We start from the raw sequence: 144,179 nt of genomic DNA, 5'->3' as shown, positions 1-144,179 counted from the left end.
AAGTTCCAGAATGATCTTAGCCAGCTTCTGCTAAGGGATATATCTGTTGAAGAAATAACCACTCTTTATAGTGAGGGTGGCAGATGGGGAGGTGTAATTAGCTTGGACTGAAGGTGAGAGGATTCTTTTTTTTTTCTTAAATAATCTTTTTGGAGTGGGAATGTGCTGGCTGAGTAGGTGGACGATAAGCCCACTTGTGCCCCCAGAACTAATTTTCAGCTAATCTTCTGACAAGTGACCTGAACAATCAATGGAATCTCAGCTGATATGAATTGTTGAAGCCAAGTAGTACAAAGGATTCTTCACATCATCTGCATCACCTGTACAACAACATACAAGATGTGGTGGGCAGTATGACTCTCAGTCAACCAGCTGGAGAGAAGAATGCACCAAAGAATGACCTAAGAACAACCAAACCCCAATTACGACAAGGGAGCCTGCATAAATGGCATAAAGAGCATCCCAGGAACATACAGCTCAGGAGATCAAGGAGACTGCACCACTGAGTCCCACAGATCTACCTCAGAAAGCCACCCCACATAGACAGGGAGTCGAAGCAGATCAATCTAATACACAGAAACAAGAGGAGCCACCTCAAAAGGGGAGACAGAGAAACAAACCCCAAACAAAAGGAAAGGAGGAATCCCCAGAAAGAGTGCTAAATGAAATTGAGGCAAGCACTCTATCAGACACTGAATTCAAAATAATGGTTATAGGGATACTCAAGGAGCTCAGTGAGAACTACAAGGAACTTACGGGGAAATACATCAACATGAAGAAGGACATAGAATTTTTTTTAAAAGGACATAGAAACCATGAATAAGTGCCAGGAAAAAAAGCATACAGTATCTGAAACAAAGAATTCACTAGAGGAATTAAAAGCAGGCTAGATGAAGCAAAGAATCAAATCAGTGAGTTGAAGAATGAGGCAGAGAAAAAGACCCAAACAGAACAACAAAACAAAAAAAAAGATTCTAAAAGAATGAATATAGTTTAAGGGAGTTGAAGGACAACATGGAATGTAATTATATATATCATAGGCATACCAGAAGGAGAAAAAGAGGAGCAAAGGATAGAAAGACTGTTTGAAAAAGTAATGACAGAAAGTTTCCCTAACTTGGTGAGGAAAAATGTCACTCAAGTCCAGGAAGCAGAGAGGGTCCCTATCAAGAGGAACCCAAAGCGGCCTACTCCAAGACACATCATAATTAAAATGGCAAAATTTAAAGACAAAGAGAGAGTCTTAAAGGCAACAATGGAGGAACAGGAAGTAACATACAAGGGAGCTCTGATAAGGCTATCAGCAGAATTCTCAACCAGAACGGAATGGCATGGAATATTCCAAGTAATGAAAAACAAAGTCCTGCCACTGAGACTACTCTAGCCAGCAAGGCTCTCAGTTAAAATGGAAGGGGAAATAAGGATTTACCCAGACAAAAAGGCTAAAAGAATACATCTCCACCAAACCAACACTGAAAGAGATCCTAAAGAGACTGCTTTAAGAAGATAGGTAGATAGATAGATAGATAGATAGATAGATAGATAGATAGATAGATAGAGGAACACAGGTACAAAGGGAAAAATGTCAATGAATAAGTACCTATCAATAGTAACCTTAAATGTAAATGGATTAAATGCTCCCATCAAAAGACATAGGGTTATTGAATGGATAAAAAAAACCCCATCTTGCATATATGCTGTCTACAAGAGACCCACCTCAGAACAAAAGATCTACACAGGCTGAAAGTGAAGGGATAGGAAAAAAAATATTCCAAGTAAATGGACATGTAAAGAAAGTTGGGATAGCAATACTTATATCAGACAAAATAGACTTCAAAACAGAGGCCATAACAAGAGACAAACAAAGTCATGATATAATACTTAAGGAAGTAGTCTAATAAGAGTATATAACCCTTGTAAATCTATATGCACCCAATATAGGAGGACCCAAATAATAAGGAAAATCTTGGAGGACTTCAAGAAAGATATCAACAGCAACACAGTCATCATAGGGGATTTTAACACCCCACTGTCAACAATGGGGAGATTGTGCATACAAAAATTCAAGAATATTGTGGCATTGAATGACACCCTAGATCACCTGGACTTAATTGATATTTATAAAGCATTTCACCCCAAAGAAGCAAAATATATTCTTTTCAAATACATATGGATCATTTTCAAAGACAGACCACATGGTAGGACACAAAACAAGCCTCAACAAATGCAAGTACATTGCAATCATATCAAGCATCTTCTCAGATGACAATGGCTGGAAAATAGAAACTAATCTCAAAGAAAAACACTCAAAAACACTGAAATACATGGAGACTGAATACATGTTATTAAGTAAGGAATGGGTTAACCATGAGATCAAGGAAGAAATCAAAAAGTACCTAGAAATGAAAATAAACACACAAATATCCAAAACCTATGGGACTCAGAAAAGGCATTCCTGAGAGGGAAGTTCATGGCAATACAGGCTTACCTAAAGAAGATAGAAAAATCTCAAATAAACAACCTTATCCTACACCTGAAAGAATTACAAGAACAACAACAAAGAAAGCCCAGAGTGAGCAGAAGGAAGGAAATAATCAGGATCAGAGCAGAATTAAATGACATAGAGACTATAAGAAAAAAAAATTCAAAGGATTTATGAATCCAGGAGCTGGTTCTTTGAAAAGATAAACAAAATTGACAAACCTTTAACCAGACTCATCAAGAAAAAAAAATAGGACCCAAATACATAAAATCAGAAACAAAAGAGAAGTTACAACCAATACCACAGAAATACAAAGGATTGTAAGAAATTGCTATGAACAATGACAACTCAAGTGGACAAGCTGGGCAAAATGGGCAAATTTCTAGAAACATACAAATTTTTCAAAACTGAATCATGAAGCAGAAAGCCTGAATAGACCAATAACAACTAGTGTAATTGAAGCAGCAATAAAAAATTCCGAGCACAACAAAGCCCTGGAATGGATGGCTTTTTAGGAGAATTTTAGCAAATATTTAAAGAAGAATTAATTCCTCTCCTCATACCATTCCAAAAAATTTAAGAAGAGGGAAGACTCCCAAACTCTTTTTATGAGGCCTCTATTAATCTAATTCCAAAACCAGATAAAGACACAACAAAGAAAACTACAGATCAATATTTCTGATGAAAATTGATGCTAAAGTCCTCAACAAATATATTGGCAATCCAATCCAGCAATAAATTAAAAATACCATACACCATGATCAAGTAAGATTCATCCCAGGGATGCAAGGATGTTATAATATTAACAAATCAATAAACATAATACACCACATAAACAAAATGAAGGACAAAAATCTCATGATCACATCAATAGATGCTGAAAGAGCATTTGATAAAATCCAGCACCCATTTATGAAAAAAAAAAAAAAACCACTTAGCAAACTGGGAATAGAGGGAGCATACCTTAACATAATAAAGGCTACAGATGATAAACCTACAGGCAACATCATACTCAGAGGGCAAAGACAAAGCTTTCTCCTTAAGATCAGGAATAGGACAAGGGTGTCTGTCCACTTCCACCACTTTTATTCAAATAGTACTGGAAGTTCTCACTGCAGCAGTCAGACAAGAAGAAGAAATAAAAGGCATTTAAATAGGAAAGGATGAAGTAAAACTCATTATTTGCAGACAATGTGATAATGTACACAGAAAATGCTATAGGCTCCGCCAAAAAACTACTTGACCTAATAAGTGAATTTTTCAAAATAGTGGCATACAAAGTAAATATTAAGAATTCATGAGAATTTTTATATACCAACAATGAGATATCAGAAAGAAACTAGGAAAAAATTCCTATTTACTTTAGCAAGAAGAAAAATAAAATACCTAGGAATAAATTTAACCAGGGAAGTAAAGGACCTGTACTCAGAAAGCTATAGAACACTGAAGAAAGAAATTAAGGAAGATACAAATAAATGGAAGCATATACCATATTCACGGATTGGAAGAACTGACATCATTAAAATGTCCAAACTACCCAAAGTAATCTATAGATTCAATACAATTCTTATTAAAATATCAAGAGCATATTTCACAGATCTAGAATAAATATTTCAAAAATTTATATGAAACCAAAGAAGACATAGAATGCCTCATCAATCTTGATAAAGAAAAACAAAGTAGGAGCAATCACAATACTTGATATAAAACTACGCTATAAGGCCACTGTAATCAAAACAGTCTGATACTGGCATAAAAACAGACACATAGATCAGTGGGAAAAAAACAGAGAGCCTGGAAATAAACCAATGTCTCTATGGTTAATTAATACTTGAAAAGGAGGCATGAGCATACAATGGAGTAAAAATAGCGTCTTCAGTAAATGGGACTGTACATGCAAAAAATGAAACTAGACCACCAACTTACACTATACACCAGAATAAACTCAAAATGGGTAAAATATTTAAATATGTTATGACAACATAAAAGTCCCAGAGAAAAACATAGACAGTAAAATTTCAGATATCCCACAGAGCAATATTTTTGCCAATATATCTCCTAGGGCAAGGGGAATAAAATAAAAAATAAAAAATGGGACTACATCAAACTGAAAAGCTTCTGCACAGCTAAAGAAAACATTATCAAAATGAAAAGAGAACTGACTATATGGGAGAACATATTTGCCAATGATACATTGGACAAGTATTTGATGTCCAAATATGTAAAGAAGTCATGACTCAACACCAGGAAGACAAACAGTCCAGTTAAAAAATGGACAAAGGAGGTGAACAGACACTTCTCCAAGGTGAGCATACAAATGACCCATAGACATATGAAAAGATGCTCAACATCACTAGCCACCAGAGATGCAAATTAAAACCACAATGAGACTTTCAGCTAAGATGGAGGTGTAGGTAGATACATTCTGCCTCCTTGCACAACCAAAAGAAGGACAACAACAAATTTAAAAACAAAAAGTAACTATAACTGCGAGAAAATCAAACTGTATGGAAGTCTTACAACCAAGGAGTTAAAGAAGAAACATTCATCCAGATCAGTAGGAGGGGAGGAGACTGGCTGCTCTGGTGGAGAGGACTCGGGGCAAGGCGGCAGCTGGAGGACCAGGTAAGGCGGTGGCTGGCGGACTGGGTGGTTCCACATTTGCATGCTGATAAGCCGGGAGGAACAACTGGGGAGCGAGACAGACCATCCAACTCAGGGTTCCAGTACAGGAAAAGAAAGCCTTGAAACCTCTGACTGAAAAAACCTGTGCGGTGTGAGGAGGCAGGAGAAACTCCCAGCCTCCCAGGAGAGTTCATTGGAGAGACCCATAGGGTCCTAGAATGTACATAAACCCACCCACCTGGGAATCACCAGAAGGGCCCAATTTGCTTGTGGGTAATGGAGGAAGTGACTGAAAGCTGGCCAAGAGCTGAGCAAGTGGCATTGTTCCCTCTCTGACCCCCCCCGCCCCAGCACCACAAAGCAGTGACAAATATGTTGGGGCCCAGGTTGTCCCACCCTGGTGAATATCAAAGGCTCTGCCCCTCACTACATAACAGTCACACCAAGACAAAAAAATATGGCCCAGATGAAAGAACAGATCAAAGTTCCAGAAAAAATATAACTAAGTAATGAAGACAGAGGCAACCCATCTGATGCAGAGTTCCAAACACTGGTAATCAGGATGCTCACAGAAATGGTTGAGTTTGGTTGCAAAATAGAGGAAAAAGTGAAGGCTATGAAAAGTGAAATAAAGGAAAATGTACAGGGGACCAATAGTGAAGGGAAGGAAGCTTCAAATCAATGGTTTGGACCAGAAGGAAGAAATAAACATTCAAATGGAACAGAATGAAGAAACAAAAATTCAACAAAATAAGAAGAGGCTTAGGAGCCTGCAGGACAACCTTAAACATTCCAGCATCTGAATCATAGGGGTGCCAAAAGGAGAAGAGGAAGAGCAAGAAATTGAAAACTTATTTGAACAAATAATGAAAGAAAACTTCCACAGAGCAATATTTTTCCCAATCTGGCAAAGGAAAGAGACTTCCAGGAAGTCCAGAAAGCTCAGAGAGTCCCAAAGAAGTTGGACTGAAGGAAGCATACACCAAGGCACATCATTATTACATTACCCAAGATGAAAGATAAGGAGAGAATCTTAAAAGTAGCTAGAGAAAAGGAGAGAGTTACCTACAAAGGAGTTCCCATAAGACAGTCAGCTGATTTCTCAAAAGAAACCTCGCAGGCAACAAGGGGCTGGAAAGAAGTGTTCAAACTCATGAAAAGCAAGGACCTACATCCAAGGTTACACTCTACAGCAAAGCTATCATTTAGAATGGGAGAGCAGACAAAGTGCTTCCCAGATAAGGTCAAGTTAAAGGAGTTCATTATTGTCAAGCCCTTATTACCTGAAATGTTAAAGGGACTTATCTAAGAAAAAGAAGATAAAAAATATGAACAGTAAAATGATAACAAATTCACAGTTATTAACAACTGAAGCTAAAAAAACAAAAACAAAAACAAACTAAGCAAACAACTAGAACAGGAACAGATTCACAGAAATAGAGATCACCTGGAGGGTTATCAGCAGGGACTGGGTGGGGGGAGAATGGGGAAAAAGGTACAGGGAATAAGAAGCATAAATAGTAGGTACAAAATAGATGGGGGAGGTTAAGAATAATATGGGAAATGGAGAAGCCATAGAATTTATATGTATGACCCATGGACATGAACTAAGGTGGGGGAATGATGGTGGAATGTTGGGTACAGAGCAGAGGGGGATAAAGGGGAGAAAAAAATAGGATGACTATGATAGCATAATCAATAAAATATATTAAAATATACAAAAAAATAAAAATGCTCTTTGGCTTTTAGAAATTTGCCACTATGGAAAAAAGGCAATGGCTTCAAGTGACTATAATTGATTGAAATATCCTTTCATCTCTTAATTCATTTGATGATTAGAACATAATGCCAATAAAATTAAGGTCATAGGGCTTGATCTTTCTTTAGATGCCCCCCCACAAAAAAATAAAACCACAATGAGATATCACCTCACATCTGTCAGAATGGCCATCATTAATAAATCAACTAACAATAAGTGCTGGTGAGGATGTGGAGTAAAGGGAACCCTAGTGCACAGTTGGTGGGTGTAGCTATTCTGGAAAGTAGTATGGAATTTCCTCAAAAAACTAAAAGTTAAACTGTCTTTTGACCCAGCAATGCAGCTGCTGGGAATATACCCTAAGAATCCCAAAACACCAATTCAAAAGAATTTATGCACCCCAATGTTCATAGATAGCAGCACAATTTACAACAGCCAAGGACTTGACACAGCTTAAATGCCCATCAGTAAATGAGTAGATCAAAAAACTGTGGTACATTTACACAATGGAGTATATGCAGTAGAAAGAAAGAAGAAACTCTTAACTTTCACGATAGCATGGACGGAACTGGAGAATGTTATTCTAAGTGTAATAAGCCAGTTGGTGAAAGACAAATACCATATGATCTCTCCTGTAAGAGGAACATAATGAACAAAAGTAATCTAATGAACAAAATAGAACCACAGGCATGGAAACATGGAACAGATTGACAGTGACCAGAGAGGAGAGGGAGGGTGATAATGGTGGAAAGAAGGGGAAGGGATTAGTCATAGAACATGTATGAATGAGCCATGGGCATGGACAAAAATGGGTATTGACTGTGGGAGTGGGGTTGTGCTCCCACAGTCAATAATGGGGAAAAATGGGGGTAACTGTAATAGAATAACAAACACCTGATAGATTGCTTATCTCCATTTTGTTTAGTTCTTTTTCTGGGGTTTTGTTCTGTTCTTTCATTTGGGCCATATTTCTTTGTCTCCTCCTTTTGGTAGCCTCCCTGTGTTTGTTTCTATGTATTAGGTAGAGCTGCTTTGACTTCCTGTCCTAGTAGTATCAGCCATTGTAGAAAAGCTCACAGGGTAAATTCGCACAGGCAGAGCCTTAGGTAATCACCAGCACAGGACAACCCTTGTGAACCAAGTTGATGGAGTCTGTCATATGGTGTCGCCACTCTGTGGCTCTGTATGGGTGAGGGCTCAGAGAGGGGACAATGCTTCTGCCCATCCTCTGGAATTTTGTCTAGGAGGAAGCTGTCACCCAGCACTCTCTCTGATTCCAGACACTTCAGTTTCTCCCCATATGCCATTGGTGCCTTTCCACCTGCTGGAGCCCATAGGGAGTGAGTCTTTGTAAGTCCTAAGTCCATTGTAGGACCTTTAAGAGGAGAGTCTTGAGAATCCTGCAATTTCTTCTGCCTCCCCAACCTCGACTGGTTTTTACAGCCAGAAGTTATGGGGACTTATCTTCCAGGCAATGGAACCTGGGTTGGGTGGTGTGGTGTGGGGCTGGGACCCCTTGTTCCCAAGGTATCCCTCCTGACTGTTATCCACCACACATGGGTGTGGGACTGTGCATTCCATGTCTCTGCAGCTCTCTATGTCTCTACCCCCCCTACCCATGTGGATGAATGTGGCTTCTTTAATACCTTGGTGTTGGACTTCCATACAGCTTGATTTTCTGATGATTCTGCATGATATTTGTTTTGTAGTCTAGTTGTAATTTTTGTTGTTGCTTGTTGCAGACTCTCACCAGTGATGTCTGCGGTGTTGTGGATGCGACGAACAAATTCACACGGACTGCAGAAGTCCTGTGGAGAAAAAGGGATGGCATGGCCACTCTCTGAGAGAGAGAGCACCCCAACCCTTGCCTGGATAGGCTGTTATTGCTTTCTAATAGCATACATCAAAGAAGGTTCTCATTCATTATGCTCAGGTTTGCTTTAGGTAATTACCTTTTACAGATGACAAAGGAAAGGATGTTGCCGATTACTTCTTACTGGTAACAAAGAAAAAAAATTGTTGTAAATGCAAGGGAATGATAAAAGTGATTGATCTGGTTACACTCCGGCATTGGGAGAATTAGCACAGACTCTAGGAAGTTACTTTAAAGATATGCAGTACGCATTTGCTGCTTCAATTCAGGGCGAGGGAGTTTTAGCAAAACCAAGCCTCAAAGCAGCCTAGGTAGAATTCAGGCCTGGTTTCCCATGGAAAAGCCCATCTGTGGGCCTGCCGGTTTTCCGAATCAGGGCTGGGCTACATTTGCCACGTCCATATGGGTCGGTTCCCTATAGTTGTTGTGTGAGGGGGTGAGACATGTTTACCCATGCCTCCATCTTGACTGGAAGTCCCAAGTTTTGCTTTTAAAACTGATTCCCTGTTGCTCAACTTCCAAAAAGCTTCCAAAAGTTACCAAAAAATTCCAATAATATTTTAAGAAAGAAGTATAAAATAAGGTTGAGCAAGTGTAACCCACTTTTTCTTTCTTCTGTTTTTTTATGACTCATCTTATGATTGCACCAGTTAATTTATTTGTTTTATATAAAGTCCTACCCTGAGGAGGCCAGGGTTTTAGCTGGCCTGGAGGTAGTCACCAGAGGGCCTTAGCTTTCTGTCATTCCAGATCTCTGTTGACTCTGTAGCTCTTGTTTTATATCTGCTTCAAAATACATTGTAAATTGTGTAATCATTTTATGAAACAAATTAAACTTTGTAATGTGGGGATTATTTTTTACTTTTTTTCTTACTTGCTTTTGAAGTTACTCTTCCCTGCCCTGGATGAAATTTTTCAGGTGAAAAATCTTTCTGGATCCTTCAATCATAAGAAAGTCTCATTTTAGGAAAAATAAATTCCTGTCAAGTTTAATATAAAAATATAGGATTATAATCTAATTTAGAGTTCTATGGTCCTTCAATTTAGGCCTGCACAGGAATGGGGGATGCATGCTCTGCCTCTTCATGATTTCCTAATTCTACCCCCTCTTCTACTCCTAGGTATAAATTCCTATTTCTCTGGAGAAGAAAGGAAAGAGGTAAGAAAGGTTTTATTCGACTGAAATAGTTGTATGTGGCACAAAAGTGGGAGTTACACCACCTTTTCTGACCTAGCCCCCAAAGTCTTGCAATGTCACTTCTTCTGCATTCTATTGGTTAAAAGAGACTCTCTCTCTCTCACACACACACACACACCCACACACCAGTTAAGGGCAGGAGACAAAGGTAAGTGTGTCAAATATGACAGATATACAATTGTTGACCCGCTTTTTCCCCCATCGGTGCTTTTTCCTGGAAGACCCTTCTGCAGGAGGAGCTATGACTGCATTAAACAATTAATGTTCTCATATGTGTTTCTAGCAACATACCTCTTATTATGGGCCTTTGGCTTTTCCAGGTTGACCTCTCACATTCCAGACTGCCTATCTGCCCCAGGATCCCTATCTGGGTCCAACGAGACAAACACCTCTGCACACTTCGCTGGAAGTATAGATCTTGTCCAATGCAGCCCTCTTTGCTGTTTACAATTAGGCTACTCTAGTCACTGCTTTGCATCTCTAGGCTTCTCGCTGCAGAGGCAGAGAGTACAGTCTCTGGTCTCCTAATCTTCAGAGGCTGTAGGCCAAGTTCTTAGAGAGGTTCATAGAAGTCCTTCTGTCCTATATTAAGGTGAGGGAAAGTATTTTTCTCCTTTCCCTGATCCCCTTCCCTCTATAGTTCCCAGAACTCTTTCCAAAGACATTCCTTCTATAGGCTTCCTTGGTTGCAGCATTCATGGAAATGGATATAGGAAATTGAGCAGTGTTGATACAATCAGTTGCACAGTCCTTTGAATGTATTGCTTCAGTGGTCTAGCAATTCAGTTTAGACATTCCTTAGACTTTGGGGCACTGGTGAAACTCCAAGACAAAAAGTCCTATTTTAATATCTTGCAACCCTTCAGCCAACATTAATCAAGCAGAAATGCTACTTCCCCCATAGCGGTGTTTAGTAAGTCCTAAAAACAAAAGGTCAGGCTTAACCAAGTTTAAAGGAAGGATACCCAGGAGTGTTTCAAAGCCAATGGGAGGTTACATGACATTGCGAGAGAAACTTGTAAGAAGAAACTTGTGAGAGAAGTGGTGGGTGTTCTTTATGATCCAAATGCTTGCTTTGTTTCCTCCAGTCTACTCTTTACCATGTGGTGAAGGAGTCATTTTAAAATGAAAACCTATTTGTACAATTCTCCTTTAATGCTTTCTATATCTACTTTAAAAGATAAAGTCCAAGTTCCCAAGGGAAATAACTTAAAACTTTTTTTGCAATATTTGAATATAATTTTAAGATAATGCATGCAGCTTCCAAGGAATTTTACTTTTGCTGTGGACAACTTGGGCTACACTCTTCCTCATCCTCATGCTTTCTCTCTAGTTTTAGTTTCTTTTTATGTTTCATTTCTTACAAAGTAGCCAGGGTGGATTAATCTATTAGGTGTAATAGGCACATGTATAGGTCCCATGATACTTGTAGGTGACCACAAAAATACATTATACATTAAGAGGAGAAACTGAATAAAATAATAATATTTAATAATTAATCCAGCCTGGAGTATATTTGTGTTTATACCAAAGTAGTAATGAAAAACTATATGTGTGTGTGTGTGTATGTATGTATATATATGTATGTACGTATGTATATTATATGGAGGAAGGGTCCCTTGAAAGTAAAAGTGCCTAAAGCCCACAGAAGTTATAACACACACTGAAAGTAGCTAGCTTTAAAGCAAATAAACATTTCTTAACTGATAACCATATTCTAAATTCTTCAGAGTTTTTATGCTTGTGGGTTTGGTGATCCGTTTCATTTCTGGCTGGGTTATGCAATTTATTGGTCGTAAGTCAAAATTAATGTAGGACATAAAATTCTGGGTAATATTTATTTGAACAATAAATAAGCCTTCAAATATGGATCTAGTATCTACTTTGGCTTAGACTTTTCTTGACACAAGTTTTTCTTCTTTTTTTTAAAAAAACAAGTTAGTAAATTTACTATCATTGGCTTTAGCTTTATTTTTCACCAAAACCCACAGCACTATCTACTTGTAGTTTCAAAGAAGCATGAGGTAAACTATGTGTTGCATCCAACTGCCAATGTAATTTACAAAAGAAGAGAGAAACCTATTGAGAAACTACCCTGTTGATTATTCAGTGTCTATTTTCTCGATCATGTCCTGTAAAAGTCAGTTTTCTATTGAATTGTAATTCCCAAACTCCAATCCTGATTTTTCTTAGATTTGTCTTTTCAGCCGCTAATTGAAAAGGATGCATATTTAACTCCAGCTAAAAAATCATCGCCTACGTTAAGGATGCCGTTAAACTATTTTCTTGGACAGGGCCTTGTAGAGTTCAGGACGTTCACCTCTGCCTGATTGCTTATAGAATGCTTTTCTGTCTCAACTTTGTCTTTATTTCTTCAAATTACCTTCTGTGGCCACATCTTATGTCTTTTCTAGTCCAACCCAGTTGCCTAACTCTCATGTTTGTATCTATTTCTTTATGGAAATTTTTCGACTGACCTATTTCTGGCTTTGGACTTTCTCCTTGACTGTATTTTGCTCACCTGTCTGGATATTTCCTGCCATCAGTTCTCAAACACTGTATCCTCTTAAGGATCTAGAATCTCAGGTTGGACAAATCCTTGGTCTGCCCGAAGTTCCCATACTGGCTGCTTATCAGAATGCCGGGACCCTTGTTAAGAGTCCAGATATGCAGGTCTCTCCCCTTGGGATTTGGTTCAGTCAGTCTGCTATAATTCCTGGGAATTTACATTTTAATAAGTAGCTCAGGAGACTTATGGTGCAGCTGTTGTGTTTGGAAACAGCCAGCTCATAGGATAAATTGTGCCCCTCTGAGGATACAAAGCTCTGCATAAGATAGCCCAAGCCTAACCTTGTAGTCTCAGATTTTGCCATCTCTATCTGCCACTCTTTTGCATGGACTTTCCTTCCTGCTGGTTCTTTCTCTTCTTGCCCCTTCCAACTGGAAAATTCCTTCTCATCTTTTAAATCCCAGATTAAATATCATCTATTCTTTGGGGATCTCACTCTCCTCCTGCCTTACCTTTTCATTGAGCAAAATTAGTTTCTTATCTGTGTCACTGTATCAATAAGAGCCCATATTACACTGTCAGCTTGAATCCAGATACTTATGATGTAGGAAATGTAGATAGCAAGTGTTATTCAGAACATGGTCCATGGAGCTCCTGCCACATAATTATCTTTGGTGTGTGATCAATGACAGATTTCGTTCCCAGATTTGTTAAGTCAGAAATTACAATCGCTAAAACAAATAGCATGAGCGAGTCTCTTCTATCCAATAAGGACTGAGAACCACTGCTCTATCAATAGCAGAAATTCAAGACACCAGCTGAAGTGGCAATTCCTCCACAAACTACATTAACCAATAAGACATATGCCAGGAGGTCAGAGCATTTATAACTTTACCAGCACCAAGACCTAAGGGCTGGTTTAAGTTACATGTTGTAGTTAATAGTAGTGATACTAGTGCTTACCTTTTAAAAAAAAAGTGTTGATTTGCTCTTAATCAGGTCTCCCAACTAAAAAATAATCTAGGTAAAAGAAAATATGCTTCAGAGCAGCATCTTATTTACTTATTAAACCATAGGTCTCCTTCACAAATCTGGAAATTCCCAGCCACAAGAAATGCCAAAATCTTAAGAAAATGATCTTTAAAAAAAAAGAAAATGATTTTTTTCATAAAACTCCTAGAAGAAAGCATAAGCCCTAAACTCTATGACATTGCTTTTAGTAGTATTTTTTCTGATATATATTCTCCAGCAAGGGAAACAGGATAAAATAAACAAATTGGATTACATTGAAATAAAAGATTTTATACAACAAAGGAAACCACCAACAAAACGAAAAGACCACCTATTGAATGGGAGAAGATATTTGCCAATGATACATTCCATAAAAAACTCACACATCTTAACAGCAAAACCCCCAAACCATCCAATTAAGAAATGGGCATTGGCCCTAGCCAGGTGGCTAAGTTGGTTGGAGTGTCCCGTATACCAAAAGGCTGCAAGTTCAATTCCCGTTCAGGGCATATACCTAGGTTAAGGGTTTGATCTTTGGTTGGGGCATGTGTAGGAAGCAACTGATAGATGTTTATTGTTTACATTTGCATGATGGGGGGTGTTGGAAGGAGAAGAGCAAGAACAAACAATTGAAAACCTATTTGGAAAAATAATGAAAAAATACTTCCCTAACCTGGTGAAGCAAATAGACATATAAGCCCAGGAAGCACAGGGAGTTCAAACAAGATGAACCCACAGAGGACCACACCAAGACACATCATAATTAAAATTCCAAAGGTTAAAGACAAAGAAAGAATCTTAAAAACAGCCAGAAGGGATTGGCAATAAATATTCAAAGTGATGGAAAGCAAGGACCTACAACCAAGATTAATCTACCCAGCAAAGCTGTCATGTAGAATTGAAGGACATTTTAAGAGCTTCTTAGACAAGGAAAACCTAAATGAGTTCATCACTACTGAACCAGTATTACATGAAATGTTAAAGGGTCTTCTTTAAGAAGAAGAAGGAAAATAAAAAGATAGAAAATATGAACAACAAAGGGCAGTAAATATATAGCTATCAATAAATGAATCTAAAAAACCAAAATAAATGAACAAGAAGAACAGAAACAGACTTGTAGATACCGAGAACATATTGATGGTTGCCATATGGGGGTGTAGTTGGGGGAATGGGTGACAAAGGTGAAGGGATCAAGAAGTACAAATCTAGGAACAGAACCATAGAGATGGAGATCACATGGAGGGTTGTCAATAGGGGAGTGGGAGGGGGAGGGGGGGAAGGTACAGAGAATAAGTAGCATAGATGATAGGTAGAAAATAGACAGGGGGAGGGTAAAAATAGTGTAGGAAATGTAGAAGCCAAAGAACTTATAAGTATGACCCATGGACATGAACTATAGGGGGGGAATGTGAGAGGGAGGGGGTGGGCAGGATGGAGTGGAGTGAGGGGGGGAAATGGGACAACTGTAATAGCATAATCAATAAATATATTTAAAAAAAAAGAAGTACAAATCGGTCATTACCGATGTAACAACCAATGGGGATGTAAAGTACAGCATAGGGAATATAGTCAATAATATTCTAATAACTATATATGGTGTCACATGGGTACTAGATTTACAGAGATGATCACTTACTAAGTTATATAACGTCTAATCACTTGGGTGTACACCTGAAACTAACACAATATTGTATGTGAACTGTAATTGAAAAATAAAAAAAACCCAGAAAGATAAACATTGCCCCCCACAAAACAGATATTGATTGATTTGCTTATAAATACTAGATTATGCAAAAAAATTCAAGTTAAGTTGAATTTCCAAGGGCCGTGTTCTAGATCAAGTGGATTATTTTCCTCTTGTTATAGTGAGCCCACATGAAGTATTAAGAGAGACAGCTGATGGTACCAATGTTTTAATCAGTTTTCCTTTCCACATGAGAGATTAACTTCCAGGCTTTTGAGAAACCATATGATAATGAGTAATCTAAATGTATGAAAACAAGATGGAAACACAAAGCAGTAATAATAATGTTTGGCTCAAATCTACGTCTTTTCTGGTACTTGTATATCTTGCAGGAGCTCTGCTGCCAGCTAAATTATACTCTCCACCTCCTTCCTATCTGCTAATTAAAGCACTACAGCCTTGTGCTACTTAGATCTATGTAGTAAGGTTTTAAATGTGAAACACATGGGCTACCATGGATAGATTTAATTTGTTTAGGATTTAATTAGCTCTTTTCTAGTTGTGATAGATACTTCGTGTTAATGAGAACTTGCTAAGAGTCAATATTATATTTGGAGTTCTATGAGGCTGAGAATTAATTTTTTAACCCCTCTGAAACTCTTTTTTTAATGTGTAAAAGATGTGAGTTTTAAGATTTCTTTCAACTTCGTTTTGCTTAAACTGTTGAACATAATTGTTGGCATTAGGGCATCTCCCCCCCCCCCCCCCCCCCGCAATGCTAACAGTAGTTATATGAGGTTTATAAAATTAGGAGAACTTTTGGCTTATCTGAATTTTCTAAATTTTGTATGACTAACATCTATTTCTTTTATAAGATTTTTACAATTGTGAAATATACATTAACAACATTTACCATTTGAGCCATTTTATGTGTACAGGTCAGTGACATCAAGTACATTTGTGTTGCTGTGCAGCCGTCGCCAGCATCCATCCCTGGAGCTTTTCACCTTCCCAAGCTGAAACTCTGTCCCCCTTCAGCAACACCTCCCCACATCCTCCTCCCCCGTTTCCAGAACTGCCATTCTACTGTACAAATATCTATTTTTAAGTCTCTTGGACATATTTGCAGAAGTGGAAATCCCTTGGAATTAAGTGGAATAAACATGGTCATTCTATGTTTAATTTTTTTGAGAGACCACCATCCTCAATATTATAATAGTTTTCAGCATCAGATGGATGGGTGAATGCTGCCTGGTTTAATCTTCAAAGAAAACTCTTATTTGGCACGGGTTGAGTCCCCAGGCACGGTGAGGTTAGTGCCTCTATTAGTAGCTTAGTGGTGTGTAACTACCCCTAAAAAAGGCATTGCTTCAACAATCTGAGCTTATTTTGGTATTTGCTTTACCACAAAGCACATTCTTTGGCATATGTACTTTGAAAAACGTTAGTAGCTCCTGTTTTATATTTCTATTTCTTTTGCTATGCATCTTAATGACCATTTGTAATCTGTTTAATTCCCTAAACATTTACAACCTAAATAGTTTGCTGAGGTATGTCTCCTCTCTTATAGTCAGCTTCATTGCTAAATGTCATTAGAAAACCTTAGTAAATATCAGTTCTCTGAAGACCTAAAAAAGGGCTCTGTCTTTCTTGCGTAGCTGCATTACTTTCATAAAGCATAATTCAACGCTTTGTCTAAAGTCCAGTTACAAGTGTTCAGCTAAATGTTTTCCTTCAGGTTTACTTTATCAGTTTAGAACATCTTTTCACATGGTGGCATTTTTAGGGATAGGAATATCAGGTGACTTGAACTGAATCTCAGGAATTTACCTTAAATTAGTTCTATGATAGAGTTATTGGAGGGCCAATGAGGCTTACTACTTAGTACTCATAGAAGATAAATAAATAAGGAGGAAGAGGTATATATATTTTTTGATGGAACTTTCATTTTAGTAAACTTGAAATAAAATTATTTGTGTTAGTTTTTATTCTTTTATTTTATTTTAGACGAACCCAAGGCAGACAGTTTGATAGAAGATGCACTATAGGAATAGAAGAGTATTGACAGAGACAAATATTTAAACTTCGGTGGGAAAAAACTAAAACCATATTTTCTGGGAAAAAGACAAATGGAGAATCTGTGGAAAAATCAATTATTAATACATTGTTAAAATTCCCCACTAGAAATGGACACTATCATATTTTTACACCCCATTTATCATCTTTTTATCAGAGAAATTAAATGGTTTCACAGTTCCCATTTTAATGTGTAATTGAAGTTGGGCTGGCTAAGCTTGTTTCTAGTAAAGAAAACTTTTTCCGTAACACAAAAAGCAATTCTGAGCCTCCTCATTAATGTGTAGCCTGATTGCTTTAACATTTGGTACTTGGTGATCTTCAGAGGAGATTGACTAGTATGACCTGAAAACTTCTCATAACCAAACGTGTGTATCAGTTCTGTTCACCAATTATCACGTATTGCAGGAGTTTTTCCCCACACCACCATGCTATTCTTTGACATCAGCTAAGCGTAGTCCACTTCAACTCCACCCTGTTTATGCGGAGGTGGCATCAGATTGCAACGGTTAAGTGTTTAGTCCTACAAGATGGCCCTCCACTTCAGATGCCAGCGAAAATCCCAGGTTGTTACCTGTACTTCTGACCAGCTGACTATAAATGAGAGGTTTCCACTATTTTATTAAATAGTAAATGAAAACCACCATGACATGTTTAGACAGAGGGACCGTAAAAGAAAAAAAAAATACTGTAGTCTTTCACAGACACGGTTTTGGCTTTTTGAATAAGAGATCCCATACTTTCATTTTGTACTGGGCCTTGCAAATCATGTATTTGGCATTCTCTGCGGAACTTGTTCCTGGATGGTTGGGGTCAATGAGTCTTCTGGAGTGAGGTCCCAGAGACCTCTCTCATCGACAAAAGTGGTCTTGATTGATGTTTTGTGGCAGGTGAGGACCCACAGGTCCACTTAGGAAAGTTTGTGAAAAAAGAGAGACTTCTAATTGTTGACACTGGATAACTACTAGGGCCTAAAATGAGCATACATTCAATTGCCTACACGCAGGTAACAGCCAACGCCAAAGATGTGGAGTGGAAGACCGGAGAGAAGGGCTTGTCTGTGCAATCTGACATGAAGGAGGCGGAAGGGAGTACCTGCCACTCAGCTCCAGAAGGTTGTTGCTGTGTCAGATACAAGTTCAATATTGCAACATTTTTCAAGAGAAACTGGAAACTCTGCTCTTTTCTGTGAAAAACTCTGTGACTTTTCAAAGAGTGTGGATGAACGAAGCATATCAAAGATAAATATTTGAACCAGGGGCCCCTGATTTGCAAGTTCGGGCAGAATACGAAGCAGGCTGTAAACTTCTGTGGTCTCAGCCACTCTGGCCTAATTCCATGCTTTGGAAAAAAGACTGAGCATGTGTGTAAGAAATGAAAGAGCTATAAGCTTACCTTCAAGGGTGGAGTTATGCAGGGACTGGGATTAGAAAGGATTCTGCTGCAGTTTAGAAAAGACGTGTATGTGCCCATTAGATTGTGAAGGCTGGTTTTCAGCAATGACATCTGGTGACAGTGAAAGAAACAACAGCTGTGCTAGGCAAGGAACCTTTCTTGTTTCACCAGGAGCCAGGCATTCTGAATAAATAAGGCTCAGAAAGGGGAAAGCTAGGTCAGAAGAGAGAGACAACTGACCTTCCCTTAATGAAGCGAGGTGGGGGACAGAGATATACAGTGAAAAAAATACAAGATGTGACCAAACATATATTTTAAGCCAGTAATATGGATGATACAGGTATGTTTTGATTAAATGTGACAAATACTCAAATAGAGAACTTACATTTAAGTTTCCATTTTATTTATGGAAATTCAATAGGAATATTTCAGGAGAGATTAAGAATAGTACAATTTATAGTAAATGTATGACTTTATGGCCTGGTGTTGGCTCATTATGTTGTTCAATATTTATTCAACAATGAATTTTAATGGAGCTTGGAAATTTCCTAGGCTAAGAATGTACAGTAAGTGTCTTTTGGGCACTTACTTTCATTACACATTTTTTTGAATTTTAACTTGAGGGAATTCAAGGAAATAAAAATATAAAATTCTTATTTATTTATTACTGTCTACCAGGTTAGTTGCTGGGATACAATAGCAATTCAGATATTTATACTTGCTATTTTCATGGAGCTTATAATCTAGTAGGTATAAGAAGTATTAAACACTTGCATAAATAATCAAATGGTGCTAAGTGCTATGGCGGAGAGGGATAGAGACTGTGAGGCAATAGTGTCAGGATGTAACCTGGTCCCTGAGGAAGAGATATTTAATCTGAGATGTGAAGAATGATGAGGAGGAGGTGTACAAAAGTCGGGTGTTGAAGTGAGGAGGGACAAAAAATGTTTTTGTTATTATGCAGGAGGAAAAGAAGTAATTTCCTCTCTTTTCTTTTGTAGTTCTATGAATGTCAGTAGCTGACAGATAAAATAGGGTGTTCTGCACGGACAAAGCCTGGCATATTTATAACTTTAACATAAATGAGTTTGGATTTAAATGACACACTTTTTTTTCTTGGTTTGCTTTTTTGGTTGGAAGGAAGATCTTAGGTAGAAAGATTTATTTTTTAAAATACATTCATAGAAATGATAGATTTCCTAGAGAAAGATTTATACTACATCAACTAATAGGTATTATCACTCCTCCTCCTCCTACTACTGATCATGTGCTGAAATTTTATTATGTAAAACTCTTTCTGCAGAAAGGGAGATTCAGCAATTTAAAATATTTCTTTATGCGGTTACTCTTTCAGACTATTTAAAGTTATCTGATTTACAAGAGTCTTTTATAAATTGCATTTGTTACCTAATGTTGTGAAATGATGAAATTGAGTGACACTTTTTTTCCCCTTGGAATTCTTTATTCAACTTTATTTTACTTTCCCTTTTACACCCATTTACTATGAAATGGTGACAAAAAGAAGGAGTAGGAGGAGGAGAAAGAGGAGGAGGAGAAGAGTAGTGAATGGGCAAAGAACACAAGTTTCATTTGTTACAGAGATTTTTTAAGTGTTTATTTTTCAAACAAACCTGTCTAGTTCTCTGATTTTCTCAGTCCACAAAATTTGTTTCAGTTATAGATTAATTTGTCATCATCTTTACTTTTTATGGAAGAATATAATTACCTTTTTATCATTTGTAAATTTTTAAGGTCAGAATTTTCTATATGAATATGGTCTTGGCATTTTTCTGATTTTGGTTCAATTTTAAATACATCTTTCTCAACAACACACATCTTTTAAGATACCTATTTGAGAGAAAGGAATATGTAATAATACCAATACGTATAATGTGGAAAGAATTCATTGCCTTAATATATATTCATTTATCTCAGTTCCAAAAAATTGAGATTCCTTGTTAATTTTGTTACTTCAGGTTTTTTGTTTTTTGGAAACTATCATATAGATATCAATGTACCATATCAAATATTCTTTCTCTTAAAAATTTCTATTGTGAAATATACATTCAGAATTGTGCATAAAACACAAATACATTGCTTAATAAGTTATTTTAAGGCAAACACTGTGTAACTACCACACAGAAGAAGAAATAAAACGCTGCTAGCTCCCTCCCAGTCCCTGTGTGTCCTTTCCAGTTACCGTCCTCTCAAGAGATACTGTCCTGACTTTTTAAAATTTTTATTTTTTTAAATATATAATCTCTATTATAGTTTTTCCATTACCATTTAGTCCCCTTAACCCACCCCATTTGACTTTTTAAATAGTATTTTTTGTTGTTGAGATATCCTTCACACGGCATAATATTCACCATTTTAAAGTGCACACTTCAGTTGCCTTTAGTATATTTACTGTGTTACACAACCTTCGTCACTATCTAATTCCAGAACTTTTCTATCCACCGCCCCCCAGCCCCGAATTTTGTATGTATTAGCAATTAGTCTCAATTCCTCTAATCCCATACTATCTGGCAGCCACCACTCTACTTTCTATCTCTATAGATTTACTTATTCTGGGCATTTCATGTAAATGTTATCAAACAATATGTGGTCTTCTGTGTTTTTTATCCCATTTAACATATTTTTTGGTAAAATTTATTTTATTTTTGAAGTATATTTTAAGCTTATGCTATTTCAGTTGTCCCATTTTTATCTCCCCTTTATCCTTCTCTGCCCTGCAACCTCCTTCCTCCAGTATTCCCCCCCCCCACTTAGTTCATGTCCATGGGTTGTACATATAAGTTCTTTGGCTTCTCCATTTCCTATACTATTCTTAACCTCCCCCTGTCTATTTTTGCTTCCTACCTTTTTGCCTACCATTTATGCTTCTTATTTCCTGTACCTTTTCCTCCCATTTTCTCCCCTCCACTTCCCCGCTGATAACCCTCCATGTGATCTCCATTTCTGTGATTTTGTTCCTGTTCTAATTGTTTCCTTAGTTTGTTTTTGGTTTTTTTTTTTTTTAGGTTCAGGTGTTGATACTTGTGAGTTTGTTGTCATTTTACTGTGCATATTTTTGATCTTCTTCTTTTTCTTAGATAAATCCCTGTAACACTTCATATAATAAGGGATTGGTGGTGAACTCCTTTAACTTTAACTTATCTGGGAAGCATAGTTTATTTTTTTTTTTTTGTATTTTTTCCATTACCATTTATACTCCTTATCCTCTTCCACCTACCCTCTGCCCCCACCCCAGTCACCATACTGTTGTCTGTGCCCATGAGTTCTTTTCTTTTTTGCCAGATCCTGCTACCCCCAACCCTCACCCCCAGAGTTGTCAGCCTGCTCTCCATCTATAAGTCTGTCTCTATTTTGCTTGTTAGTGCCGTTTGTTCATTAGATTTCACATATGAGTGAAAGCTTATGGTATTTGTCTTTCTCTGACTGGCTTATTTCTTTAGCACATTGTTCTCCAGGTTCATCCATGCTGTCACAAATCTTAAAATTTTCTTCTTTTTTTTTTATAGCTGAGCAGTATTCCATTGTGTAAATACACCATGGCTGTTTTATTCACTCAGCTAGTGATGGACAGTTAGACTGCTTCCAAATCTTGGTGATTCTAAATAACACTGCAGTGAACATAGGGTGCATATATTCTTGGGAATTAGTGTTTTGAGTTTCTTCAGATAAATTCCCTGAAGTGCAATGGCTGGATCAAAAGGGAGTTCCAGAGTTCCAGCCAAGATGGAGGCCTAGATAGAAACCCTTCACTTCCTTGCACAGCCAAAAGGAGGATAACAACCAATCTAAAATCAATAAGCAACCAGAAATGCCAGAAAATCAAACTGCATGGAACTCTGAGAAGCACAGAATTAAAGAAACAGTCAACCAGACCAGTAAGGTGGCAGACCGCATGGGCCGACTCAGAAAAACCGTGGCAAGGTGGTGGACCAGGTGGGTGGGGCTGGCTGCTCAGGAGGAGCTGACTTAAGTGGAAACTGAGACTCAGAGCTGACTGTGGACTACGGTGGTGGTTGCCACGGTGGGAGAAACTCCCAGTCCCACAGAGAGTCTGTTGGAAAGTGTGCTAGAGACGAGCAGGTGAACTGCACTGTTCCCTCTCTGGCCCCTCCCCCACAGGCAGCGCTGTAGTGCAGCAAGGACGGTTGCCTTGCCCAGGTGAATACCTAAGGCCCTGCCCCCTTACAACTTACCAGGGGTCCTGAGACAAAGAAATATGGCCCAAATGAAAGAACAGAGCAAAACCTCAGAAAGAGAGCTAAGTGGGTAGGATATATATAGCCAACCTATCTGATGGAGAATTTAAAGCCCTGGTGATCAAAATACTCACAGAACTGATTGAGCTTGGTTGAAAAATGAAATAACAAATGAAAGATACCAAAAATGAAATAAAGCAAAATAGTCAGGGAACCAACAGTGACAGGAAGGAAACCAGGGCTCAAAGCAACGATTTGGAACAAAAGGAAGAAATAAACATCCCACCAGAACAGAATGAAGAAACAAGAATCCAAAAAAGTGAAGAGTCTTATAGACCCCTGGGACTACCTGAAACATTCCAATATCTGAACTATAGGGGTGTCAGAAGGTGAAGAACAATAGCAAGAAATTGAAAACTTATTTGAACAAATAGTGAAGGAAAACTTTCCCAATCTGGTGAAGGAAATAGACTTTCAGGAAGTCCAGGAAGCCTAGAGAGTCCCAAAGAAGTTGGACCCAAAGTGGAACACACCAAGGCACATCATAATTAAGTTACCCAAGATTAAAGACAAAGAGACAATCTTAAAAGCAGCAAGAAGAAAGGAAAGAGTTACCTACAAAGGAGTGCCCTTAAGGTTATCAGCTGATTTCTCAAAAGAAACCTTACAGGCAAGAAGGGGCTGGGGAGAAGTGTTTGAAGTTATGAAGGGCAAGGACCTACATCCAAGATTACTCTATCCAGCAAAGCTATCTGCCATTCTCTCAGAATGGAAGGGCAGATAAAGTGCTTCCCAAGTAAGGTCAAGTTAAAGGAGTTCATCATCAACAAGGCATTATTATATGAAATGGTAAAGGGAGTTATCTAAGAAAAGGAAGATCAAAACTATGAACAGTAAAATGACAACAAACTCACAACTATCAACAAATGAACCTAAAAAAATAAAAGAGAAAAACAATGAAAACAAAGACTAAGCGAACAACCAGAACAGGAACAGAATCAGAGAAATGGTCATCACATGGAGGGTTTTCAGTAGGGAGGGGGAGGGGAGGTATAGGGAGGAAAAGGTACAGGGAAGAAGCATAATTGGTAGGTGTTAAATAGACGGGGAGAGGTAAAAAATGGTATAGGAAACAGAGAACTCAAAGAACTTATGTGTACAACCCATGGAGGGTTGGGGGGATGCAGATTGGAAGGGGGTTAAAGGGGGGACATTGGGAAAACTGTAATAGCATAATCAATAAAATATAATGAAAAAACCAAAAAAAAAACCCCCAAAAGGGAGTTCCATTTTTAAGTTTTTGAAGTATCTCCCCACTGCTTTTCACAGTGGTTGCACCAATCTGCATTCTCACCAGTAGTGCAGAAGGGTTCCCTTTTCTTCACATCCTTGCCAACACTTGTTGTTTGTTGATTTATTGATGGTAGGCATTCTGATAAGTGTGAGGTGATGTCTCACTGTGGTTTTAAATTGCATTTCTCTGATGACTAGAGATATTGAGCATTTTTTCATGTCTACTGGCAATTTGTATGTCCTCTTTGGAGAAGTGTCTAGTCAGGTCCTTTGCCCACTTTTTAATTGGGCTGCTTGTTTTTTTGGTGTTGAGTTTTGTAAATACTTATAAATTTTGGATATTAACCCCTTCTCAGATGTATTAGTGTTGGTTCCCTGTATATTTTACTTTATTTCAGTTTGTATAGCCTTCAGTTTTTCCTCTATTTTGCAACTATACTCAACCATTTCTGTGAGCATCTTCATTACCAGTGTTTTAAATTTTTCATCTGATAGGTTGGCTATCTCCATTTAACTTACTTCTTTTACTGGGGTGCTCTTCTGTTCTTTCATTTGAGCCATATTTCTTTGTCTCCTTGATTTGGCAGCCTTCTTGTGTTTGTTTCTGTGTATTAGGTAGAGCTGATTTGACTCCCTGTCTTGGCGTACCTGTTAAGTTGTATGGGTCTGAGCCTTAGATAATTGTCCCTGCAGGGAAGCCTGCTTCAAAGTTTTGTGGCTTTGTATGTGGGGGAGGGGTCATAGAGGAGGCAATGCTGCTGCCTGACTGTTGGAAGCTTGTTCAGCACTTGCCCTGCTTCCAGTCATATATGAGACTAGAGCCCCTCTAGCTGTTGCCCTGGTGGTGATTCCCAGATTGGGTGCGTTTGTGTATGTTCTAGGGCCCTGTGGGCCCTTTAAATGGGCTGCCCTGAGAGACTCACAGATTCTTCCACTGCCCCAACCCCCACTGGATTTCATAGCCAGCGGTTATGAGACTTTATTTTCCCAGTGCTGGAACCCTGGACTGCACGGTCTAGCCTAGGGTTAGCTCCCCAGGTATCCCTAATGTTGGACCACCTGTAATGCTGGCTGCCGCTGCCTGGTCACTGCCGCCTCGATACTGCCACACCACATTCTCTCTGCCCTGGTTCCCCAGCTCCTCCCATCCTACCTGTCTAGATAAATATGTCTTCTTTAGATCCTTGGTTGTCAGACTTCCATACAGTTTGATTTTCTGGTGGTTTTAGGTGTTTTTTGTTTTGAGGTTAGTTGTAATCCTTCTTAGGGTTGTGCAAGGAGACAAAGAGTGTCTGCCTATGCCTCCATCTTGGCTGAAAGTCTCAGCATAGTGTTTTTAGAATTCAGTCATATTGTAGCATGTGTCAATACTTTAATTCTTTCTATGATGTAATAACTATTATATTATATTCATAGGAGTGGAATTGCTGTTTCTTTTCCTCCCCCTTTATGTTTAGTAGTGAGCCTGGGACATAGGAGTTATCAGTAAATAATGGTTTAATTAAATTAAAGTAGATGGCTTTCATGGGTTATGACCAGGTGTTGGAGGAAGTTGAGTAACTGTTGACTTGATAGCTGAACCTGGGCAATCAGAAGCTCTTCACTTCTCTCCTGTCCTTGGAATGCAGGTTATGCCTACTATTCTCATACTGACAGTCATTTCAAGGATGCAACCTTGAGAGAGTACTGTGTTGTTGAATCATCTGGATTGTATACCTGTCCCACCCCGTTAGTGCCTCTATATAAACTTTAAGATTCTGATGGGAGGGTGAAGAGATCTCATCTTGTGGCTGTCCAAGACAAGCCACACTAAGTTCTGTTGCTTATTAAACCTGTTACCTACTAACCTGGCATGGTCTACCTCTTTCTTTAGTATCTCCCTCCCCTCCATGTATGGGGGCCAGAGTCAAATTTCACCTGGGGAACTCTAGAGGTTGCAAACTAAGAGGTTACAAACCAGCACAAGATCTGCTCATAGCAATGACCTTGGTGAGAATAGCTGAAAAATTCTTATGTTCTACTACAAAGACGCATGTAAGGAAAGGTTGCAAAACTTAAGGCATAGAAAAGGGAGGTTGTACAACCGTTGGTGCAACAAAGATTTCAGAGCCCAGAGCTTGGTGTCAGATCCATTTTTAGCAACAGAATTATTGCCTTATGGGGAAACTTCTGGGCACTGACTTGGCCCTTCTCGAGAATGGGAGTAATATCCTAGGAGTGACTTTTTTTAGGGCATTTGGACCTGGAGAATCTCATTCTTCTCAGGCTGCTGATCACTAGGATCACTTTGGACACACATCCATTTGAAGAACAGAAGGGGAACAATAGTGGACTGAATGTTCTGTGTTTTCAGATTAGTCTTCCCCCCCCATGTTCTTCTCATATATATTTTTGATGTTTAGCAATATTTTCAAATAGAACTGATTTTTTCTTATTAGTTTTATTTTTACCATCAGTATATCCACTTCTTCTCAGACCATAATCTGAGACTATAATACCTGAAGTAAGGTGGGCAAAAGTAATGTATGCAACTGATCATCTTAATTTCCCAATTATGAAGTTGATCTTAACGTTCTTTTTAGAGCAGAACTTATTATCTTGTCATCCATAAGCATGAGTGATAGAGTCTAAGAAACCCACAAAACTATAAGCATAATTATATATGCATATCTTGGGAGAAACAGTTTATATTGCTTTTTCAGATTCTCAAAGGTATTTGAGAATAAAGGACTGCATATCTAAAAAATCATGTTTCTTCATTAAATAAATACATATGTATTGAGAACATAATATGAGACAGGCATTGTTTTGAGGCTGGGTTACTACAGCTGTGAACCAGACAGATTTTTCTTTCATTGAATTTACATACCAGAGAGAGTAACATTTCACAAGAAATGTCATGGAAATCAGAGAAAACACAATGAAAGCAAAATGCTCAGATTCTAACATCAGATTATACAACTGTTACCTAAGAATATGCAGTGGGAAAGTCAGTTCCAGGGTTATTATTTCTGGAGAGTCAAACATCTGAGAGTCGACCTAATTTTTCACTTTCCACTGTACTTTATTTTTTGCACTGTAGATATGACTGTGGTGTCTCAAATGATTTAGTTTCCTCATTCTAAATGGTCTTGCAGCTTTGAGACTCTTTGAATACTTTGAAATAATGCATGTGTTGGTACAAGGCAGTTGTAATGTGGTAGGAACCTGGCCATTTGCAGATACTCCTTCCCTACTCTGAATATCTTTGTTTTTTTCTTTGCTCTTACCTGATTGGAGTCCTTCTAGTACTGTTAGCATTAACTGCCACTGGGTGGAGGTATAACATCAGGCAAATAATCTTTTCACAGATTTAAGCAGTCATTTCCATGACTTTTCACCATCACTTTGCTTAGCCATAATAGGTAAAGATTGTTGATTTCCTGCAATTTTGAAGTGCAATATTTTATTACCTATTGGCTATTTTCATTGAGTTCTTTTGCAGAGTCTTAAGACATATATTTAAAAATTAAGAATGTTAATTTTGTTTTGATAATTTTATGACACCCTTCAAGATAACTAGAGAAATCCTGGAGTCTAGAAAACCAATGCCAGTGATTTCTGGTGTGGGTGCATTTCGTGCTGCTGACATGTGCTTTATACGACCTTAACAAGCGATGATATGACTTAGACTCTTCTAGTACTAGGGACCATTTGGTGGTTTCCTGTTGCCTTAGGTTAAATTGCAGAAATTGTATATTAAAATATTTCTCAAGTTTAACCAGTGTTTATATACTGATAGCTACATCCAGGAAAATTAGTATTATGTTCAACACCATATCAGAAAACTTTTGAAGATGCAGGTGTATGTAGATACACTTTGCCTCCTTGCAACCAAAAGAAGGACAACAACAAATTTAAAAACAGAAATCAACCACAACTGCCAAAAAATTGAAATGTATGGGAGTCTGATAACCAAGGAGTTAAAGAAAAAACATTCGCCCAGCCTGGTAGGAAGGGTGGAGGCAGGCAGCTGGGATAGAGAGGACCCATGGCAAGGCAGTGGCTGGAGGACCGGGTGGGGGAGGCAGCAGCTGGCAGCCACACATTTACATGCAGATAAACTGGGAGGAACAGCTGGGGGGTGAGACGGACCATGCAACCAAGGGTTTCAGCGTTGGAAAAGAAAGGCTTGAAACCTTTGACTGAAAAAACCTGTGGGGTTTGACGAGGCAGAATAAACTCCCAGTCTCACAGGAGAGTTCATTGGAGAGACCCACAGGTCCTAGAATGTACACAAACACACCCACCTGGGAATCAGCACCAGAAGGGCCCAATTTGCTTGTGGGTAATGGAGGAAGTGACTGAAAGCTGACCAAGAGCCAAGCAAGTGGCATTGTTCCCTCTCTGACTCCTCCCCACCCCCCCACAGCACCACAAAGCAGTGATAAATATGTCGGGGCTCAGGTTGTCCTACCCTGGCGAATATCTAAGGCTCTGCCCCTCACTACATAACAGTCAACACTGAGACAAAAAAATATGGCCCAGATGAAAGAACAGATCAAAGTTCCAGAAAAAATATAACTAAGTAATGAAGACAGAGGCAACCCATCCAGTGCAGAGTTCCAAACACTGGTAACCAGGATGCTCACAGGAATGGTTGAGTATGGTTGCAAAATAGAGGAAAAAGTGAACACATGTCATGGGAAACTCCACCCAAAGATGAAGGAAATTTGGATGCTGGGCATTAAAATGATGAATTAATTTCTACCTTCTTGGGTTAGGTTTTGTGGCTAATTCATTTTACATCAGCCACATTGTTCAACATACAGTGGTCATTCATGTGTACACATTTATTCATTAATAAATGAGTGCCCCCTCTGTACTGGGTGCAGTCCAATTCTCTTAGGGAGCTTAATTGTCTTTGGGGAAGTAGATGATGAGCAGATGAACATAAAGAGCAAACATAATTTTAGAGAGGTATAACTTCTAAGAAAATAATGAAACAGGTAGAGATAGAGAGGAATTAGAAGGCAGAGAATGCTTTTATGATGTGTACATCTAACTATAAGAAATTTAAACAATATTTTTGGAGCCAATACATGGGCTGGGGGATTGACTGTAGAGGGGAGAAAATGGTCAGATAATTATAAAATCTAGGTGAGACTACCTGGATTTGAGCTTCCTGAGTATAATGTGCGGTTGTTTCTTTGCCCTTGGAGGTCTAGTCTCTGCCTTTATGAGCTTTGTGATCTAGTCATCTGGCTCATATGAATCTGGCTTTCATTTGCGCTTAGCCAGTTGGAGACAAAAGCAGGAGATTGAAGTGTAGGAGGAGAAAGAGGCTGGAGTATTTATTCCTTACCGCAAATCCCCTACACTTCCGGGCCATGATGTTGCCAATTGCTGCCTTCCTTCTCCTTGAAGCCACATTCTCTATCAGCTGGCCCTTTTCTCAGAGGTACAGCTCTATCTAGGTTTCAGTAACACAAATTCCTCATCTTGCTCCTTCAGGGCTTGAGGTGGTGGTGGCTTTTAGTTATTGTTAAATCCCTGGGAACTTCACCATCTCTTAGACCTCTGGAAATAGTGCCTTCATTCAATGTTCTTCGGTTAATCCTTTATGTGTGCATGCAATTTCGGGGGAACTCAGATGAACAGAGATGGTGTGAATGGAAAGAAAGGGATGGATGTGAGGGGTGGATGTCAGATACTGGCAAGGTTTGGCATCTGGCTGGGTTTGGTGAGGAAGATGGAAAAAGAATGATATAACTAATAAAGCATGATATGGCTCTCCCCAAAATGCTGGAATCTTTAACTAAGAACTCATTGTAAATCCTGAAAAGTGCAGCCTCAACAGAGTAGGGAGAATAGAAGTTGCCTCTCTTCCACACTTACTTCTTAGACAACTGCTACTCAAACAAAGTTTTATCTTTTGAACATTTATAATTTAGAGTCAGACAGGTTTGGGAACAGTGAAAATGAAACACAAATACACATTTTACGGTTGCTAGATTACAATATTAGTTGGATTTACATTTTCGCCAGGGCCATGTCCACAGCTTTTGCATGTTAGTTTTCTTGCCTAAGACAGAAAGGTAACAAAAGTACGAAGACATCGTGGGATCTCATGCTACTTTGGTGTAACCCATTGCATCTGGGCAATGCTCAGCTAATGGTTCTAAACAGCACTCGGCTTCATGTAGGGTCAGTCTCATATCCACTGCAACACAAACCTACCTCCTTGTGGGGTGATGATCTGTACGATAATAGCCCTTGCAATTATTTTTGTAAATGTCTACTTCCCAACTACGTTGGTGTCTTATTCATATCCTTGAATACACAATGACTCAGGTTCACAGTGTCTGTCACATTGAACTGCCTTTGAGTGTTCTTGTCCGTGTCACGCCTTTTCTGTCTTCCTGAGCCAATGTTCTTGGCAGGGCTGTTCTTCAGCCATGGATGATGGGGCAATGGGCTCTGGGCTTGTCCTTCCTGTCTGGATTCATTTGTTATCAACATATCCCAGTGATTTGATAGTGTTTATTGAACAAAGAAATAAAAAATAGAAGGAGCACACTGCAATGATTTCCTCTTCCCTGTAGCTATGAATATTACAGAATAGCCACTAAACAGAAGGTGAACCCAGAGAAGGGAATATAGCTTTCCTCCATTGACCATAATTTGATAATTAAGAAATGGATTTTGAATATTTTGCTCAGCAACACAGAATTTCAATATGGCCAAGCATATAGTTGATACTAGGCTTTAATCCTAAGGAGGCCATTTAGGAGTTAGGTGCAGGATGCTTTCCTGCTCTCCTCCACACAGATTCAAAGGTTTAAGATTTAAAGATTTAAAACTCCTAGCTAAGTTACAACGGACTCACAGTCTGAAATGTTTTCCATTAAGAATATCGTTGGTCTTGTGGGACTTGAAGTTCTTTTCTAAGTTGTGGTTTATGCTTTCAAAGCCACTAGGACCCCATTTTATTTTTTCATGTGTAACTTTGGCTAACAAACTTAAAAATTTATTCACACTTACAAATGGCTCATAACACTAAAACGACACTTTCTTACTAAGAAAGATAGATAATTGCTTGTCTCAGTTCTTGCTGGTCTGAAGTAGTAAAAAAGAATTATGTATGCGTGTGGGAAATTTTTAAGCCAAAAAAATACAGCCACAACAAAACCAAAAGAACACAAAAAGAAAAGCTGATACCTTCATTTAGAAGGAACTGTAGCCTGTACACTCCGCTGCTTTTTGATGATGCTATCAACTAGTTAGAAGTTGTCTTGAAGCCAGACCTTGGGAAAATTCAGTTGAATTAGACTGACAATGTCTAATTGTCACTTAGGTCAAGAAGATGGAAATTGACTAATCAATTTGGTGTAGTAATTGAATTAACCAATTTGTTAAAATTTGTCTATTTTTAACTGATGGTTTGTTGTCCCAGTCTACAAAACCCAAGACGCTATAAGTGGAGTTCTTAAATACATGGATAAAAAAGGGGCTCTATGGAAGGTAACCTCACAGGGTGATCTGATCATAAATTTTTAACCGGGCAGGTTGTGGTGGGTAGTCATGTCCCAGGCATGTAACTTCTTTAGTGAAAAGCTTCTCTTTGCCTTCTACTGAGCCTTGTTCATTGTTTTGGTGCATTTATGTTAAGACGCCTTTGAAATGCCTCCTTCTAAAGCATGACCACTCTCCACAGAGCACATAGTGTTAATTATTGTGCAGTCAAACTCCTGCCTTGCTTTCTCCAGCCTTCTTCTTCCTTATGTTTCCTCCATAATTTTAAATGCATAAAAGAAACTGTAAAAATGTCTTCTAAAGCAGCAATTTCCAACATTTTCATCTCATGACACACGTAAACTAATTACTACAATTCTGTGACACACCCAAAAACATATTTTTTGCCTATCTGACAAAAAATAGGTGTAATTTTAATTCACTCCCACAGGACAGCTATTGTTGTGTTGGTGGTAGTCATTTCTTATTTGAAAAACTAAGGGAAAAGAAGTCATTCCCCCCGACTAGTCCGGTACTGCATGTTTTTAAATTCTTGTGCAGGTGTGCCTGCCGAGGCACACTGGTTGAAAATTGCTGTCCTAGAGCATTTGAGATCTTGACTCCTGGCAATTGTCATCCGTTCAGCTCAGATAAACTCTTACGAAACTTCTCTACAGTTTTGGATGTTTCTTACATCAACAAATATGTGAAAAATTGTTATTTTCTCCCTCCATTTCTTAAAAATAACTCATCGAGATTAATGTAACATGCACTAGGGAAAGCTACATTGTCTTTTGGAAATGCATTTTTCCCAGTTCTATATTTAATCCTTTCACAGCACGCAGTTTATCTTTAACTTTGCTTGTAGAAAGTCACTTATAGTTTTCTTAAGATACTGAGACTTACCAGATCGTAAAGATTCATAGAAAGCTGTTAGCTTTTAAAATCCTGGCTTTGATTTTGGGAATCCTGTCCCTGCCCCCCCCCCCATTTTTCATTCACAGATCAATAGGACTGATACCTTATGGTAACCAAGACGGGACATTTTAATTTTTTTAGTTATTTGAAATTGCCCCAACCCAATCATCCTTTAAAAATTTGAATTACCTTGTGGATTCAAATTTTTGAATCCACAAGCGCCATCTTGTGGATTTATTGTGTATATCTGTAGAAATCAAACCTATTAAATGTGATAGTGTAATTTTTTGGTCAATTTTGCTGTGATAAAGTCTTTAAAATCCTTTCTATAAAAATGGTAAAATTAATTCCTCTATTCTGCTACATTACTCAAGAAGTTCTAAATATTCCATAGTCATTTTTAGGAGGCAATCCAAAGGTTAACCTGATAAATCTGAGATTATTGCAATAAATAATTCAAACCAAGACCAGTCGTGGAAACAGATGGTGCTTCTGGAAGAAGTTAAACATTTTCCACTCTTAAATGAACAAAAACCTTCTGCCCGGAGTTGTGCAGCTACATGCACTTACGAACATGCCTGTAAATCTATGTGGTTACGGTACTTTTTTTTGCTGTCTCAAGTCACATTCTTTTAATTTGATGCCGCTCAAGGTATGAAAAGGAGAGGCTAACTCAGAGTACAAGAGGACCTGTTCTGGTTAGTCTCAGGGTGCAGCGCTATCTTTCCTCTTCCTGTGATTGCTTCCGGCTTCCCTGCTTCGCATGTGAGACGGTGTATTCCAGTAAAAGGACAAAAGACATTTCAGCAAGCTTTCATTATCCCTAAGCCTGGGTTTAACTTCCTAAATAACGGAATAGGTATATAATCCTATGGCTTTATTGGGGTAGTGAATTGTGAGTTGAGTTTAGATGGATTATGACTTTTTTTTGAGGCTTTTCAAATGATTAGAACACTTCTGCGGACAGTCGTGTTTGAGAGGCAACAACTGGCTTAGATAAATAATCTGAAGCAAAGACAAAGTAAATATGAAAAACCCCAAAGAAATAGGAAATGAAAGAGAAGAAAATGAAGTGAATACATGTGAAAACACTCTGTTTTTAGGTATTTATGTATGCTGATAAGTTATTTGTTATTGGATTTTGACCCCCCAATCCTCCTCCCCCCAAAAAACCCCACAACAAACTGTTGGTAAAGCTATAAACTTAAGATGTGGTTGGTGAAGATGAGCTTGTCAGGAGCTTTTTCAATGGAGGATAAGTCAGTGGCTTATAAAAATCATATTAGAGAGCCACATTAAGTAAAATAGTACTTGTAGTTGTTACATAGTTTATTGGCTTCAGTTTTACTGGTTTCAACATTTATTCGTAATTTTTTTATCCATCTTTCAATTATATGTAATTGAACAAATCACTTCACAGGAAATGGAATTACTTACACAAATACATTATCTGAATATTTGTGTCCTAGCAATATGCTGACATTAAAAATCGCAGCAGGGCCCACCAAGTGCTGGGGAGAATGTAAAACGTCTGGAGCACTCACACATTGGTGGTGGAGATGTGAAATGGTACAGCCACTTTGGAAAACAGTTTGACAGTTTCTGAAAAAAAAAAACACAGCAATAACCGTCCCCCCCCAACGCCCCCCCCCAAACATCCAGCTATGATAGAACCCAGTGATTGCCCTTCTGGCCTTTATTCCAGAGAAATAAAAATTTATGTTCACACAAAAACCTGTGTGTGTTGCTTATAGCAGCTTTGTATATAATAGCCCCAAATTAGTGACAACTCAGATGCTCTTCAACAGATGAATGAATGGTCAAACTGTGGTATGTCCACCCATACTACTCTTCAAACCATTGATTCAAGCAACAACTTTGATGACTCTTCAGAGAATTATGTTGAGTGAAAAAAAGCCAATCCTGAAAGGTTGTGTACTGTGTGATCCCAATTATGTATATTCTGAGTGACAAAATGATGGAGATGAATGTATTAGCAGTAGCCAGTGGTTCAGGAGGAAGGAAGGTCGGGGAGAGGTGGGTGTGGCTATAACAGGGCAGTTCGAGGAATCCTTGTGCTAATGTGAACTGCCTGGATCTTCGCTGTACCAATGCCAATTTCCTGGTTGTGACACTGTACTACAGTTTTGCAAGATATTTTCATTGGGTGAAGGTATGTAAGTGGTATATGAGATCTCCCTATATCATTTATCACCATTGCAGTGATCTACAATTATCTCAAAATAAAAGATTAATAAAAAATATAATAAGGTTTACAAAAGACAACTCAGTGCTGAATTAATGAATGTACACACAGGATTGTATACTAAATCTTCCTATTTAAATTAAGTCTATTAACATAAAATTTGTATCATATGGTAACCTAACTCAGGTCCGGCTGCCCCCATCACTATGAAAGCCAATACATATGTAAAGGAAAGTGGTTTATTCAGGTGCCCGCAACCTGGAAGATGGGGGAATTATGTCACCAAGCCCATCTCCACATCTCAGTGGAGACAGAGGTTTACCTAAGGAGGGAGAGGGGAACAGAACAAAGAGATCGGGGAGGGGGTTGACAAGTTCTGCCTGTGCAGACGAGCACAGTCCATTCCAATAAGGCAAGTGATGGTCCCTGTGCCTCATACCGGGTTAGTCGTCCTGCCTTCATGTCACCCGGGTTTTACATTTGGGGTCAGCAAATCTCCCAGAGCTGGGATGCCTGAAGGTTGGAGTTTTATCTTTTTATCTTTTGAAATTACTTCCTAGGATTCTTATACAAACATGCTGTTTATCCACAGGCTACATATTATTCAGTCAGCACTTATGGAAATAGTGTCAAAAGACTGGTGGGGTGGGTTAGAGTTCCCCATCACAATTGTCCACTCTTACAATACCATACAGCTTCCTGATTGTGAAGGACATACAATTTAATACCCCAATAGCTGTAAAAAATAGTTTTTACTATAGCACCATAATATTAATATTATAAAATGGCTATATTACTATTTTCTATGTTTGCATAAACATTTTTTAAATTAAGTTTGGTGGAGTGATTATTTGTAAATAGAACAAAAGAAAATTAGTATTTCCTAATGTAAATAACTTAATTCACTAAGAAAACAGATTTTAGTAAAGTGATTTTATCTTGTATATATATTCATCATCACAGCTTGATAAAATTGCTTTAAATGTTTCAGTAAATCCAGATAAAAGAGTCTGTTTTCTAATGAACTTTTAGTTAAAGTTAGCAGAACAGCCTTTTCATATATTGATGGATATCTATTGTTCTGTTTCTGTAAGTCACCGTCACCATGCTGAAGGTGCTCCCCTCCCCCAATATTTGTTATCAAAGTTATAGAAAGAATGATTTTCTACATCTGCAGCTATTTTATAAGTTGAGAGAGCCAAGGAGCTCAATCAGTTTGTCTATACCTAATATAATCAGAGAATTGAAAGTAAAATATTCAACAAACTCCAAGTTAGCTGGCCATGCCATTCTGTGTGTCTAAAGAAACTGATTTTATTTTACCAAATAGTAGATAGGATATTTAAGTTGTCACAAGCTAAAACACAATTCTTAATGAGCTTTTAACCACAGAATTTAAAAAGAATTAAAATATCTTCCTAGCATCTCAAAGATACTGTAGTGTTTACATATTTAAAGGGGTTGTATTTGGTCAAATGCATCCTTCCAACTGTGGAGCATTTGTTGCGTGTTTCACATTACTACCCTACAAGGTCAGCTTAATTCCACTTGGGAGATTAGCTGCTACATGAAAAAGTTATTTCAAAACTATATTGGTATATTAAAAATGAAAAAGAAATGTATTTCATATCACAATCTTCCATTGAGGAGCATTTAAAGGCAAGAGAAGAGATGTCCAAAATGGCTGAATTAGTTAGATAACTGGGATTTTAAAAAATCTTCTACTAAATTCACTCATTTATTTACAATGCTTTCTAACTGATTCCACCCTTAGCTGATGGACAGGCTTAATCTCTTTTAAAGTATCTAATCACTTATTTTTCTTAAATTTTATTTTTCAATTACAGTTGACATTCAATATTTGTATTAGTTTCAGGTGTACACAATAGTGAGTGGTTAGACAGTTATATAATTTACAAAATGATCCCCCTGATATTTCAAGTACCTACCTGGTACCATAGAGAGTTATCAAAATATTATTGACTATATTCCCCATGCTGTACTTTACATCTCTGTGACTATTTTGTATCTACCAATTTGTACTTGTTAATCCCTTTACTTTTCACCCACTCCTCCCAACCCGCCTCCCCTCTGGCAATCATCAGTTTGTTCTCTGTGTCTATGAGTTTGTTTCTGTTTTGTTTGTTCATTAATTTTATTCTTTAGATTCCACATATAAGTGAAATTACATGGTATTCACATTTCACTAACTTATTTCACTTAGCATAATATACTATAGGGCCATCCTTGCTGTTAAAAATGGTAAGAATTCATTCTTTTTTTTATGGCCAAGATTGTATACATGCACCACATCTTTTTTACCCACTTGTCTATTGATAGGCAATTGAGTTGTTTTCTTCCCTTTTTTAAAAAAGATTTTATTTATTTGTAGGGAAAAATATATTTGCCAATGATACCTCAGACAAGAGTTTGATCTCCAAAACATATAAAGAACTCACATGACTCCACACCAGGAAGAAAAACAATCCAATTAAAAAATGGGCAAAGGACCTGAGCAGGCACTTCTTCAAGGAGGACATACAGAGGGCCCAGAGACATATGAAAGGATGCTCAGCATTGCTAGCCATCAGAGAGATGCAAATTAAAACCACAATGAGATACCAGTTCACACTGGTCAGAATGGCCATCATAAACAAATCAACAAACAAAAAGTGCTGGCGAGGTTGTGGAGAAAAGAGAACCCTAGTACACTGTTGGTGAGAATGTAGAGTGGCACAGCCACTGCGGAAAACAGTATGGAATTTCCTCAGAAAACTAAAAATGGAACTGCCTTTTGACCTGGCAATTCCACTGCTGAGATTATACCCTAAGAACCCTGACACATCAATTCAAAAGAACCTAGACAACCTGATGTTCATAGCAGCACAATTTATAATAGCCAAGTGCTGGAAGCAACCTAAGTGCCCATCAGTAAATGAGTGGATCAAAAAACTGTGGTACATTTACACAATGGAATACTATGCAGCAGAAAAAAAGAAGGAGCTCCTAGTCTTCGTGACAGCATGTATGGGACTGGAGAGCATTATGTTAAGTGAAATAAGCCAGGTGGTGGAAGACAAATACCATATGATGTCACCTATAAGTGGAACCTAATCAACAAAATAAATAACTGAGCAAAATAGAACCAGACACATGAAAATAAAGAACAAACTGACAGTAACCAGAGGGGAGGGGGCAGGGGGATAACTGGGCAAAAAAGGGGAAGGGTCATCAAGGAACATGTAAAAAGGACCCGTGGACAAAGACAATGGGTGGGGGGGATTAAATGTGGAAGGTGGGGGTGGGTAGGTTTGGGGAGAATAATGGGGGGGAAATGGGGACAACTGTAATTGTACAACAATAAAAAATATTTTATTTATTTTTTTAGAGAGAGGGGAAGGGAGGGAGAAAGGGAGAGAAACATCAATGTGTGAGGGATACATGGTTGCCTCTTGCACACCCCCAAGTGGGGACCTGGCCCACAACCCAGGCATGAGCCCTGACTGGGAATTGAACCAGTGAGTTTTCAGTTCACAGGCCAGTGCTCAATACACTGAGCCACACCAGCCAGGGCTTGAGTTGCTTTCTTTTCTTGGCATTTTAAATAATGATGCAGTGAACATAGGGGTGCATGTATGTTTCCTCTTCTTAAAAAATTATTTTTAATTACAGTCTATATTTAATGTTATTTTGTATTAGTTTCAGGTGTACATCATAATCATTAGACAAGCATATACTTTACAAAGTGGTCTACATGATACCTAGTTATTACAATATTACTGACTATATTTCCTTTGCAGTACTTTACATCCCTGTGATTATTTCGTGACTACCAACTTGTAGTTTATAGTCCACCTTTTTCACCCCGGCCCCAACTACCCTCTCCTGCTGGGGCAATTATTCTGTTCTTTGTATCTATGACTCTGTTTCTATTTTGTTCTTTTATTTTGCTTTTTAGATTTTACATGTAAATACAATCATATGGTATTTGTCTTACTCTGTGTTACTTATTTCACTTACCATAATACCCTCTGGGTGCCTATATCTTTTCAAATTAGTGTTTTGGGTTTCATTGAATATATAACCGGAAGTAGAATTGCATAGGCAGTTCCATTTTTAATTTTTTGAAAAACCTCCATACTGTTTTCCATAGGCTACACCAATTTTTGTTCCCACCATTGGTATAGAGGGTTCCTTTTTCTCCACATCCTTGCCAACACTTGTTTGTTGTTGATGTACTGATGATGGCCATTGTGACCGGTGTGAGATGGTATCTCATGGAGGTTTTAATTTGCATCTCTCTGATGGCTAGAGATGTTGAGCATGTTTCTCATGTACCTATTGGCCTTCTGTATGTCCTCATTGGAGAAGTGTCTGTTCAGGTCCTTTGCTCATTTTTAAATGGGAGAAAATGCAGACAATTGTAACTGAATAAAAATAAATAAATAGAGAACCAAGATAGCGGTGTAGGTAGACACCCTGCGCCTCCTCGCACAACCAGAGCTGACAGAGAATCCAATGGCAGGGAAGTCTGACACCAAGGAAATAAAAAATAAACATTCATCCAGACCGGTAGGAGGGGTGGAGACTGGCAGCCGGGGTGGAGAGGACTCGCGTGGCTGTGGCGCGACTGAGACTGGCGGAGTGTGGGACCAACAGGGCAGGCAGTCTGACCACTAGCAGACCCTGTGGCCCCACGTTCGCGCAGATAAACCGAGAGGGCCGGACTCAGACTGGTGGAGAGCGGGGAAGGCAGAGGTGCGGGTGGCGCCCTGCGGCCCCACATTCGCGCACAGATAGACCGGACAAATGGTGGGGAGCAAAGCAGACCGCGCAACCCAGAGCTCCAGCGCGGAGGGCGGGGGGGGGGGGGGAAGCCTCAAACCTCTGATTGGGGGTGCCCGTGGGGGTTGGGGCGGCAGCAGGAGAGACTCCCAGCCTCAAGGGAGAGGTCGTTGGAGAGACCCACAGGGGCCTGGGGCGTGCACAAGCCCACCCACTCTGGAACCAGCACCAGAGGGGCCCAGTTTGATTGTGGGTAGCGGAGTGAAGGACGGGTCTGGTGGAGAGGGGAGCGGGCGCCATTGCTCCCTCTCGGCCCCTCCCACACGTACAGCGTCACAGCACAGAGACCTGTGTTACCCAGCCCTGGTGAACACCTAAGGCTCCGCCCCTTAAAGTAACAGACACGCCGAGACAAAAGAAAGAAAAAAAAATGGCCCAAATGACAGAACACTTCAAAGCTCCAGAAAAAATACAACTAAGCGAGGAAGAGATAGCCAGCCTATCGGATGCACAGTTCAAAACACTGGTTATCAAGACGCTCACAGAATTGGTTGAACTTGTTTGAAAACCAGATGAAAAAATGAAGCCTATGCTAAGAGAAACAAAGGAAAATGTACAGGGAACCAATAGTGATGGGAAGGAAACTGGGACTCAAATCAATGGTGTGGACCAGAAGGAAGAAAGAAACATCCAACCAGAAAAGAATGAAGAAACAAGAATTCAAAAAAATGAGGAGAGGCTTAGGAATCTCCAGGACATCTTGAAACGTTCCAACATCCAAATTATAGGGGTGCCAGAAGGAGAAGAGGAAGAACAAAAAATTGAAAACTTATTTGAACAAAGAATGAAGGAGAACTTCCCTAATCTGGCAAAGGAAACAGACTTCCAGGAAGTCCAGGAAGCTCAGAGAGTCCCAAAGAAGCTAGACCCAAGGAGGAACACACCAAGGCACATCATAATTACATTACCTAAGATTAAAGAGAAAGAATCTTAGAAGCAGCAAGAGAAAAGGAGACAGTTATCTACAAAGGACTTCCCATAAGACTGTCAGCTGATTTCTCCAAAGAGACCTTATAGGCAAGAAGGGGCTGGCAAGAAGTATTCCAAGTCATGAAAGGCAAGGGCCTACATCCAAGATTACTGTATCCAGCAAAGCTATCATTTAGAATGGAAGGGAAGATAAAGTGCTTCTCAGATAAGGTCAAGTTAAAGGAGTTCATCATCACCAAGCCCTTATTATATGAAATGTTAAAGGGAGTTACCTAAGAAAAAGAAGATAAAAACTATGAACAGTAAAAATGACAGCAAACTCACAGTTATTAACGGCCACACCTAAAACAAAAACAAGAGCAAACTAGGCAAACAACTAGAACAGGAACAGAACCATAGAGATGGAGCTCACATGGAGGTTTGTCAATAGGGGAGTGGGATGGGGAAAGGGGGGAAAGGTATAGAAAATAAGTAGCATAAATGGTAGGTAGAAAATAGACAGGGGGAGGGTAAGAATAGTGTGGGAAATGTAGAAGCCAAAGAACTTATAAGTATGACCCATGGACATGAACTATAGGGGGGGAATGTGGGAGGGAGGAGGTGGACAGGATGGAGTGGAGTGAGGGGGTGGGAAATGGGACAACTGTAATAGCATAATCAATAAATATATTTAAAAAACTGAAAAAAAATAAATTAAAAATTGGATTGTTTATTTTTTTGATGTTGAGTTGTATAAGTTGTTTGTACATTTTGAATATTATTAACCACTTAGATGTCTCATTGATGAATACTTCTCCCACTCAGTAGATTGTCTTTTCATTTTTTTGGTTTCTCTCACTGTGCAGAAACTTTTTAGTTTGATGTAGTCCCGTTATTTCATTTTATTTTATTTTGTTTCCTTTGCCCAAGGACATACATTGAAAAAAGATATTGCTAAGAGAAATGCCAGAGAATTTAATGCCTATGTTTTCTTCTAGGAGTCTTAATGGTTTCAAGTCTTACATTTAAGTCTTTAATCTACTTTGAGTTTATTCTTTTATATGATGTAAGAAGGTGGCCCTAATCTCTTCTCGACTCCTAGCATAAGCTTCTTGGTGAATGATTTTGTTTGCTGTGACATTTGACTTTGGGAAAGGAGCCATGCTGGGAGCGGTGGGGCTGTTCTAGCCAGAGCTGCTTTTCTTGTGCTGCGTGGTCCTTCCCAAATAGGATTGCTGTGGTCCAGGTTACAAGGGAGGATATCTTTTTAGGTATTTTCATTCTATATGTTTTATAGTGCTTGCAAGATTAAATGATTTTATATATATATATATATATATATATATATATATAAGTGATTATAATAGTGCCTGACATGTACTGAGTGCTATATGTCTCAGCCATTATTAATGTTATATTTGTTACTATTACTATTATTACCTTGGCTCAACTGTTGGTGACTATTTTTCTGCAATGCCAGTACTTTTTACTCATTTCAAGTACATCACTACAATATCAGAGAGCTATCAAAATAATATTTTGAATTTTAATTTCAGTCCTAACATAGAAGGTAATTTAAAAAATACTTTTAAATTGTGAAACATAAGATGCATACACAAAAGTACACAGAATACAAATACACCTCAATGATTATTGCAAAGCGAATACCTATGTAACCCATTGAAGAAATAGCACATTGTCATCTGCAGAGAAGTTTCCCTCCACACCTCCTCCCAGTCATTGCCCCTTCATCCCTCCTAGAGTTCATTCATATCTTGACTAATATTATAATCATTCTTTGCTTTTCTTCATAGATGTATTCAAGCACATGTCCATAATCCCTGTAGTTTAGTTTTGTCTATTTAAAAACCTTTATATAAATTAAACTGATGTAAATTATTCTGTATCTGACTTTACCTCAATAGTTTTGTTTGTAAGAATTATCCATGTTGTTATCTGAAAGTAGTTCATTCATTTTCACCGTTGCACAGAATTCCACTGCATGAAGATACCATAACTGATTATTTGCATTGATTGGCATTTGTGCTGTTTCCAATTTTTTGATATTACAACTGGCATGGCCATGAACATTCTTAAACATGTCTCTGAAAGTGCAGGTGCATTGTTATTACATGCCAAGGAGTGGAAATGGTAGGTAACATGTATCTTCAGATTTAAAAGATAGTTCTAAACTGTTTTCCATATTATTTCTGTTGTTACTCCTGCCACCAGGGTTCGAATTCCCACTGTTCCACATACTTTCAGACACTGATATTATCAGATGTTTTCACTGTGGCCATTCTGGTGGGATAGGGTGCTGTCTCATGGTGGCTGTAATTTCCACTCCCTTTATTATTTATGATGTTGAACAGCTTTCATATTTATAGGCCACTTAGATATCCTTTTTTGTAAAGCACTTATTTAATTCTCTTGCTGATGTTATTGTTGTAGTGACATTTTCTCACTTATTTGTTGAGGATCTGGGTCTGTTGCTGGTTACAGTATCATAGTTATCTTCCCCAGTTTGTAGCTTGATTTTTTACTCTCTTAATGGTGCCTTTTGAAAAAGAGAAGTTTTAACTTTAATGTAGTCCAACTTTTGAACTCTTTTTCCATGATCTTTTATAATTAGATGGGATTTAATGTAGTCCATTTAATTCACCTTTTAAAAAACACCATAAAAGTCCTAGAGGAAAACATTGGCTGAAAAATCTCAGGCATTCCACACAGCAACATCCTCACAGACACAAAGCAAGGGACATAAAGGAAAGAATAAACAAATGGGACCTCATCAAAATAAAAAGCTTCTGCATGGCTAAAGAAAACAGCATTAAAATTAAAAGAGGACCAACAGTATGGGAAAACATATTTGCCAATGATACCTCAGACAAGGGCCTGATCTCCAAAGTATGTAAAGAACTCACACGACTCCACTCCAGGAAGACAAACAACCCAATTAAAAAATGGGCAAAGGACTTGAACAGACACTTCTCCAAGGAAGACATACAGGGGGCCCAGAGACATATGAAAAGATGCTCAGCATCACTAGCCATCAGAGAGATTCAAATCAAAACCACAATGAGGTATCATCTCACACCAGTCAGAGTGGCCAACATAAACAAATCCACAAACAAATGTTGGAGAGGATGCGGAGAAAAGGGAACTCTAGTGCACTGTTGGTGGGAATGCAGACTGGTGAGGCCACTGTGGAAAACAGTATGGAATTTCCTCAGAAAACTAAAAATGGAACTGCCCTTTGACCCAGCAATTCCTCTGCTGGGATTATACCCTAAGAACCCTGAAACACCAATCCAAAAGCACCTATGCACCCCAATGTCCATAGCAGCACAATTTACAATAGCCAAGTACTGGAAGCAACCTAAGTGCGCATCAGCAAACGAGTGGATCCAAAAACTGTGGTACATTTACACAATGGAATTCTACGCAGCAGAGAGAAAGAAGGAGCTTATACTCTTTGCAACGGCATGGATGGAACTGGAGAGCATTATGCTAAGTGAAATAAGCCAGGCAGTGAGGGACAAATACCATATGATCTCACCTTTAACTGGAACATGATCAACAAAAGAAAAAAGCAAACAAAACATAACCAGAGACATTGAAATTAAGAACAATTTAACGATAGCCAGAGGGGAGTGGGGAGGGGATAGTGGGGAGAGGGGTCTATAGGAGCTACTATAAAGGACACAAGGACAAAATCAAGGGGGAGGGTGAAGGTGGGGATGGGAGGTGGGATTGGCTGGGGTGGGGTGGAGGGATGGGGAGAAAATGCAGACAATTGTAACTGAATAAAAATAAAAAAATTAAAAAAATAAACACCAATAAAAATGATTTTGCTTTCTGTTAAAGAAGTCTTTCTATATCCCAAGGTCACAAATATATTCTCTAATATTACCCTCTAGAAGCTACCATAATTTGCCTTTCATATTTTTATCCATGGTAGTAGATAAATGTCAATTTTTACTTTTTTTCCACACGGGCATCTGATTGTCTCAGCACAAACTGTTGAGAAGTTCATTCTTTCCTTGCTCTTTGCAGTGTCTTATTTTTACAAGTCACCAGCCCATAGATCAGTAAATGTTTCTTGAATCTATCTCCTGTTCCATAGGTTTATTTATCCATCCTTGTGACAATCCCACATTGTTTAATATTCAAGGGTGTCCAACCTGTGGCCTGCGGGGCACATGTAGTCCAGGATGGCTGTGAAGGCGGCCCAACACAAAATTGTAAATTTACTTAAAACATTATGAGATTTTTTTGTGATTACATGTCACAATGTATTTAATGTGTGGCCCAAGACAACTCCTCTTCTTCCAGTGTGGTGCAGGTGGGACACCCCTGTTTAGTGTAGTTCTACATAGATCTCAGAGTCAGGGTAATTTTGCCCTTCATTATTTCCGTGTACATTTAGAATCATGTTGTCAAATGCAATAATCCCAAGTAAAGCAAAAGCCTGCTAAGATGTTTATTGGGATTGCATTAAATCTGTAAATGGTGTGGGATGTATCAAATAATTTCCATTGCATGATGTTTTTTTAAAAAATTAATATTCATTTTACCTTAATTGGTTACAAAACATACTGCGGATTTCAATCCACGAAAATTTGTTGAAATTTGCTTTATAGTTTAGAAGATGGTCAATTTTTATAAATGAGTTATATGTGTTTATAAAGGATGCATATTCTATAATTGTTTAGTGCTGTGTTCTGTGCCTGTCAATTAGCTCATGCTTGTTAATTATATTGTTATTAATTGTCTAAGTTATTAATGATATTTTGCCTGTTTATTCTAATATTTACTGAAAGATATCTTAGGATCTTTCATTATGATTGTAGATTTGTCTAGTTTTTATAGTACTGCCAATTTTTGTTTTATATATTTGAGGTTGTGCTGTAAATTGTATTATATCGTGGTGAATTGAACTTTTATCATTATGAAATGTACTTTTGCCTTCAAACCTACCATGTTTTACATTAACATAGTCACATTGTGCTTCATTTTGTTAGCATTGTATGGCATAACATTTATCATTCTTTACTCTCAACTTTCTGTGTCTTTTCCTTTAGGTGTGTCTATTACAAAATATAATGTTTTATAAAAATTCATCCTGACAAGATTTTTCTTTTCATTAAAATTGAATTTTGTTTTCATTGACTGTAAATACTAATTAATTTGGGTTTAAGCCTAGTCACGTCATACAAGCACTGACCAAAAGAAAGTCGGCCCCCATGGACCGCAGCCCCTTTCCTTCCAGCTGTGTGATACTGTCAGCTGGGCCCTAAGCCTTCCAGCCCCGGAGTCGCCCCGCCTGGGTTTTTCAGATCCCCCAGAGGGTGAGTGTTTTCAAATGCCAGGCCCATCTCGTTGGTCCTCAACCTCCCCAGATCTTCGTTGGTAATTCTCCTCTATTTTTTGGCTTTCTGATGCTTTGGAGAATATGTTTTTTATGTTTTGTTAAGCTCTTCTAGCTGAACATTGATCTAAATTGCCTACTTTGTCATCATTGGATTCCTACAATAATGTTTTTAGAATATGCTTAATGTAGTATTGGATACTATCTGAATATCAAAAGAGAAATGATATAAAAATGATATAAAATTTAAGTTGTTTTTCAGAATTTCAGTAATAACAAATTGTACTTTTTTTGGTCATGGTCCTTTTGCAATCTAAGGGCTATAGTAGCTCTACTCAAATTTCCAAGGTAGTCTGTACTAGCTCAGAAATACATTTTAAGGTTACAATATGATGACAGATACAGAAATCAATGCCATAGTATAATCCCAGCAGCCTAAGGAAAACCTGAAGTGCATCGTATTTATTCTCAGGATATAACCATCTAATCCCTTGTAAATACAATGTACACCTTGATGTCATATGTTTTACTGTATGAATTATTACAAGAGGCTCTTTTGTGAGAAGCATTTCTTTACTTTGAAGCCCCATCTGTCTTTCCTGATTATTCTTTTAAAATTTACATTATAAAACATTTCCCAAACATTTAATATATACATGTATAATGTTATTTGAGGAAGGGACCAATAAATGTTTTGAATTGAATTTCACATTTTTTTTGTCCTGGTGTTCAGTAAAATTAAATAGAATTTTTTCTGTCTTAAAATTTTTTTAATAGAGTTTTTTCTTCCCCTTCTAGGACACGTATTTGTTAATGTAGAGCTTTAAAATAAATACTAACACATCTTACTCTAAAAAACCAGTATTCAAGTTATGGTTGAGCATTTCCAAAATAAAAAAAAATAAATTATTTGGAGTTAACAGAAATGTTGGCATAGTGTAAATATTCTAGATTTTCTTGAAATTCCCAACAAAAACTATTAGAGCCATGCTACCATCATGGAATGTTCATCCAGAGCCCCCAGAGTGAATGCTCTGGTGCGATAACCCTGCTTTACTTGTGATTGGTACTTATGCTGTCAGTGTCATCCCATGACATTGCTCTCGTGAAAACCACTTTTTTCAGCATAGGTTTTGAGTCAGACCAGCTTGGGTTTCAATCCAGGTTCTGCCATTTTCCATCTTGACTTTGAGTTCCTTAGCATTTTTAAGTTTGTTTTGTTGATATAAGAATGTTCCAACCTGAGGATAATTTCTATAGAAATTTACTTGAGCCAAACAGAGGATATACCTGGAAGCAAGATCTCAATAGATAAATGCTTTGGAAGATAACAGTTATGCATTTGAGATTAAGGAGGGAATGTAAGATTACATGAAACAGGGTGGGAAATCAGATTATAAAATAGTCAAGATTATGTGCTCTCTTGAGCGTGGTTATGCAGGGACTGAATTATAGGATAGTTAGGGTTATGTGCTTTCTTGAGGGTGGTCAGGCTTCAGAAGGAGAGGTTTGGAAGTATGGTCATGCATTATAAGGAGGAGTCCAAAAGAGAGCATTTCAAAGTTTATTAAGCTTGATTCATAGAAACAATGGACAAGCCTTGCTTGAGGCAAAGATAAGGCTTTTATTAAAAAAGTTTATAGGGCCCTGGCTGGTGTGGCTCAATGGATTGAGTGTGGGCCTTGGAACTGAAAAATCACAGGTTTGATTCCCAGTCAGGACCCATGCCTGGGTTGCAGGCCAGGCCCCCAGTTGGAGCATGGGAGAAGCTGATGTTTCTCTCCCTCTCTTTCTCCCTCCCTTCTTCTCTCTAAAAATAAATTAATAAAATCTTTTAAAAAGGGGAGAACCAAGATGGCGGCATAGGTAGACACACTGCGCCTCCTCGCACAACCAGAACTGACAGAGAATCGAACGGCAAGGGGGTCTGACACCAAGGAAATAAAAAATAAACATTCATCTAGACCGGTAGGAGGGGCGGAGACGGGCACCGGGGTGGAGAGGACTCGCGTGGCTGTGGCGGGACCGGGACTGGTGGAGTGTGGGACAAACGGCCCAGGCAGTCCGAGCACTAGCAGACCCTGCGGCCCCACACTGGCGCAGATAAACCGAGAGGGCCAGACTCAGAGGCGGAGAATGGGCAGGCAGAGTACGGGTAGCACACCGCAGCCCCACATTCGAACATAGATAAACCGGACGAATGGCGGGGAGCGAAGCAGACCGTGCAACCCAGGGCTACAGCTCGGGGAAATAAAGCCTCAAACCTTTGACTGAAAACACCCATGGGGGTTGGGGCGGCAGCAGGAGAGACTCCCAGCCTCACGGGAGAGGTCGTTGGAGAGACCCACAGGGGCCTAGAGTGTGCACAAGCCCACCCACTCGGGAACCAGCACCAGAGGGGCCCAGTTTGATTGTGGGTATCAGAGTGAAAGATTGAAATCCGGAAGAGAGTGAAGCGGGCGCCATTGCTCTCTCTCGGCCCCTCCCCCACGTACAGCACAGCAACCAGCGTTACCCCACCCCGGTGAACACCTAAGGCTCTTCCCCTTAAAGTAACAGACACGCCGAGACAAAAAAAAAAAAAAAAAAAAGGCCCAAATGACAGAACACTTCAAAGCTCCAGAAAAAATACAACTAAGCGAGGAAGAGATAGCCAGCCTATCGGATGCACAGTTCAAAACACTGGTTATCAAGACGCTCACAGAATTGGTTGAACTTGTTTGAAAACCAGATGAAAAAATGAAGCCTATGCTAAGAGAAACAAAGGAAAATGTACAGGGAACCAATAGTGATGGGAAGGAAACAGGGACTCAGACCAACAGTGTGGACCAGAAGGAAGAAAGAAACATCCAACCAGAAAAGAATGAAGAAACAAGAATTTGGAAAAATGAGGAGAGGCTTAGGAATCTCCAGGACATCTTGAAACGTTCCAACATCCAAATTATAGGGGTGCCAGAAGGAGAAGAGGAAGAACAAAAAATTGAAAACTTATTTGAACAAAGAATGAAGGAGAACTTCCCTAATCTGGCAAAGGAAACAGACTTCCAGGAAGTCCAGGAAGCTCAGAGACTCCCAAAGAAGCTAGACCCAAGGAGGAACACACCAAGGCACATCATAATTACATTACCCAAGATTAAATGCAAGGACCTACATCCAAGATTACTGTATCCAGCAAAGCTATCATTTAGAATGGAAGGGAAGATAAAGTGCTTCTCAGATAAGGTCAAGTTAAAGAAGTTCACCATCACCAAGCCCTTATTATATGAAATGTTAAAGGGAGTTACCTAAGAAAACAAAGATAAAAACTATGAACAGTAAAAATGACAGCAAACTCACAGTTATTAACGACCACACCTAAAACCAAAACAAAAGAAAACTAAGCAAACAACTAGAACAGAAACAGAACCACAGAAATGGAGATCACATGGAGGGTTGTCAAAAGGGGAGTGGGAGAGGAAGAGGGAGGAAAGGTACAGAGAATAAGTAGCATAAATGGTAAGTAGAAAATAGACAGGGGGAGGGTAAGAATAGTGTAGGAAATGTAGAAGTGAAAGAACTTATAAGTATGACCCATGGACATGAACTATAGGGGGGGGAATGTGGGAGGGAGGGGGTGGGCAGGATGGAGTGGAGTTGGGGGGGGAATGGGACAACTGTAATAGCATAATTAATAAATATATTTAAAAAATCTTTTAAAAAAAGGTTATAGGTCTGGATGACTGTTTCCAATGAATTGCCTAATTGGAAATTTATGATCAGATTACCCTGTGAGTCCATAGAACCCCCTTTCCTCCACAATTGCCCCTTTAGGTCATAAAACAGTCCACAGGATGCACTGATAACTGAGCTTTGGTCAGATAGTGTGGTCTCACAGAGCTAGGAAGGCTCATCCTTGGGAAGTGTCATTGTCAATGTTGTCTTGTGGAAACAGTGGACCAGTGGGGGCAGGGCAATACCATAACCAGGGGATGTGAGTTGAAGCCAAATTTCACCCTAAATGGAAGGGCAGGTAAATGCAAGGCAGTCAGGTCTCACAGCCTCACTGCACAAATCGCTCTGGATCATTTCTAACTGTCATGATCTGAGTTTTGCCTTTTGTCTCATTATCTGTGTCTGTCATCTAGGATAACATTTCCATAAGCCATAAAAAGAGTATTGATAGTTATTTTATACATCTTCTTTAGCTTGAAAATATTATGTCTCCTTTCAGTCATGCCTACTCAAAATTTCCTTTAATTTATTTAGAGCCAGCTTGAATACATTATGGTATATGAAGGAATGCAAAGACTGGAGAAAACAGAGAGTCATCAGGCATCAGGGCCATCTTGGTTTCTCATAGTCCCAACTATTTTTTTAATTTACAACCATTGTTCAACTATGAAATATACCCTCAAAATTTTTCTTAACTTATTTTACAGTGCTTCCCATGCAGTTTAACATAAAAGACAAATCTTTTGAGGTGTTCCAGGGGCCCTTCTGGAACATTGCAAAGTTATTCCTTCATATATCAAGATTTTAATTCTCAAAACCTCAATTTATAATGAGAACTAAGTAGAAATACCCAAGGAACAAGTTTAACTTATTTTATGATGACTGTCTCTAGCAGATAGGAAAGGACAATCAGACAAAATGGTCTGAGTCCAACATCATCTGTAGGTATGCAGGCCTTGTGGATGACTTGGGATAGCTGTCTACCCCTGATGCCAGCAGCTTCTCATCCTAGAGAAGTTTTTGAAGTCCATGGTAGGCAGAGGCAAATTTCAGGGACAGGGGTAGATGCTCATTTGAGGTTAGGTGCCTTTTTTAGATGAAATGTGAATCCATGAGTAAACCCCTTTAAGTTTAGCTTCATGTAGATTACTTAGTAACACCTGATAAGGTCCCTTCCAGTGAGGTTGGAGAGGTTCTTTTATTTGATGTTTCTTCCAATAGACAAAATCTCTTGGTTGTAAGCCATGGTCTTTGAAGTCTTCATCTCCTGGGAGTGTGATGAAATGAATCAGCGACTGATTTATCAATAGCTTTAAGTTGGCTAATAATTCCTTGACAATAATGCAGTATGACTCCTCTTAGTAAGGTTGGTTCATATACCCCTTCATATAGATGCATAGGGTGACCAGTTATTATTTTATAAGGGGAAAGGCTATGTTAACCAAAAGAGGTAGCTCTCAAGCAGAGGAACACTATAGGAACACTTTTAATCTCACCAGGGGAGATTAAAAGCTTCTGAAAATTTAACTAGTTGAATTTTAATTGTGTCGTCGGTATCTTCCACCAAACAGAGGGGAGGGGTGATAAGCACAGTAAAAATGTAGACTAGGCCAGATGTTACAAATGGATTGCATTGTTTGCCCAGTGAAATGAGTCCCTTAGTCACTATGTAACTCAGAGAGAATTTCCCAATTAGGAATTATTTTCCCAATAAAAATTTACCTACCATAATGGCTATTGCTCTCCTAGGGAAAAAGCTTCAAGCCTAATGAGAGAATATCCAAACCATAATGAACACATATTTGTATCCTTGAGATGGTGGCATTTGGATACCATTCAATTGCCGTACCTCACATGGACTTAAAGGGAGTGGAAATGCCCCTGGGATCCATGGAGTGGCTTTCCATGGTTATATTTGGGACAGATAGAATGTCTGCCGTACTGTTTATGATCTACAGTGGGAGAAAGTTTCCAGTTACGTTGTTTACTTCATTAAATCATTTTTCAGGACCCCAATGTTATTACATGTACATGTTGAAGTATAGGCAATTAAACCCCTAAGGGTAAAATTGGTTTCCCATTGGGTCTAAGCCATCTCTGTTTGGGGCAAAGATTTCCAATTTTTGTTGCTATATCTTCTTTTCTTCTTCTTTAGCTGTTTTCTGGAAATATAAAACAGTCTTCTATGGATTTATCCAGGAGCAAAGAACATTCTTGTGTCTGGATAATTTGATTGCTTAGTGCTGCTTGTTTAGCTGCAGCTTCAGCTAAATGATTTCTTTTGGCTTCCATGGTGGAAGCTTTAGAATGTCCTGGAATTTTGATAATTGCCAGTTGTTTTGGTTGCTGTATGGCATCTAATAGTTGTGCAACATTTTTTCCATTTTTAATAGACTGCCTTCAGGAAGTTAAGAAACCTTGTCGCTTCCACAGCATTCCAAACTTTTGAGCTACCCCAAAGGCATAGTGACTATCCATGTACATACTGGCTATTTGATCTTTGGCCAATGAACAAACTTGAGTTAGAGCAATTAATTTGGTCTGTTGGGCAGATATCATTTTAGGTAAATAAGAACTTTCAATTACATCCACCATGGAAGTTACTACATATCCAGCTTGGTAATGTCCCCTGTTTGTCTCTGAGATAAGATCCATCCAGTAAGCCAAATTAAGTCAGCATTATCAACAGGAGTTTCCTATAAGTCATTCCTAGGAGCAAGAAGGTGGTCTGTAAGTAAAATGCAATCATGAGTGTCTTTATCCTATAAAGAAGATAGTAAAGTTGCTGGGTTAAGACTGTTACATCAAACTAAAGTGAAGTTATGTGCAGAAAGCAAGAGTACTTCATAGCAGCTAGTCAGCTGACCAAGTAATGCTGTTTGGTGAGAGTTTAGCAAAGATTCAGCAGAATGAGAAGCATAAATGGTTAAAGGAGAACTCATAACTATCTCGACTATCTCTTCTGTCTGTTTGCACATGCCTATAGCCGAGGTGGCCTTCCTACAGGGAAGGAGCCCTTTGGCTACTGAGTCTAACTGCTGGCTACAGTATCCTATAGGTCTCTGATGATCTCTGTGTTTCCGAGTTGGAACTCCTAAAGCATTTTCTTTATTTTCATGCATGAAAAGGAAGAAAGAAAATTTATAATTAGGGTGTCCCAAAGTGGGAGCTTTATATAATTCTTCCTTTAGATCTTCTGTAGTTTCCCTTCAGGGTTCCATTGGATTTGATCAGGTTGATCTGATTTTATTAAGGTATATTGAGGTTGAGACATTAAGGAAAAATTTGGAATCCTGTTGGAACGGTGTCCAATCAATCCTACAGATACTCTAATCTGCTTCTTAGTTCTTGGAAGAGGAAAGTATAGGATTCCTCTAAGTCTTTCAGGGTTAATTAGTAGCCCATCATTAGATGTAAGATGGCCAAGATATTTTACTTGATGCAAACAGAATTGAAACTTGTCCTCTGAGACCTTAAGTCTTTTTACAGCTAACTATATTGTGTCCTTTTGGGAGTCTAGTAATGTCCTAGAGCGTAAAAGTAAATTATCCACATATTAGATTAGCATGGAATCTCTGGGAAAATCAACATCATTTAAATCAGCTTTTAGTATCTGACAGAAATAGGTGAGACTCTCTGTATATCCCTGGAATATTACAGTCCAAGTAAAATTGTAATCTTCCTGGTGAAAGCAAAGAGATATTGACTATCTTTTTCTACAGGAAGGCCGAAAAAGGCACTACATAACTTTACTACTGAAAAATATTGGCACTCCACAGAAATGGCTAAAAATGGTTATGTGGGCTTGGAAACACAGATGTATGTGAATAACTATTTTATTTGTAGCTCTGAGATTCTGAACAAATCTTCATCCTTTTCCTTTAGATTTCTTTATTGTAAGGATAGGGGAATTATAGGGGCTTGTACATGGAATTATAAGCCCCCTTTCAGAGCCCATTCTTGTATAATGGGCTGAATTCCAGCTAATGCATCAGGTCTTGATGGATAGTGGTGAATATTAGGCAGAGGTAAAGTGTCATCTATGCTTATTTTGATAAGAGTGGCTGACTTGATTTTCCCATATCTGCACTGAAAAGAGCCCAGAACTCCATGGGAACATCCTGCAGCGGCGTTCAGTCTCAAGATTAATTTTCTCTTGTTGAGGTTACATCAAAATCGTGATTTTCTCAGTTGGTTCAGCATCTGACTCATTTAGTTCTAAATACATTCTATCCTTATTGGAAAAGAATATGTGGGCATCACAGGTTTCAGGAAATTCTTGCCTTACTGGATGAATTGTGGCAGACTTGACCAGTTAAAATATATATTGTCCTGTAACATTCCCCAGCAAAAGGGAATAAGTTCTGATTTAAAATCAGACATTGGTTGATTATATATCCCTACCATTTCCACAGAAGTTTCACTCTGAGGGAGAGGGCAACTTAAGTGGGTAGGGTCAGGAACAGAGAAAGTAGCCCAGTATCTATGAAGGCATTAGTGGTTTCCCCTTTTATGGTAATTCCAGTTTCTCGTAAAGTATTGGAAAGGAGAAGGGAAATGACCTCTTGCAATCCTTGGAGCAGCCCAATGCTTGCTTCTGTCTCCTTTCTTGTTCTAAACCCCATTTCAATTATCTATAGTCCTTCTTAAGATGACCTCACTTTTTACAGTAAAGCAGGCTCTGTCCTCATTGAAAAGGCCTTTGGGGAGGTCTGACCTGATTTTGTCCATAGTTTCTTTATTTGTTAAAATGGGGAAATCTTTGTGTGGAGGGTCCAGAACAAGAAAACAGAATGACTTATACAAATACCAGAAAATCAATTTGAGGCAACTTGGGGCCTGTGTGTTCTCTTAGTTACAGGGTTTATATTATAGATGAAAAAGGGGCTCTATGGAAAGTAACCTCACAGGGTGATCTGATCATAAATTCCTAACGGGGCTGGTCATGTTGGGTAGTCATGTCCCAGCCATGTAACCTCGTTAGTAAAAGGGTTATTTTTGCTTGAAGCAAGACTTATCCATAGTTTTTGTGCCCCTAAGTTTATAAATTTTTGAAATTACCCCTCCCAGACCCCTCCTTCTAATACTTGACCAACCTTTCAAACCCCTCCTCCTAAAGCTTAATAATCCACAAGAGGGCACATAATCTCAACTAGCCTGTAATCCAATCCCCACGTTGCTTCCTCCTACCTTCAGGTAATCTTCCTTACATTACCTCGTTAATCTCCAGTGCATAAAGGAAACTGCAAACTGTTTCTCTCTGAAGCATTTTTCTCAGTCTGTTCAGATCTTGCTTCCAAGCATGTCCTCTTTTTGGCACAAATGACTTATAAAAATTCTCTACAGGTTTGGATGTCCTTACATCAATAATATATGGGTAACATATAATGGAACTTTGGATTTTCTTTGCATTTTACTTGGATTAAAGGTTTAACATATATGTTATTTTTACTTTCTTGACATAAATACTTTTTTCATGGTTTTACTACTAATTATATTTTATATGGGACAATATGGCAAAGGTTTTATTAGAAAATCTCAAGTGGCTACTTGTCCAGAGCAGGGGTTAGCAGACTGCATCTTGAGGACCAATTTGCACCCAAGTCTGTATTTGTAAATAGAGGTCTATCAGGGTGTGACCGCTCTCACGTGTTGAAGTGCTCTGTAGGGCTGCTTTGGTGCTATAGCAGTAGAGTGGAGTAGTTACGACAGAGACCGTAAAGCCTGCAGAGCTTAAAATATTTACTCTCACACTTTAGAGAAAAGTTCACTAAACAGAGTCTAAGAACGGAAGAAGCTAGGGCTAGTTCTATCCTCTTTTAGTGGACCCCTGACTAGTTTTATTCCTTTCCATGTCTGTCCTGTCTTCTTCCTCTCCCAAGCAGAGTAGTAAACATGATTGAACTCTGCTGCCCTGTGCTTTGCCCTTTTATCTAGAAAAGAGAATCTGACCAATCACATACCCGAGTAAATTAATTTATGTGTGACTAAGCCCTCTTAGGAGCAATTTTGTTAAAATAATTGAGGGAAGTTTATTCAATAGAATGCATCATCTAATAGCAAAACTTCAGACTTTTTGGCATCTGGTCTGGAACAATTTTTTAAAACATCAAGATCTTGACATTCTCAGGTAGGCAAACTATCATTTCACTTCACTTATCAAGTTTGTTTCTATATGATTGCCATCTTTTTTGTGTGTATCTGTCATGTATGTATCTTTATCTCTGTAAATGTGTAATATCTGTCTATGTATCTATCTCTTTATGCATTCCTCAGTACCTTTTTCCCATGTATTTGAGAACTAGCTTAACAGTATTTTTAGGTATAGAGATTTGGCTTATAACCAAAGTACTATACACTATAGAGGTCAATAATGTAGCTAATATGGTTACGATAATTTTACATCATCATCATCATCATCATCATCATCATCATCATCAATGTTTATTCAGATCCCAAATAAGCAGCAATTTATAACACAGATGTACATTGTTTTTAAGCAATGTGATCATATTTTTAGTAAACATGTCTATTACTTACTGTGTGCCAGTGTTTACAGTTCCAAGTACTCAATATATATTTTTATTTAACTCTCACAATAACTCTTGAGGAGGACATTATTCTTATGTGCCCTCTATTTTACGAATGAAAAAACTGAGATACTGAGAAGGTGAGTAACTCACTCAAGGCTACGTCTCCATTAAGTGAAAGAGTCAGAGTTAAATCCTGGGAAGTCTGGCTCTGAAGTCCTTGCTGATAGGCAATGTGCTATAGTGCTTAAAAACCAATATGTTCGAGATTAACATTTGCTTATAAAAATTACCCTAAAGTATCCTTTTGAGTAATTAATTCCTTTGAGGAACTTAAAATAAAATTTAATTTACATAAATTACATAAAATGTGTTAGAGAATTTGTCTTGTGAAGAGTATTGTATTTATAAAATACATACTGGTTTTATTTACCCACTAAGTTTTTTTCTTTTACCAATTTTCATTCTTCTATTTTTGATTTACACAAACATCATCTTAATGAAATCCAGAGAAAGAAAATAAACCAAAAGTCAGTGTACCTTTGCCAAGGTTAAAATGAATGACTCAGGGGTGTTACCGTTGAAGGACACAGGAATTTATTGCTATTCTCCAAACTGCTTCCTTATCTCTCAGAGATCCTCATAAGTTGGAAATCCACACAGGTTCCTCGGAGTCATATGTTGAGTCATATGCTGAGCTTTTTTCAGTATTGTCCTTCAGCCAAAAAGAATACTGAGTGCTGTGTAAGGATGCAACATGGCATCCAATGTGAGAACATTGGATCCGGTGTTGAGAAATTTTGGGTTCAAAATTAGAGTCCATCAATTCCTAGCTTTATAACTTTGCACAAATCACTCAACATCAGAGTTTCAGTCAATGTACTGGAAAATAGAGATAGTAATGCCTATATCATGTAATTATTTCTGAGGAATAAATTAGTTAGCAAGTGAAAGTGTGCTAATTTAATAAACTTCAAATTAAATTAAAAAGAATCCTCACCCAAGGATATGTTTGTCGATTTTAGAGCGAGAGAAAGTGGGGAGAGAGAGACATCACTGAGAAAGGGGGAGAGAGAGACATCACTGTGAGAAACACGAATTGGTTGCCTCCGGTATGTGTCCCAGGTATTGAACCCACAACCTAGGTGTGCGCCCTGATCAAGAATCAAATCTGCAACCTTTTGGTTGCATTTGGGGACAATGCAACCAGAGGGACAATGCTCCAACCAACTGAGCCACCTAGCCAGGCCTTAAATTGCATTTTATTCTTCTTTAATGAGGAGAGCACATACATATCAAATGGATTTGGGTTTGTAAAATACCAACTATATAACTTATGATTTTTCTTGCATTACTGCATTTAAATATATATTTTAGCAGTATCATGTCACACCTGTCAGCAAATGACAGCAATGAGGAAAATCTAACCACTTCCAAGATGGGTTTTGTTCAGAATAACACAGACTTCAGGCTGTGTGAAATCCAGATGGAAGCCCGTTATCAATATTTTTTCCTTTGATCCTCATAAACAGTGAAGAAACCAGTCACTGCCTCAAAACAGTCATGTGTAACATTGTCTTTATCTCCTGTGTAACTTGTATGACACAAATGGAAGGTATTTTATATATATCACATTTTGGGTAGTTTTTGTATCCAAAATGATAAGGATTCTTTAGAGATTTATAAGAGCTTGATTTTGGTTACAACCTCCTAATAAATTAAGTTGGCATATCTATTTATAAGTAGACATTTTAGATGGCTAGACTGCTTGCTCTCTGTGTTGTGTGTGTGTTCATGAGTAGTTGGCTTGGTGAGTAGTTGGAGGTTCAGAATAATTTAATTTCAGCTATGGTTGTGAAAATAAGGGAAGAAAATCAATGTCACCACAGATTCACAGGCTAAAGACTTGTCACAAGATATTCTGATGTGATATTTTCTGTGAAACTGGTAACCATCTGATGTGCACCAAAAACGTGAAGCCATGGAGAAGTACACACACACACACACACACACACAGTTTATTTGTACAGGAACCAAAGAGTTAAGAGAGGTTACAGCTATACATTCAGAAAGTAGCCTTTCTAGAATCTTCCAGATAATCCTGTTGGAACTCTGAAGCTTCACAGAGTTTCTACTGTTGCTAATTCCTACTGAGGTTCTCAGAGGAAAAAATTAACAGTGTTCAGTTGTTGACGCAGCAGTGCAACGTTAGTTTGGGAAATCTTTGTTTGACAGAAACAAGTTATTTGTCACTAATAACATTCCAAATGACTTAACGTGGCAGTGTGAGGTGGTACTAAGCTAACCTGGATATATATAGTTCCTTTCAGGGAGGGCTATGTTGTGTGCACAGCTAAAATCTCAAAAATTAACAGCTATATTTCAGAGATGTTAAAACCTTAATCTTATAATGTTTGCTGGGAGCTATACTAATTTGTAATCATATTTTTTTTTCAGGAATTTGTCTGCATCCAAAAATGGGAAAAGGGCTATGTGCTGTCGAACCCCCCAATAAGTTATTAAGTTCCTTGTAATCAGGAGATGAAGAAGTCTGAAACATTTCCTCTTAGAATTAGCCAAAATAATGAAAGTCTAACAGATAAAGTTTAGGGCTGTAATCTTTGTCTTAGGGTTGGCTCCACATAAAATGACATCATCTTGGCTCATGTTGGACTTACTAACTCAATTCCCAGCCTTGGTTATTTCAGATATTCTTGGTGTACTTTCCATTTTTTTTTGTATAAAGTGATTTTTTAAATGATAGAAATTGCTTTTGCAGGTATTTCTGCCAGGCAATTCTTTGTCTTTTCATAAATTTGAAGGGATTATAAAAACAGTTTAACACATTTAATAAACAGACTTTATATGGAATAATTTTATGATTTGTAGTGAGTTAAAATTTATCTTAAAGAGTTCTGTTTTAGATTTGCAAAGCAAACTGATCATTAAGTTATTTAAGAGCCTATGGTAATGATAATTTAAATAAACTGTAGCATAATAACAGACATATAGATCAACGGAACAGAAAGCCCAGAAATATAGCAACACCTTTATGCTCAATTAATATTTGATGAAGGGAAGGAACATATACAATAGGGTAAAGATAGTCTATTCATTAAATGGTGTCAGGAAAATTAAACAGATACATGCATGAAAAATGAAACTAGATCACCTTCTTACTCCATACACAAGAATAAACCCAAAATGGATAAAAAAATTAAATGTTAGACTTGAAACCATAAAAATCCTAGAAGAAAACACAGGCAGTAAAATCTTGGACTTTTTCATAGCAATATTTGTTCTGATATGTCACTTTGGGCAAGGAAAATAAAAGAAAAAATAAACATATGATACTATATCAAACTGAAAAATTTTTGCACAGCAAAGAAAACCATCAACAAATGGAAAGACAACATACTGAATAGAACATATTCACCAAGACATCTGATAAGGGGTTAATATCCAAAATTTATAAAGAACTTAAAAAACTCAATGTCAAAAAGCCAAACAACTCAATTTAAAAATGGGCACAAGACCTGAATAGACATTTCTCCAAAGAGGCCAATAGACATATTAAAAGATTCTCAATGTCACTAATTATCAGAGAAATGCAAATTAAAACCACAATGAGATATCATCTCATACCTGTCAGAATAGCATCATCAATAAATCAACAAACAACCAATGTTGGTGAGGATGTGAAGAAAAGGGAACCCTAGTGCACAGTCGGTGGGAATGCAGACTGGTCAGCCACCGTGGAAAGTAGTATGGAGTTACCTAAAAAAATTAAAAATGGAAGTGCCTTATGACCCAGCAATTCCACTTCTGAGAATGTATCTGAAGGAACCCAAAACACTAATTCAAAAGAGTATATGCACCCCATGTTCATTGTAGCATTATTTATAATAGCCAATATTTGGAATCAGCTCAAGTGCCCATCAATACATGAGCTGATAAAAAAAATAGCTGTGATATATTTGCACAATGGAATACTACTCAGTTATAAAAAGAAAGAGATCTTTTTGCAACAGCATGGGTGGACCTGGAGAGTAATATGCTAAGTAAAATAAGTCAATCAAAGAAACACAAGTACCATGTGATTTCACTTAAATGTGGAATCTAATGAACAAAATAAACTAACGAACAACAGAAAGAGAATCACAGATACAAAGAACAGTCTGACAGCTGTCGGGCAGGGGCAGGTTGGAGCACTGGGTGAAAAAGGTGAAGGGTGTGAGCAAAGAGGGAAACTCACAGACACAGACAGTATGGTGATTACCAGAGGGAAGGGGATTGGGGGGAGGTAGAAGAGGGTAAACGGGGGAGAAATGTGATGGACGGAGACAACTTGGAGTGGTGAACACACAATACAATATACAGGTGATGTATTATAGAGTTGTACACCTGAAACCTATATAATTTTATTAACCAATGTCATGCCAATAAAGTCAATAAAAATAAATAAAATAAAATGACACAGCAGAAAATGACATGCAACTTCCCCAATCTTAAAAAAAAAAAGAACAGAAAAATCTAAGTAAATTTTCTGCTTCAATATTCATTCACTTTTTCTTCAAGCTTAGAGGGAAATCTGTACTATGTATTGGAGGCAGTGTTTAATAAGACAAAATATCCCTTTGTAAAGTTATTTTGCTTACATTTGTAAAAGTGACAGCTTAAGAGGATGCTCCTATAACACACTAAAGAACAGAGGAGGGGCAGGTCAGGCAGCTTTTAATAGGCCTTGCTGTCCTGAGTTTGCTTTGGTAAATTACAGGTTCACATTTGTTTGAGTCCAAGTTTCTCGTATAACTTCTTCTTAAGTTTATTTATATAATTTGTTCCTACCAGTGCCCTGGGTCATTTATTACATCTATTAACTTCTCTCTCTGAAGAGATTCTGCCAGAATTCCTTAACAACCATCTTCGGGTCTGTTTCTTCTCTCTTTAAATTTAAGATCAACGATTTGCAGGCACTGTGTTTTGAGCCGGTTTTGCTGCTGGCCTGGTTATCTTTTTCTGGGGATAAGTAGAGATACACATAATTCACCAAACTGGTCTGTTTTGTGTGTGGAAGCACCTTTCAGAAATTTAAAACTCTCAATAGAATTTTACATTCATTGCTAATTAAAAGATTATTAGTATTATATTCAGATACTTCACTGGCTTCTTAAATTCTTTTCCACTTTGCGTGCTTCACATATTGCTCATGGGTTGAGATGAATATTCTTTTACTACCATACATTTGCTTTCCATGAGAAAACACCCGGGAAGACCTTCACTCTAACCTACCTTTGACTCTGAGTTCCTGTAGCTTACTTATTAGAATCTGGGTTCAAATTTATTTCCAAACATAATCTCAAAATTATTTAATCATGTTGACTAGAATTATTTCATTAAAATGTAATGTTAATGTAATTAACTGGTTATAAAAAGAAACACTCTTTAATGTTAAATAATAATTTAAAATTATTTCAGTAATTCAATTAATACTATTTTAATAAAATTATGTCAAGTCTTAAGTAATACAATTTTGAAACTTTTACACACTAAAATTTGAGTTTGTTGGCCTTTAACAGAATCTATATATATTTATTTTTCTAAGGTAGTCTGTGCACAAAGTTTATTTGAATGAATTGGGTAAAAATCAATATTCCAATGGTTAAATTTAGTAAAACAGCTATAGCCAGATTTACTGAAACTTTTCCAACCAGGTATTCTATATAATTAGTGATTGTTTTCTTATAGAAAAAAAGTCCAGTTATCCAGATAATCTGTGCTTTTAATACGTGTTCCCACAGATTCTCAGATTTGTGAAGGCTAATGATTAAGACAAGAAACTTAAAAGATACACTGCAGTAATGTATTTTATGTCAAGTTAAGATTCTGTTCTGTGAAGGGTGCTTCTTGCTGTTCTGGGCATTGGTTCAGACACCTCATCCAAATAATACCTTATGGATTTTTTCTAGCTTGGAATTTTGTAAATAAAAGGGAGCAATTTAGTGAGGGGAAAATGAACCTGTACTGTGGATTATATAGTACCTACACGAAGGTTGTAGGAGTCATAAACATACATATAAAGAACTATACCTCTTGCCAAATTTCTAGCTTTCTGGAGGGAGGGGTACAATCACGGGCAAGTGAATAACAATGAAGATAGAAGACACTAGTTGATAGGTAGAGACTGTTGGTTGTTCACAAACGTTTGTTCTCTTCTCCCATAATTATAGAATTGTAGCTAAGGTAAATTAAAGACCATACAACACTAGATAAACTAAAGACTACATATCTTTCTGAGAGCTAGGAGTGTCCATGTCTAAATTCTTGCCAAAGATATATGAGAAGTTAGGTGTGGCACTTCTGGGTCTGGGGCTTAAAACATTTCTAATGAACTGAAAACTGATGTGTCTGCCACCCGGCTTCATCCAGGCAGAAGGGGAGTGTCCTAGGGCATAATGAAGTAGCAAGGTGGGAGAAACGTGGTTCATGGACCATGCGGACTAGAGCACATGCCGACCTGGAATACTATAATTTTAGACCTGGCTCTTACATCAGCATACCCTTCACTCTAACTAGGCTTTGCCTATGAGTACCAGCAGCTTAGTTAGTAGAATCCTTATTTGTTCAAGTCTCTCTCTTTCCTCAGCAGATCTTGGGACAGCTCACAACTCTTCTCACTTCCCACTGTAATCTCTTGCAGCAGCCTGAGCCAATCTTTTCACTCTGGCTTCCGTTCTATGCTCTGCCATGCCTCCCATTTATAGGACCTTGATATAGCCTTGTGACCTGTGGATATTGCAGTGATATCTCTCCTGCAAGCTTGAGCGGCCCACATTTCTTTTCCAAGTATCATTCTTTGTGTTTGCTGAGTAGGCTGCTCTCCCACCATGGTTCCAATGATTTTAATAGGCAGCTCACGCTTCCCTCTCCCTTAAAGGGCAGACTTGTTAGAAAGCTTGTATTTGACTCACACATTCATTCTTTCTACAGTTAACTTGGGACCATTTCCCTGGGGTAAGAATGGGAGTCCTCTGTCACTCTTCATCTTCAACTAATGCTCCAACAGGGAGCCAGAGCATGGCAACTGGTACGTTATCCTCAGTGTTGTGTAGATGAATCAATTCTTTTTTTCTTTTTTTTTAAATTTTAATTTTTTATTGTTATTCAATTACAGTTGTGTGCCTTTTCTTCCCATCCCTCCACCCCACCCCAGCTGAACCCACCTCCCTCCCCCACCTCCACTCTCCCCCTTGATTTTGTCCATGTGTCCTTTATAGTAGTTCCTGTAATCCCCTCTCCTCACTGTCCCCTCCTCACTCCCCATTGTTAGATTGTTCTTAACTTCAACGTCTCGGGTTCTATTTTGTTTCCTTTTTTCTTCTATTTATTATGTTCCAGTGAAAGGTGAGATCATATGGTATTTGTCCCTCACTGCCTGGCTTATTTCACTTAGCATAATGCTCTCCAGTTCCATCCCATGCTGTTGCAAAGGGTATAAGCTCCTTCTTTCTCTCTGCTGCGTAGAATTCCATTGTGTAAATATACCATAGTTTTTGGATCCACTCGTTTGCTGATGGGCACTTAGGTTGCTTCCAGTACTTGGCTATTGTAAATTGTGCTGCTATGGACATTGGGGTGCACAGGTGCTTTTGGATTGGTGTTTCAAAGTTCTTAGGGTATAATCCCAGCAGCTGAATTGCTGGGTCAAAGGGCAGTTCCATTTTTAGTTTTCTGAGGAAATTCCATACTGTTTTCCACAGTGGCCTCACCAGTCTGCATTCCCACCAACAGTGCACTAGAGTTCCCTTTTCTCCGCATCCTCTCCAACATTTGTTTGTGGATTTGTTTATGTTGGCCACTCTGACTGGTGTGAGATGATACCTCATTGTGGTTTTGATTTGAATCTCTCTGATGGCTAGTGATGCTGAGCATCTTTTCATATGTCTCTGGGCCCCCTGTATGTCTTCCTTGGAGAAGTGTCTGTTCAAGTCCTTTGCCCATTTTTTAATTGGGTTGTTTGTCTTCCTGGAGTGGAGTCGTGTGAGTTCTTTACATACTTTGGAGATCAGGCCCTTGTCTGAGGTATCATTGGCAAATATGTTTTCCCATACTGTTGGTTCTCTTTTAATTTTAATGCTGTTTTCTTTAGCCATGCAGAAGCTTTTTATTTTGATGAGGTCCCATTTGTTTATTCTTTCCTTTATGTCCCTTGCTTTAGGGGACGTGTCTGTGAGGATGTTGCTGCGTGGAATGTCTGAGATTTTCCTGCCAATGTTTTCCTCTAGGACTTTTATGGTATTACAACTTATATTTAAGTCTTTTATCCATCTTGAGTTTATTTTTGTGTATGGCGTAAGTTGGTGATCGAGTTTCATTTTTTTGCACATAGCTGTCCAGATCTCCCAACACCATCTGTTGAAGAGGCTGTTTTTGCTCCATTTTATGCTCCTGCCTCCTTTGTCAAATATTAATTGACCATAGAGACTTGAGTTTATTTCTGGGCTCTCTGTTCTGTTCCATTGGTCTATGTGCCTGTTTTTATGCCAGTACCAGGCTGTTGTGATGACAGTGGCCTTGTAAATACAGTTTGATATCAGGTATTGTGATCCCTCCTGCTTTGTTCTTCTTTCTCAAAATTGCTGCAGCTATTCGGGGCGTTTATGGTTCCATATAAATTTCTGAAATGTTTGTTCTATATCTGTGAAATATGTCATTGGTACTCTAATAGGGATTGCATTGAATCTGTAAATTGCTTTGGGTAGTATGGCCATTTTGATAATGTTAATTCTTCCAATCCATGAGCATGGTACATGCTTTCATTTGTTGTGTCTTCCTTAATTTCTTTCTTCAGTGTTGTGTAGTTTTCTGAGTACAGGTCTTTTACCTCCTTGGTTAGGTTTATTCCTAGGTATTTTATTTTTCTTGTTGCTATATCAAATGGGATTCTTTTCCTGATTTCTGTTTCTGCAGTTTTGTTGTTGGTATACAGGAATGCCTTTGATTTCTGAGTATTGACTTTGTATCCAGCTGTTTTGCCAAATTCATTTATTAGGTCAAGTAGTTTTTTGGTGGATTCTATAGGATTTTCCATGTACACTATCATGTCATCTGCAACCAGTGACAGTTTCATTTCCTCCTTTCCAATTTGGATGCCTTTATTTCTTTTTCTTGTCTGATTGCTGTGGCTAGGACTTCCAATACTATGTTGAATAGGAGTGGTGAGAGAGGGCATCCTTGTCTAGTTCCTGATCTTAGTGGGAAAACTCTAAGTTTTTGTCCATTGAGTATGATATTGGCTGTAGGTCTCTCATATATGGCCTTTATTATGTTGAGGAATGCTCCCTTTATTCCCACTTTGCTGAGTGTTTTTATCAGAAATGGGTGCTGTATCTTATCAAATGCTTTTTCCCCATCTATTGATATGATCATGTGATTTTTGTCTTTGCTGTTGTTGATGTGATGTATTGTTTATTGATTTGCAAATATTGTCCCATCCTTGCATCCCTGGGATGAATCCCACTTGGTCATGGTGTATGATCTTTTTAATGTATTGCTGAATGCTGTTTGCCAATATTTTGTTGAGAATTTTAGCGTCTATGTTCATCAGCGATATTGGCCTGAAGTTTTCTTTCTTCGTTGTGTCTTTATCTGGTTTGAGGATTAGGATGATGCTAGCTTCATAAAAAGAGTTTGGGAGTCTTCCATCAGTTTGGATTTTTTCGAATAGTCTGTGTGAAGGATAGGGGTTATCTTTTCCTTAAATGCTTTGTAGAATTCTCCTGTGAAACCATCTGGTCCAGGGCTTTTGTGTGTTGGGAGTTTTTTGATGACTGCTTCAATTTCGTCTGCTGTTATTGGTCTGTTCAGGTTTTCTGCTTCTTCTTCATTCAGTTTCGGAAGATTATATTTTTCTAGAAATGTGTCCATTTCACCTAGGTTTTCAAATTTCTTGGCATACAGTTCTTCGTAGTAATTTCTTACAATCCTTTGTATTTCTGTGGTATCAGTTGTAATCTCTCCTCTTTCATTTCTAATTGTGTTTATTTGGATCCTCTCTCTTTTCTTCTTGATAAGCCTACTTAAAGGCTTGTCGATTTTGTTTATCTTTTCAAAGAATCAGCTCCTGGATTTATTGATCCTTAGAATTGTGCTTTTAGTCTCTATGTCATTTAGTTCTGCCCTGATCTTGGTTATTTCCTTCCTTCTGCTTGCTCTGGGCTGTCTTTGTTGTTGTTCCTCGAGTTCTTGTAGGCGTAGGGTTAGGTTGTTTGTTTGAAATGTTTCTATCTTTTTAAGGTAGGCCTGTATTGCTATGAACTTCCCTCTCAGGACTGCCTTTGCTGTGTCCCATAGGTTTTGGGTTGTTGTGAGTTCGTTTTCATTTGTTTCCAGGAAGTTTTTGATTTCTTCCCTAATCTCGTTCTTGACCCATTCATTGTTTAATAGCATGCTATTCAGTCTCCATGATTTTGAGTGTTTTGGGAATCAATTCTTAATGGTGTCTTTTTACTACCTTAGTAATTAAGCTCACTCAAAAGGCATCAACAACTTCCTATGTAATGAAATATATTTCCAGCTTTGTGCAGTGACAGTATCATAGCCAATGAGGTTTATATCAGGTGTGATTATTGCTAATTGAAAAAAAAGAAAAGTAATATATTGCCCACCTACTAATATTATTTCTCTCTTGAAGAATTTATACATTGTGTTTTTTTGTATTTTTAAATTAATTGAGTAACTGAACACCACCCTGAACAATAAACTTCTCTTTGTAATTGTAAAGAGGATGCACGATGATGAAAAAAAAAAAGTTTTGGACTTAAAAGTTAAGATCTAGGCACTATGCCAGTCCTTCCATTTACTTAGTGTTTGACTTTGAGCAACACAATTATAATTCATTGGTCTTAGTTTCTTTACCTATAAAATTGCTATTAGTTAATGCCTGTTACCCAGAATAGTTATACATTATGAAGTCATGCCTAAAATCTGATCTGGATTTAGAATTAAATCTCTTAGTCACATCTATTTCTAAATTATTCATTTTAAAGACTAAATGATTTTTTTGTAGAATATAAGCATGCTTAATAGTTATATTGCAGTTGAACCTTTGTCTAAATGAGGATAAATGATTTTCTAGTATAATTAACATTTCTATCCTTACTAAACCCTGTTGAATTATGTATGGCTTTCTGAAAAGGAGATTGTCCTTAATTTTAGGATTATTTTACTTTCACTTTTATTTGCCATTGTTATTTTCACTCGTGTGTGTGTGTGTGTGTGTACAACGCATATTTTCACAGAAAAGCCAGATGATTTTTATAAACAATCTGCTTTGGTTACATGATTCTTGATTCCTAATCCCACTTTCAGGAGCTTCACAGCTTCCATTAGTTCCAGTAGAAATCTGTGAATGCTTCAGGGCACAGGATTTCCCATTTTGCAACATGGCCTTTTTTTTTTTCCCCCAGTAGCAATATTGCTAAGCTACTGGCCAGGATGAGTTGATTTAGCTTTCTTAGCTTGAATCTACCCTGCTGCTCTCTTGGGAGGATACGTCCTAAGAACATACTATTCTAATAGGTTTAGCAGGGAAGGAGCTGGCATTAAACACTTCTGTTAAGATCATGTTGGAATCAATGATCTAATCCTGGTAGAAGTGAGTTATTGACTTCTTAATGTGTAACGGAGGCAGTGGCTCCTGGAGTTTGGTGCATGCTGCTTCTCCTCCAGAGACTAGGGATCTGCTGAAAGCCTTCAGGAATGTGAGGAGTTACCTCTTGTGGGAGGAGGAAGTTGGCTTTTTGAAATTCACAAAGTAGGTTAGCATTTCTTCTGTCTTAATATTTAAGAGAGTTATTTATAAAGGAAGCATGGGTTTTACATATATTGGCCATTGTTTAATGGCCCACAAGTATGGCAGTAACATAGCAGATGAAATAAGTGAAATCTGGTCATAAGGTGTTTACAAACTTACATGGCCTATAGGAAATAGAGAAAGATTGCCTTTGTCAGCTTAAGAATAACATATCAAAGGCATTAATTCTTTTTTCAGACAAAATAGCTTTACTTTATTTTCTAATTTGATAATATACAGTGGTATAGACAATTCAAATAAAATAGAAAATATAAAGAGGGAAATATAAATAGTTCTCAATACTATTATTCAGGCCAATATTTATTTTTCAAGTTTTTGTGAAGATTCATCCTGATGTTTTTTGCAAATATGCACACATATACACATATGCATGTAAATAAATACATACATGCATGTACAGGGTGGGGCAAAACTAGGTTTACAGTTGTATGTGAAACACAATTTATTCTTGTATTATTTGTTAAATATTGTATTATTTTTCAAACAACTGTAAACTTACTTTTGCCCCATCCTGTATATGTATGTGTATATATATATATGTACATGTCCACATGCATGTGTATTCATTTATTTACATATCTTTATCTATGTATATCTTTATACTATGCATCAATGGTTCATAATAAGGAACCACGCTTTCCCTTACCTATCAAATTGAGAATCAGTGATGCACTAAGCCACATGAACTGTGGACTTTGTAAACCTCTCATGATCTATGACAACAAAATTTGAAAAGCATTGTCCATATTGTGCTTTGTAATTAGAATTTATACTCAGTGATCTTCAGCCTCTCCATGTCAAATTAATAGATCACCCATTTTTAAGGCTGTATATTCATTCATTCTATAGCTACACTTTTTTTAGAACACTTTGCACTGGTGAACATTGTAGTTGCTTCCATTTCCTTCTTCTTCCCGTTATAACAATGCTATGAAGAACATTTTTGTGTAGACATCTGTTTGATTCCTTATCCCTTGGGATATGCTATTAGAGAAAGAATGCCAGGGACACAGAGAAGACATTTCCCATAGAAGCATATTGCTAGACTGTCTTCCAGAACGATTCTGTTATTTGAACTATTTATGAGTGCCCATGAGTGCTGATAATCTTTAAGATCATTGTCATTTGACTAGGTAAAAAGTAATAAATCATTGTTGCCTTTGCATTTTTTATTAATAATGAGGGTGTGCATTTGGTTAAGTTGTAAGGCTTTGGAGTCTGACTATATGAGTTCAAATTCTAGCTTTATTTCTTAATAGCTTTTTGACTTTGCAACAGTTATCTATCGTCTCAATGTCTTGTGTTACTCATCTGCAAGAGGGTGACGATAATAATACTCACCTTGTAGGACTGCTGTGAGGACTAATTGAATTATTACATATAAAGCTTCTACAACATTTCCTGGTAAACTCACTCTTAATAATGTTAGCTATTGGCATATTTTCATTTTACTTAATATTTAACATTTTCATTCTTGAATATATTTAAAAGTTCTTTGTTATTCTCTGTTATGGTGTTCATCTTTTATTTATTGATTTGATAGTTTTTTTAATATTACAGATATTAACTATTTGTCATACATGCTATAAAGTTTTATTTCTTTTTGCATTTCCTTGTACCACATAAGGTCTTACAATCTAAGTAAGAAAATTTACTCATTGTTTAAGATTTTGATCATTCTCATCTGAAAGATTATAAAAAATGTACCTATGTTTTCTACTATTTTTATTTTTTACATTTAAATTTTTGACCTATCTTTAACGGAATGTGATAGCAGTAAGAAAGAACACAAATATCAAAATTGCAACTAAACTACAGAAAAACAATCATTCACAACCACCTGAAATCAAGCCGAATGGAAGTCCTTTTTCTAGAGATTTAAAAATACATCAAGACTAGTAGGAGGGGTACTGAGATGTGGAACAGGCTGTGCCCACACCAGATAAGAAAAAGCTAAAGGAAGTCGTCACCTCCAAACCAGTATTATATGTAAGGGCCTTCTTGAAGAAGAAGGAAGAAAAAAAAAGGAGAAGAAGAATGAGAAGAAAAAGATGAACAATAAAATGGCAATACATATTTATCAACAATTGAATCTAAAAAAGAAAATACAAGCAAACAAGCAGAACAGAAACAGAATCATAGATTCAGAGAATGTTTTAATGGTTGCAAGATGGGAGGGAGGATGGGAAGATGGGCAAAAAAGGTGAAGAAATTAAGAAGTACAAACTGGTTGCTGTAGAATAGTCATGGATATGTCAAGTACAGCACAAGAGAATACAGTCAATAATGGTCTAATAACTATGAGTAGTGTCAGATGGGTGGGGGATTTATTGAGATGGTCACTTATTAAGTTATATAATGTCCAATCACTAGATGTTCACCCAAAACTAATATAATAATGTTTGTCAAATGTGATTGAAAATAAAACATGCTGAAAAAAACAGTTTCCTCCCAGGAGCCAGCTATTCCTACTGTATCAGGATTTCAAGATAATTGAGTTTCTTTTTGTTTTTGTTTTTAGATTATTTACTTATTTACTTTCAGAGAGAGGTGAAGGGAGGGAGAAGGAGAGGGAGAGGAGCATGAACGCGTGGTTGCTTCTCATGCACCCCCAACTGGGGGCCTGGCCTGCAACCCAGGCATGTACCCTGACTGGGAATCAAACCTGCAACCCTTTGGTTCTCAGGCCAGCACTCAATCCACTGAGCCTCATCAGCCAGGGCAAGATAATTGGTTTTAAATATTGAATTTTTACAAGATTAAAATATTTCCACATAATTCCTACTGTGAACATTATTTGGACTAACACTGCTAAAATAATTGCCAATCAAGATAATTGGATTTCACTGCTGATTCAAGATCTCTTTGCAATTTTGACTTCTACCTTGTATTTGCCCGAGTGATTACATCAAGTGATCAACATATTTAGTAATGTCCATAAAATATAAAGTTATTCCTATCAATGAACTTGAAGGACCTATTTATTATGAACATAAAATATATAATATGAGGTCTGTCCAGAAGGTATCCAGGCATGTACTATAAAAAACAGAAACGTTTATTGAAAAAGATACAAGATTCAAGAAACATCATACATAGGACAATGACAGCTCACTCCACTTCAAAGTAGGCACCTTGGAACCTTATGGTTAGCCCAGTGTCTCTTCCACTGTTCAAAACACTCTGCAAAATCCTCTTTTGGAATCCCTTCAGCTACCCAGTTGTATTTTCCTGAATCTCATCAACAGTCTGAAATCTTTTCCCTTTCCAAGGTGAATTTAGTTTTAGTTTTGGGAAAAACCAGAAGTTGCAGGGAGCCAAATCTAGGCATTAGGGGAGCTGAGTCATCAGGGTGATTTGATGTTTTGCCAAAAATCTGTGCAGGAGACATAATGCATGAGTGGGTGTGTTGTCCTGATGAAGCTGCCAATCACCAGTTGCCCATAGCTGCAGCCTTCTGAATCATCCAAATAGTTTCTGTGGAGGAATGTTCAAGCTTAATGCAAAATCTGATGTAGATTCTTTGTTCTACTTGCTCAGTCATTTTGAATGTGATGGCCACACAGTACACATGCTCACTCAGTGGCATCTACTGCCCCCACTGACTAGTACAGTGAAGTCATCATTGTTCACACATGTGCATTCCAGTCCACTCTCCTTGGCTGCCAGGTTACATCGATGTTGTGCAAACCGTGCTTGTTATATTAACAATGGCTGGACTTTTTCTAGTCACACCTCATCTATCTATACATGTACTGAGACATCTCTTTACCACTGCAGATCCACTTGGCCTTTTTCTTTCCAGTTACGGCTGCAGAGAAGAGGTCTGCATGTAATTGACCTGTTTTGTATATGAAATTGGAATCACCTTGCCTTAGCCCATGTAGTCTTCTCTGACACCTGCCACCTGGGATGTGAACACACCTGGAAGTGTAGGAGAGTTTGTTACCCATGTGACAAATCTTGACCAATGGGGATGTGAGTTGACAGATAAATAAATGCTCTACCCTTTCATTTGTCCAGTTGATGATTTGGAGATACAGTACATTCAATGTCTTTTCAGAAGGTCCCACAGGTCTATCACCTATTTGTATCAAGTAGTAGCCAACTCCATATCATACCTTTATGTCGGCTATCTCTTCTTCTATATCCACTCTTGTTTCTCCTAGCCCCTACTGTTCCTCACTCTCGCTCCTGCAATTGTAGTCTTTAATAAATCACTCATGCATCAAACCTTCTCTCAGACTTTGCTTTTGGAGTTTCTAAGGCTGAGGAATTATATCAGAACCGCCCCCCCATTTTTTCTGGTCATTTGCATATGGTGTTTTCTTTTAGCTTAAAATACAGAAAACCTAATTACTAGAGAATAGACCTTTGAAATAAAAAATCTGTTGAAAATGATCACAAGCTGTTCATTTTTAGTTATTGTTTTTACTTTTTATAAACCAATTTCTGGTCTTCTGTTTCTTCCTCTAATAGCAGTAATATATATTTTTAAATTTAGCAGAAGTTACCATTCAATTAACTTAGCAAAAGGCATAGAAAATTTACTTGTATGTTAATCATTATTAACTGTAATTAATACAAATTCATTACTTGTTTACTTTGCCTCCCACTTAAAAATGTGTTCGATTTAATCATTGACATTTTGTGTGAAGATTTGTTACTCATGTAGAAGTAAAATACAAAGAATCAAATACTAAGTTTTATTCCTGTACTCAAAATAAACCATGACTTTGGTGTATCAATTACAATACACATTTTAAAAAAACTAAACAAAATAGGAAAGACATTACATTCAAGTCCACAAGCCAATAATTTATACAAAAGTGAGTTGTAAACTCTAAATCTCTGTACTAATTTAAAATTTTATTAGCTATATAAGATTGTAAATATGCTTCTAAATTAGAACTGCTGTATGCTTTATGGCTATTGAGTATCTTCTCTAATCTTTGGCCACTAGATGTCATGGCAGCTCCACATTCGAAGGCAGGGGTGAAGCAGGCCTGCCGGCTGAAGTATCTACCCATTTGAAGACCAGCAGCTCTGTTGTGCAGAGGTGTGTCTGTTATTCTGTATCTTTTAAAACCAGTCATGTTACAAAATGCAGAATCGTCTCCAGTCAATATAAAAATGCAGCTAGCTTGGGGTCTTTTTATATGGGTTTTAATAAATGTGTTGATTCAGAAAATGGTTGAAGCCATTTAAAACAAATTCTGCTTTTGGATAATATCATTGTTTTGTATTCACTTTAACTCCTTAAAATACACACACAAAACCTTGTGGGCATTGAAAAGGAAAGGCAAAAAGGAAGTGTCTAAAAACCAACTGGTTATAAAAAGACATGCTGGCTAATGAAAAGACGTGGGAAAAACAGCACAGCTCTTGAGCAATGTATGCATGAGTGCAAAGAAATACAGCCTGAGTTGGTGGTCAGAAACATGGGTTTTGAAGTCCCCAAAGCCTGGGATTTGATGTGGATCTTGCCTTTACTAGTTATGTGATGTTTTACATCTTTGTGCATGAGGAAGAGTTGTAATACATCAAAGGGCTGCTTTCGGTTCGGACAGGATTGTGACTACAAAGCTCTTACCACAGTGTACCGCACATTGTAAATATGCAATGAGTGGCCACTCTCATCATGAAGATAAAATTTCATACCTAAAATTTGAAAATGAGGAGCTCAATACTTCCAATGCAAAGAGGGAACAGTCTTTAATCAGTTTTTCAGGGAAGGAAGAGACCTGAAATGGAGTATAATATAAACAACCCTCCTAAAGTCATGGTTGGATGTTGAAATAGAATGTACTTATGACCATGGTCATGGAAAGAAATTTCTTGCAGGAGTGACCCTCCCAAATATCTGCAATGGCAAGTCTCCCCTTTTACTATTATGTTGTCTTAGAGTGATGACAGTGTGTAAAAGGCTCTTGCTCCCCATCTCCTTACATTCCACTTGGGTTGGCAGTCCGAGTCAGATGGCCTTGCTTCTGCGGGGCCCACCTGTTTCCACTAATTCTGATAGTGGAGCGCTTAATGTGGAAACGGCAGCAGGACATAATCCACAAACTATATATTCTGTGACATCTTCTCAATATGCACAAAATAATGTAATATTGGAGGTAGGAGATCAGCAGACATCTTCCCTTAAATGTGGTTCTTTCAAAATGATGATATATGACACTTAAAAACTCATATTTATTTGTGTATATTTGGATAAGGACCAGAAATAAGGGCTTTGACATTTTAAAAGTATTTTAGCAAATAATATTAACATAAGTGTATTTCAGAGTTTGAAAGGGACACATAAGAAGACAGGTGTGATGTGACTTGTAAGAAAGGCAAGATCAAGGAAAAGTTGTAGAGAGAGAGGCTTCACCATCCCTTCGTATGGCTTTGCCGGCTTCAGCAGGATTTAACAGTTTGTTCTCCTGCTTGCTACAGCTTTCAGAAAACTTTGGTGTAACATCTTAACAAAGAGACTGAAGATGAGAAAAAAAATAAAAGCTAGTGAATAAAAGGATTTACTTCAATAACTCCCAAAATCCTACCACAAGTGAAATTATCATTTCAAATTCTATAAAGCAGAAAATGAATCAGCCACAGTACTCATAACTGCAGTATGAGACAATGATTCATATGAAGGGCAGCATAATTACTGTGAATATCAGATTGGATTTCAAAATGAGGAAAGAACATTTTAGTACTTTCTTGGCTAAGGATAAACATAATTGATTTACGAACATGATGAGGGTCCAGCTTATCTGGCAAATATATTTCACGTAGAAATTAGCTTAAAGGCATCTTCCACATTTCTATGTGAAACCCAATATTCACATGCCAGGGAAGTATGGAGGAGCAGTGGCTGGAGCTGTTGGCACGGAAGGTCAGCACCAGGCCTGGCAGAGTGTAGCCCATCTGCGGCATGGTAATGGCAATATCAGTGGTGCACCCAGCTTGGAAAAGGATAGGCAATGGTTTATTTATTCACTTACTAATTATTTAAAATTAGAAAGAATGAACACCCTCCTTTCCCAGGCTATTCTCAAAAAATCTCTTCACTCCTGCCTCTCAGGGAAACTGCGTCCATCCAGTCCACGGCCCAGCACAGGTACCCTTGTGATGCCCCTGTGGGAGAAATCGCATTGAGAAAGATTTTGTAAATAAAATCGACAGGCCTCGTGTGGTTCTTTGAGCCATTTGTACTGCAGTGACTGGAGTGCCCTGGTTCACTGGAGCTAATTTACTGCTCTGTTCATCAAGGCAGGATGGGGTAGTGATTAAGATCACGGATGCAGTCAGACTTCCTGGGTTTGATTCCAGGTTCTGCCAAGTACATGCTGTGTGACTTAGGTAAATTATTTAACCTCTGTATGCTTCAGTTTTCTTATTTGTAAAATGGGTGATGCCTACCTCATAGGTCTGTTATGATGACTGAGTTAATATTTGCAAAGTGCCTGGCATAGTGTTATGTGTTTGATTAGGTACACATTTGATCTTTTCAATAACCATGTAATGAAAACAAGACATGCAGGATAAGGGAAACTTTTGCTGTTGAAATGGACTCCAGAGATCATTTATTTCAAATGCTTCATTTTAAAGATATAAAAAAAATTCCTGAAGTTCTATTACTTCATAGTAATATAACTGGCATCTGAAAACAGGTTTCTTAATTTTCTTGCTGTTTTTTTTCCCTACCACATAACTCCAACAAATAAATGTAAGAAAGAAGAGTTCATGAATAATTTTTTAATCTAAGAAAATACTGTGATAAACACAGTAGTAACATTAGGAATTAAAGTTGTATAAATAATACAAAGGCATATTGATTTTTAAAAGTATCTGCTACAGTTAGGCTTGGCTTCATATAACAACAAAGTCCAAATGTCTTAAATGAGATAAAAGTTTGTTTTTCTTCCATATAAAGGAAACAGAAGAGAGTACAAGGCTCTCATGGTGGCTTTATGGTCATTAGAAACCTGGGCTCCTTCCTGTGTTTGACTCGACCATTCTGTGGATGGCTGTCATTCTCAAGGTCACCTCTTGGTCCAAGATGGCTGCTGGAACACCTGCCCTTATATCATCTGCCCTGAATTCAGGGAGAAGGAAGAGAGAAAGGACATATATTTTCTAAATGACTTAGTGTTCTTTCAGCAGTCTTCTAGGAATTTTCATATCATTTTCCACCTACATCTCATCCAGAACATTGTCACATGTCATGCCTGGCTATAAGGGAGATTCCAAAGTGCTTTTAACCAATTATCAATGAAAATGTGGGCTCTGCTCTGGGTGGTGTGACTCAGTGGATTGAGCACAGGCCTGTGAACCAAAAGGTTGCTGGTTCCGTTCCCCATCAGGGTACATGCCTGGGTTGCAGACTAGGTCCCCAGTTGGGAGCATATGATCTCACTTATAAGAGGAATTCAATGAATGAAATAAATTAATGAACAAAATAGAATCAGAGGCATGGAATCATGGAATAGATTGACAGCTGTAAGGGGGGGTGGGGACTGATTGAAAGAAGGTGAAGGTCAAAGAACACACATGAAGGATCCATGGACATAGACAACAGAGTGGGGGGCAACAGACTGGAGGTGGGGGGTGGCTTGGGGGGAGGGGCACAGAGAGGAAAATAATGGGACATCTGTAATAGCATTAATAATATACCATCAAAAATGGAAGAAAATAGTAAATAAAAAATAAGCCCTGGCTGGTGTGGCTCAGTGGATTGAGTGTTGACCTGAGAACCAAAAGGTTGTCAGTTTGATTCTCAGTCAGGGCACAAGCCTGGGTTGCAGGCCAGGTCCCTAGTTGGGAGAGTGTGAGAGGCAACCAACTGATGTTTCTCTCCCTCTCTTTCTCCCTCCCTTCCCCGCTCTCTAAAAGATAAATAAAGAAAATGTTAAAAAAAATAAAATATGGGTTCTGTTAATGAGGAAAGAGGGTAATGTATTTGAGATGATAATTAACCCCTTTCTGCTACATATAGGGTTATTTTTTTCTCCCCCCTCATCCTCCTCACGTTTCCTTTTCTCTTGCCTTGAATCCAAAGGGAAACCACACATCCCATGTAGGAGAAGATAGCGTTTCTCTTTCTAAAAGAATGTTGTGTCTGTATATTTGGATCTTAGTCTTGCAAGAAATAAATCAATTTACTCTGAACTAGAGGTAAATAGGGAAAACTATGATAAATTACAATGGCGCTTTATGGAACTCAAAGGTAGGAAGGAAGGAATTCTAAATAAGACCAGGAATTGAGATCATGGAAATACAGGCAGTGTTTTCTTTCAATTTCCTGTCCTTGCTTTTTTCTACACATGATTTTTTTTTCTCTTTGAAGATCTGTTTCTTCTGTGCCAAGGTCGACCTGCTCATTAGAGACAGACCTGGGGTTTGCATCCAAATCTTCCAATTCACTCTATTATAATCCTTATTTTAAAGTTCTGCCCCTGCTCCTCTACCAACAGCAGCAGAATCCCTTCTCCTTACAGATTCACTGTCAGCTCCCAATTACAGTAACTTTGATGTATTTGAATACAATAACTGCCTATGTGGATCAGAACTTTGAAATCTGACTTCTGCAATGCTTTACAGGGTCTGCGACACTACATGGCATGCATACTAAGCAGTCTTCCACTCTCAGATGTCTTCTGTTCTCAAGCTATGTATTTTTGTTGCTTAATGTCAAATATTTTAACTACCCCATCACACTGATGACTTCCAAATATACGTTTCCATTTTAGACCCCCCTCTTGAACCCCAGACCCCTATTTTACATGAATATTGGCCACCTTCATGCAGGTGTTGCTTAGTGTTTGTAGTACCACTCAGGCATTCAAATAATCTCCTTGTCCCTTCACTTGCACTGTCAGTTAATCGCCAAGTCCTATAGCATCTATCACTTAAAGCTGTAATTCTCACGGTATTCCTGCTTCTGTAAAATTGCAGCTGCCTCTCTAATCTTATCCCTGTCATCAGGCTCATTTATTCTGTGCATTGTCTCACAAGTAATCTTTTAAATAAATAAATATGTTTATGTCTCTTCCCTATTTAAAATCAATTCCCATTTCCTTTTTACCTGCAGGACAATGGTCAAATTTCTTGCTGACCATAGAAGGTTGTTTATTACCTGATTTCTTCCTATCCAACTAGCCTCATCTCCATCTATTCTTCCATGTGCGTTGGCTTCGTAGAACTATTTACAATGTCCTAACTGCAGCAACAAAGTTCACACTTCTGTGACACTGAACATGTTTTTATTTTCCTTCACCCTAAATGCCTTTGTTCAGCTCACTTATCTTCATGAACTTCTGCTTACTTTATGAGGCTCAGTTCAAACATCAGCCCTTCTCTGAAGGCCTTCTTGATTAGGATGCTGTCTTTTCCCTTTGTACTTCCCTCTATTTTTCTTTCAGAAGCTAGTTTTTTTCCTTTGTTGAATCCCATATTGTGCACATTTGAGAAAGCAGAGGAGCAGACTTAAGCAGATGCTGCAGTTGTCTCCCAATGTCAGGTGTGTCCTTATGTAGTAAAATAATTTACTCAGACATATGGATGCCCAAAGGAGAACTAAATTGCCCAGCCTCCCTTGCAGTATGTGTAGCGATGTGACTGGGTTCTTTTCCATTGCTTCGTGCGTGCAACTTCTGAGATGTGCTCTTTAAAGTAAAAGGAATGCCCTTCCCTTACCCTGTCTCCTTCCCATCCACTGATTGGAAGATGGGTATAGTGATCCATTTTTGACTGCAGACGTGGGCAATGCCCTGGGACAGCAGAGCAACAGGGCAGAAGAGGCCTGTGTCCCCGATACTGTGGAGCTACCATGTCACTCTGGATGCTTACAGTCAGACAATTGTATGCTAAAGATAAACTTCTTCATTGTTTAAGCCCCTGTTTAGGATATTTATATCCTAATGCAAATATTCAGATATAACAGATCCTGTTACCTAGGTAATGTGAGCATTCCACTATAAGACTATAAAAAGAGTTCTGGAACTTAGATTTGTTAATATTTGCACACTTAACACCTAGCATAGAGCCTAAAGCACAACATGCCATTGCTAAAATATTGTTAAGAGAAGAGATAAAGTTGTAAATGAATACAAGTTACAACTTGTGTGCAAAAAACGTAATATTCTTTGTGTTCCTTTAATTAACATAAACTTACTCAAGTCCCTATTTTTGTTGATGAGGGCTGTTGACCCTAAAATGAAAGTACCTGTCAAGATGGACTCCTGGTGGCTAATGGACTTACATTTATAAATAGATTGTAATAGTCAGTGCTAAACAGGGGCCTTTCATGCTCTTTGTGCTTCATGGAAAAGCTGCACTGAGTTGCCTGCCTCCTGCACTGTGCTCCTGCTGTCTGAGATGATCCTTGTGTGAGAGCTCCTAGATTTGAAATTTGACCAGTAGGATTGAGACTTTCCTCATCTAATTGGGGGAAAGTTGGTGCAGCTATATCCTCATTTGTATCTTTACTGACCAATCAGAGCACCTCCATTTCAACCAGTCAGGACAGTGCTTTTTGGATGAGTCAAACTGAGCTTTTGGAGCCCTTATTTGCATGAGAATGGACCAATCAGGGACCAGGGTGGGAGCTCTTCTCTATATAAGCCAGCTTCGCAGTGGAGTGAGCTTTCAGTTTCCATGAAAGACTGCATTTCCTTGGCTGCAGCTGCCACATCAAAGCTGATCTGTAACACTGGGGTCCCCTAACCCAGGCCACCTCATCTGGGCTCCGCATAGCTGCTTTGAGGAGCTTCCACAGCTTTGCTTTCATGGTTGAGCTGACTCACAGCCATGCTGTTCAGCAGTGGAGCTGTTTCACAGCTGACCTGTCTTCACTGAATGGTTCTTCCTCACTGCACTCCGAATTGAGGGCTCCTGTTGATGTTTTATTCTTTTATTTTTTTATTCTTTTTATTTTTTTATTGTCGTTTAAGCACAGTTGTGTCCACTTCTCCCTACCACCCTCCTCTGCCCCACTCACCCCCTCCTCCCACCCTCAGCCCAATCCCCCTTCGACTTTGCTCATGGGTCCTTTATACATGTTCTTTGATGACCCTTCCCCTTCTTTCCCCCATTATCCCCTTCCGCCTCCCTTCTGGTTACTGTCAGTTTGTTCTTTATTTCAATGTCTCTGTTTATATTTTGCTTGCCTGTTTGTTTTGTTGATTAAGTTCCTGTTAAAGGTGAGATCATATGGTATTTGTCTTTCACTGCCTGGCTTATTTCACTTAGCATAATGCTCTCCAGTTCCATCTATGCTGTCTGTTGCAAACGGTAGGAGCTCCTTCTTTCTTTCTGCTGTGTAGTATTCCATTGTGTAAATGTACCACAGTTTTTTTGATCCACTCATTAACTGATGGGCACTTGGGTTGCTTCCAGCACTTTGCTATTGTAAATTGTGCTACTGTGAACATTGGGGTGCATAGATTCTTTTGGATTGGTGTTTTAGGATTCTTAGGGTATAATTCCATACTGTTTTCCATACTGGCTGTACCAGTCTGCCGGTACAATAGTGCACTAGGGTTCCCTTTTTCCCACTGTCTGGCCAGCACTTGTTTGTTGATTTGTTTCTCCTGTTGATGTTGAATTGGTGATGACGACTTTTGGAAGACATGGCCAGCTCATTCATTATTGCCAATTTGTAGTAATTAGCATTTTCAGTTAAACTTTAAGTCTCTTTTTGGTAACAACTTATTTATGATTCTGTAATCTGGCACTCCTGGGGGTGGTGATGGTGGTTCTCTTACGTGTCTCTCTGACATTTTGAGCCAGCTGACTGGCCTGATGGATGTCCTGTGTTCTCCGTGGCCCCCACTAAGGTGTCTCTCTTTTATTCTGGTTTTGGGTATTACCTTTGTCTCTGATGTTCAATTCACACCTCATTATGACTTCCAGTTCTTATCCCTACTGCAAGACCTTTTCTGGGCTATGGACTTTCAACCTTGTCTATACTTTGCTAAGATTGCTAGGGAACTCTTGGCTGCATCCACATCTTTATGAAGTGCTGAGGCTTTTATGGGGAAGCTCTGAGGCCCATCCATCTGGGCACCCCCCACCCCCACTGCTATTTCAGGTCCAGTGTTGAATGGAGGACTTCTCTATGTGGATCCTGGTTATACTCTTTATAGATAGGCAATGATACTTCTATTCTGGCATCTCTTCACACTTATGTCAGACTTCCATCAGTATATCCAGAGATACTTCCTTCCCTCCTGTGATTCTTACCAGCCATTATTTAGCCTAAGGAGATGGAGCACTAGATCATTTCTCAAGTAGCTACCATTATTTAAACTCCAATAAGTGACCTTCACTTCTTCCTTTCCCACTCACTGACTGACATATAATCTCCCTTTGAGATAGGGAAAGGTCTCTGCCTTCATAACTTTTCCTTACTCTAAGGCTTATGGTAAAAACTCCGTAACATTAACCCTCCAGGGTGTGACTCTTTATATGCAAACCATTTGTAATTAAAGATACCTTTTTCTCTTATTAAACCTTTTCTCTTGGTTTTCAAGACAACTGATTCTGAGAAAAATTGAAAAATAAGTGGATTTAGAACCTCAGTTGACTTCTTTATTTTGATTTTCTCTTTTCTTATATGACAAAGAATGCTAGTAACAAAAAAATAGTGTCGCAAAGGAAAACTGCTGTTATTACCTCAAAATGCTCCCATTCCCATTATATGTTTATAGCAGATCTGTTAATACAATGAGTTCTGGTTTTGTTCAGAAGAAAGCCTGATATTATACTTGAGTATAAAGATATATAAAAAGTTTCTACCTTCTGCCTCCCCATCTGCCATAATAATCTAAAGCAAAAGAAGACCAGAGACAATACTATGAGTTTACCAGACTATTTAATTTTATTCCTGTATACACAGGAAGACATATATTTCCCCGCAGCCCTTCATGTCTAGGTTGACTGTGTCACTGAGCCCTTCAAATGGAAAGCACGCAGAAATGATGCATGCCACTTCCAGGCCTTACCATAAAAATATCCTGTGTGATCTTTCCTGCTCTTTCCCACAACCACGCAGCAGGAAGAGAAAGAGTTTGAGATGAGGGAACACACAATGGAAAGAGCCTGAATCCTGAGTGACAACTTGGAGGAGCTTCCCAGGAGATCTCTGGGCCAGGAACTTCAGCTCTGGTTATGTGACCAAGAATATTGTATCATTGTATGAAGCCACTGTGATATTGGGGAGTGGGGTTGTTGATTACAAATTTGTGTTGAATAATACATTTAGAAAAGTCACTACAAGAATCTAAGGATTAAGAGCTGCAATTAGAAGAAAGCAATTGAGAGGAGGGAGAAAGGAAGGAGTTGGAGTCACGTGGTCTTCAAACAAGCTCCATAGAACGAATGATCAGGAGAGGTTCCTGGAGGTGGTAATAGCTGTCAGAATTTTAAGAACTGAGATGGCTAATATTTAGTTAAAGTGTTTTTTTTTTAATGCAGTACTTGATACATAGGAAAGAATGTGTAGTGACTTTTAATTTTGAAGCATAATAATGAAACAAACACGTGGAAGCTCACCATCCAGCCAGAGAACCAGAAAACATCATCACTGTTGCTGAAACTGCAAAATTGTATGGGTACATTTTAGAAACCTGAAGAAGAGCAAACTTCCAAAGATTACATACTAAATAATAATATTTTTATAAATCTCAACAAAACCCCCAGTAATAAAGTATTTAAAGATACATGTTTAGTTTTAAATGTTGCTATGCTGTGCTCTTTTGCCCCAAACCGTCAGTAAAGACTTGTTTGAATTTTGTTGGTACTCTAAGGTTTGGACCTGGGTATTTCTCAAAAGGTCAACAAAATAGGGAAAAGTTACATCTATTAAAGTTAGAGAATTATGGCAAAGCCGTAACTGGAACCAGAGGTGATTAGAATCAACACAATCTATCCCCTCAGCCTGAAATAGAAGAATGGACTATGAATTTCCTATCCTAAGTGGAAGAAACATTTAAATAAAGATCAGACTGACCTAATAGTTGTGAGAACTTGGGAACATCTAGTGAGCTAACATCTGGGGTTACATTTGAATGAATTTTAGTTCTTTTTAGTTACCTGCTATTGCTGCAGTTAAAAAAAAGAGGGGGGTCTTTTACCTTTGATTTGTGTTACTAAAAAGCTCACCTAAATTTTTTATAAGGGTGAAGAAGAATACTATCAGTAAAAGCAGCCTTTGGAAAACCTATATTTGACACAGTTGACAATTATTTAACTAATTAATTAAGATAACATTAAGAGTCTACTATCTTGCTGTAACTGTGAAAACACTTCAGCTCTTGCCTCATTCTTGTCTTAGGTTTAAGGTCTTGGCATACGCAGTGCTTAACAAACAACTATACTCTCTCTTTAGGTTGACAACACGCTGATTAGAAGCTGGGATGGTGTAGACTACCATAGTGAGATCTCTATCAGAATCTTAATAATAGAGGGCATGCACTCTTGCTGGTATGGAGTGGGCTGACACAAAGCAGCTGGGGTGCACAGACAGGCTTTCCAGAAAACTGGTGACTTTGGTGTTGCTCAAGATTTCTGGGCTCACCCTGCTTTTACCTGTGAAGGGATAATTTTCTAATTCAAGAGAAGAGGATTCAGGCTCTCATGAAATGGGTATAGGTGATCTCTATCATATGAGGACCTAAAATGATGCCAAGTAACTGCAGTGAATGGAACAAACTGACTAGTGACTCCACATCTGCTTGCATTACCTTGGACGTGTAACTTTACTTTTTGGAATGTTTTTTCCATCTGTTAAGTGAAGACTACTAATAGTGATCATACAGCATTTTGTCAGAGATGAAAAAAATAATGGACATGAATAACTCTAGATGCGGGTAACTCTAAGATGCTTTACTAATACAAATGATTCAAGATTAGGAAACTGGGGGAGGGTTACACTTAATGAAACATGAACTGGACTACCTGACCTTTGATATCATTCCCAGTTTTAATTTTTTATTCATTCATTCAGCTAATGTTTATTGAGCATCTTCCATGACTTATGTTGTTCTAGATATTTGAAATACATCTGTTAAGAAAAGCATCCACAGGTCCATTTCTATAAGGTTTCTCAATACAGTCTTTGCAAAGACTTATTCTTAGAAAATGTTCATGGAGTTCTAAAATTTTGATGTAAACCTAAAGAAATATTTTTTTTTTGTGGACAGAAACAGCACAAAATTTTAATAAGTACAAAAAACAATCTAAGCCATTAGAATTCATGTTTCAGAAAAGTATCTGAGTATGTTTGTTGACCTCACAGTACTCTAGCTTTTCCAAAGTGTCCTTAGGCTTTTCCGAACCCAGCTGTGTTGGTAAGTAATGTTCATTTAATTCCACTATTTCCAGAGCTCTAGGTTGTTTCCTTAATGACTCTGCTGGAAAATGTTTTTGAAAAGACCAAAGTCAGATTAGCCCTTCTGATTTTGGCCAGGTATTTGGTACACATACTCAGAAAAATCCTTTCCACATCCTGACACTGTGTGGTTAGAGTACTTAGTGTGTTGCAGCATGTGTGCCCCTTTCACTCATGAGTGTGCACACTCTTCAGGGGTCTGAAACCAACCTGCAAGCCTTCCTGACTTCATATCATCTAATCCTTTCACGGATGCAATAATTTTAGCAGACTGTCAGGCAGACTTGTGCCTCTTATGGCCTCTGCTTCCTGGTATGGATAGATGCTTTGTGTAACCCCCTGCCCTCGAGTGTGGGCAGTACCTGTGACTTGCTTCTAGCCACGTAAGACTATGCCAAAGGTGACAGGATGTGCACGATTATGTGTATGTGATTATGTTACATGAGATTATAACACCTGTCTAGCAAGGAGACTCTCCCTTAGTGGCTTTGATGAAGCAAGCTGCCATGCTGTGAACTGTCTAAGTAGAGGTCATTCGGCAGGAAGGTAGGGTGGTCCCTGACTGAGAGCCAGCAGGAAACAGGGCCCTTGGCCAACAACCGCAAATAGCCATGTGAGCTTGGAAGCAGATTCTTCCCCAGGCAAGCTTCAGATGAGACTACAGCCCTGGCCAGTGCCTTTATAGCAGCCTTGTGAGACTCAAGTAGAGGACTGAGCTAAGCTGACCTACAGAATTGTGAACTAATAAGTGTGTGTTGTTTTAAGCTGCCCAGTTTGTGGTGACTTGTTACATAGCAGTAGATGACTAAGAGACTAAAACATCGGGACTGGTGATGGTTGACAAATCTTCACACACAAGAAATCTGGATTGTAAGGAAGTTGGCCTAGAAGTCATGTAACTGGGAGGATATTTATGAATCAATGAGGAAATCTTGGGAAAGACACCTTAAATGGTATGAAAGCTACCTTAACATAAGTACCTCACAATGTTAAATGACAGTGTATGTATAAACATAAGAGGAAAATTTCACTACTCATGACATTAGGGGAGGTGGGAAAGCAGGCAGACTTCTACTAAACATTGAACAATGGCTAGAAACTGCTTACATGGTCTGAGTGGTGAGAGGAAGGTGTATCCCAGGTAGGATAAACAGCATGAACAAAGGTGACAGAGGTGGTAGCATTGCTTAGAGTGTATTTGAGAGAAGATGATCAAAATGTCTGCATGATCCAGAAGTTTCAGGAGTGGAGACAAGTGTGAGACAGTGATTAAAGAACACAGGTTATTTTGTGGAACACCTTCAAGGTAAGGCAAGAAGTCTAAACACTACCCTTTGAACTGTGGTCTTTGCTCACCCTTCCCTACCTTAACCCATGATCTCTGCCTTCATCTCTTTAGGGTATTGATTGGGCTTTTGGAAATATTTTGTCTGAGAGTTTTACAGCTAAAAACAACATGTGAACTTACTTTAGAAAAATGGAGCATTTTGTGCTTTTTCCAGCTGAGTTATTAAATTTCTCTTTTACAATTCATCTGGCTGTAATTTTCAGGTGGCATTAAAGGAGGGATAAATTGAAGTATGGAGACCAGTTAGAAGGTTATTGTAGTTATTTACCCTCTCAAATGGAATCACTGATGCAGGCAAAACAGGATTTTACAGTAGGACTCAGGGATTTAATAGAGCTAAACCCAGAGCTTTGCACACTCAAAACTCTCATTAAATATATGTGGAATTGTAGGGATTTGACAATAGGACTCAGATCCAGGCAAAACAAAAAATTGCTAGGAAAACTTTGTGGATTAACCACATAAAAAATACTTATTTAGTGCAGGGATAGTTGGTGGAAATGCTTTGTAAAGATGAGATTGTTTTTGATTGTTATGTTGAAAATGTCATTAGAAGTTTGATACTATAACATCAACCCTTGTGAAGGAACAAATTATTTTACGTTATGATTTTTCTAAATGGAATTTTTTCAATAAACCACAAAATCTTTGATTTGTTTGGCTAAGCAAAATATCAAAGTTGTATAGTATTATTTGTAGTTTAAAAGTTAAGGGGAACTGAATTATGCTTATTTGAGGAGTTTCCCCATGCTCATTGAGACTTGGCTCAAAAATGAAGGTTAGAAAGATTTTTTTTCTATCAACAGAAATATTAAAGACCAATAACCTTCCCTAAAAGACAGGCATCAATTGTTTTAAAGAAATGGATTTTTACAACTTTTTGTAAAGGTAGTCACTTAAAAAGAAAAGCATAATTTCTGGGAATTTTCAATGTGAATAGTGAATGTTAAAAATAGGGATCTCTTGAATCTTAAGTGTCCTAGTTCTCTTAAAAGGCATTTAGAATACATAGAAATTCTATTTGCTTTAGCTTCTAATTTTAACAATGTTAACTTTACAAAGTAAATATATAAACTATAGCTTTTTGAAAATAACTTTAATTTTAACGGAGCTTGCAACAGTGCACAGATCATAATGAGAGCCCAATGCATTTGAGTGGTGTTGGAAAACAAAAATAGATATCAATTACAGTTGGAGTAATTTCTCTTTGTTGAGGAGAACATCAACATCAAATATAATGTTTCTTTGTCATCTCTCCGTTCTAATTCCCAGTTTATTTCTTCTCAAACAAGCATTTAAAAAATGCTTCTCAAAATAATTGGAGGAACTGGTTACACTTAAAGTAAATTTTCTCCTGTATTATTTTCTTTAATGGTGTCTTCAGAAAAGATCTATATATGCATAGTCTATCCCATTAATTATCTAGTAGTTTTTGAATTTGGGTGATGTTTGACTTATTTCTGCTTAACAGTTATTGCTTCTCCCAAGAGGCTGAGAATTTAAAAATCTCACTGACTAGCAGATGGAAAAGTCTAGCTATATAAATGTACATTTTAAGTCTCTACTCTGTAAAAAATATTCACATAAAAAATGTGATTTTTTCTTTAAAAGAATAATTTCTAAAGTATGCTTTTCCCTTAGTTTGCTAAATAAACACACTAGCAATAAATATTAAAGGGAAATACCGAAATGCTGGAAAGATTGATACACCCCAAATATAAGGAAGATCAGGTGTTTGAACCAAATTATATGTCATTATTATTTTTTCCCTCTAATTTTATTGTTGTCCAAGTACAGTTCTCTGCCTTTTCCCCTCATCCCAGCCTAATCCCCAGCCCTCCCCACCTCCATTCCGTTTCCACCCCCTGCATTATTGTCTATGTGTCCTTTATAACTGTTCCTACAAACCTTTCACCCTTTTCCCCTGAAATTCCCTCCACTCCCCCATCTGGTTACTGTTGGCCTTTTCTCAATTTCAGTGTCTTTGGTTATATTTTGCTTGTTTTTTTGTTTTGTTGATTAGGTTCCTGTTAAAGGTGAGATCATATGGTATTTGTCTTTCACTGCCTGGCTTATTTCACTTAGCATAATGCTTTCCAGTTCCATCCATGCTGTTGCAAAGGGTAGGAGCTGCTTCTTTCTTTCTGCTGCATAGAATTACATTGTGTAAATGTACCATAGTTTTTTGATCCATTCATTTACCAATGGTCAACCTAGGTTGCTCCCAGAACTTGGCTATTGGAAATTGTGCTGCAATGAACATTGGGGTGCATAGGTCCTTTTGGATTGGTGTTTCAGGGTTCTTAGGATATAATCCTAGAGTGGAGTTGCCGGGTCAAAAGGCAGATCCATTTTTAGTTTTCTGAGGAAATTCCATACTGTTTTCCATAGTGGTTGCACCAGTCTGCAATCCCACCAACAGTGCACTAAGGTTCCCTTTTCTCCACAACCTCCCCAACACTTGTTGTTTGTTGCTTTGGTTATGATGGCCATTCTGACTGCTGTGAGGTGGTATCTCATTGTGGTTTTAATTTGCACCTCTCATATATATTATTTTTTGATGGCTAACTCTATGCGACTAAAATAATTATCTTTCACAACTCTGAAGTCTGTGTCCAGACATACACATATAATTGCAGGCATATTTCAGAGATATTGTGGGTTCAGTACCAGACCACCACAATAAAGTTAGTACCACAATAAAGTTAGTATCACAATAAAGCAAGTTGCAATCTTTTTGCTGGTAGAGAGTCTTGCCTTCAATTTATATATAAAAAAAAAGAAACATTTGTAAAGTGCAGTAAAACTAGGTATACCTGTTTGTGGTTAAGTGCTATTCTTGTTTATACTAAACTTTCTTTTTATCACAGCCCTTCTTGTAATCTTACAGAACTGAGGGTGTCAATAAGATCATTTTATAGGTACTGCATTTGAAATGTAGGAAATTGACCTGCAGTTCAGAAAGTCAGTAGGAGAGGACAATCTGGAAGCCAATGAAATCTCAGGGTGGCCGAAGGTAAAATAGATAAGGTCTGGCAGTGATGGCTGAGAAATCCAGAACTATTTTGGGCTTTGCGTGAACACAGCAGGAAACAGATCAGTCCCTCGCAGAGGTGGTGGAGAGATCATACCTGGAATTCAGTTTGCTGTTTTGTGAACTTTCAGAAAAGCAACATTGAAGGAGATCCAGAAATGAGAAATAATAACAATAAGGATAACTAGAGAATTGATTTGTTAGGAGAGATTAAGTCAGCTAAATGTGTTCCATTAAGTGAAGTTTAAGTGGGCCCTGATAACCCTTAAGAAGCATGTGCGAAGCCTAAATGAAGAGAGGACAGATTTAGTATAATATGCCCATAGCTAAAAAAGAGATGGATTTTAAGGAAATAAATTCCAAGAAACTAATTAGAAGATACCTCTTAATACTTTTTCAATGGAAATATTAGTTTTGATGAAGCAGTAACCATAAAAATGAGTTTATGCAATAAATGAGATTGTTAGCTTCTTGAAGTCACAGTTCGATTTGTATGAGAATGTACAGTTATCTTGTAAGTCCTTATTTTTGTCAGACATGGACTATTAGACATTATCAGACATCATTTAATTATGGTGAAGAAGAAGGAAGAGGAGGAGAAGGAGGGAGAGAGTCTCTAAGATAGTAGTTATTAAACTTTGGTCTCAGCGTTCTTTATATTTTTAAAAAGAATTGAGGTTCCTAAAAGAGTATTTTTCACATGTGGTATAGAGATTGTATTTACCACATTAGAAATTAAAATAAAGATAATTTTGACATGCTTATTTGTTACTTCATTAAAAGTGATTATGGGTTCATTACATGTAACATATGGAACATATTTTTAATGAAAAACTATAGAGGAGAAAAGTGGTATTTTTTTCATTTTTGCAAGTCTCTTCAATGTATGGCTTAATAAAAGGCAGCTGGATTTCTGTGTTCCCAATTGTGATGTGCTGTTTTAGGTGTAGTATGTGGAAAGTCCAGCCTCACAGAAATATGTAGTCGGGGAAAAGATTGTATTTTAATAGTCTTTTCATACAATTGTGGATATCCTTTTTGATACCCACTAAAACTTGAAAAGTAAGATTTTGCAGGTAAGTTGCAAAGTGGAATCTGATACCATACAAGTGAACTTTCAGTACTGTTTCACACTGAAATCCATTGGTTTATCAGACATTTTTAACACATCTTTTATGATTTTGTAACATTTTGCATTAGTAATTTGGAAAATATCTGTTCTTTGAGTTATTCATCTTCTAAAGATTGGCCTATTTTATTATATGATTCAAAAAGTTACATTTGTTAATATTATGTTTGATATTATCTGGAAGTCTTTAATTTTTAGAAACCAATCAAGCTCACAGTGGTTGATCCAAGACTTAAAAACTCAAATTTCTCCTGAACGCTGGAATATTATCATTGATCACACATTGATACTGTTCATTGCTTTTCTTGAAGTGACAAGCTTACTTTACTCATTTTCAAGAAAACATTTTCCAAATCTCAATCTGAATAGCCATAGCTTGTCTCTGTCATCTAAAAATAAAAATACTTTTTTATAGAACATTTTTATAATGTTCCAAGAAAAATATGGCGCGTTCATCTCACAAGTCAACACAACTGCTTTTCCTCAAGTCATTGTCCTTTGATGTGTAGCCAAAGTGCTTTATGCATCCACCCTATTTCATCACATAGAATATTAAACAGATATGTGCTCACAGGCCAAGCGTTAATAATATTAACATTTGTTATGGCTTCATCAAGAACATTCTTAAGTAAAATTGGCATTTTTTCTTATCATGAGTGCCAGGAGGTGAAGAGCACAGTGAGTGGCTACTAGTACCATTGGATGCCACTGCTCTGATTTATGCTAAGGATCCAGTAGTTTATCCAGCATCAGAGCAAATATCAACACAGTGAAAAAACGTCAAGTATTATCTGACCTTGTCTACCCTCTGGACATGTCTCAGAGACCTCTAGTATTGAGGAGCAAAAATTTTGATAGTAACTCATTATTACTGTTTTTATCCTTTGATCCCTGAACCCACGTATCATTTCTATGTGAAAAGCAGTGTCAGATATTGGGTGCTGGTTCAGAATGCACACCACAACAAAGGGTGCAGCTGTGCCTTCGACAGTCTCATTCTCGCTCTAAGGCAGTAAAACCTTGGGATGGATGGAGATGTGTAAAATTCTGCAGTTCTCCTTAGAGGAAGGTGGAGAGGAAATTTATAGAACTAACAGGTCATGCTATCAAAGTGTTCTTCCTTTTTTTCTGCCTGTTACAGGCATCCTTTTTATTCAAGAAGCCCTGGGTTTGGAAACTGAATTAGAGATGACAATTGGATAAAGAGCCAAGACTTTCCAGTGTGGTCATGCAAGTCAGGTCTCCATTTCTCAGATTTGGAGATTTTTTTTCAATTCTACAGATGTTGGGGTTGCTAATCTATTTCAGTCCTAAGATCAAAGAAGGTATAGAGGTTACCCCCTTATTACACACACATACACATGCACATATGCACATGTGCACACACACAAATCATTGTTAAAGGTCATTGCAGCATCCTCAAGTATAATAGTTATTCTCTATAGATTATAACTGAAGATGGGAGAGGCTGCTATTGGATGGGCTTCCTGATTTCAACGTGGATCACAGGGCACAGGAGTGGCAAGGTCCAGTTGTACCACTTAATCAACAGAGGCAAGGTATTGTGGTTGTCATAATTGGCTGGTAATTAGATGGCTGTCAGAAATCTCTGACTACCGAAAACTTTGAAAATGCCTACTCATTCTTTAGGTTCCTTCAGAATGTTGTCCTCAGCATTAAAACACCACTAAAGGCCCTTTCTTTTTCTTTATTCTCCTGAAATCCTTCCATAGTATTCCAGTTTTTGTTTGGAAAATGCTACAATTCAAATGTGCAAAGAAATATTGCTTGTTAATATTTTGCAAGAATAGACAAAGGTATGTTTTATCTAATTAGCTTAATATACGAAAAATTATATAAGCAACCTGTAGAAAAGGACAGACCTCTCTACATTTATCACTGTTATTAACAAAATGATGAAATTAATATTATTCAAATATAGCCTAAAGTGTGAAATAAGTTCAGGTCTGAACATGAGATATGAACTCAGAGACTATTTTTTTTATCACAATGTGCTCATCAGTTTCCTAAAATCTAAGATGGAAGTTGCCAAACATTTTTTCTATAAAGGGCAGATAATATTTTAGGTTTTGTAGGTGGTGTGGTTTCTGCTGCAACTACTCAGCTGTACTGTGGTGGTAGGAAAACAGCCATAGACAGTATGCAAATGAATGGGTATGTCTGTGTTTTAATAAAACTTTATTTACGGAAGCAGGCAGTGGGCCATGGTTTGCTGACCCTTGCTCTCATCCCATGCTCTACTTTTTACTGTCTACCAGCATCTGTTCCATGTCTGTTCATAAATACACTGAAACGATGTACCCGTGTCCTCTGGTTATTCACTATCTGCTCTCTAATTCATGTTTCAATTTGGGATTCCTAATCTCCACCACTAAAACTTTTCTTAGTGAATTATCATTATTCATTGGTTAACTCTACTAACCTCTTTTGGGTTTACAATCCTAGCTTGACTTGATATCCTGTCTATTTTAGCAGGTGATATTATTAGTGTAAGAGTCCATACTTGGATGGGCCACTTATAGTACATGCTGGCCTATTCAAAAGATAGCATTAGATAAGTTAATGGATCTTTTCAGAACTGCAAGCAACTGGTCCGATTATTATGTCATTGGACACTGGTCTCTATCCTCTTAGGGTCAACTAGCGAGACATTCATATTCCCTGGGCCCCTTTACTAATGGGGCCCAAGACATATTCAGGCAACTCTGAGAGAATACCTGAAGATCCCCAGAAAATATGAACAGGGCCATGGGACTGGCAAGATGAAACTCTCCTTCAGAGTAGGAGAGAACATGAAGCTAAGGGGGACAAGCCGGCACTCTTCTTAGAGGTAGAGACTGAGGAGGTGGGAAAGGTGACAAAGTAGAGGAGCATACACATGTTAATACATCTCATTCCATTCCCACAGTGAAATGCAGTTTACTTGAATGAAGTCTTCAGTAAGGCACTGCCTTAATTCCTAAGTAAAATTTGACTATTGATTTAGCATAATTTAAAAGATTAAATGCACTGTAGGTGTGATAATCTACTGAATTATTCAAAAAATAAATAAGCTAACACTCTCAACATTAACTGTAATGAAATTTTTGCCAATTTTATTTCTTTTTTTGTGTGTAAAAAATATAGCCTAGCAGGATCTGGATAACTTATTTCAATTTTAAAGGAAAATACTATTTTTTTCTGTTTTCCTTCCCCACTTGAATAGTTTTCCCTACCCACTGCCCATCTTCAACGTGCATAAAGCATGATGTGGTAAAGGAACTGTCAAGAACAGTTCAATCAAATTAAAAATATCTGGCAGAAAGTATCTATCCCATGGTGTACAAAGTTTGTGGCTGTATTCGAAGTAGGTGTAAAACTAAAACAGAAGTCCCTGGTCTTTCACTGTTGAGTCCCTACCACATGACTTACACAGATTTCTGAAGCTGATAGTTTGGCATTCTATCTTCCATCATATTGCATTAATTTTTTGGCATTAGGCTGATAGTTCCACTGCTTTTTCATTTGAAATAGAAACTCATAATATGTCATTTGCTATGTTTTTAGAATACACTTTAGCATTTCTTTCATTTTGTGCTCAAACAGTATCACCACTATTTTCTTTAAAAAAAAGTTGTTCAAAAGTTATTTATTAATTGATTGAATATATATTGGCCTAAGGTCTAAAAATTAAATAAGGGCTTATAAACTACAATTTTAGTTGACACATTAAGTCATTTGTTGAATTATAAAAATTAATCTTTCTATAAAGACATTACATATTATCAAGTAATTTAGTTGGACATGTAATTTTACAATTTTATAAACTTAAAGCGATGTTAATTTATTTGACCAACAGAACTGGTAAAGGAAATTTAGGAAAGTCAAATTAATTAAACTTTTCATGAGAAAAAAATCTCAAGATTTTTATAACCCAGAATGTTATGTAAACCTTTTTACATGGCGGAAGTCAGAGAGAAGATATAAAGCTGCCTTTAAAAAAAAATTACTGGGGATGACAGTCATGAGTAAGATGACACGGATCGTAAGTGCATCATTCTGTAATGCATCATCTTTTACATCTCATTATGCGCTCACCCCCCAAAGTCTCGTCTCCTTTCTTCCTGCACTTGGAACGCTTCACTCTCTCGGGCCTGCCCCCACCCACTCTGACCTCTGGTCACCACCACGCTGCTGCCTGTGTTTATAAGTGTTTTGTTTGATCTCCTTGTTCATTTGTTCTGTAATTTTCACTTTTTTGTGTTGTCCTTGCCTGGCTATGGTATCAGGGTAACACTGGCCTCATAAAATAAATTAGAACTATAGCTTCTCCAATTTTTTGGAAGAGCTTGAGAAGGATATAGATATTAAATCTTTTTAAAAAATGTTTGGTAGAATTCATCTGTCCTGGACTTTTACTTTTTTAGGAGGTTTTTGATGACTGTTTCAATTTCCTCAGTGTTGATTGGTCTGTTTAGATTTTCCAGTTCTTTATGATTCAGTCTAGAAAGTTTATATTTTCCTAAGATCTTGTTTGTTTTTCCTAGGTTATAAAATTTTCATAGTTTTCTTGTATTGTCCTTTGTATTTCTGTAGTATCTCTTGTACTCTTTCCTCCTTCATTTCTGATTTTGTTTATCTGAATCTTTTCTTTTTTTTCTTTAGTTTTTCTAGCCAGAGGATTGCCAATTTTATTAAGCTTTTCAAAGAACCAGACCTTTGTTTCGTTAATTAGTTCTGTTCTCTTTTTGTTCTCAATTTTGTTTAATTCTGCTCTTGTTTTTTAAATTATTTTCCCTTTTTTACTGATTTTGGGCTTTCCTTGTTCTTCTCTTTCTAGTTATTTAAGGTTAACTATTAGGTTGTTTATTTGAGATTTTTCTTTTGTTGTTGTCGTTAGGCCTCTAATGCTATAAACTTTTTTCTCTAATTATCACTTTTGCTGCATCTCCAAAATTTTGATATGTTGTATTATCATTGTTATTTGTCTGTACACATATTTTGATCTTGTCTTTTACTTCTTCTTTGACTCACTTGTTGTTTAGTGGCATGTTATTTAATCTCTACATGTTTGTGATTTTTCCCACTTTCTTTTTGCAGTTGATTTTCAATTGCAAAGCATTCTAGTTGGAGAATATCCTTGGTTTAATTTCAATCTTCTTAAATTTGTTGAGACAGGTTTAGTGTCCCAAAATATGGTCTATCCTTCAGAATGTCCCACTGCACTACAGAAGAATATATATTCTGGTGTTCTGAAATGAAAAGCTGTGTAAATATTGATTATGTCCATTTAGTCTAATGTGTCATTTAAGGTCAGTATTTCCTTATTGATTTTTTATTTGAATAACCTATCCGTTGTTGTCAGTTTGTTTTTTTTTTGTCAGTTTTTCTCTTTAGGTCTCTTAGTAGTTGCTTTATATATTTTGATGTTCCCAGTTGGATGCATCTTTGTCTCTTGTTACCTTTGTTATCTTGAAGTCTGTTTTGCCTGAAATAAGTATGGGTTTACTCACTTTTCTCTGAATGCCATTTGCTTGGGGTGTCATTTTCCACCCCTTCAGTTTGAGTCTATGTTTGTCCTTGAAGCTGAGATGGGTTTTTTGAAGGCAGCATATAGATGGTTTTGTTTTTTTTTTACAACCTTCTACCTCTGTGCCTTTTAATTGGTGAGTTCAGTCTATTTACATTTTGGGTGATTATTTATATATGAGGATTTTCTATATCCATTTTATTATTTGTTTTATGGTAGCTCTGTATCTCTATTATTTCTTTTCCCTTGTGTTTTTGTTATTTTAGGTTTGTGATATTCTGTGATTTTCCCCCTCGATTTCCTCTTTTTTAAAACAATCATGTGTCTCCTGTATGTTTCTGGCGCCAACCTCTTGTAGCCAGAAGCTGCTGGCACAGCTGCTCTGTCTGGGTTGACCCAGCTGTCTCTACCAGGCTGTACTATAATGGATGGGGGAGGGCCGGGCAGGGGTAAGTGGGTTTGTGGGTGTGTGATTCTGCTTTTCCTTATGGGTTAACCACAATAAGTACAGACCATTTAGGGTGTCAAGTCGTTTTCAGCCCTTTGGAGATGTGCTAAGTGAGGATTTTACTGCCTGGCGGGACACAGGGGGATGGGGTGGGCGGGTTCCTGCATTGGTGGAATCCTTTGTCCAGGGCTGGCAGGCTGTGGAATGCTGTGATTTTTTTGAGCCACTTCTCTGCCAGGGCTCGTGGCCCCATTATCAATATGCGCCAGCCACCCAGGACCGATTGCCATCTATGCCTCATCAATCCACCCAGCGGGGATTGTACCCCAACTCTTCACGTGTATCACATCTGCAGGGTTCCTGGTGAGTGTGGGACTGCACTGGGCTTTGTCTCTATTCTTACCCCTCCCTTGCCCATCCCCTCTGTTGGCTTAGATACATCTACCTGCAGCTGTCTCAATGATTGAGATGTCTCTGATTTGTGTGTTGAACAGGGAATCCTTTGTTGAACTATGGCTGTCCAACCTATAACTTTAAGAGGAGAGACCTGCAGAGCCTTGCACACCACCATGCTGCTGACATCACTCCACTGCTGTTTTGCATAGAGTCCTCTATTCTCATGAGATTACCCCATAGATTTTTCCAGGGACAAATCATGGTTGTCATGTATCCTTGCATTTGAATCAAAATGTATAAGGAGAGCACAGAACTATACAATTCTATGGCTATTAGCCTATGCTGCTTATATATAAAACAAAGTTTATGTGTTCATTTTTTTGTTTCTTTGTTGACAAATATTATTAAATATTTAGTATAAGGAAAGTATTGTATTATGAAATGGACTGGAGAAGAGATAAAAAGATACATTTGACACTATCATTGTCTTCTGAAAACTATAAAATTTTAAAACCAGAATGCATGACTTGGATAATGCATTTCAATTCTGGTGGACAGTAACTGAGGTTTCTTCTTCTGTTCTCCCTCCCACTTCAAGAGTTTTTCCTACCCACTGTTGCCCATCTTTAATGCACAGAATGAATGATGTGATAAAAAGAAACAGTTTGACTAGAAACCTGCTTCGACCTTTTCATTACACGTGAGTAATGATAGCTCAAAGCTTTTATATGGCATGCTTACGGCACATAACTTTAATGGCGGAATCTAGAAACTCACAATCTAGTAGAGGAATTTAGAATTTTTTCAAAAAACTTTACAGTAACTAGAACTTAAGACTGAGTATTACATTAAATCATGGAGTAGGCGCTGAGAATTAGATTAAGGAAATTTGGAACTTCATTATTCTTTTCCAAAGGCACTGGTGAAATGCACTGTTCTCTGCACAATAGATTGTATTTGATGTGTAGGTAGTCCCTTCAGGCCCATTTAATCTTAGAAGTAATAAACAAGGACTTGCAAACATTTTCCAAAATGCCTAAATATAAATTATTTGTATGTGATAACTGTAGTCAGGCTAATTTAAACCTTGCTTTCTGTAGATACAAAGTGGTTTTATGGTAATTCAGGATAACTAGAAGGGTTAATTAATAGTGACCAATTACTAAATGCCTACTATGTATATGTCAAATGCTTTACATACATTCTCTTCTAATAATGACAAGAGAAGGCATTACTATCCATTTAAAAAACAGATGAGAACATTGTGGGTCAGAGAGACTAAGTAACTCATTCAATGTCATCCACCTAATAAATGTCAAAGGTGACATTCAATGCCAAGATCTGTCTGATTATAAAGCTTGAACATGTTGTACCATTCATCCAACCATTAATTAATTAATTATTTTTTTCAGAAAGAATTCAAAGCAATCTGATAAAGAGCATCTCACAAAACATGGTGCTAGTGGGGGAGAATAAGTGATAAAAAGGTCCTTGGAAACCTCAGTATTAGTAGCTCCAGAATATTTTATAGGAATTTCTACTCTCCTAATGGTTCCATGTCAACAGAGCTTGCCGACAAGTTTAGTTTGATGTCAGTTCTTGCCAGGTGGACAGGAAAGAATGTTAATTTCTCTTGTTCCTTGTGGCAGTTTCATTTGTCTCCTAGTGGCATTCAGGCTGATAATCTTTGTGGACTGATTTATTTTTGTGTTCTTTATAATCTTGCTCTTGAGTATACTCAAAACATGGAAATATGCAGACAGCTGATCTGAAATGGGAAGGACCAAGATAAAGGGTCAACTAAATAAAGATAGGACTCTTTAAAGTCAGTGACATTATAAAAAATTTACCCACCTCCATGACCATATGGGAATGACAAGGTAGTTCCTTGATCAAGCATAAAGCTAGAGGAACTTGAAAGTTTAATCCAGCTCAGTAACTGACCTGCTCTGTTGTCTCTCTTAATACTGTCAACAGTAGTCTCTTAATTGTGAAGGACAATGATAGGTCTAACCTGCCTTTTGGTGACTCAGTTTCCTTATCTGTAAACTGGAAATCATATCAAGAGTAGCTTAACTCAAAAGAATGTGTTTGATGCTCATAAATATAAAATGTTTAAGATTAAAAAGTGGTAAAATATAAACATTTAGAATGTCTTGATAGCAAGGTTAAATTATATACTCCAGCATAGTCTTTTGTTTTGTGTGTGTATATATATATACACACACATATATATATGTTTTCTCATTTGTAATTTTAATCAAAGCATTGCTAATTCATTTTTTAACTTTCATATAAGCACCAAATTTTAATCATCTAAGTCAATTAATTTTTTGGTAAAGAAACAACATCCAGAACTCCCTTGCAGAACAAAACAATGATGTTCATCCTTCCAAACACCCAAATTCAAAGTCTATGAAAGTAAAACCAAAAATAGCCCACATGGGGGGGGAAAGTAATGAAAATCACATTCTAGGGGTTCAGTGCCTTTAGCAGCCTTTGCTATGCTATCCAATCATCGTTCAGCTGACTTTCAAAAAATAACACCCTAGTTCATCAAACTAAGCCTATTAAATTTGCTATTGTAAATTTAAAATAATGATTAAAAAAGAAAATTTGGGAGGAATTCACAATCAATTGCCTGACTTGTTTTGATGTCATGTACAGCATATGATGGTCGGGAAGGCTATTTGTAAGCACACCTGGTTAGGGGATACTGATCTTAAGGTTTAGCTTTCTTCCAAACAGTGTAAAACACCCACAATTCCAAGTATGAAGGGACCCAGACGATCTCCTTTGAGAATGCCACAGGACAATACAGGTGCCCAAGCTGTTCTTCACAGAATGACAGGGTTTCTGTCAAATTGACACAGTCCCCTTGTGTAAAATATTTCCCATCCTGTTTCAGTACTTTCATGGAAAGGTCAAGAATCAGTCTGAGAAAATTCCATGTGGAATCTTCAGGAGATGTGGAGATTGGAACAGCTGTCAAATCATGAATCACATAATCAAACTCTGTCCCTTCTTTGGTGCACCTCTTCAGTACTAGAATACAGTCCTCTACTAGAACCTGATAACAGTCTCCTTTAAGATTGTCTAAGATGTCACCACACCTTTTCCGCATGTATTTCTTACATCCATCAATCATCATTTGGTCAATCTCTACCATAGTGACCATCTTTGGTTTCAATTTGACGATTTCACATAAAATGCCCCATCTCCACCTCCCAGAATCAGCAGGTCTTTGCCAGTGTAATCTTTGCCACTGCCCACGATGGCCTGGCAATGATTTGGCATATCACTCTCTGCCAGATTAACATCTCCACTAAGGATGAAAATATTTCCAAACTGCTTTGAGTGCAGAATTTTGATGTTCTGATAAGGTGAATCTTCATCCTACACCACTTCATCTATGTCGTATTCAACCAGGTGGCCACCAGCAGTGGGCTAGTACCTATATATGGCCCCTCCTTGAACTATGGGCGGTAACCGCTTCACCCGCCCAGTAATGTTCTGACTCAATTCTTCATTCTTTCTGCTACTTTGTTCAAGAGGTGTACAACTTCTTTGCCTTCCACATCACCATCATATATATATATATATATGTATATATATATACATATATATACATATGTATATACACATATATAAATATTATATATATTTATATATATATAAATTGATGATTATTGTTCTCAGTCTTGACTCCTTTCTTGGGCTTTTTCGTGGGCCATGGTGAGTGCTGGAGTCTCCTCAGCTGCCACTTCACAAAAGGTGTATATATATATATATATATATATATATATATATATATATATATATATAATGAAAGTGGGCAATTAAGAACTTGAAAATAAACTGGTCAAATATGCCTGATCTTTCTGTCAGGTGAAATTTGATTGTGATTGATATTGGGTAGGTTAGGCAATTGGTTCCCAAACAGAAAAGTTTTCTCTAGAAAATTGGCTAGAATATAAGATAAGTAAATACGATATATTCTCTGAAAGCGGATGCCGCTGCGCCCCTGCTTGTGTGTGGCCTTCGTTAATGCATCACGCACTGCATGGTTTAGTGCACTTTGTTGGGGATGAGGGTGAGAATCCTGCCAGGATGAAGAGAGGAGTACCTGAACTATTATTACTAATGTTAGCAGTTATAATTTCTCTATCTTAAAATATAAGTGTGCTCATTTACAGTATTTTTTGTCACCAAAAACAGCTTTGAACATATGATAACTTAACTGCAAAGGTATTTGGAGAGAATGAAAATAAAGTTATGACTGTTTACTTGTACTCCCTTGTTGAGAAAGAATGAGTAGGTGGATACTTTCTTGCCTGAGTTAGTAATTATAGAAATTGAACCTCATTATTCAATACCAAACACTGACTTTTTTGTCTAGACCAGCTGAGTTAGCATAATAATGTTGCTATTGCTATTCAGTGAAGCAATAGAACCTGAGTTGGAGTAGGGATAGGGGTGGGGTGGCAGAGAGCCAACATGGTTTTTCCCTCCCTGCCTCCTTAATTTCCAAGCGCATCCTGACCTCTTCACTGCTGTGACTCTTGCTGTCACCTTTGTAATCCTCTTCTGCAGTCGCTGTTTCACCTTGTTCCTTGAGGTTGGGATGGGTTCAGAACTGAGCGACACACAGGATTTTAAAAATGGCAATTACCCAGTTCACAGTAAGGGCTTGTGTGCGTCTCCCTCTCTTTCTTTTTCTTTTTTTAAACAAGAAGTTTATTTAAACAACAAGTTGCTTGACTTGAAGAGAAAACTATCTAGGATTCATCTCTTCTAGAGTAATTTGTCCCCACTTAAAGACAGATTGCTGCACGTGTAACAGTTACATACAAAAAAGTTATAAAATTGTCCTTGCTTGCGATGCATACTTTCCTCGTCTCGACTCATCCTACATTTGAGAAATGAGCCAAGAAAACAAAGTCTCTTGTGATTTTAGGGTCTGGGTTGTTTCGCTATTCCTCAATATTCTATTCACAGGACATGATACTAGTCTTTTGGACTAGGTTTTTTTAATTGAAAGAAATGACCATAATTTCCAGATGACCTTGGTTTTACAATGATAAATGAAAAACATTAAAATTCTCCAAACAAACAAGATATTCAAGGATTCATTTATTTTTTTGAAATTTCTTTTTTAAATCTTTATTGTATTTGTTTCCATTTTCCTTTAGTCCCCTTGTACCCCCCACCCCCTAGCAATCACCACACTGTTGTCCATGTCCATGAGTCCTTTTTCCTTTTGTGCAAGGATTTTTATGTTGTTGTTTTTTGTTAAACAGTGAGATCAAAATAATTTACCGAAATATAAAGATAAGAGCTGAATGACCATTCCACTAATGGAGAAAGGGGGTATTTTCACAGGACCAGTATTTTTCTCCATTCTGTCTCCATGGGATGTCCATCAAAACATACCAGTGGCCATTTAGTTAAAAAATGCAAATGCTTGTGCACATACATCAGTTACTTCATGTACAATAAAGGGATGGGGAAAGGGCAAATGAGAGATGGAGAAAACTATACTCTAGTCATCAGGATGCAGTGGAACCAAACTGCAGGGTCTTTTTCTTTTAAATTTATTTATTTATTTATTTATTCATTCATTCATTTATTTATTTATTTATAAATTGTTGTTCAAATACAATGCAGTTTTCTAATTGAGAATGTTTTCTTGGTCTGGAGGAGCAGGCAGAGTTCTGAAGTAAAGTAGCAGGTTCCCTTTTTAGTAGACGCTTCCCGACTGCTGCTGGAACACAGCAATTGTATCTTTATCCTCCATGTCCAACCATGCAGGTGTGTCTGTTTCACTGATTGGCTGCCCATCAGATCAGAATCTGATGTGCCTCATTGCCAAACACTCTTGTTTACAATGGGCTTTCGTTAGTTTACTAAGTGGTATATGTCTTTTAACCTTAAACTGTACCACAGGACCATCCTGCCCTGCCACCTTCACATTGACGATTGTCCTCAGTCTTGACTCCGTTCTTGGGCTTTTTGTGGGCCATGGCGAGTGCTAGTCTCCTCAGCTGCCACTTCGCAAACGGTCTGCACTGAACATGCAAACAAGCAGCACCAGGAGCAGCAGCAGAAGGAGGCAGCAGTGGGTGGAGGAGGGCCTTTATCTCTTTCTTACCTCCTTGCTAGCTGCGTTTAAACTTAGGTCCGTTATTCTACCTCAGTTTGCTTTTCTGTTTTCTGAAAAGGAGCATAATATGTGCTTGCTAGTAAAACAGAAAGTACTAAATTCTATATCTAGGTTTCAGTTAACTTTTCCCCCTGTTGTTCCACTCAGATTTGAGTTGCCATAGTGCCTGAGACCAAGGCATATCTTCAGGGGAATCTGAGGTTTCATATGGTCAAGATACAGAGTGTAGGCAGATGGAAGCCAGTATTTCTTTAAGATGAGGTCTTCTGGGATACACTTATGTTTTTCTGTGAATTTTTCTCCTGGAAAGAGTTGCCTGCATCTTTCATTTTATTTTTAGACTCATATTCTTGGTAGAATTTTATCTGTCTACTCTGTAGCCAAATGGGGAGAATCTGCTTGTGATGCATACTTTCCTCGTCTCGACTCATCCTACATTTGAGAAATGAGCCAAGAAAACAAAGTCTCTTGTGATTTTAGGGTCTGGGTTGTTTTGCTATTCCTCAATATTCTATTCACAGGATATGATATGAATCTTTTGGACTAGGTTTTTTTAATTGAAAGAAATGACCATATTTTCCTAATGACCTAATACCAAGAAAGGTAAAGATATAGTGGGAAGAAAGAAGAACAGATGGAAAGGGGAATGGAACTCTCACTTAAGTGAAATTTTCAATACCTGCAACAGTGTGGGCTTGAGTTTGCTCTGTGTTGGATTGAAATGAGGAGGTTCATGATGAGGATGAGACATGTAACCACTTACAGAGTTCTTGCCACCAGCGAGTCCTGTGGCAATGATTGGAGTCTTTAATTAGGAAAGCAATCAAGACTACAGGATTAGACCTTCCACTTTAGAAAAGAAGAGACCTGGTTTCATTTACCACAAGCTCAGCTTTCAGATGATCATTTTGCTGTGGTTTTTAGAGAAGACCACCTCGGGAGAAAGACATGTAAATCACATTTCACTGCTAGTTAAACGAGTCAGTGAAAGTTGCAGGGGCAAACCTGCTCCAGAGCAAAGCCCTGCAGTAATTACCAACTGTCTCCTGTAAGGAGATGGTGACACATACGGTGAGTATGAGCCCTGGCTCGCTCTTTGGAGCGAAAGAACATCCATTTGAAAAACCGGTTCTCTTATGCTGGTGTCAGAAAGAGGGCTTTCTAACAGAGGAATTTGACGTACTAGACAAAAGGCTTGGCTAAGTAATCAAATACTCATGCAGGTGCTTTAGTTTTCCCCGCAGCACTTGTTCATACCAGATGAATTATGATTGGGCCTAATGTTCTCCTTGAGTTAAGATCTCTTCATGTACACATTTTTCAATGATGACAAATTTAAGTAGATACTGTCTCCATGGAATGCAAGCATTTGTTTAATTTGGAGGATGAGCAGTTTCTTTCCTATTTGATCAAGCAGGTAATGAACATTCTTTACGGTATCACATCCTCATGGAAGCTTATCTGTGGGCTTGCTGAGTGTACCATTGGCAACTGCACTGTTTGACTTAACTGCTAGGCTGTGGAGCAAGTGATGATTCCTTTAATCTCTCCCTGTTCTCCTTAACAACATTCTACCTGTGCTGGTGCTGGGCACCGTGTTCCTTGCTCTGGTCCAAGGCCCAGTTTTATTGGATTGATCAAAAAGTTCATTTGCATTTTTCTGTAAGATGGCTCTAGTAGTGCATAGTTGTCTTTAACTTCATTGGAAACAATTTTGTCAGGTTGTATTGTGACAGCTGTCATATCAGCATACATTAAAAATAAACTTCAAAATTGGTGAATTTTTGTGTAGCCATTTTAATACTGAAGATGGAAGAAAATATGTAACATTTTCAGTATATTATGCTTTATTATTTCAAGAAATGTAAAAACACAACTGAAATGCAAAAAAATAAACAGTTTGTGCAGTGTATGGAGAAGGTGTTGTGACCGATTGAACGTGTCAAAAGTGGTTTGCGAAGTTTCGTGCTGGAGATTTCTCACTGGATGATGCTCCATGGTCGGGTAGACCAGCTGAAGTGGATAGTGACCAAATCCAGATATCAACTGAGAACAATCAATTTTATACCATGTGGGAGATAGCTGACATACTCAAATCAACATCTAAATCAATAAAGTTACTAGTGAAAATGAAAAATGTATCTTTTAGTTTACTATAAAAGCTAAATGAACATTTTGGCCAAACCAATAATTAGTGTTCTCTTTATTGCAAAAACCAGAAACCTGTTCAAACTAGCTTAAGTAATAAAAAGGCTTGCTGAGAGAATAAAATGACTTCTCTTAGAAATAAAGTATAGAAACTACAGTCCAACTCAAAGGAACCACAAAACTGTCATTTTAGTTACTCCTGTTGTTCATCTTCATGAGGGTGTCCGTCCTCTCTATGTGAATTTTCTCTGCAGACTGTCTTTCTGTATGTACTCATTAGCATGTGTAAAATATCCCTGATGCCATGTTATCAGCTGAGCACCTAGTGCCATACAATTATTATTTATTTTAGATCAAATAAGAGAAGAAAGGAGCAAGGAAGGTCAAGAGAGAGGGAGTGAGGGAGAGAGACAGAGGGAGAGAAGGATCTGATAGGTTGCTAGTTAGACAACACCTTCCTTTATTTATCAGTTAGGTTAGGCTAGAACAAATAAGCTAAAAAACTCTACAGCAAGTTTTACTTCTTGCTCACACTGCATGTCAATTATGGGTCATCAGAGGGCTCCGTACATTGTAGTCACTCAGGGACGTGGGCTGAGAGAGTGGCCCCCATTTTGAACATTGCTGGTCACTCTGCCAGATGGAAAAGAGAGCTTTGGATCATCTTTCTTTTCAATTAAATACTTGGCCCAGATAATGCCCACAATTTCCTACTTACAACACGTGGTCCAAAAATAATTTAAAGCCCTCTCTCACAACCATGTGCTTAGAAGGGGCCTAAATGGGGATTATTTGGTAAATAGCACCAAATGGTGCCACACCTTAGAACAAGGGTCTTATTCTTGTCTAATTCTTGGCATTAATGTAGCCATAAAATATTTAGCATTTTTTTTCTCCACCAGTGTTCCTTATTTGTGAAAGAGCTTGATAGAAACAGTGTGTGCAAGATTGCACCTGATTACAGTTTAAGCTATTTTAGAGATAGAGGTAATAAAGACAATTGTTATGCATCTGTCACATGCCTGACTGTTGACATAAATTATCTCTAATTGTTACAAGAATCTTTTGAGGTGTGTAATATTAGCACAATACTGACAAATATTAAGGTCATTCTTTTTTGCTAATGATTAATTTGGAAAATAAAATGTCTCTGAAATTGCAGCAGAAACTTCTCCCATTTCTTTTTGTGAATCTCTTGCCTTAGAAATTTATTAGAATATAGTTGAAACAAGTGCCAGGACTTAAAAGAATCCTAAGAAAGGCTGTTGATAATTCTAATACTCCATAAAGTTTTCATAAAGGTAGATCTATTTTGTCTTGTATACTTTTGGACATTCTCTATGTTGTTAACCTATAGTTGGCAAAGCTATTTGTAACTAGGAAAGAAACATACATTTTTAAAAATACATTCTTGGGCATTTCTAATAAGTAGCAAAAGAATAGGAACACTTACGTTGTCTTTCTAGTCTTCCCACCTGGACACTGGCAGAGGCGACTATTCCATCCCTTTGCTTGTGACTAGCTGCTCCTCTGCCTCCGATCACCTTGACCCTGGCCCCTCCTCGTTAGCTTATCCCTTTGGGAGCACATTAAAAGCCCTTGACCACCAATGTACACCAAGTCTTCAAAGAGCTGTGGAGACTTCATTGATTTTTTCATTCAGTTTTCTGTACAAACAATAAGTAAACAGGTGCTTAACCCTTTTCATGTATAAGGAAGGGCCAAAGTCTTATGTGAAAGTTGATTGGTTGAAACTATCAATATTCCAGAGTGTATCTGATTTGAGGCACAATTAAAACACTCTAGCCAGAGATAGAAACTGTCTCAGTGGTATTACACATTTTCATATTTTACATTGTTTCTAGGCAATGACTCTTGGGCCTTTCCTTTTCTTGTGGATTAAAGGTCTTGTATTAGACCTACATGTATTCTGATTACTCTGCAGTGTCCAACTGGTCTTTTTACTCTTGTAAAGTGTAACCATGTACTTAATATTGATTCCTTAATTTTTAATTTAAATTTCAATCTCTCTTAAAGCAGTATGTATGTATATATAATTATCACATTTTGCATATATATGTATGTATATATAGTTTAATATTTGAAACAATACTATTGAGCTTATAATAACCAAAATTTCTGACTAGCTTCTACTCCACTCTTCCCCAATTCCCACTCTTCAAGGGCATCACTTCTAATTTTTTTAGCAAATTGTTTTGCTATTTACTTCTGTATTCGAAAACAACATCCTTAGACTTCTATCCCTTGCTATTTTAGAGGGACTATTGCAGAAGATGTGAATTTATCTTGTTTAACCTGCAACATCCTCTTATTCTCTGTCCACCTACCCACTGTTTTCACTCACCTCCCAATATAGGTTTTGGGTAAAGTAATGTCCAGTGTTACAACTAAGTAAATATTTTTCACAGCTGAGCCATGTTTTTTAATCTAATCACATCATTTCTTGGACTTAATAATTGCCTCTTTTTCTCTTGATTTTTAGAGACTTTTGCTAATTTAGTCTCCAATTTTCTGAGAATTATAAATGTCCTTTCAATTTAGTCTATTAGATGTTTCCTTTCTGTTTTGCCCCCTCCCTCTCACCTTCCTTCCTCCTTTCCTCCCTCCCTCCCTTCCTTCCTTCCGTTTTCCTTTCTTTCTTTTTGGGTACATCTGTTTTGGAGCCTTCTGTCCTCTTGTCAACACCCTTAGAGAGGTCTTTGTTCTTCTCCCACGTTGGGTCTCCTATTTTCCTGGGCCATGTCTTTTTCTTGATTTCTACCCTCATTTGCTCTTTCTCTCTGTAAACTTTTATGCCATCACATTTTACTTTTGCGGTCCTGTTTTCATCTCCACAGCTCTTTTGGTCTTAGAATTTTTTTTGTTGTAGTATCCATTTATTGTTTCACAGACTCAGTATCTTTTTATGTCTCTCTGAAATATTTATCCCAGTTTAAATGTTTATATATTTAAATGACCATGTTTTAAATGTTCATGCATTTATTATTTGTAATAGGCAATACATGCACATGGTAAAGCACTCAAACAATAAAATAAAAGACATTCAGGGGAAAGTGAGCCTTCCTTCCTCACTTGACACCTGCCATGCAATTTCCCAACATCAAGGTCTTCTCTTTTACGCAGGTAAGTACCCTCTGTAAGAATCCTAGTCTCTGGCTGGGAGTTGTGTAAACCTGGCTGCCAGGGTCTAGGACCCAAGTGGGCAAAGGGGCTAAAGGTAGGACAGCTGTTATTAAATTCCCTCTTTTCACTGTGGCATCTCACTCTCGCTCTTAGCTGGGTTATCTTAAAAGCCTCTCTAGGAGGGCTATTACTCCAATCTTCTCCTGGGACAGGGAGAAGTCACATGACTGGGGGAGCATATATGAAGGGAATCTGCAGGTCTGGCCTTTTCTTATGGAGACTTTTAATACAACTATTTTTCACCCCTACATTTCACCTGACAATTTAGAGGGACTTGGATCTTTCAATTTCTGAGTCTTTCTGAAGTTATGTATGTAGTCTGCTGCATAGTCATTTCAGGTGTTTGGGTCCAGTTTTACTTTTAGGTATTAAATGACCCAGTAGAATCCAAAGAAAAACCTTTCTCAGTCTCATCCAAATCAAAGCTTCTCCCCTTTCCCTGTTCAGTGGCTCACTGGCCAGCAGTAGGCTAGGGGGATTTAGTGAAATGTTGTTCTATTCTTCTTGCTCCTGACTCTTGCTTCAGGTTTCTTTAAGGTAGGGGAAGAAGGAGAGAGGAGTAGAGGATGAGAGAAAAAGCCCTTTTAATATGAAATGGCTGTTAGTTTTATCTTGGCTCTCCTGCACTTGTCATGGTAGGAGTCCAAGGGCTTGCTCTGTCTTGGGAAACACTTTTATGGCTGCTTTGGTGCTCCCTTTGCAGAGAGTTTGACACTACATCATTGCTCTTTTGTGCCTGCCTCCTCATCTCTCCAGCCCCGTCCTGTGGTCTACCCACAGAGCCTCTATGTGCTGGAAAGTAGCCATCTTGGGCAATGTTTTCCTACTTGCTTCATGCTCATTTCTCTTCCTCAATGTCAACCTAATCCATGGGAACTTGGCATGATCCCACCCATTTCCTCTTTCATCACCCAGCTATTGTGGATGTTCTGGCCAGCAGTCTGTCTTCATTTCTCCAAATGAGGTCAGATATTAGGATCTATGCCCCAGACTCTTGAGGACAAAGGCTCGTACTTTAGAATAGGGTTGACCTATGAGCTTTTGGTTTTTCAGCAAGAAGACTGCCAGGGATTCTGTCGTTCTGGAGAGCATCTTTTCAATCTTTCTGAGTAGTTCTCTTGAGGACCCCTATTTAGCTTGAGAAGAGGGGATTTATGCACAAATGCATTAAAAGTCTTCACCTGGGGAACTCTCACTGCTTCTCTTATTTAGACCACTAGGGATGAACATGGCTAGACTGGTTCGATAAGTTGCCAACAAATTCTGTTTGGCTGTATCTATGCTTTTGTTTTTCCTTTATATATTGTTTCAGTATAAGATCTGTTCTTTGTCCTTTTCTATCCTGTGTTGTACTCACAAGAGGTTATTTCCTACAGATTCTGTCACCTTGGTTTTTTGCAGCTGATAGCTAACCTCCAGCTGGATTTGGGCAATAGGAGATCAATGGGAAGATGAGAGGAGAGACAGACTATTTACTTCCTCTCCCTCCTATTCTATCTCCTAGGGCTGCAGCTCCTACTACATGGTCTGTCCTCCACAGTGTCCAATCTTCCTGGGCTCCTGGAGCACTCTTTCCTCCCCTCTCCTGTTAACACTCCTGGTGGTTGGTGTCTCATGGTTGAAGTCTTTGAATGGCTTTATTAGAGTCTCTTCATTTGATAATTTGGAGTGACTCTATTTCCTGCCAGGATACTGAAGGACACAGTAGGAGGTCTTAGTGTTATGGGAAATAGTACCAATGTCTCAGAATTTAAAATAAGACTTTGTCACTAATTGAGAATGAACTGCATTGCAGGAAGAGGGAATGGCAATACTCAACAGCTGGGTTTTGGGAGCCACTGAACTCTTGTTCCATAAGATATCAAAAGATTTTTCTAATACACATAAGCAGCCTAAGTCCCACTTCAAGCATTATGTTTCTGAGGGTGAGGCAGAGTGTAATAACAAATTAAAACCTCACAGTGTTTTTTAAGTAAACTTTTTAGTAGCTATCATTTGTTGAGATGATTTTTTTTCTTTCTTGACCTATCATATTAAGGAAGAGTTGGAATCTTCACAGCTCTGACCCATTTTCTCAGGTTTCAGGAAAGGAGAAGACTCATCCAACCTTTTGTTTCACACGCAAAACTCTTGTTCCATGCATTTTTTGGAAATTATTCTGGATTACATTCTGTCTGCTCCTGAGAATGTCCCTACTGCTTTGGATATTTGCATAATGGAAAAGAAAAAAAATTAATCTAGTATATCATCCTTGGGGCAGGGAAGGTGGGGAGGAGAAGCAGGCCCAGCCACCTGTTAAATGGTTTGTGCAGCAGCAAGTCTGTGAGGCTCCTGGTGAGTCTGGAGAAAAATGGAGTGTATGAGGGAGCTGATCTCTTATTGCCCCCAAAGGACGGAGCAGTAATGACTTCAACAGGTGTTCAGAAGCTTTTGCCGAAAGGAAAAATAATTAGATGCTGCGGGGTAAAATTTCAGAAGTTATATACAAATCATCTTGTCTATTTGATGGATGTTATGAGCATATGCTCTTGGAGAAATAGGTTTATTTTCAAAAGACTGAATTAATCATAAAGTTGTGATACCACCTGGCATGCTTAATTTATCTAAAAAATATGAATTCATCAGTTGTAAAGGAAATAAATGTGTTTATATATGTTTAATAATGACCTTCATTAGATTAAAAAGTAAGTGAATGTATATCAACTACAAATAAATATATTTTACTATTGAATTTGGTGGGAGAAAACAATTCTCTGTTATTGATGTCTCTTAGACTGTTAACTTATTGAAAGGAAATGCTGTGTTTCATCTTTGATCTGCCTGTGCACCTAGCAGGTAGGAAGTACTCACAACTATTTATTAGTTAAATTTTTTATGCAGTCTGATAGCTATTTTCCATCACTCATCCCATAAACACAGCTTCTCTTTAAGGAGCTACTAAAATAGCTGGGCTGAGGAAAGGACTAAATTTTGTAAAAATTTGCTTGAGGGCACATTATTTGAATAGCTTTTTTTAGCTGGCTACTTCAAAGATCTATAAATATGTCAAGGTACTTTATTTATTGTCAAGTTACTTTATTTAAAAGACTCTTGGCAAGTAATTAATGAAGTTAATAGTTTGGTAATTATGGGATGCTTGTGGTTAGTAGATATTTTATGATTCAGCCTAATACATGGAGTTTGTGAAACTTCTTGATATCCATTTGCTCAGTGTCTTTTGTTTATTCAAAATGTACATTTATTAGGAACTGATTATGTGCTAGGCACACTTTGACTGTATGTTTAGAAATGAAGGCCAAGCACACAGATTTATGTTTTCATGGAGCTTAGTATTGTGTGTGGATGTGTGTATGTATAAAGTATGGGGGGGAATGCAGGTCAATAAAATACACATGGAATCACAGTGTGATGTGATGACAAGAGCACGGGGAAGAGCAGGATTGCCAGGTAGCAACCCCACCCGCCAGTGTCAGAGAAGGCTGACTTCTAGGAGAAGCTATGCTCTAGTGGAGAGTGGGGGATGGGTGGGAGCAGTCAGGCAATGGGGGCATGGAAGAGGCAGGGACCAACTATGGAGGAGGCAGGAACTATTGTCCAGGTAGAGGCAGTCATACACACAAGATGGGGACCTCAGGGTATCTGAAACACAGTGCACAGCGAAGTAAGAAATGCTGCTTTCTCTCTTCCTAAAATTTCCACTCTCATTTACGATACTGGCAATAATTTTCACAGTGAAAATGACAACAATCATGGTGACTTTTAGAACTGACAGCATTTTCTGAATACTGATTATGTGCTGGGTGCTGTGCTAAGTACATTATATGAATTATTTATCCTCACTATAACCATAGGAGGCAGGTGCTGATGTTGCCATCTCAAAGATAGGGAGGTTCAGGATCAGAGAGCTAGGAAAGAGGTTTAACCTGCTGACAAATTGTCGATCCTGGACCTAGGAGGTCTCTCTCACTCTAAAGATCATTCTTTTAGTCACCAAGCTTAAGGTCTGTTTGGGTCTGAAAATTAAGAAGGCAACTTCAAGCAGAAAATTCTCTCTCAGTTAACAGTTTATGCTTGAATAATTTTAATTTGAAAAGTCAGGCCCTGGCTGGTGTGCCTCAGTGATTGAGTACTGGCCTGAGAACCAAAGGGCCGCTGGTTCGATTCCCAGTCAGGGCACATGCCTGGGCTGTGGGCCGGGATCCCGGTTGGGGGTGCATGAGAGGCAGCCATACATTGTTTCTCTCCCTCTCTCTAAAAATAAATAAATAAAATCTTTAAGAAAATCAGAAAATAGATTATTTTTTAATGTTCTTTCCTTTTAGTGTGGCAATTCTATCATATTATAACTAATAAGTAGATTTGACTTCAAATACTATATATAAAAATGTTAAATAATACAAAACATGGCATGGATACAATACATAGTTTTGAAGTCTGTGGAAAAAGAAACAAGCTGTATAAATCAAGTAGAAATAATTATTGCTATATTTTACAGCTAAGGAAAAACTAATATATTGTCTTGAGTTTTTTAGAGAAGGCTCTCTGAACTGCACTTATTTGAAAGGAGCCCAATACTAAAAGGCCACACATGGCGTTATTTTTAACATTACAGGCAAACCTTGACTTCTGTGTGTTTGACATCTCAAATCCCCTGTAAGTTCCTCACTGTGATCCAGCTTGGTCTGTTTACTGAATCTAAATCTCTGGAAAATTTGTTCCTGCGGAAGATCTAGAAAAGATGATTTATTTTGATGCTGAACATTTGTCGTTTACTCCCGCCTTCCCTTCCCAGGCCCTCACCGAGTCTCCAGCATCAGTATCAGAACCATTGGGACTGTCCTTTCTCCTCTGGTTGTCTGTTCACTTTCTCTCTGTCCTTTCCGTTAACCCCTTCATCTCTATCAATAATTCCGGTTTATTGTTTGTCTATATATATATATCTATCTATATCTATCTATCTATATATATATATCTGGCATCTATCTTTCCAATTCTATCTCCTTTTACCTTATTTTCCTCTTGTCTCCCCTTCATTTAAACTTTATATTTTAAGCTTCACAAATTTGAAAGTAATGATGTATATAGATTTTAAGTCTGGTGGTATCTAATCCCTTGCCTTTTTCCCTTTTAACCTTTACATAGTGTAAGTTGAACTGACTCACAACTCTGTCCTCCTCTCTCTTGTCCCCTCCCCAGCTATACTATTTCTTGCATGGTTATACTGCTTCAGAGAGTCACTCAGAAGATTTGACTGGTAGTCTTTTGTTCCTTAGCACCTAAGGGAAAGTATTTAAATTTTATGTGGTGCGAGGTCTTACTTTGGATGCTATGCATCTCCTTTGGGAAAGTGGACACTGATCTTCAAGCTCTGCAGTGCTAAAGGTTCCTTCCTTATCTCTCTTAACTTTGTAGAGCTCAAACAAATCTGCCAGTGTAAAGATGCAGTTAATGAAAATGATATGCAATATTCCTATGTTGAAACATTAAATGTTTCCTTTATAACAATCTATGCTTATTAAAATTGTAAAAAGGAAAAAGAAAAATTTTCTATAGTCCCCAGTGCAACCATTGTTAATATAATTTTGGTGTTTATTTTATTTTTTATTTGTTTCAGATTAAAAAAAAATCCATCCTTTTCTTTTTTGTGATTTATGACTATTATATGATTGTAAATATTTTGTACACAATTTAGTATCTTTTTTTCTATTAGGATAATGGCTAAGTTCTTCCATAGTCTCAGGAATCATAATAAACAAAACTGTATACCTGCATATTTCTTGGTGTGCCTAAAATATAATTTATTCAATCATTTGCCAATTGTTGGACACTCCCAATTTTTAATATGTGAGATTTCCCTCTCTTAGTGCTCAACTTGACCAACTTTATTTTATCCTTCAGTGAATTTCCATGGGAACCTCAGTTATTGCATGAGTCCTATGTGAACTCTATGTGATGACTCAGGGAGTACAGGAATGAAACACTAAAAACTGTCTCCAGGTTATTATGACCTTCTTTCCACCAATCTCTGTTATGACATGGTACCCAGGAACAAAATGAGAAAGCCTGAGATTAACTATGATGAGAAATAATGAAGTAAGGCAATTAACAACATTTCTGGAAATAAAAAATACAGACCAACAGACATAAATCTCAGGGAAAAATCATTGATATCCCACTCTACATGAATAAGGAATGTTATATTGGTACCAGGAGAGTAAGTTTTTTGTACAGATGTTTGTTGAAAGGACAGAGTAGAATAAATCATTAGAAGGAGTCTGATTTTATGTATATGTGAGTTAAGACAACAAGTAACAGAAAACAAAATTAAATTAGCTTGAACAAATAAATAAATATTGCTTTCTGCTATGACAAAAATTTAGAGGAGGCAAGCTTCAGGCTGGCTTTATCCAGTAGCTCTGGCTGGTTCTCTCAGTTTGTTCAGCTGTACCCTCCTCTGTGTATTGGTTTCATTTTCACATTGGCTTCCTTCATGGTGGCAAAATGACGAGTTATTTTAAGCTTCACAGTTCTGTTTCATGACTTTCAGAAGAAGTGAGACCTTTTTTTCCAGTGGCTTTTTATTGGAAGTGAGAAAATTATTTCCCAGGACTTCTATTTAAATTTTACTTTACATTTCATTGGTCTAAATTAGATCATATGTCCATTCTTGAATTAATTCTTGTGGCCAGGGAAATATCCTGTGCTGCTTGGCTTATTTCTGTATTCCTGACACGCTCACTGTGGCGTACCTGTTGGGATTTCTTTCATACCGATCAGGTTTGCTCCTGGGCCTCCAGATGTGGTTCATGCCCCTTTATGCATATGGGTTGTGCGGAGGATGAGATGTATGCATGAAGGAAAATTGGAGCAAAATTAGGAAAAGGAAAAATGGGAATGGATGCTGCACAAATTTAATTCATGATAACTGCCAATCTTGAGCTTGTGCTTAGTTTATGGCTAGCTCACTTGAAAAATTCTAAAAACTTAAAAAATGTTCACATAAAGGGAATAGATAATGTGGTATAAAATATAATTATGATAAATTGGGTGTTATTAAATTTTGGAGGTATGGTATGTGGTTCTGGAAACATGTTTCCTGGATTTTCAAATCTCACCTCTTCTGTTTACTAGCCTTGTGATCTTGAAAAAATTACTAAATTTCCCTGTACTTTAGTTTTCTTATATGTCAAAAAAGATCCTGAAATACCTACTACATAGGGTTGTTGTGAGGACTGAACTATTTAATACACATAGATGTTATAACTGAGCCTGGTTCACCACAGTGCTTGATAAATATGTACTTTTTAAATTATAAAAATAATATATTTTGACTATTTTTATCTACTCTGCTAAGGTGGATGAACCTCAATCCAAAATTTGGTTCTGATATCCAGATAGGTGGAGAACTGCCCCTCTGGCCAAGATTGAGGTATAGATAGAAACACTTCCTTCCTCACACAACCAAAAGAAGAACAACAACAAATGTTAAAACAAAAAACAACCAGAACTGCTGTAAAATCAATCTGCATGGAACTCCGACAACCAGGGAGTTAAAGAAACATTCATCCAGACTGGTAGGAAGGGCAGAGATGGGCAGCCGGGTAGAGAGGACACATGGCAAGGCACCAGACTGCATGGGGAGGTTAGGCTGGCAGTCCCACATTCATGCAATGAACTTGGAGGAAAAACTGGGGAGCGAGACAGACCGCGCAACCCAGGGTTTCAGCGCAGGAAACTAAAGACTCGAAACTTCTGTCTGTAAAATCCTGTGGGGGTTGTGAAGGTGGGAAAAACTCCCAGTCTCACAGGAGAGTCTGTTGGAGAGGCCCACAGGGTCTAGAATATACACAAAACCACACCTGGGAATCAGTGCCAGAAGGGCCCAATCTGCTTGTGGGGAGCGAGGGAAGTGATGGAAAGTGGGGCAAGAGCTGAGCAAGTGGCATTGTTCCCTCTTGTGCCCCTGCCCCACATACAGCACCACAAAGCAGCAAAGAGGGTTTCCCTGCCCTGGCGAATACCTAAGGTTCTGCCCCCTACAACGTAACAGGTGTGCAGAGACAAAGAAATATGGCACAAATGAAAGAACAGATCAAAACTCCAGAAAAAGAACCGAGTGACAAGGAGACAGACAACCTATCAGACGCACAGTTCAAAACACTGGTAATCAGGATGCTCACAGAAGAGACTAACTTTGGTTGCAAAGTGAAGGAAGAAATGAAGGCTATACAAAATGAAATACAGGAAAATATACAGGGAACCAACAGTGAAGGGAAGGAAACTGAGACTCAAATCAACAATTTGGAACAGAAGGAAGAAATAAACATTCAATTGGAACAGAATGAAGAAATAAGAATTCAAAAAAATGAGGAGAGGCTGAGGAACATCTGGGACAACTTTAAATGCTCCAACATCTGAATCATAGAGGTGCCAGAAGGAGACAAAGAAGGGCAAGAAATTGAAAACTTACTTGAACAAATAATGAAGTAAAGTTTCCCCACTCTGGCAAAGGAAATAAACTTCCAGGAAGTCCAGGAAGCTCAGAGAGTCCAAAAGAAGTTGGACCCAAGGAAGCACTTACCAAGGCACATCATAATTAAGTTACCCAAGATGAAAGATAAGGAGGGAATCTTAAAAACAGCAAGGGGAAAGGAGACAGTTACCTACAAAGGAGTTCCCATTAGACTATCAGCTGATTTCTCAAAAGAAACCTTACAGGTAAAAAGGGACTGGCAAGAAGTAGTTAAAGTCATGAAAGGCAAGGACCTACATCCACGACTAGATGATAGCTCTGGCCAAGCTATCATTTAGAATGGAAGGGCAGATAAAATGCTTCCCAGATAAGGTCAAGTTCAAAGAGTTCATCATCACCAAGCCCTTATTATATGAAATGTTAAAAGGACATTAAATATTCAAGGGACATTTCTTATAAGAAATAGAAGATCAAAAACAATGAACAATAAAATGACAACAAACTCATAACCATCAACAACTGAACCTAAAAAACAAAAATGAAAACAAAAACTAAGCAACTGGAACAGGAACAGAATCATAGAAGTGGAGATCACATGGAGGGTTATCAGTGGGTAGGGGGAGGAGGAGAATGGGGGGAAAAGGTACAGGGAATAAGAAGCACACCATATTTTTTGGACTATAAGACACACTTTCCCCCCCTCAAATTTGGGAGGAAAATGGGGGTGCATCTTGTAGTCTGAATGTAGCTTACCTGGCTCTCTGGGGGTGGGGGCTGGTGGTGCAGAGGGTTTTTCCCCTATTTTCCTCCTCTAAAACCTAGGTGTGTCTTATGGTCCGGTGAGTCTTATAGTCCAAAAAATACAGTAATTGGCAGGCATAAAATAGACAGGGGAGGTTAAGAATAGTATAGGAAATGGAGAAGCCAAAGAGCTTACATGTATAATCCATGGACATGAACTAAGGTGGGGGAATGCTGGTGGGAGATGGGGATTGTGCAGGGCAGAGGGGAATGAAGGGGAGAAAAAAAGTTAGGACAACTGTAATAGCATAATCAATAAAATATACCTTAAAAATTAAAAAAAATAGACATGATGCCACACATATACCAAAAGGGCATGAAAGAGTTCACTAGTCACATAATGAGCTTTCTGTGAAGAGCAGGGTAGTCTCCTAAGCACGTACAGATGTAACTTGAAAAAATAGGAAAATGGCCCTGACTGGTGTGGCTCAGTTGGCTGGGCGTTGTCTAGCAGAGCAAACGATCGTGGGGTCAATTTGTGGCACATGTCTGGGTTTCAGGCCTGGTCCCAGGTTGGGGCACCAGTGAGGGGCAGCCGATCAATGTTTCTCTTACACATTCATGTTTCTTTTCCTCTCTTTCTCCCTCCCTTCCCCCTCTCTAAAAAGTAAATGAATATATATATATTATACATACATATAATATATGTGTGTGTGTATATATATAATATGTGTGTGTGTATATATATATATATATATATATATATATATATATATATATATACATATATATTTAAGAGAAAGAGTAGGGAAGGGAAACTGGCTCAGCTTTTAGTATAGTATAGTTAGGGGATGTGTCTAGCATGTTAGTTCTGCACAGGAAACAGGAATTGTGTGGTGTGAATTTCCCACCCGCCCAGAAGGAGGAAACACTGAGGTTTCTCATCAGCTGGCTCATCTGAGAGGCAGAAAGGAAAGGTGATGATGGCCTTGAAAACTATCATCAGTTAAACATAGTGGAATCAGACACTATTCCAAACGATAAAAGATATATAAATCATAATACAGAAACTTGGTAATCATCCAATCCCAATACATTTACATGTATATTTTCTGTCTGCATTATTCTAAGTTTCATTTATTCCTGGTAGTTTCAACATTCTACAATTTAAGGGTTATTTCTTTTGCTACTCTTTAGCCATTATGAATCATCGTAAGCCTCACACTGCGTGTGTTGAATCAAAGAAAAAGGCTCTTTGGGTTGCAAATCTTCTGGAAAATTAAATTGTCTTATGGGCTTTCCTCTTTTAAAGTGCAAGCCATTTAAGATCATCCATAGTGATGTTTAAGAGATAAAATATCGGTTTCAATGTATTAGCCAAATGACAATATAACTTCTATGTGGGTCCTGTTAGCCTGGAGCCAGAGAATCAACATCAGTCAGCCAGACAGAACGCAAACTTAAATGATCTGAATTTGTTGTATTCTTTTTAACCTTATTGATTGTCCATTTTAATTCAGCATTATTAATTGTGTTTCGTGTTTCTATCTTTGTTTTATACCTTTTCTTTTTTTGACTGGGCTGAATCTAGGTCAAGTGGACTCTAGAGGACTCTAAATATAGTCTAGTTTTAAGAAATACCTCTCTTCTTTTTCATGGAAACGATTACTCATGGAATAGAAATCTAAAGCTTCTCCTGTCTAGAAACTATAAATGATTTTTTTAAAAAGTATGGGTTTGTTTATGGGACAAATGCAATGTATATGAATTAAATACTCTGAAAGTCTTGTTTTGCTCATATTTGTAAAGGTCTAATACATTAGTCAAGTCATAAAAATCCTTAAAACTGTCATAGTTGTATCATAAATTTTAAAAAGGTGAAAATAGAAATTCTATGACATATACTCTAGTATCAGACTGAACAGGCTTTCAATAAATCAGATGAAGCTTATAAATATGTATGCTATTTAAAGAAAACTCTGCCATAAAATTATATTCTTTTGTTTATTTATTGATTCACAGTGCTGACTAATGTGTAGTCTCGGTCCAAGCAACTTGTTCTCTGCTAAGGGCAGCATGCAATTAAGCAGTTGAATGCAATGGAGTATGATAAACATGAGGATAGAAGACATCAGAACTGTACTATTACGTTTTCTGGAGGACTGAGCATTCCACAGTGCTCACTTTTATTTTAGGTGTATGACCTCGATCTTTCCTTAACCTTTTTGAGCCATAGTTTCTTCATATATTATATGGGTCATTATACATAACTACTGATATTTTTGGAAGGACCATATGGAAAAAATTCAGCGTGTATAGTATAATGCCTGTGCACAGTAAGTGCTTGGGGAACAGTAGCTATCAGACTCAAAGTCATGATCATTGTACAACTACTCATTTTCATAAAAGTTTTAAAAATATTATCTTCAAGTTGGTAAGGTGAAACACAGTTTAATTATGATCAGGGTAGGTCACTTACTCCCTTAGTACAAACCTTTGGGTGCTTCCTTGTTTCTTGTGTAATAAAGACTATATTATTTATATTTCTTTTATTTTGAGGCCCTCAGCAATCTATCCCTTAATCTCCCCTTTACAATAGGTCCTTTATGCATTTTCGCTATTCCTTGAATGTAATATATACATTGCTTCCCCCACTCTTACTGTATGTTAACAATAGAAACTAATGTTTATTGAGCACAATCTAACAGGCACTGGGAAAGTACTTTACGCGAATCATCTTGTTTAATACAACATCTCTATGATATACTCTTATTAGTCCCATTCACAAATAAGAGACTTTTCTTACACACAGTCAATTATACAGGTAGGGAGAGTGCCAGAACTCTGACCATCACTTTGTACTGCTAGTTCTTAACCGTTGCACTCTCTGCCTTCACCCTACGTGACTAGGAGCCCTTCATTCTTCATGGCATTCTTGAAACTTCAACTTTTGTAGGTATGTTCTCTAGTTGTCTCGCCAAGGTTTACCTTTGGATTGCACATGTGCCTAGAGTTTAAGTTTAAACCTCTATGCAGTGTCTCCCTCATTCTGTTTTCTGTGTTCCTGCTCTGTAAATATCTCGAGTGCAACTGTAGACAACCTAAGAGTGGGAAACGACAGATGTGCTTTACACTTCAGGACAATCAGCGGGTGTTTATGGAGTTAAATTGACTTACATTTAACTCTTCATCTGAGCTCGTAAAATGTTTCATTTTTCATGGTAGAGTGTCTTTGAGGACTGTGGACTCAGGCAACAGAAGAAAGCTTGCTGGAATTGAAAGATGGGTGCGGTAACTTTCGTGTTAAAGTGAAACACTGGCGCTCAGTGAGCAGGTGCTTACACGGTGGGTGACGAGGCAGCGTCTGCACGGGTCTGGCCAGTGCTATTCTACTTTCAGCAGCCCATTCCTCATGCTGATCTAGACAACAGTGTTAGACAGTAACGCTGAGAGGCAGAGGCATAGTCGTCTTGGTTACTACGAGTCCCCAGTTCCTAGAACTGCCTGAATTCAGTAAGGCCTCAATTCATATTTGTATGGATGACGTTAGTTAAATGTTGAGTCATCTCAAATCTTTTGAGAAGCAAATGGTTTATCAGTAAGTCAAATGATGAGTCAAATAAGGATATAATTCCAAAGTCTCCATTGCTTAAAATACTTCATTTAATTAGTAACTTTCTTTTTGTATTGTTCATTCCAAGCTGGCCTACTAGATTATTATTGTTCACAAGGTATATATTCAGTTTTGTTCACATGCTATTGTGAGATGTACAGAAAACCAAAATGAAAGATACTCACTTATCTGCAAGATTGCAACAACTGATTTTATGGCTGCACCTTTCCCCTTGCTTGTCTCCTGTCCATAATCTTTTGTGTAGCTTCTGGAACTGGCCTCTCAGCGTAAGCCCTTATCTGAAGCCTGCACTTCAGCACCACCTTCCTTTGGAGTGGTCGTGGCAGCGCCATCTCCAGCTGTGGAACTGACAGAGTCCTGAGAGATAACAAGATACGCCAGTTACCTCCCACCATTTATAAAAATAGGCTTCTGAGCAAAACTTTGCCAGAGACTCAAAATTACAGAGTAAGGGCACAAGAACAACAGGCCATTTAATGTATTTTCTAACAAAAAAGAATTTCAGTTATAACTTTGTGGGATTTATGTGTATCATAATTTTCTCTCTGACAGAACAATAATAATGTCAATGGACTAACCAGTTATCTGTTGGCTGAGGAAGGCATCACCACTTTGGCTCAAGTGAAAGTAGGAGGAGAAACACCAGGAGGATCGTGAATAAAAAGGAGCAGAACGACGGATTTCTGGTCTAAGAATCTCTGCTCTCTTTTTCCTGGTTATCTTGAGGTTTTTGTGAATGTTCATAAATAAGCTCATTTACTAAAACATTTCACACAGGAGACAAACGCAATGAGTTCATTGGAAACCCCAAGAGATATGAAATAGCAAAAGGATTTCTCTCCTTGCCCTTTTAATCTGGTATGTGCTTCCCTGGCAGGTGGCCACATACTGCCTGGAGCACAGACTCTTTGAAACTGTCTTGTGGGAGCTTGTGGGTCTTCATTTATCAGCTGGATGGAGTCAGAAGAAGTGAACTGAGAACTCCTTCCAAGTTCATGGAAGCTCCCAGGAGTCCCTGGCAACAAATGGGAAACAGCAATGCTAGAAAATGGATTCTTTTAAAAGGCAAACACTCTAGGAGCCATTAAAAGTTTCCATTTTCAAGCTCAGTCATAAAGGAACTTTTTCCCCCCCAGAACATGTATGAACTACCCAAATTGTCATCAGGTATATTAAGGTTAAGTTAGATGTTCACATATTGTCATACTTGGAGTAGTCGCTTCTTTTACTAAATGCTCTGCAATGAAAGCCCATTTCCCGTGCCAGAGAATGTGTGATGGAAAGCTGCTCTTTAAGATTTTAAGACTTACTTGTTTAATTAAGACAAACGCCATAGCCTGTAAAAGCTGGAGTTACTTGATTCGGACTTTATAGATTTCCTGATAATATTTTTAATCGTTTTGTTTGTTTATCTCATTTCAGATTTTCTTTTTTTTTCTTCTGTGCTCACCGAGTACCTATACCCAGAGGCAACTTACTGAGAAAGTACAGTTCTATGAAAATAATTCTGAACATCAAGCTATGCACTACTTTTCTTTAACCATGAACCTTAAAGATTTAGTTTTCTTTTCTGTCTTAAAAAATTTTTTTTTGGTGTTGTGTTGCCTTTAATAGAGAAATGCCCCGCTGTCCTTGGCTTACATATGCCTCCACCCCCACTCCATCCCTCATCACCTCCTTCTCCCTCCCCCTCCCGAATCTGCCTCTATCATCTTTCTGTGGTGCCGAATGTATATAGCTTCTGAAACACTTTGGAATGGAAGGTGCTATGAAATTGTAAAGTGTTTTTATCACAGAGTTCTGCCGTTATGTCTCGATCCTGACGTGCAACACCTCTGCTATTTCAGTGTTGTGACGGGACACAGCCGGCCCGAGAAGGCACTGCACTCAGACAAGCATGTGAGATTGTGTCCGTCCCTGGTGGTGAGCCCGAAGCTTTAGAGCATCTACCACGTTAAATAGTTGTGGGCAATGCATGGGAAGGTTAGTGCCTTGCTTCTTAAAGTGTGGGCTTGGCATTGTCTAGGAACTTTGTAGATATACGGGACCTCAGGGCCTGCCCCAGTTCTTCTGAATCAGAATCCACAAGCTCATTGGTGTAGTGGACATCTGCTATTTGTCTATCCTGCATTCCTTCGTCTAGTAACCGTGCTTCCCTCCCTTTCTTAAAATAACCTTTATTTCTTCCTCTAACTGTGTGTTTCTGGTGGGGCTGCTATCACAGAGATGTGGCTTTTGGGCCACAGAGATGAGCACTTAATTCAGGCCTGCACTTTCCAGGTACCCTGATAGGTGAGGGGTGGCCACATGGGACCTTCCCTGGGTCAGCAGGGATCTTACCCTGTGTTTCTTTACTCTGAAGTTGGAGGGAGAAATCTTTTTTGTCTCTGGAATCCTGAGCCTGGAAAGACGTAAACTGGCAATTGTGAATGGCTTTTTCCCAGCCAAGCAGAGAATACCTGTGCACCGTATGCGGGAAAGAGACTAGTGCACAAAGAGAAGGAAAGGCCAGAGGTAGAGATCCCGTGTTCGGTCCTGCCTGTGGCTTTGGTGACATGAGCTCATCAGATGGCTTTTCTAAGTTTGAGTTAAGTGTCTGCCCCTCTCACAGGAAACAAAGACCCTCCATGACATCAACGGATGTAGGAAAAGGAGGGTTGCTGTGAGAGAATTAAGCTTGCAAGTTTAAACACTATCTTATAACATAAGAAAATCAAAGTAAATTCTGTCGTCCTGTGTTTTACTCACCCAAACTCTCCATCCTTTTTTATACATAAGAAAAAAAATTCTCTCAAGCTGTTTGAAAGTTTTACATGAAAGAATGTATTTGCTACATGATGATTGACATGCAGCAAATGTTCAATAAATGTTATCTACTATCATTGTTATTGCTATTATATTATTATTATTTCTGCCTCAAATAGGTTCTTTGATGGCAGAATCCCCCTAGGCCAGGAATCTGGATACTACTTCACCCTTCTGCAATTCAATAATGACTTGAACTCTGCAATGCAAATTTAACTAGGTTTTTTTTTTTTTTTCTGGTGGACCTGAATTTCTCCTCAGTGAGAAGAATAACAAAAGGTACTTAGGGTGGGGAAGTGAAGGGAAGGGTTAGAGAAAGCAGACAGTGTCAGAGCCCTCCGTGCCATGACATTTCTTCCCCCGTAGACATTATCACATCTCCAGTGGCAGTCACCATCAAGAGTGGCAGCTCCTCTTAGATGTTCCTCTTCTAGGTCACCTCTCTTCCTCTGTGGTGCTCACTGGCTGTGCGTGTGGGTAGCAATGCCCAGTGACAGCTTGCAGTGTCTCCTCTCTTGGTGTCATTGGCTCCTAGGAACATTCTCAATTATTCTTTGTCTGAGAAGCTGGAACCCTCAGTGTATTTTTTCTAGAATGCTGCTCAAATTAGAATCCCTGTTTTTTGTCAAACTTTTCAAAGCAACAACTTTTTTGAGGAAATTGTTCAAAACATCTCACCTTGGGCACCATACACTGCGACACCATATTTCTGACGGTCACTTCAGTTTGTACCTGTTTCCCTGAGGCATGCATAAGCACACTGATTCTTTGGCTTATGTCAGGACATATTGCCCCAAAGTTGCCCTTGCAGGCCGCTGTAGGAGAGGCTTTCTCACTGCCTTCAGCCAAAGCCTGGGCTCAGGCATTTGAACACTCGTCAATACCTCCAAACGCCTCTTTATGTGTTCCTACGTAGGGCGTAGTGGCATCTTGGTAAATCAAATGAGCTGTTTTCTAGAGAAGACATTAGGTCAAAATATTTTGCTATACTTTTCTATGTTATAGAATAAAAACTAAAAAACAATAAAGATTCTAAAGAAAATAGAAAAACATCTGAAACAATGATTAATTAAAATTTTCATAGAATTGTTTTTATTATTGTGCATATTTGATTGTGGAACTGATGGCCTGTGTATGGTAATGGAAGTTCTGTTTTAAAAAATTTCACACACAATTATTGATTGACTAGTTTATATGAGACCTACTGTTATAAGAGATTTGAAGTTGAATGACATGATTCTTGCCTCCAGATGTTTATAACTTTGAAATATTTTGACATCTAACTATGTGAGATCAGTGAAAGCTTACTCTAGTATTTACCTAAGTTGGAAGAGGTCACTAAGAGGACATGACTCCCAGCTGACCCATACGCTGGGCCCAGGCAATTGGAGGCTCCTCACCCCCTATTTGTCATTGGAATGTATAGTATACCTACCTTCCTTAAACTACAAGCTGCCTCAAAGACCAGCTTTGAGATAGTAACATGTTGTGGAGACCATCTGGGTGGTAATGTTGTTGTGGCTGAACCACGTACGGCCTCTACATAAACTTTTAAGGTCTCCGTGGGTGCAGAGATCCATGGTGCCTAAGACAAGCCTCCTATGTAAGTCCCATTGCTTAATAAACCACCACCGACCAATCTGGTATGGCCTGCCTCTTCCTTTGCTCTGTGAATGTCATCTGGGTATGGGGGCCACTATCAGATTTTGCCTAGGAAAACTCCTGAATTAGTGAACGTACCTGCTGCTATGATGTTGGAGTAGCAAAACAATAGACATTAATAAAGATTTTTTAAAATCCTCACTCAAGGACGTGCTTATTGACTTTTTTCAGAGAGGGGAAGGAAGGGAGAGGGAGAGGGAGAGAAACATTCATCAGCTGCCTCCCACATGCACCCTGACTAGGGACTGAACCTGCAACCTAGGTATGTGCCCCAACCAGGAATTGAAACTGCAACCCTTCGGTTCACAGGATAATGCTCCAACCAACTGAGCCACACTGGCGAGGGCTAATAAAGATGTTTTGATAATTCTCTTTGGCCTTATTACTTCCTCTCCTATCATTAGCATTCTGGAGACCTTTGACATATAGAGCTTTATTTATATGGTAATTGTTTTCAACTCTAAGTACAACTTGGGAATTATAAAATTGAGAAGAGAGTCATTTTCTATGCTGGTATTCTGTATAATAGATAATATGTATGTGGTATGTGAGTAGTATATATGTTAATTCATTATTAACCAAAATGGACATAGAATATGACATAGTACAGTGTTTCTCAAACTTTTTTCATTATTGTTTTCAGAAGTAGAAAAAGGAAATTTAATTTAAATTTCCTCCAATGAGATAAATTAAATATTTAAAAAATAAGATTTTGTCAGCAGAGTTGAACTTTGGAGAACCACAAACTACTGTAATAGCTAATAATTTTTGAACTTCAAGAACTAATTTTCACTTCCTTCAAGGTTATATGGCTTGCATTGAAAATGTATGGGAAGGAGAGCAAGGATAGGGGTGGAATAGATGGATGTTACACACACCTCTTCCCAGGACAAAACTGGAATTACGAATAAAATATAGAACAATTACCCTGAATAACCCACTGAAGACTAGCTGAAGAGAAGTCTTACAACCAAGGGTTTACAGAAGATGATGGGAAGGGTGGAAATGTGAAACAGGCTGGCTCCATTTCCATGGGTGGCAGCTGAGATTCCAGAGAGACATCTCAGCTGCAAACATTCCCCCAGAGAAGAGTAGGATCTCAAAGCCAGGCTAAGCTCCCCAGCTCAGAGCCCCAGAGCTGGGAGGAAGCACCCGCATAACATCTAACTATGAAAATCAGCAGGGATTCTGTTGGCCAGGGAGAGACAATAGTCTAGAAGAGACACAGGCACCCTTTTAAAGGGCCAATGCACAAAATCTGGTTTGTGGCCACCCACCCTGGGCTCTGGTGGAGGGAGGGAAGAGCGGGCTAGAGTCACATAAGGGGAAACTGGGGTTTGTGGCTCTGGGGAGAGAGCTAAAGGGACAGCCACCAGGATCTCTGTGCTGAGTCATTTTCCCATACTGCAGGAAGAATCAGAGAATCTGAGTAGACAGATTACACCAAGTGAGAGTGAAACAGTGATAAAAAAAACTCCTTAGAAACAAAAGCCCTGGGCCAGATTTCTTCACAGTTAAATTTTACCAAACATTCCAAGAAGAACTAACACCTCTCCTTCTCAAATTATTCCAAAAATTCAAGAGGAGGGAAGACTCCCAAGCCCATTTTATGAGGCCAGCATTATCCTAATTTGAAAACCAGATAAAGACACAACAGAGAAAGGAAATTATAGGCCAATATCTCTGATGAACATAGATGCTAAAATTCTCAACTAAATGTTAGCAAACCAACACAGAAGTATATAAAAAAAGATCATACAACAGAATCAAGTGGGATTTATTCCAGGGATGCAAGTTTGCTACAACATCCACAAATCAATAAGTGTGATACATCATATAAATAAAATGAAGGATAAAAGCCACATGATCATATAAATAGGTGCAGCATAACATTTGATAAAATCCAGCACCCATTTATGATAAATACTCTCAGCAAAGTGAGAACAGAGGGAACATATCTTAACGTAACAAAGGTTATACATGACAAACCCACTGCCAGCATCATATTCAATGGGCATAAACTACGAACTTCCCCTTAAGATCAGGAAAAAGACAGGGATGTCTGCTTTTACTTCTCTTATTTAACATAGTACTGAAAGTCCTAGCCAGAGCAATCAGACAAGGAAAAGAAATAAGAGGCATCCAACTTGGAAAGGAAGAAGTAAAACTGTCATTATTTGCAGATGACAAGATACTGTACATAGAGAACCCTAAAGATTCTTCCAAGAAACTACTAGAACTGATAAATGAATTCAGTAATGTAACAAAATACAAAATAAATATCCAGAAATCAGTTGCATTTTTATATGCCAATAATGAACAATCAGATAATGAAATTAAGAAAACAATCTCATTCACAATTGCTTCAAAAAGAATAAAATACCTAAGAATAAATCTAACCAAGGATATAAAAGCTCTGTACTCAAAAGATTATAAGACACTAAAGAAAGGAATTGAAGAAGATACAAATAAGTGGAAACATATACCGTGTTTATGGATAGGAAGAATTAACATCATTAAAAAGCCCACAGTACCCAAAGTAATCTACAAATTCAATATTTCTATTAAGATTCCAATGCCATATTTCACAGAACTAGAACAAATATTTCAAAAATTTATATGGAACCACAAAAGGCCCCACATAGCAACAGCAATCCTGAGAAAGAAGAAAAAAGTTGGAGGAATCATGCCATTTAATATCAGACTATATTACAAGGCTATAGTTGTTAAAATAGCATGGTACTGGCATAAAACAGACATATAGTTCAATGGGGTAGAATAGAATCCAGAAATAAATGCACATCTTTATAGTCAATATTTGACAGAGGAAGCAAGCACATACAATGGGGTAAAGGTAGATTACTTAATAAATGATGTTGGGGAAAATGGACAGATATGTGCAGAAAAATAAAACTAGACCACCTTCTTACAACATACACAAGAATGAATTCAAAATGGATTAAATCCTTAAGTGTTAGACTCAAAATGATAAAATCTAGAAGAAAACGTAGGCAGTAAAATATTGGATGTTGCTTGTAACAGTATTTTTTTTCTGCTTCTATTTCCTCAGGCAAAGGAAACAAAAGAAAAAAAACAAATAGGACTACATCAAACTAAAAAGGTTTTCACAGCAAAGGAAATCATGGACAAAATGGAAAGACAACTCACTGAATGGGAATATAATCACCAATGATACTTCTGATAAGGGGTTAACATCGAAAATTTATAAAGAACTTACAAAACTCAAGACCAAAAACACCCCCACCCCAATGTAATTAAAAAATGGGCAAAGGACCTAAGTAGACATTTCTCCAGAGAGGACATTCAGATGGCCAATAGACATATGAAAGGATGCTCATCATCACTAATCATCAGAGAAATGCAAATTAAAAGTTTAATGAGATGTCACCTTGCATCATAAGAATGCCTACCATCAATAAATCAACAAACAAGAAGTATTGGTAAGGATGTGGAGAAAAGGGAACCTTTGTGGACTGTTGGTGGGAATGCAGACTGGTGTAAGCACTGTGGAAAGTAGTATAAAGTTATTTCAAAAAATTAAAAATGAAATTGCTTTATGACCCAATGATTCTAGTCCTGGGAATATATTCAAAGAAACCTGAAACACTAATTCAAAAGAATATAAGCACCCATATGTTCATTGTAGCACTATTTACAACAGCCAATATTTTGAAGAAGCCCACAGTATTCACAGTAGATGAGTAGATAAAAAAAAGTCATGCACATTAACATTTACACAATGGAATACTATACAGCTGTAAAAAAGAAGAAAATCTTGCCCTTTGAGACCACATGGATGGACCTGTGGAATACTATGGTAAGTGAAATAAACCAGAAGATGACGATTACCATATAATTTGACTTATATGTGGAATCTAATAAACAAAATTACCTAACAAGCAAAATAGAAACAGACTCATAAATAGAGAATAGACTGACAGCTGTCAGAATGAAAGGGGATTGGGAGACTGGATGGAAAAGGTAAAGGGATTAAGCAAAAAGAGAAATCCCTCATAGACACAGACAGTATGGTGATTTCTAGGGGGCAAAGGGGATGGGGGGAGATAGAAGAGGGTAAAGGGGAATAAATGGAGATGGCAGTAGACTAGACAATGGGTGGTGAACACACAATGCAATATACATATGATATATTACAGAGTTGTGCACCTGAAACCTATATAATTTTATTAACCAGTGTTACCCCAACAAATTCAATTAAAAATAAGTAGATTGACAAATGTGGGAGAAAAAAAGAAAATGTATGGGAAGGTGGGAAGAAAAAGGTCCTTAGTATCAAACAGACTTGAATTTGATTATCAGTTTCACTGTATATTATTTGTCAGCTCTAGAAAATAATGTAAACTTTCTGATCTCCAATTTCTCCATTTATGGAGTGCAAATAATAATACGTATTTTAAAAGAATGTTATGAGGATTAGATATAGTTGATAAAGTGCTTGGCATTTAAATATGTAGTAACAATTATTTGTAAGGTTCATTAGTCTGAATATCATTTTCTGACCTTGTCAGATGACAATGGCGTGCTAGTAAATATTTATCTAATGCATATATGGTGGTATATTAATTAACATTTCTGTAGATCAGTGGTCCCCAAACTTGCTGCACATTAGAGTCATCTGAGCATATATTAAAATTTCCCAAGCTCAGGCCACACCAGGACCAATGAGTCTGTAGTCTCTGGGGTGGAACATAGACATCAGGAGTTTCTGAAGCTCCTAGGTGGTCCCAATGTAAAGACAAGTTTGAGAATCACTGCTGTAGACATTTAGTCTAAAGTCTATAGATATGTAGATAGCTGTAGTATTTTACCTCAAGGACATGTTAACCTGAGATTTAAAAAGTAGAATATCATGGAGCAGTTGAAGGAATAGCACTTGTTTTGAATTATTCCAGCACTCAGTAAGTTGCCTTTTAAAAAATTAAATAAAGATATATTTCAATAACACATGACTTTAAAATAGGTAGTTTTTAGTTTAAGAAATCCAGGAGGAAGCAAGCCCAGAGGGGCTATGACCTCTGTGGCATGTTTGTAAAGGGAGAGGCATATTTGCCAGCTTGAGGCACACCAGAGCCTCGACATCATGCCGCAGGTGAGATGTAAGCTTATGATATGCTTTTCTTTTTCTTGAGAGACCTGTCACATACCACAAAAGACTGTGGCTTAACTATACCTAATTGACATCAAAGTGGAGGAAAATTTACCATTTTAATTAGAAATGAATTCTTTATTCTGCATGTCATATACAGCATGGGAAATTATTCTTGTTCTCATTTTTAGTGTTCCGTGATTTGATTTCCAGAGTTACAGTCAGAGATTCTAGCCCATGGAGTGACAACTTAGTTGCATCAATAGGTTGATGCTCTGTCAACGGAGGAATGTCAGAAGCACCTATTACAGGATGGACATCTAAGATGATGGATGCGGCAGACAAGGACACCCTATGGAGCCTTCAGTACAGATGCCATGCTTGTCCATAGAGGGGAAAAACAGCTTTAAACTCAGGCTTGCAAAGGTGAGTGGATAGATAAGATGAATAAGATATAATTTCAGGATATAAAAATATTTAAGAGATATGAGATGTATCTTGATGAGTAGCATATTGAACAAACTATTGCTTATGATAGAAAGTAATTCATCATTAAGCAAAAATCTGATGTCCTGAGCCATTTGCTCATACCTATCACCACCTAATTTTGATTTTTATGGAATTTAGGATTGCTAATGGCTAGAACTGGAAGGGAAAGTTTAGAACTGATTAGCAGAGCTGGTGTGACAATTGATCGACCACACGTCCACCCTGGGTACTGCAGAAAGGGTCAGAGTGAAGGGTAGAGATAATTTTCTCTTCGGATCTATCACAATGCTATCCCTGCTCTCCCAGGTATCAACTCGGGTTTTAAAAATTGAGTGGTGGGGGGAAAATGGAGACAACTGTACTTGAGCAGGAATAAAAAAATGTGGGGAAAAATTATTTAGTCAAAGTTTCTGGTATAATACAAACTCATGTTTTAAACCAAATCTTAAAAAGCCTTATTAATACAGGTGAAAATTAGTTGAAATAATCAGGAAGTATTGTCAGCATGTGGGAAATTATGATTTCAGGAAATTACAAATCTGATTTTAGTGCATGCAGAATGAGAAAGTTCAGATTTGATCAATATTATAACCAGATCCACCCCATCTGACAAATATAAATCAAATAGTCTGAATGTAAACTATTTACTTTGGGTTTGGGGACAGAAACTGAAAATAGAAAACACAAACTTCTATTATGTTCTCAATTTATTTTTTCTCCACTTGTTCTGTAATTCCATCCTTATCTTAATTTAGGTTTCTAATATTTACATGGAATTTTATACATCAGTAATTGATTTCCTTTTTATAATTTTCCTTACCAGTAGTTTTCAGATTTTAAAGCTAATTATTTTATTGTTTCTTCTTTTGCTGGTTGGATAGCTAAAGGCCATGCCATTTGAAATTTGTAAGCATCTGCAATTTCTGGGCATTTGCATACTTTTCATTAATTGCTAATTGTTTGGAAAGATCTTTCCATGTGGAAAGCCTTTATTATTTTCAGCGAGCTGTTGTTTTTTGCCTTTTGTGGATGAAATTTCCTGAAACAGTAAGATGATGATTATTAATTATAGTTGCCATAGAATTTAATTAGCCTTAATCATATCAATTGCCACATCTAGGAGCTAAAGCAGCATGTGCTATTTTATTACATGCGAAAGATACTGGGATAAAAAGTAACTTGGATCTCTAACCGAAGAATAAGTCATTCTCATCATTAAAAAAGGAAGTATATGAAAATCTCTGTTCAACTATAACACTATTTTCAGTTTGGCTAAAAGTAACATTTGCAAAGATCATATAGAATCCTTACTAATAATAAAGATGAAGAATTAGCAGATTAATTTCTCAGTGAGGCAGATTTTTAAAAACTTAATTCATTCTTCCATGAGGTAAAACATCAAATGCATTGACACCCGCCTTCAAAGAAAAGCATAGTACTGATTCAAGCTATTCAAGTATTTATTGAAATGGCCAATATGTTGTGAATTTTCAGCAATAGTTGTTTGCGATGCCAGTTCTCTCTTTTATAAGGGTATGAGCTTATGAAGAAGGACAGTATATTAGTATGTAATTTTATTAGAAAGGTTATAGACCTTGGTCGTTAATTGTTTATTCATTTAACACATTCTTATGGAGCATCTATCAGTATTTGTCAGCTCTGGTTTCAATGGACTAAGTACAGGAGTTGAGTGACTATGTGGACAGTGACCTACGAAGGTTTCTTGGGTTCTGAATATAAGATGTGACTCTGGCCAGCATAAACAGATGGAAGGAAACTGAGATTCTCACAGAACTAAAGGGAGTCTGTGGGACAGAAGTTTGTGGCCATTCTTCATAGGGTCTTGCCATTAATGTGATTCACGTCCAAGTCCCTGTGCAACTCAAGTTTAGAATTTCAAATTCTAATGAGAGAGCACTGAATAATCCAGTTTGGGTCAGCTGTGTACTTCTAAAATAATCAGCTTTTTCTTTTTTAAAGATTTTATTTATTTATTTTTAGAGAGAGGGGAAGGGAGGGAGGGAGAAAGAGAGAGAAATATCAATGTGTGGTTGCCTCTCATGTGGCCCCCACTGGGGACCTGGCCTGCAACCCAGGCACGTGCCCTGACTGGGAATCGAACCAGCAACCCTTTGGTTTGCAGCCCTCACTCGATCCACTGAGTTACGCCAGCCAGGGCTGTAATCAGCTTTTTCTAGGGGGTCAGGGTCATATAAAGACATGTCTCTCACAGCTACGCCTATGTTGTGGCTATTCCTAAAGAGGAAAGAATATTGTGCTTAGGAGTTATTTCTTGAAGTTATCTGTCACAGAGGACCAAGGGAGCATAGGTTGCTGAAGGTGAGAGGCCTGGTTAGAAGGGATATGTGTCAAGGGTGTCAATACAGTTCACTGACTTATGTCTGCCTTTGAGATTCTGGCCAATGGATCAGCCCTCTGCACCAGACTATTAGCTTACTTATGTCAGACGCCACTCTGTCTTTTTAACAGCTCTCCATGGCTGGCAGAGCCCAGTACCGTTACCGACGCTGGGTAGCTGCTCAGTGTGCTCTCTCTCTCACACAGCTTTCTTTAATCATTCTCTTGTTGATTCAGTTCCTTTCCCACGAGCTCATAACATGTTGTGTTCATGTCTTCCATTTTATTTAATCATACTCCATTGAAATTGGTCTACTTTTTCATTGTCTGCACTAGACTGGGAGCTTTTAGAGGGCCAGGGTTTGTCCTGTTCATCTTTTCCCCGAGAGCTGTGCTGGGCAAAGAGCAGGATCTTATTACATATTAGTTGACTGAAACGTGTTGGAAGTCTGTGACTCTGGTCTGTTAGACCAGGTCAGTGGTTCTCACTGTGTGAGTTTCATATGTTGAGAAGACATGAACTACTGAATAAACTAATGAGGGTCTTGGTCAGCTCTGCATATAAGTTGTGAAGTAAATACAACAATATATGCTGTGAGCATAAATCGACTTTAAAAACACAGTTCTCAAAGTAACCTTGGGGGTCATTACAGGTAATTTTATGCTTTGTTTTTAGTTAATTTTTTATTGTGGTAAAATAGACATAACACAAAAATTACCATTTCGATAATTTTAAAGTGATCAGTTCAGTGGCATTAAATACATTCACATAGTTGTATAACCATACCATCATCCATTTCCAGGACTTTTTCATCATCCACAAATGAAACTCCGTACGTATTAAACACCGACTCCCCATTACCTGCCCCCTGCACACCTTCTGGCAACCACCATTCTGTGTCTGTATCTGTGAATTTGATGGCTGTAGGTAACATATACAAGGGGAACCATACAGTATTTACCCTTTGTGACTGGCTTATTTCTCTTAGTATAATGTTCTCAGGATTCAATTATGTTGTATTATGTGCCAGGATTTTATCCCTTTTTAAGATTGGATAATATTTCACTGTATGTATATGCTATACTTTGTTTATTCATTCATCTATCAATGAAACTTGGATTACCTCCTTCTTTTGGCGATTGTGAATAATGCTGCTATAAACATTGGTGCAGAAGTATCTGTTTAAGTCCCTGCTTTCAGTTATTTGGGGTATATACCTAGAACTGGAATTAAGCATATGGTAATATGTTTAAGTTCTTTTAGTTCTTATTAAAATATATTTATTACTAGTAGTATTTTGAATTAAACATCATTCAATCGACTTTAATTTTTTGGTTTTATTTATTTATTTATGCATTTATTAAATTATTTTATTGTTGTTCAAGTACAGTTGTCTGCATTTACCCTCCACCACTACCCCCTGTCCCCACCTCCCTCCCGTGCTTCCACCCTCCTTTGGTTCTACTTTAATTTTTTAAATAGACTTAACATTTTGTGATAATATAATTTGAAGGTCTTTTTCTTTAAACATGGTTTTGAAAGGTATTTTTATTTTATTTTTTTACTTAAAAATTAAATTTATTGGGGTTACAATGGTTAATAAAATTATATAGGTTTCAAGTGTACGATTCTTTCATACATCATCTGTATGTTTCACTGTATGCCCACCACCTAAAGTCAGTTATAGGTATTTTTAGTACTATTGCTACTGTGGTCAATGTTAAATAGACTTCTATACTTTGGGAACATTTTTTCTTTGGAAGTGGCATGAGACAGTGCTACTCAATCACAGTGCTGTGACTCAGGTCAGGACTAAGGCATGTCATAAGTGTTTGTTACCAAATACAGTCAGAGTACTGATGCTTGTGAATAATGAACATTTAAAAATATATTTAGAACAGCCTGAAGGTTATTTTGGTGATAACATCACTCTCACTTTTTCCCATGTTGATATGCCTTTCAGGAGAGAAGAGCAGCATATCTAGTGTCAGAAGTTATGTTTGGGAATGTGTCTTACACGTGAGGGTCACATGTTCAGAAGCACTCCTTAGGGCCATGGTCGCAGATATAGTCATCTGATGGATCTTATAAAATTTGCCCTAAATTTATATTCTTCCTATTTTTCCAAGCCTTGTAAACAAGGGCCTGATAACTTTAACTCAGGGGCCTGAGGAGAAATACATTGGAAAGATTGAGGCTATGATTGCAACTTTCTCCATTGGCTCCTTTGAGGATTTGGGGGTTCAACAACAGTATAAATGTGGCTTTTTATTTTTTCATTTCCCTTCATAGTAACAGCAACACATACTCAGGCCCTTCCTATTGAACATACTCTTTCTGGCAGTGTGGATTATATAATTTCTACTAAGGCAATCACACATGTACTGGGTAGACACAATCCAAATTTGCTTACCTTGGAAAGGGCTTTACAGCAGCCTTACTTGGTGCTGATGCATCTCTTCATTCTTCCCTAGTTTTGATCATGATATCTTTGCTTGAATCCATGTGAAGTCTATATTTTCCACTCAAGCTCACCTCTTGGGTGAATGATTAAAAAGTCTGTCTTTTTGGCCAAAATGGAGGTTTAGGTAGATACACTTTGCCTCCTCACATAATCAAAAGGACAACAAATTTAAAAACAAAAAATAACCAGACCTCCCAGAAAATCGAGCTGTATGGAAGTCCAACAACCAAGGAGTTAAAGAAGAAACATTCATCCAGACTGGTAGGAGGGGCGGAGATTGTCAACTAGGGTAGAGAGGGTGAGCGGCAAGGCAGCATCTGGAGGACTGAGGTGGGAGAGGTAGCAGCTGGTGGAGCAGGCAAGGCAGCAGCTGGTGGAGTGGGCGATCCCACATTTGTGTGCATATAAACCAGGAGGAACAACTGTGGAGTGAGACAGACCACAAAACCCAGGGCTCCAGTGCAGGGAAATAAAGCCTCAAAAATCTCTGACCGAAAACACCTGTGGGTTTTAAGGCAGCAGGAGAAACTTCCAGCCACAAAGGAGAGTTCATTGGAGAGACCCACAGGTTCCTAGAATGTACACAAACCCACCCTCCTGGGAATCTGCACAGAAGGGCCCAATTTGCTACTGGGTAGCAGGGGAAGTGACTGAAAGCTGGCAGAGAGCTGAGCAAGTGGCATTGTTCCCGATTGGACCCCTCCCCTACATAGAGCACCACAATGTAGTGATGTGGGTTACCCCATCCTGGCGAATACCTGGGGCGCCACCCCTTACTATGTAACAGGCACACTGAGATGAAAAAAAATATGGCCCAAATAAAAGAACAGATCAAAGTTCCAGGAAAAACACAACTAAGCGATGAAGAGATAGCCAACCTATCAGATGCACAGTTCAAAATACTGGTAATCAGGATGCTCACAGAAATGGTTGAGTATGGTCTCAAAATAGAGGAAAAAGTGAAGGCTATGAAAAGTGAAATAAAGGAAAATGTACAGGGAACCAACAGTGAAGGGAAGGAAACTGGGACTCAAATCAACAGTTTGGACCAGAAGGAAGAAATAAACGTTCAACCAGAACAGAATGAAGAAACAAGAACTCAAAATAATGAGAAGTGGCTTAGGAACCTCCAGGACAACTTTAAAAGTTCCAACATCTGAATCATAGAGGTGCCAGAAGGAGAAGAGGAAGAGCAAGAAACTGAAAACTTATTTGAACAAATAATGAAGGAGAACTTCCCCAACCTGGCAAAGGAAATAGACTTCCAGGAAGTCCAGGAATCTCAGGGAGTCCCAGAAAAGTTGGACCCAAGGAATCACACATCAAGGCACATCATAATTAAGTTATCCAAGATTAAAGATACAAGGAGAGGATCTTAAAAACAGCAAGAGAAAAGGAGAGAGTTACCTACAAAGGAGTTCCCATTAGACTATGAGCTGATTTCTCAAAAGAAACCTTGCAGGCAAGAAGGGGCTGGAAAGAAGTATTCCAAGTCATGAAAGGCAAGGACCTACATCCAAGATTACTCTATCCTGTAAAGCTGTCATTTAGAATGGAAGGGCAGATAAAGTGCTTCCCAGATAATTAAAGGAGTTCATCATCACCAAGCCCTTACTATATGAAATGTTAAAGGGACTTATCTAAGAAAAAGAAGATCAAAACTATGAAAAGTAAAATGACAACAAACTCACAAATATCAACAAGCGGACCTAAAAAACCCAAAATGAACTAAGCAAACAACTAGAACAGGAACAGATTCACAGAAATAGAGATCACATGGAAGGTTATCAGCAGGAAGGTTAGTGGGGAGAATAGGGGAAAAGGTACAGGGAATAAGAAGCTTAAATGGTAGGTAGAAAGTGGACAGGGGGAGGCTAAGAATAGTATAGGAAATGGAGAATCCAAAGAATTTATATGTATGACCCATGGACATGAACTAAGGTGAGGGAATGATGGTGGGGATAGGTGCAGGGCAGAGGGGAATAAAGGGGAGAAAAGATGGGACAACTATAATAGCATAATCAATAACATATATTAAAAATATATATAAAAAATAAAAGTCTGTCTTTTCTAGTCCCAATTTTTATCTTTTCACTTCTCCCTCTTTTCTTGCCTTCTAACAGTCATATCCTCTCTTATAGTCTAGAAACTTGATACCTCTTTGTCCTTTTTTTTAATACTATTCTCATTTTTATTTAAAAAAATATTTTTATTGATATTCAACCTCTTTGTCCTTTAAAAGCAATCACTTAACCCTTGTCTCTAATCCTCATGGCCCCTTGCGGGGTAGTATTCATAATGCCCCTGTTTAGGTAATTTGCTCAGGCTGTGGTGGGCGGAGAAAGGATCCACCCACTCAGTTCTGTAGGGGTCCAGAGACCACACACTTCATCATGTTGCTTATTCTCAGCTTGCTTTGTACCTCTTTTTCCAGTATAATGATAAACACCAGGAGTGATCTTGTGGGAAGAAAGTTCTAAAGGAGAAAATGTTACCTTTCTTTTACCTTCAGTAAAGGAAAGAGTAAAAAGAAAATATTCCACAACAGGGTGTTTTTTCTCTAAAAGGCCAGACAATAGGTGTTTAAGCTGTAAAGATAGGTCTCTGTTGAAATTACCTGCCTGTGCTGTTGTAGCATGAAAGCGGCCTAGAAAAGAGTAAACAAATGAGTTTCAATAACATTATTTACAGACTCTGAAATTTCAATCTCATATAATTTCCACTTGTTATATATATTATTTTTCTCTCAATTTTTTCTCAATAACTTACAGATGGAAAAACCAGTGTTTTCATGGGGGCTGTACAAAAACAGGAGGTGGGTCAGATTTAAGGTTTCCAGCATTTGGTAATTGAGACATATTTATATTAAAAAGTATTCATTCCTTATCTTAAAATCTGATTTAACTGGACATTCTGTATTGGACATTGGTTTGGCAACACAGCTGGCTTTGGTCTCCAGGCCACAGTTTGCAGAACCCTATTCCATAATCATTTAGTGTTTGTGAACTATTCCTCTGGTTGGACCTGGTGGAGGGGTAAGGGTGTTTAAACTGGCACATGCTCTGTCTATCGAGTTTTAAACAGTAATATAATCATCTGCTTTAATGGGTTTCTCAGATGTGGACAAAAAAATCAGATATTCACAAACTAGTGTTTCCAGAAGAAAGAGTCCTAACTTTGGATCTTAGGTTTGCTACAAAGATTCGTAAAGCCAGAGTGAAAATGACCTTAAGTATTTGACTATATGATAAAGCATGTTTCAAGGAGAAATGAGTAATGCTGTATCGAGCTTTCCTTTTATTAAGTAGGATGGCGGCTGGTTACTAAAATATTAATGACAAAAATATTTGTGTGAATGTTTTTTTCATTCTTTAATATCCATACATTCAATGAATGTTTACTGACTGCATATATACAGCATATTCTAAGAGCTGACTGTAAAGAAATAAACAAAATAAATAGAAGATTTGCCCTCAGGAAGTTTATATTCTAAAACAACAACAACAACAAAAACAAATAAAATATTTGCACTGTTAGTTGAAAGGGGCAACTGAGAAAAATGAAGCAAAGGAGAACAGGCATTGCAGGGCAGGGGAGGGATTATGCCTTCAATACATGGGAGTTCCTGGGAAGGTTACAGAAGGTTACCTGAAGGAAGTGAGGCAATGGGCCAAGTATCTAACTGGGTGAAGATCTTCCCAGGCAACGTATGGGCTAGTGCCAAGGCCCTGATGTTTGAGGAACAATGAAAAGACCAGAGTGACTCAAGTAGAGTGAACAATGGAGACAATAATAGGATATGAGTTAGAGAGGTGACACGTTGGAGAAGGTAGAGGATATAATGTGAAGATTAGGTAGGACCTTGTAGAATTCTCTCTTAGTTTGATGAAAAGAGGTGAAATTTTAGGGTTTTGAACACAGAGAGGACGTGCTTTACTTAATCGCTGTGAATGCTGTATCTAATAGGCTACAAGGAGCAGGGGGCCAGTTAGGAGGCTACTGAGTAATCCAGGTGAGGGATGATGGTGCCTTGGATGAACACAGTTGAGTGGAGATAGTATGAAGTCAGATTCTGGGTGATGTGAAAAGTAAAACTGACAGGATTTTCTGATGAATTTGATGTCAGGTGTGAAAGAAGGAGAGAAGTCAAGGATAACTCCCAGATTTTGACCTGAGCAACTGGGAGGATGAGGCTACTATTTACTGAGAAAAAGAGAACTGTGGGAGGAGTTTTGGGAAGGAATATCAGAAATTTGGTTTAGACAAGATAAATATAGAATGCCTTAGGCTTCTAAATGGAGATGTCAAATAAGCAGTTGGATATATGGGTCTGAAGTTCAGAGGAGCTGTCTGGGCTTGAGATATAAATTTGGGAATTTGGTGTATAGATGATATTTAAAGCCAAGTAACTAGATGAGATCATCAAGGGAGTGAGTGTAGCTGGAGGAAAAATGATGTTCTAAGAACCATATTTTATAGGAGTTAGTAGAAATGGCTTGATAACTTCTATGTTAATCATAGCCACAAATATAATTAATATTAAGGATATTGAAATTATATGAAAACCTTAACTGCTTTATGGTGGTAAAGATCTTTTGTTTAGACTAGAAAAATATAAGTATTTAAAAATGTTTAGACTTTTCTCTCAGGACATCAAAACAATAGCTACTTGACCAAATACATTGTTTGATTCTTTGTAAAGCCTTGGGGATATATATTTTTTGGTTTATAAAGTGCTGGTAGGTGAAAAATGTTTAGAAGAAACAAAAGCATTTTTTGATGAGTTGGTACTTTTCTGTTTAATGTTTTGCAAAAATACATTTTATTGCTAAATTAAAAAAATAAAAAATTTTGTACTTATGTATATCTAACTAAAGATGTGTGTGTGTGTGTGTCTATTTATTTATCAGTTGGTCAATGGATAGATTCTCTCAAGTGTCTCTGTAGGGTTTCCTGAGGGCAATTCCTCCTGGGCCTAGAGCCCTCCAAGCAAACAAAACAAAACAAAACAAAACAAACAAAAACCAACCAACCAAACAAACAACAAAAACAAAGACAGGAATAAAAACCCACTTTGAAATGAGAATGAGAGCCCCCTCTTCTCCCCGTCTCCTTCTGATCATCAAACTATTTTGTGAAGTGAAAGCCTATGGGGCTTTGATATAAAATTAGCTGAGGAGTTCCTCATCAAACAGGAGCTTGAATCTAGACCCCAATATTATCTTCAAATGTGAAAGTATCACTAACATTTTAATCTGTGATTTAAAGGGCACGATGGGTTATTTTGAATCTGAAAGTCCTAGGCCCTAAATGTCTGGCCTTGTGTTATAAGTGAGCAGCCTGATCCTTAAATACCTGGTCACTCTCAATGTGATGGAACTGCCTTATTCTGGTTTTCATGGCCACTCCAATAAGAATTTGTATAAGTTGGCTGGCCCCAAGAAGGAGGAAAGAGTGGTCTTCTCTCTGGGAGAGCCTCAGCCACATGACAAACACTGCCCAAGTCACTGCCATTGCTTTCTGTGTGATCAGCTGATAAAAATGTCCATCTTCAGGAGAGGCAAGGAATGGCGTGGCTTTCCTCAGGCCCCACTGCCATTAGCACTTCCTCTCCTACCCTGATGTCCTGACCACAGCTGTGCACTCTGCCTGGAGAGTGAGTGTACGTAACTGTCAGATCTTCTCTTTGGCTAGGCTAGAGGATTTTCTCTTTCTTTCCCGTGGGAATTCAGAAGAATGAAAGATACTTTACTCTCTCTCTATAGTTCTGTATACGGCTCCACTCTTTATGAAGTTTCCTTATAAAACCCATTCACATCCAGAAGAAGTCATACTTGCTGTACTTTCCCCCCTTGTACTTGAAAATTAGTCCCTTAATAGACTGGTGTATAAATCCTTCCTAATTAATTAGTGAATATGAGGCTGATCTTGTGATCTGTCATTTCATTCGTTTCTTTTATTATGTTTATTTCTGCATAAAAATCACCCCAAAAGCTAGTGGCTTAAAGCAACAAACATTTTTTAACTCAGTTTCTAGGGGTCAGGAGTTTGGAAGCTGCTTAGCTGGGTGGTCTGGATCAGGGCCTCTCAGGAGGTTATAGTCAGATGTTGGCCAGGGCTAAGCTCTCTGAAGGCCCGCCTGGGCTGGACTAGTGAGAGAGGGTGAGATCAAGTGCATAAGTTTAAGGACCAATTTCTGATAGGAGCATTTGAAAGTACAACAATGATAACAGGAAGGAAGACAAAGCTGTTCGCTGATGCAGGCATGTGGATAAATTTGTTGGTGGGATATGTGGAAATTGTTTTCTTAGTGCTTCCACTTTTTGCAGTAACCTAGGAGTCAAGACTGTCAGCTGAGAATAACAGTGGGAGAAGAGGTATTGAGAACTTGAGGAGAGAGTATAAAATGATGACCTACATGATTAAAAGAATGTAGGGATTAGAAACATATAGTATGAATGGTTGGACCACTTGAAGCTTGCAGTCAAGTATTTAAAGCAAGACCACTCATCCTGTTTTCTATTGTTCTCCACCATGTTTAGCAATACAGAGGATGGCTTGGAGTAGGATGAAATCTGCGTTCAAATGGGATAATAGTTTTGCAAAGCAAGAGCAACAAAAACTCTAGAGAGGTAGAGGAGTTAATAATCGTTGGCAATGGAATTTAAGTTGAGTAATAAGAGAAATGAGGACATTGAGGGAGTGAGAAACAGTGAAAAGATAGTAGAATCAATGTTTTAGTTATATCAGTGTATGGAAGAACTGTAGGCTGCAGAATACAAAGAATGAGATTAAATGATAGGAGGTGATGGCAGAGAGTAGGAAGCCTGGAATTGACCCTAAGGAGAAGACAGAGTTATTAATAGTAACAAGGTCTAGCGTATTGACCACAGGAGTGAAGGGATAGTTTGTTGGGTAGAGGAAATGAAGGGATCCTTGGTGTTTTGGCAACAACGAGTCATGGATGATATAATCTGATGACAGAAATTCAAAATTTTTAGGAATTGCATGGATGGACCTGGAGAATATTGTGTTAAGTGAAATAAGCCATTCAGAGAAAGACAAATACCATATGATCTCACTTATATGTATGTGAAAAGTACTGAGCAAAATAAACTAATGAACAAAATAGAAACAGAGTCATGGGCACATGGAGCAGACTGACAACTGTCAGAGGGGATCGGGGACGGAAGGACTGGTTGAATAAAGGTGAAGGGATTAACCAAAGAACATAAATGCAAAACCTGTAGATGCAGGCAATGGTGTGGTGAGGCCTGGGGGTGGGGTGGGGGGTTGTGGTCAGGGGCTGGATAGAGGTGGGCAAAGGGGGAAAAATGGGGACATCTGTAATAGTGCCAACAATAAAAATAAAGTTAAAAAATTTTAGGAATGAGGGAGGATTAGAAATTGTCTGAAAGCTGCAGTAAGGAGCAAGGAGGAGATGTTCCATTTCTAGGCCTGGTGCTGTAGAACCGTGGGAGACAAAACCAACTGCACTAAGGAGACTGTGGGGGTAGCAGTTTCCTCAGTGGAGAGCTGAATTTCCCTTGAAGAAGGAAGGGGAAAGCATTCAGATAATAGTTGGAGAATGGACATTGGAGATTCTGCTGATATCTGAGTGTTGAGGATAGAGTGGGGGGATTGCAGAACCTGGGGCCGGAAGGGAACAGCACACGAAACAGGTTTACAGAGCCCAACACGGATTTAATCGTGGGAATTCGAAGGGAGGCTGGGGGTCTACGGGTGGCCGTTGAGGATAGAGTGGGGGGATTGCAGAACCTGGGGCCGGAAGGGAACAGCACACGAAACAGGTTTACAGAGCCCAACACGGATTTAATCGTGGGAATTCGAAGGGAGGCTGGGGGTCTACGGGTGGCCTGAGGTGGAGTGGGATAAAGGGCAAGATGAGGTCAGTCTCAATGGGTCCAAGGCAGATGGAGATGGTGAGACTAAAAGTGTTGGAGGGGAGAAAAAAGGGCTCTGGCAGGGAGGTGGGCTGTCTCAGGTTCTCACTGCCAGAAACCTATCAAGTTGAATTTTAGTCCAGGTCTCCCACCTCCAAAGGAAATGCCCTTTCCTCTCCACCATTTCCGTTCAGAGTGCCGACTGGAGTCCAGCCTGAGAACTTGTTAGGATTGTGGACCCTCAGGCCTCTCTCCAGAGCTATTAAATTTGAACCTCCATTTTAACATAATTTCGAGGTGATTCATGTGATTGTTGGAGTTTGAGCCATCATGTAATAAAAAAGGAATAGAATTTTTTTTTTTTTTTTTTTTGTAATGAGAGCTTTTGGAAACTTCCAAGACTTCACAGAATATTTCAAAATAAAAGTGTACAATAATTGGAGACAGATGAGTAAGAGATAAAAGATGCTTGTCATATTAATTTTCTGGCAGATCACTAGTCCAGTAAATTGTTATTTTCCAAAGTTTTAGGACTATATGTGAAGAAACCCCCGATGCATTTGAGATTAAATCCTTTCTAGTTGGATTCTGGTATTGCCACCAGTGTGATTTATAAGTAAACTAGAACTATTAGGAACAGGAATGGGGAAGTAAAATGAGTGTTTATTTTCTTTAACTCATTAACCTAAGCTCTGGTGCTTGTACCAAAGAAAGGAATTACTTGTATTTATTCTTATGGCTAAGCTGCTAGCAATAAA

At 38.0% G+C, this 144,179-nt stretch overlaps 4 pseudogenes; 1 reads left to right on the top strand and 3 right to left on the bottom strand.

Moving 5' to 3' along the window:
• Window positions 1-8,697, bottom strand: part of LOC112322306 (proline-rich protein 11 pseudogene) — a 9,657-nt pseudogene extending 960 nt beyond the window's left edge.
• Window positions 8,698-66,677: 57,980 nt separating this feature from the next.
• On the top strand, window positions 66,678-66,808 carry LOC112296450 (U4 spliceosomal RNA; annotated as a pseudogene).
• Window positions 66,809-98,969: 32,161 nt separating this feature from the next.
• Window positions 98,970-135,110, bottom strand: LOC128780759 (spermine synthase-like; annotated as a pseudogene).
• LOC112321321 (small ubiquitin-related modifier 2 pseudogene) lies at window positions 101,988-102,270 on the bottom strand (annotated as a pseudogene).
• Window positions 135,111-144,179: the final 9,069 nt, after the last annotated feature.

Source organism: Desmodus rotundus, chromosome 4 (assembly GCF_022682495.2).
Source record: "Desmodus rotundus isolate HL8 chromosome 4, HLdesRot8A.1, whole genome shotgun sequence".
In the NCBI taxonomy this organism is placed as follows: Eukaryota; Metazoa; Chordata; class Mammalia; order Chiroptera; family Phyllostomidae; genus Desmodus; species Desmodus rotundus.
This window is presented reverse-complemented; position numbering and strand designations above follow the sequence as displayed.